The sequence below is a fragment of the Trifolium pratense genome, linkage group LG4 (genome assembly GCF_020283565.1).
Source record: "Trifolium pratense cultivar HEN17-A07 linkage group LG4, ARS_RC_1.1, whole genome shotgun sequence".
Classification (NCBI taxonomy): domain Eukaryota; kingdom Viridiplantae; phylum Streptophyta; class Magnoliopsida; order Fabales; family Fabaceae; genus Trifolium; species Trifolium pratense.
Genome location: NC_060062.1, coordinates 3264243 through 3389107, shown reverse-complemented (window position 1 = coordinate 3389107; position 124865 = coordinate 3264243). Strand labels below are relative to the sequence as shown.

At 34.5% G+C, this 124865-nt stretch overlaps 8 protein-coding genes, 1 long non-coding RNA gene and 1 pseudogene across 10 annotated transcripts; 4 read left to right on the top strand and 6 right to left on the bottom strand.

The window, feature by feature from the left end:
- The first annotated feature begins 5397 nt into the window (after nucleotides 1-5397).
- LOC123920856 (armadillo repeat-containing protein 8-like) lies at nucleotides 5398-13561 on the top strand. The gene is made up of 9 exons (XM_045973184.1): nucleotides 5398-5965; nucleotides 8972-9691; nucleotides 10366-10461; nucleotides 10545-10628; nucleotides 11440-11674; nucleotides 11786-11946; nucleotides 12225-12503; nucleotides 12584-12766; nucleotides 13133-13561. Exons 1-8 carry the CDS (start codon nucleotides 5633-5635, stop codon nucleotides 12632-12634), a joined length of 1959 nt encoding a protein of 652 aa, XP_045829140.1. The 5' UTR covers nucleotides 5398-5632; the 3' UTR covers nucleotides 12635-12766; nucleotides 13133-13561.
- Nucleotides 13562-15595: 2034 nt separating this feature from the next.
- On the top strand, nucleotides 15596-16615 carry LOC123882501. Its single transcript, XM_045931368.1, has one exon. It carries the CDS (start codon nucleotides 15695-15697, stop codon nucleotides 16427-16429), a length of 735 nt encoding a protein of 244 aa, XP_045787324.1. The 5' UTR covers nucleotides 15596-15694; the 3' UTR covers nucleotides 16430-16615.
- Nucleotides 16616-18752: 2137 nt separating this feature from the next.
- LOC123920835 lies at nucleotides 18753-22091 on the top strand (annotated as a pseudogene).
- Nucleotides 22092-23229: 1138 nt separating this feature from the next.
- Nucleotides 23230-23613, top strand: LOC123920833 (cyclin-dependent protein kinase inhibitor SMR9-like). Its single transcript, XM_045973159.1, has one exon. It carries the CDS (start codon nucleotides 23230-23232, stop codon nucleotides 23611-23613), a length of 384 nt encoding a protein of 127 aa, XP_045829115.1.
- Nucleotides 23614-27288: 3675 nt separating this feature from the next.
- LOC123923680 (probable amino acid permease 7) lies at nucleotides 27289-31792 on the bottom strand. The gene is made up of 7 exons (XM_045976386.1): nucleotides 31579-31792; nucleotides 30979-31215; nucleotides 30097-30190; nucleotides 29790-30004; nucleotides 29491-29624; nucleotides 29024-29251; nucleotides 27289-28076 (listed from the first exon to the last, which is right to left on the bottom strand). Exons 1-7 carry the CDS (start codon nucleotides 31664-31666, stop codon nucleotides 27675-27677), a joined length of 1398 nt encoding a protein of 465 aa, XP_045832342.1. The 5' UTR covers nucleotides 31667-31792; the 3' UTR covers nucleotides 27289-27674.
- Nucleotides 31793-41615: 9823 nt separating this feature from the next.
- LOC123919877 (receptor-like protein 6) lies at nucleotides 41616-44867 on the bottom strand. The gene has a single exon (XM_045971899.1). It carries the CDS (start codon nucleotides 44789-44791, stop codon nucleotides 41708-41710), a length of 3084 nt encoding a protein of 1027 aa, XP_045827855.1. The 5' UTR covers nucleotides 44792-44867; the 3' UTR covers nucleotides 41616-41707.
- A 4558-nt stretch (nucleotides 44868-49425) lies between these two features.
- LOC123919876 (receptor like protein 27-like) lies at nucleotides 49426-63665 on the bottom strand. 2 transcript variants are annotated; one of them, XM_045971898.1, is made up of 3 exons: nucleotides 63259-63627; nucleotides 62260-63102; nucleotides 49426-51549 (listed from the first exon to the last, which is right to left on the bottom strand). In XM_045971898.1, the coding sequence occupies exons 1-3, from the start codon at nucleotides 63587-63589 to the stop codon at nucleotides 49685-49687; spliced, it is 3039 nt and encodes a 1012-aa protein (XP_045827854.1). In that variant the 5' UTR covers nucleotides 63590-63627; the 3' UTR covers nucleotides 49426-49684. The 2 variants fall into 2 exon arrangements, with proteins under 2 accessions (XP_045827854.1, XP_045827853.1); XM_045971897.1 differs by having other exon boundaries at nucleotides 62260-63665.
- A 2368-nt stretch (nucleotides 63666-66033) lies between these two features.
- LOC123919873 (probable amino acid permease 7) lies at nucleotides 66034-98443 on the bottom strand. Its single transcript, XM_045971896.1, has 6 exons — nucleotides 98239-98443; nucleotides 97789-97852; nucleotides 81994-82063; nucleotides 81624-81778; nucleotides 69659-69731; nucleotides 66034-66588 (listed from the first exon to the last, which is right to left on the bottom strand). Exons 1-6 carry the CDS (start codon nucleotides 98384-98386, stop codon nucleotides 66187-66189), a joined length of 912 nt encoding a protein of 303 aa, XP_045827852.1. The 5' UTR covers nucleotides 98387-98443; the 3' UTR covers nucleotides 66034-66186.
- Nucleotides 86363-104895, bottom strand: LOC123919872 (receptor like protein 28-like). Its single transcript, XM_045971895.1, has 2 exons — nucleotides 103638-104895; nucleotides 86363-88499 (listed from the first exon to the last, which is right to left on the bottom strand). The coding sequence occupies exons 1-2, from the start codon at nucleotides 104821-104823 to the stop codon at nucleotides 86545-86547; spliced, it is 3141 nt and encodes a 1046-aa protein (XP_045827851.1). The 5' UTR covers nucleotides 104824-104895; the 3' UTR covers nucleotides 86363-86544.
- Nucleotides 100422-101098, bottom strand: LOC123919874. Its single transcript, XR_006813342.1, has 2 exons — nucleotides 100920-101098; nucleotides 100422-100735 (listed from the first exon to the last, which is right to left on the bottom strand). It is a non-coding gene; the product is annotated as an uncharacterized LOC123919874 (long non-coding RNA).
- Nucleotides 104896-124865: the final 19970 nt, after the last annotated feature.

Below are 124865 nucleotides of genomic sequence, written 5' to 3'. Positions count from 1 at the left end.
TTCACGAGTCGAATTATATATAATTTAACGAAATTAATTTTTAACTTAAGTTTAGCTCATTTGATTTATGAACCAAGTTTACGAGTGAATTGTTCAATCGAACTATTCAAGATCGACTTGGATTATTAGCAGCCCTATCTTCCTGTACATTGTTAAGGTAAATACTAATTCTTAGGTCCACAAAGTTTTTCAATACAGTATAGAAAATTTAATACCGTAAACACTATTTATACACCTACAGTATCAAAATTAATGTGAATATATGTCATGCAATGCAGCTGTCGGTAAGTAAATAAATGAAAGTATTGGATGGTGTGGCGCAGCCATGTTTAATAAATTTATGATGCATATGCATGATGAGAATGCACTTCACAGTTCAGAGTTCACACATGGCTCAACTCAAAATAGTGCTTTGATGTTGGTGAGGAAACAATTAGTGGGAACTATGATTATATTATCTTTGACTAATTTTTCTAGTTATATGGAATTGGATATCTGATCTTTAAGGTTTCTAATATTATTATTGTGTCTCCACTTAACTGAATTCATATCTAAAGAAAAAATAAAGATATTCACATACTTGGCAAAAATGAGTTGGATATATTTTTTCTAGTGAAAATATCATGCTTTGAATTAAATTACAATTGTAGAAAGCTTAAGTGCTTAACCTAAACTCAATAGGAGATTTTGCTTACCTAGTTTAGTGGCTTGGTGAGAAGGGACAACATATAGCATCCTTCATTCATGTATGAGACCACACCCTTGACATGTCTAAGCTCATGCATTTTGAAGTCATGGTCCTTTTCCATGTGTTTTCCTTGTGTAGAAATCTTGGAGTACAATGTATGTAGGTAAATGTTTAATCAAGATTGAGATTTTCAATTATCTTATCTTATAGTATAAGAAAAGAGTAATTAGTGTGCAAATTATTAGACTCGCATTGCACACATCTTTGTTCTCTATTGCGACTCGCATTGTCTCCTTCATTCTTCGCACCACTCATATGGTCTCTTTCACTCTCCCCCGCGACTTGAATCTCCGTTTTGTGTGATTCTCCCTTAAGGAACATTGTTAAGTTCTTCTCTATTGTGACTGTTCTTTGCAATTTTGTAATTTTTATGTTGAATTGTTACCATTGCTAATTAATTGAATTGACATACACTGTTGATTTTTTGTTGAGTATCTGGACTCTACTGCAGTTTGTTGTTTTTGGGTGTTTTGTTGTTGCGTATCGATCATCATATTGTTGCAATTGAATTGATTTTTCATTTGGTATATGCCTTTGAGTACCTATTAGGTACTATTTCTAAAATAAGAACCCTCTCTCTCCTCTTGGACCCACCTTATTTTTCATTAAAATATTATTTTCATGAGCCCACTTTATTTTCTATATTTAATTTGAATTAATGGTACAAAAACACAATTTTATTTTTGTACATCACAAAAGCATAATTTTTGAATTGGCATGCCTCTAAAAAAATTTAATGCCAACCATATAGACATTGGTGCAATATTCGGTAAATAGAACCTAATATAATATGGGGTATTATTTAGCCGATGGTATTTATCCATAATGGGCTACCCTTGTCAAGAGCACAAATTCAAGATAGGCGAACTCATCTTCAACTTCAACATGATCTTGTCGAACATATTTGGCAACGTTTTGGGCATGATGATCAACAAAATTAATTGTTTTTAAAATTATGTAATGTTATTTTAAATTATTTTTTAATTATCTAATTCTTAAAATTTGGCAATATTATTTTAAATTAAATTTTGAATTTTAATTATTTTTTGAATTATAAAAAAAAAATAGTACATACTAATTTTGTAATTTTATCATTCAATCAATTTATATTATAAAATATATAATTAAATAATAAGTTATTGTAATGATGTGAAATTATTGATGGGACCCATTTTAGAACTTTTTAAGAAGTGCTCCATTGGAGGGGTTGAGTACCTATTAGGTACTATTATTAAAAAATAATAAATTAGTGATATGTCAATGTGGGACCCATTTAAGTACTCAAAGTTGGAGTGCTCCATTGTGGATGGTTTTATAGTACTTATTAGGTATTATTATTAGAGTACCACTCATTTGAGTACCTATTAGGTACTACATCTAAAATAAGAAAACTCTCTCTTCTCTTGAACCAACCTTATTTTTCATTAAAATATTCTTTTTATGGGATCCACTTTATTTTATATATTCAATTTAAATTAATGGATATTTACACAAAAATACAATTTTTTTGGGTACATCACAAAAATAAAATTTTGCAATATTATTTTAAATTAAATTTCGAATTTTAATTATTTTTTCGAATTACAAAAAAAATAGTACATACTAATTTTATAATTTTATCATTCAATCAATTTATATTATAAAATAGATAATTAAATAATAAGTTATTGTAATGACGTGGAGTTATTGATGAGACCAATTTTATAACTTTTTAAGAAGTGCTAGGTTGGAGGGGTTGAGTACCTATTAGATACTATTATCAAAAAATAATAAGTTAGTGACGTGTCCATGTGAGACTCATTTAAGTACTCAAATTTGGAGTTCTTCATTGTGGATGCTCAATTTTGTTGGACATCAATTAGTTTGACACCAAAAGTTACATATCTCAATAACGTTTTAACCGATATAAATTTTATAAAATTCATCGTTGGATTGAAAAAGTTTACACCATATTGATCATTTGTGTAAAATTTCAGGCAAATCCAAAATCATTTGATATGCTATTGAGACACATAAAGATTAACTGCATTTAAAAAAAACATTAATTTTGATTATCTCAATAATATATCAAATGATTTTGTTTCTCTTCAAGCATATATGATATACTACAAAAATAATTATTATTAATTTCTCGTAAAAAATTAAGGGTTTCACTCTAGAACTTTGTTTCTTCTTTTGCTTTTTTTATTTTCTTCGCAAATGTACTAAAGAATTTCTCGTAAAAAACAATAATTATTAAATTAGATCTCACGTAAGTATATATTGCCGCACAAAATGATAAATGGATTGTAGATCCAAATATGCCGAAGTTAGTCTCTGACTAGGAAGAGAAAGTAGTAGCTGAAACTCAAATTATTTTGCATCAATCTGCTTTACCATAGGTAGTTCGTGAAGGTATGGAGAAGATAAGAAAAACATGGGCAACTAGAACGAATATCAATATCGAAGAGAGGTTCCATTCACCCAATACGTTTCTAAGAAAACTAAAAAATAAGATTTACGGATTGTGCGTAGCGTTGGAAGCCATCATACCCGATCAAAGGGTCCACCTTTGTCATTCTCTCAATGACCTTAATGGAAGGATTAGAGTTGGATGTGAAAGTGTACGTTGGCAAATCAACTTCTCTTATGTATATTACAATGTGATGAATCAATGTTTGAATCTCAACTAAAAAATACACTTATTTAATATCCGACACATCTCAAATAAAATTAGTTAGAGTGGAATGAAACATTTGATTGGAATAATATTTTAATAATTAGTTCTTACAATTAACAATCGATAATATAACAAAGAGGAGGGTTATATTGACTCCAAGAGTAAGTTATAAAAGCTACTCCAAATCATGGCCTTTGATTTTAATTTCAATTAATGGCTAAGATTGATTGATCATAAAACACAAAGTGAGACTTATTTTTTGATTGTATTGAAAAATTATCAAAACATACCTTAAATAGAAGAGAATGAATCAATTATAATCATCGATTGAGACTTATTTTTTGATCACACGGGAAAACAAGGATTCCACACACTCTGAAATGGTGTAACACTAATCGTTTGACAATCCTACTTCTTTTCATACAATTTTTTACGGTATGCTTATTTTCTTTTCAATTTTACAAGTGTACCATTTTTTTTGTGGTGTATGCTTTTTTTGTTACAATATTCTCTTTGCTTGTACTTTTTTTTTCTTGTTATTAGTTCGATATTTTTTGTTTTCTTTTTTTACAAATTTGAACAATAGATTAATTTAATAATTTAATTTGTAATGATTTTGTTGAAGAAACATATGAAAAATATAAGTTCATTATGTCTGAATTGAGTCATACTCGTATGTCAGCTATTGCAATGAAGGAATCCAATTTTTCTGTTGACGATGGAATTTCTCCTTTGGAATCTAGCCAGAATGTTGATCAAATTTGTTTGTCGGACGAAGAAAGTGAACCACCACATATTAAAAGCCCACACATGTCACAAACAAAAGGGAGAAAGAAGGATGGAGATAAAACCACTCAAAATAGTAGACTTAAGGGTGGACTTTAACTATCACTTACAAAATCATTAGTCAAAAGAAGATCATGTAATGGGTGTGGTCACTGTGGTGAACATGGTCACAATAGAAGAACTTGCAAGAAACGAAATCAAAATGATTAATATGTATGTAGGTGCAAACCACTGATCTGTCTTTCAAGCTAAGATGTTATCTGTTTTATGTGTCCTGGTTTTAGTGTGTTGTCATGGCTTTTCAATTGGAGTGCTTTGATCCTATTTTCCTTGTCTTTGGTTATTGGTATTGTGATTGTAATTTTTTGTTTTTTCTACAGACCGGTGGTTTTTTGTTATTCGTCATTGTTACTATTAAAAAATCAAAAGAACAAGCTTTTAATTAAAAAAAATGTTACGCGATATTCGTGAAATGTTAATTCGCTATATATAGCATAGCTGTTTAATTCTTGTTGTTAAATTTTGTATGCATAAAAAAAAAGGCAAGGGAGGATCTTGTTTTGACAATTAATGATTATAATTAATTCATTCTCTTCAATTTGAAGAATATTTTGATAATGTTCATTTTCCAGTGTGATCAAAAAATAAGTCTCACCCAACTAATTACTATGAATCAATCTTAGCCATTAATTGAAATTAAAATTAAAGGTCATGATTTGGAGTAGCTTTTATAACTTACTCTTGGAGTCAATATAACCCTCCTCTATAACAAAAAAGAAGTAAATACAAAGAATATATTAATAATATCGGTCATGATAAAATGACACTAAGATATTTAAGTTTATTTAACACAATATCTCATCCACTCATTTCATTTAATCTAAAAATTTAAAACAATGAACCAACATTATAAATTTAACCAACTAATTTTTCTCTTATAATTTACTAACTTCCCGCTTATTAAAACACCATCAAATATTCTTACTAACATAACATAAATAAGGAATGGATTAAGATGACATCGTATATAAACACGTTATTAAAACGAATTAATTAAGCTGACAACGCATAAGCACGTTATTAAAATTAAAATTGATTAATTAGGAAAAGAAGAAGAATTAAGCGGAAACAAAAAGAAAAAGAGCGCCACTTTCTAATCATACAAAGTTCCAAATAAGTCAAAACTTATGACTTAAAATACACCTTCACCAATATCCCATTCCATTCTTTTCTAATATCCAAATCCAAATAAACAAAAACCTCTTCTTTTTTTTCTTTTCCTATTCCCATCTCAAAAAACTCAACACCAAAAAAAAAAAAAAAAATTTTTTAAAAAAAATCAAAAAATAAATAAATAGAGATTTCGGAATCGTAACCGTAGAATGTGGAGGTAGTTACGCCTTCACCTCCACCGTGCATGACCTTCCTCCGCCGTAACCATGCCTTCATCTCGTCCTTCCTCCGATCTAATCCTCCACCGTCTCTCTTCCTCCGATTACGAAATCAAGCTCAAAGCTATCAGAGAGGTTAAGAATCAAATAATCGGTAACCGCACGAAGAAACTTTCATACATCAAGCTCGGAGCTGTTCCCGCCGTCGCCGATTCTCTCGCTAAAGCAAACGCCGATTCCGATTTCGGCTCCAATCTTATCGTTCAATCTGCTGCTGCTTTAGGTAGCTTTGCTTGTGGTGTCGACCAAGGCGTTCGTGCTGTTCTTGATGCCGGAGCTTTTCCGAATTTGATTAGGCTTCTCTCCGCCGTTGATGAGAAGGTGAGTTTGATTAATCAATTAATTAAGTTTAATTTTTGATAGATTAGTTTCAATTGGTTAATTAATGTTATTTGCTTATTTTGTTTTGGTTAGAGATTTTTGTTTAAGATGGAAATGAAATTGGAATGGTTAGAATTGGTATGCTAATTACTAGGTTTCAATGATTGATTGATGTTAAAAAAGAAGAAAAGTAATGTAGGTTATTTGATGCACTGTTCATATTTGGATTAATCTATGTTGAATGCACATAAACTATTATTGTATATAGTAGGTAGAACAAGAATGAAGTTATTGTGATGCCAATTGTTCTCAGCTAAAATTTGTAAGGGATACCTTGATGTTGAAATACCAATGATCCGGGGGCTTGTTTATGGAATGATGTCAATCCGGTGAGGTACCGGAACATGACTTAGAATTTTTGTCTAGTGTTTTTGGTTAGAGTGAGATATCTATATATAAGGAAGTAAGGGAGCGGGGTTTCCAAGCGGTTCCATCTTCCTCATATCTCTACGATCCTGGATATGGGAGTGTCATTCCCTATCTCATAACTCCCGAGAATGTGGGTGATCCTGTGGTGCCAAACAGAGTCGAGGTATGCACGCCTTATACCAACTTTTGTTTTGGTTTTGGGCTTATCTCGGTATCAAGCCCATTGATAAGACACCCATCTTGGTGCAAAGTCATATGCCCTCTTTTTGACCTTAACCTAGGTCCTAATATTTTATTCTGGTTCACAGCCCCCCAAAAACAAGGCCCTAAAGGGACAGAGTGTTTGAAAAATGACCGAAATTATATCGGAGAACTTTTTGTCTTAGGACTTGCTTTGCAGGTTGAGTCATTAATTAGATTTGACTGTACATTTAATGCGTTTGTTGAATAATTAAGGGCCTTTGGTCAAGGAATCACTGGCCATATCCACGAGTTCCTTTAGGATTGGAAACTGATGACGGTTTTACACTTTATCCGGCGGAAATTTCGTTGCTCTACCGCTTGCCTTAGCCTATAAATGCAACTTTCTGATTTAGGTTTTTTCATTCACCTTCACTCACTTGAATCTTTCTTTCTCTTCATTCTTTTCTGTTTGGTTCTAAGTGTAACAGAGGATATTTAGTTTCATTGTCTCTCGTCGACCAACCATACTACTCTTATTGTCGGTCTTTTTATGGCAGAGCATGAGAGTAGTATGTTGGTCGATGATGGATTTGTGGTGCTATGTTGAGAGTAGTATGTTTGGTCGAAAGGAATCCTCTTTTGTTGGATGATGCATCAATTAAAATGGGGGTTCCATTGGCGACGGTTATTCCGTTTGCCTCTGTGAACATGAACAAGGGGTTTTCTCTCCTTTCGACGCCGGATATGCCAGCTAAGGTTTTTAACCTTAGGGAAAAGAGCCGGAGAGATCAATTCGCCCTGATGAGAGGACTTGAGGACTTTGTTCATCTTCTCTTTTCTTGGACCTGACTCCCAACCAGCGGAAATCCAGGAAATAAGTTTTTTCCTGGCGGAGTGTGAATGTGGGGCTTTGTGATCTTACACCTTCCTTCTGGAGGGAGATGTCTATGGTGAGACCATGCTAGTTCCATTCAGCATTCTTGAAAATTGGATTTCCGGATCTTCCCTGTCCATGCGCATATGTAGAAGCTTTGGTTGCTTCTTATGCTCCGTAGTGAGCTTTTTTTGGTAAGTTCTTTGGTCAGAAGAAAAGAGAGGCCAGGCTCTCCGCCTCTGACAAGAACAAAAGAGAGGCTACTTAAGGATGAATCTTTAAATGACGTGATTTAATTCCTTTTGTAATTTTGCATTTAATGTTGTAAATGTAATAGTTATATTATGTTGTACTGATTCTTCAATAATACAAAGTTTTGCTTTCTGCATTTCTTGTTGCTCTGGCGTGTTTATGTATAATTGTCAAAGACAAATTTTGCGGATTATAAAAGTCCATACTGAGTATGATTCAAACTCCCAGATCCTTTGAAAGGATGACCGTTTGTCGCGTTATACCTTTGCTCAAAATATTAAAACTTTGACACTATCGTGATATTTAATGACCGTATTGGTGGAAAGTAAAAACCCTCTTTTCGCCCTTATCCCGGGTCTTAACATTTGAGACTAAAATACTACACCAATATCCATTCTATTTTTCTATATCCAAATCTAACCATAAGAAAAGAAACAAAAACCTCTTACCTCTCTTTCCCTAATCCCATCTCAAGAAATTCAAATAAAAATTTTAAAAAATAAATAGAGATCTCGGCATTATAGCTGTGGAATGTGGGGGTAGTTACACGCAGCTTCTCCTCCACTGTGCGTGACCTTCTTCCACAGTCACTATGACTACTACTCGTCCCTCATTCGATCTAATCCTCCACCGCCTCTCTTCCCCCGATTATGAAATTAAGCTCAAAGCTATCAGAGAGGTTAAGAATCAGATAATTGGTAACCCTACCAAGAAACTCTCCTACATCAAGCTCGGAGCCGTTCCCGCCGTTGCTGATGCTCTTGCAAAAGCAAATGCCAATTCCGATTTCGTCTCCAACGTTATTGTCCAGTCCGCTGCCATTTTAAGTAGCTTTGCTTGTGGTGTTGACCAAGGCGTTCATGCCGTCCTTGACACCGGAGCTTTTTCTCATTTAATTAGGCTTCTTTTGGCCGCCGATGAGAAGGTGAATTCGATTAATTACAGAGTTTAATTTTTGATAAATTACTTTCAATCGTTTAATTAATTTTTTTGCCTTTATTGTTTTGTTAGAAATTTGTGTTTAAGATGAAAATGAAATTGTAATGCTCAGAATTGGTAGATTTATTACTAGGTTTCAATGATTGATAGTCCTTTACGAATTGAAAAAAAGCAAAAAAAAATTATAGGCTATTTGATGCACTGCTCGTATTGACATTAATCTATGTTGAATGCACATAAACTTTTATTTCCTATAATAAGTAGAATGAGAACACGAACTCGCACACTTTTATTGTGATACAAATAAACCTTTCTTCACTTGGTTTCAGGTTGTGGATGCGGCTGCACGCTCTTTAAGAATGATTTATCAGTCAAAACTGGCTCCAAAGTTTGATTTTTATAAGGAAGAAAACATGGATTTTCTACTTTCACTATTGAGAAGTGAGAATGAAAATCTTACTGGACTAGGTGCAGGCATTGTTATTCATTCGTGTGAGACAAGTGATGAACAAAATATATTATGTCATGCTGGTTCTTTAGAGAAACTTATTAGTGGTCTTGATGGTTCTATAAGCCAGAGAGATGCTAGTTTAGAGTCCTTAGCTACAATTCTTAAAAATAATCCAGAAGCTGTCTCTAAATTTGTGGAGCTTCAAAATGAAAGAGCGTTGCGGTCTGTAATTGAATTAACCAAGGACAAATATCCTCGGACAAGGTTACTGGCCTGCTTGTGCCTAATCTGTATAAAGAATTCTTCATCTTGCTATTTGCAAGACATAGGAATCAAAACCAAATTGATATATATTTTGCTTGAGCTCCTTGATGATTCTGGTCAAGTTGGAGAAGAGTCTTCCTTTGCTTTTTCGAGTTTAGTTGCTGGAAAGGAAGATTTGCAGAAGTTAGCATTTGAGGCAAATGCTATAGACAAGTTCTACAATCACTTGCAAAATTGTGCCTTACATCCCAAACGTCTTGAAGGGATATTTCTAGCACTGGCAGATCTTTGCTCAAAATTGGAATGCTGCAGGTCAAAGTTTATGTCATTGCAGGTTTGTTGTTTCATCGATACTACTACCAAATCTCATGTATTTGTTGACAATAACTATTTTTATAATGCCCCCCGCCTCACTTCATTTAATATGCAACTGAGTTCTTTGCTGCAAAAATAACCAATGAAAAAAAGAAAACTGTAGTTATCCTTTCTTATATCACCTTCTGACAAGGTTCACACAATCATATTGAAGGATGAGATGTAGCAGGAGATGCATGATACGAGATAATCAACAGGCTTACTAGATATGAATCCTGATACTAAATAACTTGAAATTAGCTTTCTACAGAATGTTATAATTGAGTTTTTCTTTCTCTTTTCCCTCCTTTTCTTTGCAACTTGCCATTTTTGGATATATGTAAATGGTTTCTCTTTATTTTATAGAACATGTGAGAAGCATTAAGCATATATCTTCTTTCCTGTGTCTAGATGGGCCTAAAGTTATTTTCCGTATTATTTTTAGTTTATACTGTTGATTATATAATTTTATTGTTGTATTTCATTCCGCCAAAAACATGTTTGAATTGATGCAATGTGTTTCTCTTCTATATGCATGATAGTTCTGTTGTTGTATAGCTATTCAATGTTGTAATGGTAAAATTTGAATTGGTAAACCATGTACACAGATACTAAGTCCACTTGCAACTCCTACTACAATTTTTGTGAATGCAGGTCTTAAATCTATTAATCAATGCCTTAACACATGATGAAGCCAATGTGCGCACTGCAGCTTGCATTTGCTTAAAAAGTGTCTCACGATCAATCAAGGTATGCAATTTGTGACTAACTGGACTTCATGTTTTTTATGTTATATAATATTTATAGCTTAATTCTCATAAAATGCCATTCAGAGTTTGAGTGCAGGTTATTTCACGAATGAAAGGATTGTCATTCCATTGGTCCGGCTTCTCTCGGATCTTTGCACTTCTGTCCAAGTATGTGTAATCATATTTATAATTTTTTTTCCCCTTGTATATTTAAGTTGAAGTGAGTGCTCTGCAGCTTTCTTTCATCAAGAAATGCATAAATGATTCTGCTAATCGTGGTGAACTATCAGAATCTAAACTTTCATCAAGAAATCCTTGTATATTTTGTACCACCACCCATCTTAAAAGTTCCAATGTTTTATTTATGAAATTGTCATTATATATCCACTCTTTGGCACTTGTTGATAGTCTATTCACGATAATACATGCTTGCATTTTAAACTATCCTTTAAGAAATTTTAATAATTTAGACTTGGAACTAGAGATTGAAAGATTAGCATTGAATTTGGAAGTATGGTATTGATATTGAAGATGTATTGTATTTGATGCTGAGTAGGAAGGGCCAACTTAAAGTGTTAATATTGGACTAAACTGTTGGACAATGATATTCATAATTCAGTATTCAGAAGAAGGTTTTGATTGACTGTATTTTTTTTCTCTTAATGTTATTTGGATCTTGTCACCAAATACAGAATTACAGATGTGTTACATTACAAGAAAATCTGGTTTATTGTTGAACGAACTGAGCTGTTGAGCACTAGCAGTATTGTATCTTGTGCTAAAAATGAGGAAATCACGAAGGCCATATATGCTATCCAATTTATTATTTTATTAATGATAATTATAAGCTTACCCAACACTTCATTACTTTCCCAAATGTTATACTTCTTGATTAATCGTTTTTACAGAGATTCTACCTCATTAGTTCTTAGTTATGGTAAAGTTTAGTAAGCATAGCTATTTTTATGTTGTCTTCCAGGTTGCAGCACTTGGTGCTATTAGCAACATAGTGGTGGACTTCACACCAGATAAGTCAACAATCATACAATGCGGAGGCCTTAAAGAGCTTGTCCAATTGACAAAGTCTATGGATTCGTCTTTAAGGTTGAATGCTGTGTGGTCCTTGCGGAACATGGTATTTCTTGCGGATAAGATGTGTAAGGAAGCGATTTTTATGGAGTTGACAGTGTCTGCAGTAGCTAGTCTTATCCGTGGTAATAATCTTGACTTTTAGTCCATATCTTTTCTGATCAATTGGTGCCTGCCAAAAGAAAGTTCTCATTGGAAAACAAAGAAAGTTGTCATTGATTCTGTATACTCTGCAGATCCCGAGCCTTCTGTTCAAGAGCAAGCTTTGGCCCTTGTTCGCAATCTTGTAGACGGATGTATGGATTGTATTGAATTTGCTTTTGCTGAAGATGGTATCATACTGGATGCTGTTGGAAGTCAATTGCAAAAATCCTCAAAAATTGAAATTGCTATACAGGTGGGTAATAATTTCTGAATTAATCAGACATTGTTGGAATTTATTCATTACAATAGGCATTGATATCAAAATTTGGAGAATGCATTATTCATTAAAATTTTCCAGTATGCTAACTGATCCTTTCATAATATGTTTTAATGATATGATAAATTGAGCGAAGCCATCAATAACATTTGATATAAAATTTCCGATGCTTATGGTAAACGTGGACATATAAAAATGAAAACATTTTATTGAATATTTATTCTTAGTGCTGAATATTTTTTTTTCCGGTTTAGGGGATGTATGTGCTCAGTAATATTGCAAGTGGAAATGAGTTTCATAAAGAAGCCATAATGCCGCTGCTCTTTCCAGAAACAGAAAATGGATCTCACTCTTTCTTAAGCCAGTATTTGCAAAGTACTGACAGCAGCCTACGCACATCTGCTGCTTGGGTCATAGTAAATCTCACTGTTCCTGCAAGTCCTGGTGCATTTGGCCGGATTGTAAAACTGCGCAATTTTGGCATTGTTTCTCAAATCAAGAGAATGGTCAATGACTCTTGCATGGATGTGAAGGTCCTTTAATCTTCATTCCAAGTTGATTTTGTTTTATACTTCCTCTTGGTCAATTTGTAAATTTTCTTTTGTTGTTGCAGCTTCAAGCACGACTTGCACTTGACCAGATTATTTCTTTTGGTGATAGTTAAATCAATCAGTCAGTTCCTCCATTTGGATCCCTTGGGATGCAGTCAGCGAGAAATCCTAATACAGTTTATTTTCTGCCGTTTTCACACCTTATAAGTAATGGGTATTCTGCCTTCTGCTTCGCTTCCAATTAGGTATGCATCAGTGGTTTACTTCAACAACTTTGTCCTAGAAATTCCTTTGTAGATTTTTTTTAATAGGGTTTCAAGTAAAATTATTGAAAAATGGAATTGTTGACAGTTAGTTGTTATTGTTAATATCTGTTTAAGCTTATATGATAACTATGACAGTAAATCTGCATAAAGCTGGTTGTCGTTCAATGTATGTGATAACTATTTATTTTTCTTCCATTTGCTTTGTTTTAGTGTGTTGTTGTCTCTGTTTTTTTTTTAATCTGATACCAGTGTATTAGTAGCATGTTTTACTTGAAGGTTTTTTAACATGTTCTATTCTTTTATATGTTCAATTCATTCATGCTTTTTAAATGCTTCCCTTTGCAGGTGTATCAGATTGCTTTTATTTTTTTGAACCAGTCAGAGCAGTGTAAAGTTTTTCAATTTTGTAAGCACTCCTGACCCGGTTACCATTACCCCCCAAAGTCTATATTTCTTATCACTTGCGTTATGTATTACTTTTTGTAAGTTGGGAGCTCAGAGTAGATTTACAGGCTATAGTATTGTACCATATACGAGTAGTCAGTCAGTGTCAATTTTAGAACTTAGTTTCAACTTCATTGTGGTTCTGATGTAATGGCAAATAGTGGAGTTGTACGTGTAAGCAAAGTGCCGAGGGGGTAATGTTTGAGGGTGTTTCTGGTGTCCATGCATATATTGTAATTTGTGTAAACTATCTTTTGTGGTTCATAAATTGGTTGTTCTATTTTTGGTAAAACAGATTACTCAAGTTTGTTGCTCATTTTATGAGCCTAAGTAATGTTTTGTTTTAACAGCCAAATGATGCCTTCTCAATGCATCATGGTGCAATTTTTGGTGATGAATAGATATGGCAGACATGAGGCTCTAGATAAGCTCCCTTTTTGCTGAACCTCTCATTCGTCACTCACAAAGAATTACTTTTGAATGTGAATGCTGGATAACAATGCAAAAAAATCGATTATCATTTTTTTAGGTGCATATATAGAAGAGTAGATTTGTGCTTTCGATCCTTTGTATAACAAAAAAAAATCCACTTGGTCTGGTGGTAATGGTTTGGGACCTGAGAGTGTGCTGTGCTTCTTCTTAAGGTCCCAGGTTCGATTCTCCTAGTGCCAATTTGGGTGAACTAATTTAGCTTAACAATTAACAAAAAATAGTTTATATAAAAAGTAAAATTGGAAAGGAAAAAGCTTCACACAAAAGTTTATTTTCCCTTCAATAATAGTATAGATTACTAATTTAATTGCTTAAAAAATAAATACTAATTTAACAATTTAACAATTATTCTAAATATACCGATTTAACAATAAATATAAAATTAAGAAAAAAATAATATATTAAACTCAAGTGGTTAATAAACTCTCCTTAAGACAAATTGTTTGTGAGAACTCGATTCAATTTTTTAGGTTAGCAATTCTTAGTTATATTTGACTTACCTCACGCCAGACTCCAGATTATCAGGGTCCTATCTTCTAGGAATCATAGGATTAATAAAAAAGAAATTAAGATAGAATAGCGGTGAAAAAAACTCTTTAAAGAAACCAAATCTAACAATTATTCCCTTTAATAATAGTATAGATTACTAATTTAATCAACAATTTAACAATTATTCTAAATATACCGATTTAACAATAAATATAAAATTACGAAGAAAATAATATATTAAACTCAAATGGTTAATGAACTCCCCTCAAGACAAATCGTTTGTGAGAACTAGATTCGATTTTTTATGGGAACAACTCTTAATTATATTTGACTTACCTCATGCCAAACCCTGAATTATTGGAGTTCTTTCTTTTAGGAATTATAGGATTAATAAAAAAAAATTAAGATAAAACTTTGTACCAATAAAAAAACTCTTTAAAAAACCAAATCTAATCTAAATTAATAGTCTAATTAGTCCCATATCGAAAAGATATGTGACAAAAAGATATTTGACTTACCTCATGTCAAATCTTGAATTATTGGAGTTCTTTCTTTTAAGAATCATAGGATTAATAAAAAATAATTAAGATAAAAATTTGTACCAATAAAAAAATTCTTTAAAAAACCAAACCCTGACTAATAGTCTAATTAATCCCATATGTCTAAGGTGAGGGCTCTATCAAGTCCCTCACCGGTGTACCACTCAAATCCACCGTTAGATTTGAAAAGTCTATATAATTTAATAATTTGTCACCACACCAGATTCAATTTCTTTCTCTCTCCCTCGGCAGTTCACACTTTCTTTCTCCACGGCTGCAGATAATTGCAATTCTACTTTCAAAGCTTAATTCCTTAAAGGACATAAAATATTCATATTAAAGGTTTAAGTTTTACAATCTGGGCAATTTTGATGGTTTTCTTAAACTAAATATATATTGAATAGTTTTTGTTTATGATTTTGTTACTCTGATAAATATCTACCGGCACAAATATCATGACAAAAATCATTCAAAGAGACAGTTTGTGTTGGTTGGGCTTAGACAATGAATAATCCATGTAGTTGTAACCTCTATTGTGTTTGGAGGATTCAAATTTGAAGAAAAAATGGCAGGGGATTGAGAGAGAAAGTGAGAACTGCCGAGGGAGAGAGAAAGAAATTGAATCCGGTGTGGTAACGAATTATAAGATCATATATACTTTTTAAATCTAACGGTGGATTTGAGTGGTACACCGGTGAGGGACTTGATAGAACCCTCACCTTAGACGGCACCATCGAAAAGATACGTGATATCGAAAAGATATGTGACAAAAAGATTTAAAAGTTATCTATAAATACATAAACCGTCATTGTTAAGCTATAACTATAAATACTCAGAACACGATTTCACTTTCTCAGTTTTTCACTCTTCGCAGCGCCAAAGAATACGATTCCGATCTGCCACCGCACCGGCGGAGATAATTCCAATTCAATTGATTCCAGCCATGGCTTCCTCTCCGGCATTGTGTTATCTCACTCCAAAAGACACGTATCCGAAGGAACCTTCACAAATTAGGGTAAAAAACAAAACCCCTGCACCGATTCAAATTACAGCAAAACTAATCCTTGCTGAAGCTAGGGTTCAGGAGGACTCTGTTTTCCGTCCTCCAATCGATAAAATCTCCGATCAAATTGAGCTCAACAACATTGTTAATGATGTCTCCACCATCACAACACCAAAAGGACAAAAATCTGTGATTCAAGAAATCTCAACATGTCCACAAGCACCAAAGAAATCAAAGAAAAGGAACATGGAAATGGATTATGTTAAGGTTATTGATGATGATGATGATTTTTATAACACCAACAGGTCAAAGATTTCGGCTATCAGAAGAAATTTCAACATGCCTACAAGCAACACCAAAGTACTAAGAGAGAGTACCTTCAAATTTCTCAATCTTGTCGATCAAATTGAGCTCGACAAGATTGTTGATGATGTCTCCTCCATCACAATTAACAATGTATGTTCAACACCAAAAGGACAAGAATCTGTGATTCAAGAACAAAGGGTGGTTTCAAAGAAAAGGAACCTAGAATTGGACATGGATTCTGTTAAGGATACTGATGATGATGTTTATGACACCAACAGGTCAAAGATTTCGGCTATCAGAAAAAATTTCAACATGTCCACAAGTAACAAAGTAAGAGAGAGTACCTTCAGATTCACCGGTTTCATTTGAAGGTCAAAGATTTCGGATATCACAAGACTCGGAGATTTTGCTTCAAGATTCTATTCTTTCATTTGTTTGCTAATGTATATGTATATGCTTCAGAATCTTTGATTTGAAGTTAGTATTGATGTTAGGGGACAGTGTTTTATTCCTTAATCCTTTTTAATTTTCTGATAATTTTAGCTTATTATAGTTTTTCACTCACTAAATTTAGCATGATTACTCTTTATAACTAGTAAATTTATGTTTTTGACCTTTGAATTAGTTGTGCTAATTTTCATCACATGTACAAAAGCCAACGACACAGGGTGACAAATTCACCAATACAAAAGGATATACACTGCTAGCTTGACTGAGGCTGGAATTTGAGCTCAACCTAAACACCACATAATTGACTTACCCCGAAAGATTATGTCAGCAGCGCCTCCACAACCATTAAGATTACAAGAACACAATTGCAACAAAAAGAAGTACAACAATGCATATAATAAATTAGGCTAATAGCACCTTCTGCTAAATCTGAATCCAATGCCAAGGATAACAAGATGAGACAAAATTGAATAATGCAGCTGAACCATAGCATAACCAAGGGGATAAACTGGTATGCAAAATCCATAACGCCAAACCAAAACCCACAAACAAGTTACACACTGCAGAAACACTTCTGCAATCAACGCTCCAGACCAACTGCCACTGAAAAATCGCCTCTGTTATGCCTATAACCACCAGCCTGAAATGCAATAATGCCGAAACACACCCTGGGATTCAAAAACCATTGAGCAATGTTGTATTCAGGCTGATTTTTTAAAATGGAGCCAATTCCACGAGTTCATTTTGACCTCCGCAACCATTTTCTCTAAGCAAATGTCTTTATTTTGAAATAATTTCTGATTCCTTGTCTTCCAAATACTCCATTCTCCTGCAAACCATACCGTAGTAACGCGATTTGAGAAGGCTCTACAACCACCGACCAGCCCTTCAAACTGCTCCAAGTGCTGCAAACCTTCGTTTTGAAATGCTGAATAAATCCTAAACCATTGACAGATAGCATACCAGACTCCTGAAAAAACCGGACACTTAAAAAAAAGACGAGAAATAGATTCCTCACTCCCACACCCGCCGACGCAATGGAGAGACCCCTGACCAATCACACCTCTCCTAACTAAGCAAGAGACTTTTGATGGGATCGATTTATGCCAAGCCTTAGCCCATAAGGGATTAGAAACTCTTGGACATTCAGAAATGAGACCCTTATAAACCTCTTTAACCGTGTAAGTCCCACTAAATTCCCGCCCTCCAATATCGAAAAGGCAAATCAACTTCCACCAAGATGAGCTTCCACTACCCCCCACCATGTTAATGACCTCATCACTCAACTCATACTTATTGACCAACATTCTATACCACAGACCCCTCCTTTCTGATCTAATTTTCCAAGCCCATTTTCCTAAAAGTGCCCGATTAAAGACTCTCAAATTTCTTATACCTAACCCTCCCTCTTCAAGGGGCCTACACACCTTATCCCTTTTAACCCAATTTATTTTCTTCACCTTCTCGCTCCCCCCCGATAAGAAATTTTTAAAAATAGATTCTAGTTTAGATATGATACATGTCGGAGCCTTGAAGAAAGTGAGAAAGTAGACTGGGAGTGCAGACAAGACTGATTTTAGGATTACCACACGACCTCCAATGGACAACTGCTTATTCTTCCACCTTGACAATCTGGATCTCACCGCCTCAATCGCAGGGTACCAAGTGTCTTTCCTATTCGGGTTTGCCCAAATAGGCAGACCGAGTTACTTGAACTAAAGATTAATTTTCCGAAATCTTAAAAATCAATAAAGTATTTTGAAAGGGTTAGGATCTATTGACACCAGGTGTCGAACTAAAGTTTAACACTAAATCTCAACTGTCTATTTCTTTTAATCAAAGGCTAATATGTTTTCTAAATTAACCCCACAATAGTATCAAGCATATTTAATTTCTTACGTTCCTTTTTTTTTTTATAAAGAAAAAAAAAAGAGATCAAATCTCATTTTGAAATCTTAAAAGTTTGTGATAAAAATCCATTACAATCCTACATTAAAAATCTTGATTGTAAAAAATCTTTTAAATTTTTTTTCTAAAATCTCACAAGGGAATATAATCCCACAAATCTTTTAAAATCTTTTGGAAAGATAGTGAAGAAAAAGAATATCTAAAATCTATCTATATATTAAACCAAACATATTACTACTATGTAGCAATAGCAATAATTCTCAATTCTTACGCTACAAGTCTACAAATAGTTTCAACGGTTGTTTGTGTTCTCTAAACTCTGTTTTTAGCAAACATGGATTTTGACAAGATTGTTGATGATGTCTCCACCATCACAATTAACAATGTATGTTCAACACCAAAAGGACAAAAATATGTGATTCAAGAAATCTCAACATGTCCACCAGCACCAAAGAAACAAAGGGTGGTTTCAAGGAAAAGGAACATGAACATGGACATGGATTCTATTAAGGTTATTCATGATGATGTTTATGACACCAACATGTCAAAGATTTCGTCTATTAGAAGAAATTTCAACATGCCCACAAGTAACAAAGTAAGAGAGAGTACCTTCAGATTCACCGGTTTCATTTGAAGGTCCAAGATTTCGGATATCACAAGAGTTGGAGATTTTCTTCTGTCTTGCACTTCAAGATTCTATGATTTCATTTGTTTGTTGATATGAATATGCTTCATAATCTTGAATTTGAACTTAGCATTGATGTTAGGGTTAGGGGACAGTGTTTCATTACTTAATCCTTTTAATTTTCTTCTAATTTTAGCTTAGTAGAGTTTCTTAGTCACTAAATTTAGCATGGTTACTCTCTAGCTAGTAAAAGTATGAACTTGACCTTTGAATTAGTTGTGCTAATTTTCTTTTAATTGTCTTATGGGTAATTGGTATACGTTGATTATGATTTTGAGTTTTTAATTGGTATACTTTGATGATGTTTAATAAAAAAATTATAATTTGTAATTTCAATATCTAAAAATCGATCCAAATTAAACCGCATGAACTTGGATTAGATCAGATTGATTTTTTTAATTAGCTGTCCGAAATCGAATCAAACCGCATATTTCTTTATCGTTAGATCATATCATTTTTATTTCAAAACCGATCCAAACCGAACCACGTATATTTCCCTTACCCATATTTGGCCTAGTCCTAATATATGCCCTAAAACTTATCTTTTTCTTTCGGCTCAAGTAAAATCAAAAAACTTAAACTGTCATTGCTAAGCTATAAATATAAATACTCATAACACTTTATATTTATTCAAACTTGCGCTTTCACTTTCTCAGTTTTTTATGTAGCGCCAAAGAATACGAAGCTAGGGTTCCAAGACTCTGTTTTCCCTCCTCCAATCGATAAAATCACCGATCGAATGGAACTCGATGAGTACCGTCTCCGGAAACGGAAACAATTTGAGGATTTAATCCGACGAGGTCGTCGGAATATAAGTGTCTGGGTTAAATATGCAGAGTAGGAAGATTCACAACAAGAATTTGAACGCGCACGATCTGTTTGGGAAAATGCCTTAAAAGAAGTTAATTATAGAAATAGTACATTATGGTCAAGATATGCTGAGTTTGAGATGAAGAATAATTTTATAGATCATGGAGCAGCGTTTGGGAGTGCGCTGTTACGCTTTTGCTGCAAGTTGATAAGTTTGTGGTTCAAGTATGTTCATATGGAGGAGATGGATGGTAATGTCGCCCGTACTAGAGGTGTTTTTGAGAGGTGGATGGAATGGATGCCAATTCAACATGGATGGTTATGTTACATCAAATTTGAACTTAGGCACAATGAAATTGAACGAGCCAGAGCGATATTCGAGAGGTTTGTTGTGTGCCATCCAACAGTTGATGCTTGGATTCGTTACGCTAATTTTGAGGTGAAGAATGGCGAGGTTGTCAAGGCGGGGAATGTGTATGAAAGAGCGGTTGAGAAGATTGCAGAGGATGAGGAGGAAGCTGAGAAGCTTTTTATGGCTTTTGCTGCGTTTGAGGAAAGATGCAAGGAGGTGGAGCGTGCTAGATATATACTATACAAAATTGGGCTTGATCGTATACCAAAGGGAAAGGCTGAAAAATTGTTTAGCAAGTTTGTGGCGTTTGAGAAACAGTATGGTGATAAGTGGGATATTTGCTTTTCCTGAATTATGTGTAGATTTGCTATGTGGGATATTTGCTGTAAACCTTGTTAGTATAATAATCATATTTTTTAACTTGAAAGTAACTGCAAGCTTCTTATACCAATGAAGAGAATTCTTAATATTTTCCTCAATTTTTGCCATATTGATTCTCAAAGGCTTCCGCCGTGATTCCTTTTGTGTACTGATTTTTGTTTGTATATTACTACTTTTGTCATTGTACTTGCTATCCATGGAAACTGAAATCTCAATATTGAACCTATTTATGTGACATGTACTTAAATAATTTTGGATTATCAAAAAGGCGAAATTTAGGTTTCTGTTCTTCAGTTGTGGTCAGGACTCAGGATAGAGATATGTTTATGTACTATTTATTTCCTTTTGGTTCTTCTGTCACATTTGATTTGGATAATTCATTTGATTCATTTGATATTGTTTTTATCTTTTCTGGTTCAGTTCTATCGCAATTCTAAAATTAACAAATTTATCATTGCAGTATTGTATTGACACTACTTTCATTTTCTTTGACTTTCAATTTTTTAGGGAATGTCTGAACCTGATACCTCACCACAAGTTCTCATTCGCAAAAGTATGGCTTCTAGCAGCCCAATTTGAAATACGTCAGTTGAATCTCAAGGATGCTCGTAAAATATTAGAAAATGCGATTCGAAAGGCTCCAAAAGGCAAATCTATCTAGATGAAAATATTATATAGCTTATTTTCGATGCTGAATGGTTAACTTAACATATACCTGTTCTCTTTGACAACGGATATTTAAGAAGTATATAGAGATAGAACTGCAGCGTAGCAATATAGATCGATGCAGAAAATTGTATGAGAAGTATCTGCTGTGGTCACCTGAAAGTTGCTATGCATGGAGCAAATATGCAGAACTGGAGAGATCTCTATCGGAGACAGAACGAGCTCGAGCAATATTTGATCTTGCAATTGCTCAACCAGCTTTGGACATGCCTGAGTTGTTGTGGAAGGCATACATTGACTTTGAAACTGCCGAGTGTGAATTTGAGAGAGCAAGAGAACTTTATGAAAGGCTTGTTGATCGAACAAAGCACTTGAAGGTATGGATAAGTTATGCAGATTTTGAAGCAACAGCAATTGACGAGATGTCTTTAGACGTATCAGAACAAGAACAAAAGAAGCAATGCATTGAGCGTGCCAGAAGGGTGTTTGAGGAAGCTCTAAACTACTTCAGATCATCAGCTCCAGATTTAAAAGAAGAAAGGGCAATGCTATTGGAGAAATGGATAAACTTTGAGGCTCCATCTGGGGAGCTAGGTGATGTTAGCTTAGTCCAGTCTAAGCTTCCCAAAAAGCTCAAGAAGAGACGGCAAGTTAGTACTGAAAAAGATGGTTCTTCTAGAATTGAAGAATTTATTGGCTATCTATTCCCTGAGGCAACTCAGACCACCAATCTCAAGATCTTGGAAGCTGCTTACAAATGGAAGAAGCAGAAATTGTGATTCACTACCGAATATCATTCTGCCAAATGCCAATCTCATAGACGAAACGATTTATCTCTCATGATTCATGAAACTCAAATTGATGACACTTAGAGATGCTATCTTATTATTTGTTTACAAACGGCCATAATTACCTAAACCTGCCTAATATTTGAAACATGTATGTGTTAAGTCCTGAAAATAATATTTGAACCAATTTGAAACTGAAGATTCTAATAAAAATGCCATTCCTACTTTTCAAATAACTAGGCAGAGAATAAGCCAATACCTAATGCTAACAATGAGAGAAAACAATTGTCAAAGTAGGACAAAGACAATACAGTTTTTATTAAGGTCAATAGAAATGCACAAATCCATAACATTCATAAGGTTTCTGTCACAAGTATGCCTGAGTGCGTATGCAGATACATAAGTCACTAGAGTATTTGACAAAAAAAAAAAATTACAATCGTCTAATATAAATGTCAACTTTTTGTGTCAAAAATCTGTTTAAAAAAAAAACTTTTGTGTCAAAATAATATTTTTGTAAAATAAAATAGTTAGATTTTTTGGTAAACAAAAAATATCATCCGCGCGCAACTGTGGAGATTAACCCCCTCAAAATAACTTAGATTCATTTAAAGAGTTGACTTCTCCTAACAAAAGTTTTTTCGTATGCACCTGTCAAAGATCGAACTAAGAACCAAATATATATCACTTGTGTCATGTTGATAAATAGTTAGATATTATTGGAGTGATATTAAAATCCAATAAAAATAATTCAGTTAGTAATAGAAATAATTCAATTAGTAATAGCTACTAAAAATATTATTATTAAAGAGAAAGAAATTGCAACATTAAATTTTCCACTTCATGCTAAAAAAAAAAAGATGTCTGAAAAGTACACATTGGATTGGTCTACTCTTGGATTCCTTGTTGCACTATGTCATAGTGGAGAGAGACTTACTTTTGTAGTGTAGTGTCACCTACATACAAATTAAAATATTATTCCTTAAGGTATCATAATTTGACTTTTTCTACAAAACTCACTTTTCAGTCAAATATATATACACACTTCATTTCAACAAATTAAAGCACTCACCAATAGAAACTAAGCTACTTTGTCAAAGCTTCAAAGTTCTCACTTTGATCTCAAGAAATGGTCCCTTTAGGAGAAACACCAACAACATCATCAAGAAAGAAGACAACAAGAAGAAGAACAACAACAAACAAGAAGAAACATCTTCCACATAGCAAAATCCAAGAAACATCCTCTGATCTCAGCTCATCAAAGGACAAAGACATGGATTCTGTTAAGGTTGTTGATGATGATGATGTCTCCAACATCAGTAATAACAGTGTATGTTCAACACCAAAAGGTCGAAAATTTCGAATACCCGAAATTTCAACATGTCCACCAGCTCCAAAGAAACAAAGGGTGCTTTCAAATTTCTCTCTTCGTAGAGTAATTTTTGCACCACCAGATTTGGAGAACTTTTTGTGTGTTGCACTTCAAGATTCTCTAGCTTCATTTGTTTGCTAGTAATTGTCAGAGAAACATGGTTTTAAATTGCAGTCGCAGTTTTAGTTATGCTGCAAACCTTCATAATATTATATTATATATGTTGGGGTCGCAATTGCAGATCACAATTTAAAACCATGTTTAGAACTTCGGATTTTGAAGTTATCATGTTAGGGGATAGTTTTTCATCCCTTAAATATTTCTGTTAATTTTAGCTTAGTAGAGTTTGTTTAGTGACTAAATTTAGCTTGGTTAATCTCTAACTAGCTAGATTTAGATTTTAAGGTTTTTTTTTTTTTCTTTCTTATACTAGTAGAAGATATATGTTCTAGATTTTGATATTAGTTAGAGTGTGGCGAGTGCAAATATAGTAATGAGTTTGATTTAAGGAATTGTGTTTTGTGAGTTTAGAGTTAATTTGCAGTTTTGAAGAAACTTGTACCATGAGAGAAAATAAAGTTTCCTTGTTTAATTTTCATTATGTTTATCCTTCTTTTATTGATCTCTTTCTTTTAATTTTCTTTTGTCATGATGATTTTCAGTATAGTATGTTACCAAACTTAATTAAATATCATGGGTTGAATAAGCAACTTAATTCAATTAAGTGTTTATTACTCGAATATTTATCATATAAGTGTTTATATATTATTCGTTTCTATAACAAAAGAAAAAATAAAATTATTCTATGTTCATATCAACTATAAATTACTTTCATAAGCTATTCAAAAAGTTTATAAAAATAAGCTGAAAACAACTTACAAGCATGTTACAAGATTATTTTATAGGTTCTTCAAGGAGTGTCAAAAATGTTAACGTTACTGGCTAGATTTTGCAATTCTGCAAGGCACGAGGCGCGGCTTATATGAACCAGAATCCTTTGTTGTAGAAAAAACTCAAAGTTATATACAATATTAGATTTCAACCGGTCGATCTATATTACACCTTCATAAAATCCGTACTAAACAATATCTACAATTGATTCAAGATCGAATGAATTCAAATTCATTGCAACGTCATACAGTTACTGCATGCAATCCAATTGCGATCCAATTGCGACGGCTAGATATTAATAATTTTTAATGCATTTTGGAATCAAATTAACCTCGAGAGTGGAAACTTATTTCAGCAAAGATGTAGCTGCCGTTAAGTCAGTTAGTTTTATAATCTTTTCAATTTATGTCCACATAAGAGGGCTTTGATGGATGAATGAATTTGTAATTAGTTTAGTTTATAACAAAGCAAAAGTTTAATTAAGAAAATGAAATAATTGTGTCAGGTGTGTGTGTATGCATGTGTCATTAGATTCAGCCCCACAGATTTTTGAGAATCCAATGAAAAAACTCTCGTGCGGGTCTGTCATGTCACAATAACATTGTTAGTTATATAAATACTTTTGAATCTCAAGAAATTTCTGGTATAATTTTTTTTTTTTTTTAAATTTCTGGTATAATAATAGTATAGTACTATAGAAATTTAATCATATAAAAAACAATTATATTGTCAATCAATTATAATAGAAAAAAAATTATAATGTTATTTTTGGGACGAATCGTTCGGGAGAATTCGAATTTAATTTCTAATGAAAATAACTTTTGGGCAGATTTTACTTATATCTGTGACCGAATTCTGAATTACCGAGACATTTTTTCTTAAGAACTAGAGAATTAATAAAAAAAAATGATTGTGATTACAGATCAGTTAGTAATGTATATGAGAATATTAATAGAGTAAAAAAAAGGATTATAGTTGAGGCCATAAAATTAAGAAACAAAATGATATATAAAGGTCGAAAATTCAAACTCAAGGTACCGTTTGGCTATTTTTTTTCTTCTTCTTCTTTTTCTTAAAAGTAAGAAGTTAGGCCAATCAATAATTTTTAAAAGCTCAGAAAAAAGAAAAATAACTTCTATATATTAAAAAAAATTATAATGTATTGACTCTTTGTAAACCTTTGCAGTCTACCTCGGTACTTCTTGTGCTGAGGAGACTATTTTGTTAATATATCTCATTTTGACTTGTTCAAAAAAAAATTATCAAAACATATTTGTTAACCCTATTATAATAATAAAAAAACAACTTTTAACTTCCTTTTTTAAAGTAAGATTTACCAAACAACTTTAATTTTAATTTTAAAGCTATTACTTTCAACTTTATAGTTAAAATAACTTCTGCACCTAAAAGAGTTGAGTCAAACAGTACCTAAAAATAATCCTAACATTTGCTTCTTTTATTTTTTAAAAATTTTATCAAATTCAAAATTTAAATTTGTAGAGAAAATGTGACACATACATTTGGATTGATGATTTTGTTTTTTCAATGACAATGATCCAAATAAAAAAAATAAAAAATGACAATGATCCAAATACTATAGTACACCCTTTTTGTCAAGTTTGATTAAATAATTGCCAACTTTTTTAGGATCCGAGGTTAATCTTCTCTTGGGTCAAACAACAATTTATCCTTGTTAACACTTAAAATATTTGGATGTCAAAAAGTTTTTTCTTTTTATATACAAGATGTTGAAAAAGTTAAGAAAGAAAAAAAATGAAATGAAATCAAACAATATGAAAATATGAGAAAATGAATAACAAATTAAATAGATTAAATATATTAATTGTGGTGTTTAAATGAGTAAATTTTTTTAAAATATAAAAGAATTATATGAAAAAGAGTAGAGAAAAATAGAAAAATGTGAATTAAAACAAAAACAATTTTCTCTTTTTCCCCATGAATTTAACTCAGTTGATAGAAACATCTCATTATATATACAAGAATCGAAATTCAAACCCCAAACATTCAACTTATTTACATTGAAATTTATAACCGCTAAATTACTATAAAAAATCCTTTAAATGCATGATGCATGTACGCACCATACAATTGTTGTAGAATAATCTAAAAACCTACAAATTCGGTCAAATAAGGTGTGGAAGAAGAAAAAAATGCCCTAGTGAAAATAATAAAGCCGTTGAAGGCATAGATAAGGGAATAATCTAAGGGGAATCCTATGTGGAACTTCAATTAGTAGTTGATTTGATTGCATGTGCAATGATATCCAACTTTTTGTTCCTTAATGCGACAAAAGCTAAGTTTGTTTGGTTACTAGTGTCAATCTTTCCCTCAATTATTTCTCCTTCCTTACATATTGGACAAAAGATTAGAGAAAAACAAGTTTCCTAAATCAATTCAAGACTAAACTAAGTGTTTGTTTTGTATTACGACGAGTTTGACAAAATTACAGGTAAATCATCGTAATTTTGCAAAAAAATACATTTTATAGCTTCAACGAAATTATGGTAAAACATTCATCATTGTGCTTGAGGTGAAAAGACACATCTTCTCACGTTGAAGTTTTTAGGATTTGAATTGGACACTCACTAAGTGCATGTGCATGTTTTTGAAAGTGACGAAATTGCAGTGACACCGCGCATTCAATCATGTTTTAAAACATGATCTAATAGCATGTTTGTTTTCACGTTTGATCGAAAATCACAGTAATAGTGCACATGAGCGTGGAAATGCTAACTTTCCTTCCAAACATGCACTAAATCCAAAATGGACATGTATTGTTGATGTTTGGTATCACATTGAATTTGACAAAATCATAGCGAGTCACCGTAATTTTGTCCAATCTATCGTCATACCAAACACACACTATGGCAATTTATCTGTCAGTAGTGAATGTGCTCTTTGTAGTAGTGCCAAATATACTCTCCAAAATTAATATAATTAATATTGTTATTTGGCATAATCAAATATTAAGACAACAAACAAAAATCAAACATATGAAATTTTGTCCAAGAAGTGATAATTTCATTTATTCCAGTGGTATATTCCTTCCACAGGTCCAACTTCAAAAAACCTGACCTGCACACACTGTAATTCCATGGGAACAACTTACATCTTAATAGTTACCTATATCAGTATTGTATAAGAAACTCACAAGTTTCTCAAAAAAATAGCGTCAAAGTACGATTTTAATCTGCTGCGACAGAATCACGTCTTTACAGCCATAAGTATAGAATAGGCCGCATTCCTTGCGAATCTGAATTTTTAAAGTTGGTCTTGACTCTTAAGACTTCTTAGCCTATTTTTTCAGTTACTATTCCTCTAATGCATCCTACAAGAGTGAATAATCCAAATACAAATCCAACAATGTTGAAAGTTTGAAGCATAATCCACTTAGCCGTCCATGCATCAGTATTGGACCTACTCAAGTATATTTCCACTGGAAAATATATGGTTAATGGCCAAAAGCTTATGCTTCCTAAAACTCCCAAAATCTGGTTGAAGTATGGAAAGATCATTGCAATCACAACAGTTGATACAACATACGCAGTTCTCAATGACAGCCTGAGAAAACTTAGTTCAAAAGCTGGTAGCAAAGGGAGTTTCAAGGTATATGTGTGATTCACAAATTCACTGTCTGAGTAATTTAAACGGAACCAATTCTCGGCATTGCCAAAAAGTGGTTGGCTGTATACCTGCATTGAAATAAGGTAGATGACAGAGTTAAATGAACAAGCATTTCATAAAAGTAGACAGCACATATATTATCCTTTAGGCAGAACACGCAAAATGTCTAAGCTAAGATGATTTCGTAACATTTTACTCTAAGACAATGACCCTGTTTGGATAAATAGCTTAATTAAGTTAAGTGCTTATAGCATAAACATAAGTATTTATGTATAAGCAATTTCTATAACAAAAGATAAAATAAAGTCAAACCGTTTTTGTATAAGATATAAGCTGGTTTCATAATCTATTATTGAGAGCATATGAAAATAAGCTGAAAATTAGGGACATGTCATTATCTGTTTCCATAAGCTCTCCCAATCAAACAGTCTCACAAGTGCTTATGTTAATACAACCAAACAGTGTCACCAGTGCTTATGTTAATAGATAAGCTCAAATAAACCAGTTCAAATAGGCCTAATATTGGAATGAAAGATACAAAATATGTAACTTAACTACATATTTGAACTGTGATAACCATGTAATGGAGAAATGAACACTGTTGTGTGTCGACATGTTTGAACCACGTTAACCATGTAATAAAGGATGAACAGTGCATACGGTGTCTGTGTCAAGATAACATCTTTAAGAGTTTTTTTTTTGAGCAGCAAAAGATTTTATTCAACAAACCCAAACATAACATAAGGCATGTTATGTGAGTATAAAATAGTACAGCAAGGATAAACAAGAGGCAAAACAGAAAAAAAGAGCAGCTAGCCACAGAGAAAAAAAGGCAAACGCTAACAGTAGCAGCAAACATCCTATAACACAAACACAAAATAGTGACCGAACACGCAAAATATCTAAGCTAAGATGATTTCATAACATGCTACTCTAAGACAATATAGAAATCAAACAGACATAAAATATGTGAGCACCGTCATAAAATTTGATGATGGTACATTGATTATGTTACCTGATATGAACCAACTAGGTGAACCACTATACAAACATGAGTAAAGTCGACAAGCCAATAATACTTGGAGGATCCGAATCCTGTTAAAAGGTTTCCTGGTGTATTATCGCCAAATGCAGCATATCCAGCACATCCACAACATAGGTAAAAGAATGTTGTGATAGATACTGATATTACTGAGGCCTTTTTCATTGTTTGGTTTTCTGGTGGAGGCGTCTTCAAAGTATCCTTCAAGAATTACAAGTTATATAAGCTTCTATAATTGTCGCTTTTAATGACAAAATTACTTTGTTTTCTATTTTCAAACTTTTAAAGGAATAAGTGAAAAAAAGTTAGTACAAAAATAGATTGAAAAAGTGCCAATGAAAAACATAATGCATTTTCTCAAACCAAATAAATAAGCTCACAGTTTTCTTAGGTGCTGTATTGCATTTTAGTTTTCTGAGAATCAAATGGTAGGTAGATACCTGTATTTCCATCATAATTGTCGAGAAAGGATAGGAGAACGACACGTCACCGAGTGCTTGGGAAACCAACCACAACTTCTGAGTTCCACTAGAGGTACTGATTCCATCAATACTACCCTTAGCATATCCATTTTCTGAGCAAATGATTAATGGAATATTATATGCATGTATTGTGTTGTCAACACTAATAATCGGTCGAATATATATTTTCAAGCAAGTGGCGATGCACAAAGCCAGTCATGCTAAGTATAAGGAAATACTTAGAAAATCAGATTACTCAAATGGCGATGCATGCATACCCATGATTTGCATGATGGAAAGTCCCATTCCTATGAAACAATAAGCAAATGATGTAATTGCAGCGACAACAGATAACCAATTGATGTTATGTAAGTTTGGTATCTGTGAGAGAACAATTTGGACAATTCCAAATATCAGCATATAATATGCATCTGCAAATTCGCTCACTGTTTCATTCTCTTTGTTGTGTCGAGAAAATGAGTTTTGGATTGCTCTGCATCCACAAATACAAATAACTGTCAAGATCAATACTAGCAATATATATAGCGAAATTCTCGGGACAGACTGATTCTCAGTTGAACAAACCTTAAGCTGATAGATGTTGTAATGACAAAGGCAATTCCAAAACCATATATACATATATTCACAAGAAGGCCACATAGTCTTCCATTCCCTACTCCTGTAACCACCAAACCAAAATCTCATAAGGAGGAAAATATCTAAACACGTGAAATTTAGATGGCAACTGCTAAATCATGCGAGTTTCACTCTCATTTTAGTAAAATTCACATAAATTTACGTAATATTAATTAACGTATTGAAAATAATGTGCGACAATGTTCTGTTAACATTTCTGAATAACAGTCTTGCCTACAGAAAATGTGGTACCATATCTGCCGAAAACATTAATTATAAACACGTAGCTACAAATTGTTATGCTTAATGCAAAGAAAGGAAGCCAGCGGGATAAAATATTTCTCTAACTAAATAGCAGACCCTTCTCTTTGAGTTTGTTACACATGTATTTTTTTTTGTTGCCCAAGGTATCCCTAGCCGAGATCTATTTAAGGGGTTAACCTCTCCTAACAAACACTCTTCCATACACACCGGCTAAGATCAAACCTATGACCACATGCTTAAAGGAACCGGTTATCGGCCAATTGTGCCACACCATGTTGGTGTTACACATATATTTTATTAAAAAAAAAAAAAAGTTTTTTTAATATAATCATGTAATCCATTAACTTTTTATGGATATGGAATATAAAAAATGTTCAATATTACTACTAAAATAATCTTTAATCAATTACTGTATTGTTCACATAGTTTTTTAGAAGGTTTCAACCTAATCCTATCAGGTTATGAATATCTTGAATTAAACAAGAAATATTACTTAAACATGATGATGCAAAAGCAATTAAATTGAATTGAAAAGTGAAAAAGGTAGATGAGATGTAAATAAGTTACCTAAATTAAAATTGACAACATCAAGATAAGAAGCACTTCTGTGAGGACCATATTCAGGATTTGGAGATCTATAAGTGTTGCATAGAAGAAAAGCTGAGTAAAGAGTTGAAGAAGCAATAAGGAGTATAGAGAATGGTCCTACAATCCATCCAAGTTGTGCAATACTCCATGGCAAAGATAACACTCCTGATCCTATCACCCCTGTCACTATGTGTGCAACTGCTGTCCATACAGTCCCTAATATCATCATAAACATAACATCATTTATTATATTATATCTATCAATTTCATTTCATTATTATATTAGATTATTATTATCATTACACTTTTCAATTCCAAACATATAAAACAACAATCAACATCAACATGGTAGTTTTTCCGAGGATTGGTTTTGTCATCCAGAAAGGATTAGCGGCGCAGCTTGTTACCTAACTATCGTTCATTCATGTATAATTATCTTGAAAATATATAACATTTCATTACTTTACATCAACATGGTATTGTCAAAACAAGAATAAAAACATCAACATGGTATATACTAATACTATGTAACAATTGAAACATGTTGAGATTAAATCTGAATACATAAGAAACACAAACCTGTTCTTTTGATAGGATGAGATTGGATTTGATTGAGTAACAAAGGGTTGTTGATGTTGTCAGCTGAATCACAAGATTCTAAACCCATCTTTAGAACAAAACTCTTTCCTGGGATGGGACACACAGTGCCAAAAAGGGTTTTCTTTAAATGAATCAGTCAACCATAAAGAGATGGAAAAAATGGTAAATTTTAAAATGTGAAACTTGTTTTTGCAGGAATGATTTTATATATATATATATATATATATATTCAACTAAAAAAAATGTTTCTTATATATTGAAGGTTATTTATTTTATTGATAACAATAATTTGCATTAAGAAATGTTATCTAGAATAATAAATAATAATATCATATCATGGCTAATGCTCATGTAGTGGTCCACCGTGGACAAGTGATATACCGAATATGAATTTTACGAAATTCAGTGTTGGATTGAAAGTTTATATCGTATAGATCATTATAAATTTTTTAAAATTTTTTGAAAATCATTTGATATGTTATTGAGACACATCAAGATTAACAGTTTATTAACGTAAATCTTGATGGGTCTCAATAACATATCAAATGATTTTCAATTTTTTTTTAAATTTTCCTATGGATGATCTATATGATATAAACTTTCAATCCAACGATAGATTTTATAAAATTTGTATTCGTTATAATGTTATTCATGACTGGTCCACCATGACCATGACCATGACCAGTTCATCAACCGAACAAAATTATTATGTGATAACAGTCAGTAATGATGGAGTAACCGTAAATTAAGTGTCTACCAACGTGACACACGTCACTTAATGTCCATTTTTTATTTTATGTTATTTTAATCAAATCATTATTATATCAATATCAATTGTAGAATAATAGAAAATGAATACCTGGATGAATAGAATAGATTATTTGGTTTAGTTCCAAAACGCAACCTCAAAAGACGACGAATTCTTGAACTTTCCTGAATTCTCTGATCTGATGGGAGAAACAAAGAGATTTGGGAGAGTGAGAGAAGTTGCTCGCATAATGGGCGAAGGAACCGGCTTGAGTTAACTACCTTTATTTATATTCAAAATATAATACTAAAAAAATGGATTTAACCGACGATGTAAAATAATTTTACACTGTCAATCAATACCAATTATGTTTTCTGCCATATCACCCTACTTCACCCCACTTTCTTGATATGACATGGCAAAATAATGGTTGTTTATTGGACGATTGTGTAAAACTATTTTACACCGTCGGTACATATCAATTAAACTCTACTAAAATATATGTTTAGTTCCACTAATAAAGGAGTAAAGTTTGATTTCGACTATGCTGACAAGCATAACTTGATTGGTAGAGATATTGTAAATTATTGTAGGGAGTGGGTTCGAAATCTCGTACTCCCGCTTATTCACCTTTTAAAAAGTGAAATTCTAGTCATCAAGCTACTTGATAAGAAAAAAAAAGTTTGATTTTGACGGTTCACAAATCATAGTTCAATGGATAAAAATGTCGAAATTAGTATATTAGGTTATAGCCTCAACATCTAAATTTATGTGAGTTTTGACATTTCATTTATCTATTATAAAATTAATTCACTCAATTAATTTGACTCACCTCAAAAAAACAAAACATTCGCTTATTTGACTTCTTTTTTCTTTTCATAAATGAAGAGGCAATTGTTATAAAAAATATTGACACACAATTCTGAGCTCTTAAATTCAAACCTACAAGTTTAACTAGCAATATTCATGTTTGTTTGAGTTTGGATTTTACACAATTAATGTGTAAACAGATTATCCGAACAAAACATGTAGTAAAAATTACATAATATAAAAATATGATTGGTTGTATAGAAATTATCTGATTAAAATATATGATTGAGATCACTTATTGTGTGTAACTGTATGAAATAATTACAGCAGGAAATCCGATAGATTTTAAGAATTTTATTTGACCTTTTTTAAATATTTAATATGAATATAATTTTATTTGTTACTATTATTTTATTTTGTAAAAAATGGATGACCTATCCTATAATTGAGTATAATAATATAAAAATAAAAATACAAATAAAAGGAAAATACAAAGGAAAGTGGGCAATAGACACTCCTCCCAAACAATAAATAAACCAATCATTTGTTGAGAATAATAGAAGTAGGAGAAGATAACAAAAAATAAAGGGTCCAAGTGGTTATAATTTTGGACCACTGAAGCGTGATCAAAGATATACTTTTTAATTTCTATATAGGAATCAACTTGTCTCTTAAAAAAAATGTTTAACTCAATCCTTCAAAATTAGTTTGTAAGGTGAGAATTATCTCTACATCAAATATTATTGGACTTGATGCGTGAATATAAATGGTGGATAACCTGATAGCAAAAACCAAATAACAAATGACCCAATGATTAGAGATCTTGATACCATCTTAAAAAAATGAGTATTGGACCTAACTCAACCCTGCACTTATAAAATGAAGATTATTCTCACTTATAAACATATATTCAGACTACCTCTTAATCGATATACGATTTCTTAACAAAATCAAGTACTTAGCAAAAGGTTGATTCTACATGATTGAGTTACATTTAAGTTCTATTGCCTTATCCTTCCTTGGCATCTATCACAAGCCATTTGCACTTTTTTTTTCGATGCAATAAATATATTCTCTCTTCTATCAGTTCAATGCAAACAAGAAGCCAAATTTGGTTTTGTTCACTTTCATTTGATGTCACTAGAAGACAATGATGTTTCAAGTCGCAAGACTTAGAGTTCAACTAGCAATTTACATACATGCACACATACCAAGTAATGACATGACGACAATGCACCGAATAAGTCACTTATTGTTCGGAGTTTATTTGGATAATGATGGATATGAACTGCATGCAGGCTCTCTTTATAAAATAAGCTTAAAGTTTATGAAAAAGTGACAATGATCAAATAAGTATTTTTAATCGTATGAAAACGTGTTTTCCAAACATATCCTTGAAGTGAGTTAGTTATACGGTAGATAAGCTTAATAAGTTGTCTATAGTAGATAAACATTTAAAAATTATTGAAAATTTTAACAACGGTCAATAGTAATCACTAAAATAGTACTCCCTCCGGTCCTTATTATAAGGAATAATTTGAATTTTTTTTTGTCCTTTATATAAGGAACACTCTTTAAATCTATGCTTTATTAAATAAGTAATTCCTTTTATACCCTTATTGAATTGAATTGTATACATAACATATTCCAATGCTTAACATTAATTACACACACATTTCCTATACAAAAAAATTGGAGGCAAATTTTAGTAAACAAAGAGTCACGTAAATGGTAATGTAACATTAGAATTAATTAACCTTGTGTATAGGAGGAGTTACATTGGAATTAAGAATAGTGGTTTAGTATATTGATAATTACAAGAGACAACAATCAATTAAGGCCAAAGTTATTTTTGGAATTAAACCTAACATTTTAGAATTTTTAATAAAAAAAATAGGTCTCCTTAGTCCGTGTGTTTTTGTCAAACTATTCCTTATAATAAGGACCGGAGGGAGTATAAGAGAAGAGATATTCTCTTTGCACTTGCTCCAGACTAACAAGCGCCCATCAAATAACAAACTAAATGTAAAAATATTTTCTTAATTTCTTAAAAATTGTATACTCAACACCATATATAAAAATTTAAATTTTGATTTTTTTAAGACAACCCTTTAATTTTTCTGGACAAAAAATTATTATTTCCTTTCTAAATTTCTTATAAAAAAAAAAGTGTCCCATCTTCTTGTAAAAGGTTAGAGGTCGATTCAAAATTACAAAAATAAATAAATTTTATTCAAGAATTGTGTCTCCAGAAACTTAAACTTAGATTCTTTCAAATAATTGGTCTTTAAATTTTGTTTTTAGTTTTTATAAAGTTTTTAGCAAATTTTGGTTTCCAAAACATTTTTTGTCACAACTTTTGGTTCGTGTTTTTAAATCAACTCATGTTTATTTTTTAAACTTTAATTTTTTTTAATCGGTCATGTTTAATATATTATATAAATCTCTCTGACAGTCCTCGTGGACATAGCTTAATTGGCAGAGTCATTGCATGTAATATGAGTATCGAAGTTCGAACTCTCTGGTACATCAACTTATTCATCTCAAAATGTGAAATTCTAGCCACTGTATTAGCCGACAAAAAAAAACTCACTTGCAAAAGGTAATTTTTTTTAACACCAATGGATTAAATATAGATTTTTAATTTTTTGACACTTAAAAATTCATATTTAATTTATTTTTTTAAAAAAATTTGTGGGAATAATTCTTATAATATTACACAAAGGTAAATACGTTAAAAAACTTATTTATCTCAAAAACTAAGTCATTAATGATGAAGACAGTGATGCAGCCCACGTATATATTGTATGCTGTACTAACTAACAAATAATATTTGTATTGTACTCATTATCAAAAAAAAATATTTGTATTGTACTCCCCTCAGGTCCTAGTATAAGAGGAAATTCACTTTTTAAATACATTAGAATATTAATGTATCTAGATTATACCATTGACCAGATACATTAACAATTTAATGTATCTATAAAATGAACTTTCTCTTATATTAAGGATCAGAGGAGTACTAGTTAAATACAAAACCAGAAAATTAGAATTATTATATGATGGTTGACTTGACATAATTATTGCAAGTTTCGTAAAACAAATGATTATTGCAAGTTAATCATCCAAAAATAAATAAATTGTAGTTAAATACAAAAACAGAAAATTAGAATTATTATATGATGGTTGACATATGATTATTGCAAGTTAATCATCCAAAAAAAAAAAAAATAAATAAGTAAATACAGCACACACAGATTAGGATTTGTAATAAGAAAAATTATGAAAGAAATAAAATAAGGAAGGGTACTACAATAAAAATGAGATGTAGAGATATTAGATTAGATATGGAGGTATGTAACAAAAAAAAAAGGATATGGAGGCAGATATAAAAAATGCTATCATATTAGATAGGTCCAATAAACTATTGACAAGGTCACATGGGAGATTTGTTTCGTGCTCCCCATGCATATCTTTTCATGTGTCGTGCAAATTTTTTAAAGACTTAAATTCAGTTTTAGTTCCCTATTTTGAATAAATAGGAATTTTATCTCTTTATTTAATTAAAACGGTAATTAATCTTTCTATGTAACTTCAAATTTAATGGAGTTTGATTATGTAGAAAACTAACTCGATTACGATCATTTTGGTATCAGTTTAGTAAATTATTGATAAAAATTAAGTTATGTGCGAAACTTTGAAGTTGAGACTCAGATGCAAATTAATACCTCAATTTTGGTAACTCAATTTTGATTCCAAATGATTTCTAAATGTAAAGAGAGATTCTTTTGGTACCCCTTGAATTTTCTTGCACCCCCTGAAATTATCAAAATACCCATTTTGTTTTTTTTGAAGAAGCTAAATTAGCCCACCCAAAATACCCATTTCGTTGAGTATGACAGTTCGCTATTTAAGTAAACGATGGTGTAAAATCTTAAAAAATTCATGTTAAAGGATTTTTTTTCCCTTAAATTTCTCATTATTATAACGTCCGTTACTTAAATAGAAGAATGCTAAAATAAAAAATTAGAAGAACGCATGAGAAATACATGAGATGGCAAAGAAGCTCTCAAATGTAAATGCGATAAATTTATTTTCCTTATAGAAATCTATTCTATTATACTAAAGGGTGCCTTTGACTTAACTTTCTTACTTCTAAAAGCTATTTAAAACTAAAGTTAAAATATAAGAACTTTGTAAATAAAGTTAAAAGTTGTTTGATAATAACTATTTTTTCTAACTTCATAAATAATTTTAAGGACAAATTTTAGGAACTTGACAGAAAACTTATATTTAAGGATAAATTTTATCTTTGAAAGAGTGTTTATAATTACTGTTGTTTTGTAATTGTCAAACCTATCCCTAAGTAGTTTGTTGCATTTGAAGTTAGTTAATGTTTACTCTGGTTAGTACGGATGTTAGACACATAATATGTTAGAACTTAGAACATATATTGTGTACTAGAGTCTCATAACTGTTAGGACAAATGATGGATACGATGTCTGGTACATTGTGTACATAAACTTGTGGCAGTTATGGATAGGATTGAGATTTCTGTTTTTTCTGTTATTACAGTTGTAGGCAATTAGACAGTTATACATTCAGTTAGTTACTTAGAGAACAAGTAACATTTTTTGGAGTCAAGAGAACAAAACATGATTTTAATATTATTAAATTTTAACCCACTTGGGTTGGTCCGGTGGTATTGGTTTGTGACCTGAGAGTGTGCTCATCCTTAAGGTCTTATGTTCGATTCTCTCTGATGCCAATTTGAGTGAGTTAATTCAGCTTATTAAAAAAAATTTATTGAATTTTTAAGAAAAAGTATGAGATACAATTAGGCCCCGTTTGTATTAACTTATTTTTGAGCTTATGCAAACAGTTTATGCAATATAAATTAAGTTTTATGTTATTTTATAAGTTTTTTTTTGACTAAAAATAAAGGATATTCATTTATTCAAACTGATAGAGTACATCGATGTAATACAAATACAAATTTGCTAAAAACAAAAAGGATGAATCTGCAAACAAACTCACAGCATCTATGTTAATAGCATAAAACGGCAAATTACATAAGCCTACATATATGACTATATTGAAGTGTCTGGAATGTCCATGCCCCCAGATCTGCAGCGTTGATGACACAAAAGTCGACATTGGATAGATTTGTACTTGATCGGATCTAATTCTTCAACCTGAAACAAATGAACACCGCACAAAGACGGGAAAACAAAATACACCGCACAGAGACGGCACAACAGAATACACCGCACAAGGACGTGATAACAAATAACACAAAACCAAACAAATATGTGAAAAATCACACTTATTTAATAACGAGAAAGAAAAAAACAATTTGGACAATTTGGAGGGGTGATTTTAGGTCAAGATTTGACCTGAAATCACCCCTCTTTGATAAACTAAGAAGAAGAAAAAAGGTGACGGCTAGGGTTAGAACTTAGGAGATGAGAGAAAAAAAGATCATAGTTCTCTGGCACGGGTAAGTTATTCTACTAAAAACATGTATATTTGTATTGTCATATCCTTTCATCTCTTTGCAATTTCATCCATGCTATTTTATAAGTTCACACTAATGAAAATTGTATTTGTATAAACTATTTTATCATAAACTACGTTGACAAACTTATAATAATACAATAATTGAAAAAGGCTTCCAAAAATGACTAAACTTGGAAATAGATTTTAAACTTTGAGGCTTTTGCAATGGGACAAAGATTTAGGCAAAAGGCCTTCTAATAGGTTTCCATTAAGATTTAGAATGGAAATGTCCTTTGAAAAGTTACTTGGCAAAGTGCCATGAAATTTGTTCATATGTAGATCCAAAATTTTAAGGGATTGAAAATTTGAAAAACATTGTGGAATGATACCACTCAAATTGTTGTGTCCCAAGTTCAGAAAAACTTATATTGCAAACTGCTAAAGGGATGTCACCGCACATAGAGATGTTCATTATTCACTGCCATTTCAACCAATTGATCTGTTGATGTGAACAAGTTTAGAGAGAGGTTAGTTTAAAAATATTAAGCAATTGGGCATTCCATTAAGTTTGTTATTGGAAAAATCAAATTTGTGAAATTTCCTTGTAATTTGTGAAATTCAATCAGATTGACAGAAGACAATTCTAAGAGACATTAGATAGCTTGGATTGTTCCATTTAAAATCAACCGAGTTAGCTTGGATTGATAGAAGACATTTCTGTAATTCTGTGCCACCCAAAACTCGGTCTCTTCATTGTTGTTAAAACCGCGACGCATAAAATCGATCGATTTTACGTTTTTAGGTATGAAAAACGTGTTAAATCAGATGCAAACTCATTTTTTGGTAAACTCGGGAAAAAAACGAGTTTACACTGAGTTAACTCGGTCAAACTCGCTGGAATCGTGTAAACTCATCACTCGAGTTTACTTGTGATTGCGAGTTTACCTTTAAAGGTCCATTTTCATTTTTGGCCCAATTTTTTTTTGTCTAACTGTCAAAATAAACAACTTTTCTCAGCTCCGCCTTCAATGAATTTGATCTTTGGTTCTAACATTGAAAATTCTTTATCATATGGAGAAGAATTTGATGATTTTGGAGATGAAAACATCGATGAAAAGTTTGTGACTGGGTTCACCTAATCTTGTTGAACTTGCATCCACGTTCAGCAATGTCAAGTTTGTGACTGGGTTCACCTATTTCTATTACAAGATACACCTAATTTATGATTGTGTTCAAGAGCATGCTAATACCTTTAAAAAGAATGGTAGTTTTGATTCTTTGGAGATAATTGAAATTAATCTACAACAGGTGTTCATGAGTTGTCAATTGCTTTACATGTTCACATTTGGAGCTACTTCAATACTCTATTTTATGATGATTATTGGTCTGTGTGGAAGAATCATCACTACTATTTTAATCATAATGCAAGTTTAATTGTTGAAGTTGCATTTACTTTTAAAATGATAGCGAGAACTTATGGTTCTGAACTGATGATGGTTATGAGTTATGGTGAGAATTGGTATTTTGATAATTTCTTTTGCATAGTTAATAAGTTGGACTGCTACAGATATATGGAAGATGCAGAATTACTGATTCAAGTTTATGTTGATATTATTCGAACATTCACCGCAAAGAAGTCTCGGAAAGGGCATTTGCCTCCTAATTTTATTTAGTACACCATTGGTATGTTATGTTGTTTCTCTCTTAATTTCAAATTGTACTTTTGTTGACAAAATGATGAGCCTCTTTCATTTCGATTTTATGACTATTTATATATTATGTCACATGTGAATTTGCGATTTAAATTTTGCCCAAGCTTTTTAAAATTCCTGTCTCCGCCTATGCACATGACCATTGTGTGCATATTAATTAATTAATTATATTATTAGTAATATGAAGTTGAAGAATGTTTTAGTAGACAAGCATAAAATTAATCTACATGATATTGACGTCAAAAGACACTTAAAAAGTAACAGAGGGAGTATAACTTAAATATCCTGTAAATGGATTATTTGATAGATCCAATCTTCTAATAGATAGCTTTCCTGCTAGTGCCTATGCCAAAGCTATCCAATTTACACATGCTGATACTGCAGCCAAAGCCCAAACCTGCATTATTGCATTCCAATGCATGATTAGTATGTTGATTTGTACTGTAATTCAATCCTTATTGTAATAGAAGTTAGTTATTAGAAGGGTTTGTTAGGATACCTAACTCACATGACAGTTACTTGCTACACAAGGTAACTAGTTTAGTTTAGAGAGAGTGCTATATATAGCTTTTTATTTTCATAAATAAAAGGTTAAGTGAAATCAAGAACGTGAACAAAATTGGCTTGACAATGGTTAATTAACTAAACAACAATCTTAGCCATTTGGTATAAAGTAGAAACCAACACTGCATGAACTGAACTGCAATATCTTTAGTTGTTGACGCTTGGCTCCTTCCGATGTTTCGGAGCTCATTGTAAAGAGATGATATTAGTTCTTCCAGTGCTTTACCTGATCATGTTAACCGTAATAAAAACACTGCATTAGTCTTAAAAAATAGTTATCTATGATCAGTATCATTATGTGATTCAATTATGATAGAACAAAAAGTAATAAACTAATGAAAACAGGAGAAAAAGAAAAGTAATGTTACAAACTTATAATTTAGACTGTGAAAACTTGGTGTAGAGAGAACCAAATATGAAATATTCTATGGAGATGGAGGTGAGGGGAATACTTAGAGTGTGACATAATTCAGATGAGATTGTCTGTCATAAGATATGATTTCATCACTAAACTTTGATGCAAAATTTTCATGTTATTTATTATTAAAAAAAATATAATTTCTCATCTGATTCTAACTGAAATGCATATATAAACTGGTTGGTGGCACTTTTTTATTTAATTCCAGTATAAACTGTATTTTTATAGGTTTTGGATAAAAAGTGAATTCTAGCTAAATTACATATGGATAAACTTGCAATTTTATTAATTAAAAACACACAATATATTCATTCAGATTACAAACTTACAACCCAAAATCAAACCACAAAAATGAAACTATGACATTTGCACCATCTGAGTAGAACCATTGGTCCTCCTCACTCTAGCCCTTCTCCTGTTCACTCTTCTCTTAGGCTGACCACCAAATAGCATCACAAGCCATCTAGGCTTTCCAATCAAAAACACCAAATATCCAATGCCTATTCCAATCACAAATCCACATCCATATCCAATTGCCACTGGTTTCCATCCAAATCCAAATTTCTCTTCACTCCTAAAGTTGTTGGCTGGAGGTGGAGGTGGAGAATGAGGTTCAGGTCCACATTTCTTTGTCAAGGGAAATCCACATAACCCCAAGTTTCCTTCATATGAATCATTTGTAAATGTATTGAACTGCCTTCCTTGAGGTATTTCTCCCGTAAGATTGTTATTGGAAAGATTCAAGACTTCAATACTATTCATATTGGTTAATTCTGCAGGAATCACACCGGCTAACATATTAGATGAAAGATCCAAAGATTCCAAGTTTGTCAAGTTTCCGATGGATTGGGGAATATGACCGACGAGTCTATTATGGGAAAGGTTAAGGCCTTTGAGTGCATGAAGCTCTCCAATAGCATTTGGAATCTCTCCTTCAAAATTGTTTCTTGAAAAATCAATACTTACAAACAATTTTGGAATTCTCACCAGTGTCATTTCGTTCCCTTTTGTTGTCACAGTCACAGAATCAGTACTGCATGCATCTTTAAAGTTTGTACACCAAGGATCCATGTATATCAAACTGCTATTCCCACCAACTTGAGTAACATTCTTCATGGCTTCATAATTTTTGAAATAGGCTTTTGGTAGAAAACCACTAAAATTGTTGCCCGAGATATCAAAAATGACTAAACTTGGAAATAGATGTTTGATCTTTAAATTGGCAATGGGACCATGGAACCTGTTGTCTCTCAAAATCAACACTTTCAAATCTTGCAAAGTTTGAAGCCAGTCGGGAAATTTGTCTTCTAATCTGTTGCTTCCAAGATTTAAATCTTTGAGGCTTTTGCAATGGGACAAAGATATAGGCAAAAGGCCTTCTAATAGGTTTCCATTAAGGTTTATAATGGTAATGTACTCGGAAAAGTTACTTGGCAAAGTGCCATGAAATTTGTTCATCTGTAGATCCAAAAATTGAAGGGATTGAAAATTTGAAAAACATTGTGGAATGATACCACTCAAATTGTTGTGTCCCAAGTTCAGAAATTGAAGTTCAGAATTTATATTGCAAACTGCCAAAGGGATGTCACCATTCAGTGAATTAAAACTAAGATCAATATCAAAGAGATATTCATTGTTCACTGCCATTTCAATCAATTGATCTGTTGACGTCAACAAATTTTGAGAGAGGTTAAAATATTGCAACTGACCTGTTTCAATTAAGCAATTGGGTATTCCATTTAGTTTATTATTGGAAAGATCAAGAAAATTCAAATTTGTGAAATTTCCTTGTAATTTGTGAAATTTGATCAGATTGACAGAAGACAAATGTAATGAAAATAGCTGATTAAAACTATTATAGACATTAGATTCAAAGTTTAGTGACAATTGACTATTCCATGAAAGGGATAAATATGACAGATTTTGAAGTTTGGAGAAGATTTGAAAATTGATAAGACCACTCAAGTTGTTTGATTGTAGAAACAAGTATTTTAGTTTTGAGAGGGTGAAAATGGACTCTGGAATATTTCCTTGTAACAGATTGTTACTTAGATTTAGTTCCTCTAAGGAATTTGATGAGAATGCATCATCGACATGCCATGTTGTAAGTCGATTGTTTGATAGATGTACATATGTCAAAGATGGCAAGGATAAACACCACAAAGGTAAGGGACCCTCTAATTTATTAAAAGAGAAATCTAAATAATAAAGTTGAGTCAAATTAAATAATGAAGATGGAATTTGTCCTTGTAAATTGTTATCAGCTAGATTGAGGAATTGAAGTTCGGTCATCCTACCAAACACATGTGGGATTTGACCGGAAAATAAATTGTATGAAAGATCTAAGACAGTAAGTTGTTGAAGGTTTGAAAGTGATGATGGTATCTCACCACCAATTTTGTTGGAACTCAAGTCTAATTCTTCAAATCTATTTGACTCGGGAAATACATTTGGGATTTGACCACTAAGATCATTGTCATAGAGAGATAAATGAGTTAGATGTGGAAGAGTTAAAAGTGAGGATGGGATTGAACCGTTAAGATTATTTCTTGAAATATCTAGGAAAGTAAGGTGTGTGAAGTTAGAAAAAGACAGAGGAATTGGCCCATTGAATTGACATTCTGATAGATCCAAGATTCTAAGAAAAGTGCTGCAACTCAATTCTGGAAGTTGGCCTTTGAGGTTGGCATTATGTGACATATCTAGCTGTTGAATATTTGGTAAACAAAAAAGACTCTTTTTAAATTTTCCACTTAATCTTGAGTTATGAAGATTAAGAGTAATCAAAGAGGAAGATTGATTGAAGATCAATTCCATGGAGTTTGGTCTTATTAAAGACATATCAGTTACGTCCAGAAGCAACTCCCTTAAATTTGTTGCATTTTGTACAAGCCTCTTCAAGGTAGTCTCTTTCCAAACTAACTCATCATTCAAAGAGAGATGAAGTGATTCTAATTTAGAAAGATGTGAGATTTGAATAGGAACTTCACCTTTAAAGTTACATTTAGACAAGTCTAGATGTTTAAGACTGAGAAACCTACCAAACTTAAAATGAAAAGGAGAAGGATAGAAATCAATGTAAGAAAGGATAAGTGATTGGAGGTGAGTAAGATGGAAAAGGGTACTATTAGGATGTAATGTACCTTCAATGAGTTCACAGCCAAGGTTGAGACCAACCACGTGACCAGAGATGGTGTCACAGGTGACACCATTCCAGGAACAACAATCAGTCCCGTTTTTCCATGTTGCTGTCTTTGAAGCAGGTTCATCGCAATAAATAGAGTAAGTAATTATATCGAAGGAAGACTTGAATTGAAGCAAATTAGAGCTCTCATCATGATGACATAAGAAATTGAAAGAAGAAGAAGAAGATGGAAAATGGAAGAGCAAAAGATGCAAAAACAGAAGCAACCAACTCATGAATGATTGATTTTGCTTCATCAATGCAATGCAGATTTTGTGGAAAGTGTTAATGCTTTGTTTAACACAAAGAAAAGAAAAGAAAAGAAAGTGTGATTGTATGAAATGATAAGGAATGTAACATTAATATTTATAGCCAACTTGAATGGTATAATTTAGTTTCATTTTCATTAAAAATTCAAAATAATTATTGACAGTAGATTCAATAAGGTTAACATACTACAGTGGTACCCAAGCTTGTGCGATGGAATGCTCATGGCGGCACCGGTATGATTTTGAATGTGGACGACAACAGCATTGGTAATCCTGGTATTTCTGGTTATGGGGGGTTATTGGAAATGCAGATGGAGCATGGATTCATGGCTTCGTTGGCAACCTCATAGTCACCAACATTCTCCATGCGGAGCTTATGGCAATTTATAAAGGTCTTCATTTAGCTTGGGAGTTGAACATTACGGACTCGTGGTGCTATTCCAACTCCGTGACGGCGCTTAAATTAATTATTTAAACGGTTGATGAGTGGCACCACTATGCAGCCATCATTAATAATATCAAGGACATTCTGAATAGGAATTGGCAGGTTAGGTTTAATGTTCCCGATCTTTGTATCTTTTTCTTATATTTATTTTATTTTTCCTTTAGACAAAAAAAATAAGCATCATTCATTTCCTTATTCTCTTTATTTTTTTTGACAAGTAGACCCTTGTCACTTTATTTGCATCATTCATTTTAAGTCCCATTCAATACAGTAGTATGATTCGAGGTTTATTTTTACCACCCTATCGATTATTTGTGCGCCCTACGCGTTTTTCATTTTACTTTTTCGCTACTTAAGTAGCGGTAGCGAACGTTATAAAAATGAGAAATTTTGAGGAAAAAACACCCTACCAAGATTTTTACCATTCACTATTTAAGTAGCGGACAACACCTCATAACATAAAATTTTCTCATTTTTATAACATCCTGCTACTTAAGTTGCGGACTTCATAAAAATTAGATTTTTGAAAAAAAAAACCCTTCTACCATGAATTTTTTTTATTTTAAACGTAGAATCCATTACTTGCAAGTCATTGTTGTTATTGTATTATAGGAGCTTTGATTGGTTTAATTTTTCTTTCAAGCTGATTTGATTTTTCCTCTCACAATTTCTTCCACTTTACTTATCTTTACATTATTTTTAAAGTAAAGATACAAATTTGTTTTTCTTTTTAATCAAGATATAAATATGGTTGGAATGTCAGTTCTGACATCAAGTGGTTCCAGCCCCTTCTCGATCACAGTTGTGGAGGATCGAACCAGCGTCCTCCCTACCAAGTTCAACGTCAATCACCATTAGACCAATTAAAGATTGGTAAAATAACATTAATTTGTAGACCATCTATTGCGTTGTTATGCTCGTTACAAATTTGTCGCTTAATTTATTTATCAATTTGTAATGTTAATTAGCTAAGAGACCAATATGACAAACATAATTAAAGTTAAGGGAACAATTTATAACGTTAATTAGTTAAGAGACCGATATAAAACTAATAAATAAGTTAAGCGAACAATTGTCAAATTTAACCTAAACTAAAAGAATATGGATAACCAATCATTAGTTGGTTCAGTGGTGATTGACGCTGAACTTGGCAGGGAGGACCGCGGTTCGATCCCCCGCAACTGCAATCAGGACGGGGCTGGAACCACTTGATGCTAGAACTGACCCCGAACCAGATTAAACTAGTGGTGAAAAAAAAATATCAATATAAAAAAATAATTGAAAGAATATATAAGGAATTTATTGGTACATATTTATGTGAATCTTTTTAACCCTCCGTTGACTTGGAAGTCATTGTTTTTTTTTTTTATCAACCAAGAAATTGTGTCCATTGACTTGCAAGTTGCAAGTCATTGTTATTGTATTATAGGGATTAAGATTTGCTGCTGTAGAAAAATCACACAGTTTCACACTGTGTTTGATCTCAGCCGTCAATGTCAGATCGAACGGTTTATATTAAAACTGTGTCTTTTCAGTAATATTGATCATATCCGTTGATTTTTGATCGAACGGCAGAAATCAATTACTGCGTGTAACAGCGTGATAATCTGACAGCAGGGAATCTTTTTCCGTATTTAGGATCATTGATTGGTTTAATTTTTCTTTCAAGCTGATTTTATTTTTCCCCTGATCACAATTTCTTCCACTTTATATCTTTACATTATTTTTAAAGTGAAGATACAAATTTGTTTAATCAACCTCACTTCCCCACCATTCTAGATGGAGAATTCAATTTGTTATTCCAAAAAAAAAAACATTAATTTTTTTTCATCACCATTATCCGGCTCATTGGACCGTCTAATTTGATTCGAATGTCAGTTCTGACGATATCAAGTGGTTCAAGTTTCCTCCGAATCGCAGTTGAAGGAATTGAACCGTAATCCTCCTTACCAAATCTAATGTCAGTCACCACTGAATCAACTAACGATCGGTAAAAAAAAAAAAAAACATTAATTTTCTAGACCATCTATTACGTTGTTATGATTGTCTCCCATTAATATTTCCCGTGTAATCTGGGTACATTAAAAAGGTAATGTTTTACTTTATTGATTCTCCTGGTCGTCTACATGGACTTGGAAGTCATCTGCACTAGTTGTTTTTTTTTTCTCACAATTTCTTCCACTTCATATTTTTACTTTATGGATCTTATTAACAAGTGTCTCCATACACTCTTTAAACATTTCATTTAAATAAATTTTTTATTCAAAATATTAAACACTATAATTTTCAATGCGTTAATTTTATACTTTCCTATAAATTTTCTATAAAAAAAACTTACTATTTAATATCTTAAAAAGTATTCGGAAATACGCGTAACCATTTGCCTTACTTTATTTATGGACAGTCTTGAAAACCTTGATATGTGAACGCTGCTATTAATTACTTGGAAAAGGCATCTGCAGAGAGTCTACAAGAAGATCATATGAAATTGAAAACTATTGGTTGTGTCTTTGTGAATTTTGTAAAATCAAATTTCTCATAAGACATATTTGTATATTATGTAGCAATCTTTAGATGATTCTCATGAAGCAATGAGCAGTACAAGTGTACAACCTTTTACATTATGTAGCATTAGTAACAAACTGAAACAAATTAAGCACTTTTAAGGATATTGGTATAAACTTTTTAGCTTAGTTTCTCACTTATGATTCCTTCAAGTGATCCAACAAGACTCAATACTGTCACCAAAAAACAAACAAAGCTAAAAATCCTAAGAAAAATCCATTTTGTAGACCAAGATTCAATTTTATTGTGCACAAAATACATCTCTACTGGGAAATATATAGCTGATGCATGAAATGTAGATGTAGAAATTGTTAGAAGGAATTATGAAGAAAATTAGTCACAGTAGTATACTTTTACATACAAAAGCATTTTTGAGGGAGGAAGTACAAATTATTAGTCATCATAATTCATAATCATAATAATATATAGAGTAGAATTATAAGCAGAAGTTAATCACCTGTTCTCCTGAAAGGCTCTTCAACTAACACCTCGCCGGAAGAAGAGTAGTGATCAATCAACAGAGCGTTGTCTATAAATTCTTCCTCTCCCATTGATTTCTATGACTCTTCCTTCCTTCAATGGTGGGTCAATGTGCTTCTCAATAATAATAACCAGCTACAAGAACAATATATAAGTCAAAACTTTAGTGTGACTTGTTATTCATTTTAGATTCCAATTTCCAACACGCAAGAATGTGATGTGAGGCATAGTTATTATAGGTTGTATGTGCACCAGAAAATTTTCCAATTAAAAACACATAACTCTGAGTTTCCTTCATAGGAATCATTTGTAAACGTATCAAACTGCTTTCCTTGAGGTATTTTTCCCACAAGATGGTTATTTGAAAGATCCAAGAATTCAAGGAAACCTAAATTGGTTAATTATATTGCGGCCGCAATTGCAGTTGTCATCGTGTCAATTAAAAGATATGATATTATTAACATTAACAAACATATATCAGAATAAAATCAACAAGGTGACAACAATATCACAATATTTATGGATCATTCATGCTGAGAAATAATTAAATAATTATTATATTACTTAGGATAAACCCATATGCATGAAAAATTAGAACTTGATATGAAAACCTATAATTCATTATATTAAAAACAACAAATGCTGTTTGATTTTAAGCTTTGAGTTTTTGATTTTGAGTTATTGTTTGGAACTTTGTGTTATTGATTTTGGAACTTTGATTTTGATTTTTAAGCTAGTTTTAAGTTCTGATCCCACAATTGCTTGGTCCCTCTTTTTACTTTTTTTTTTCTTGGTAGTTTTGATTCTTTGGACATAATTGAAATAAATCTACAACAGGTGTTCATGAGTTGTCAATTGCTTTACATGTTCACATTTGGAGCTACTTCAATACTCTATTTTATGATGATTATTGGTCATTGTGGAAGGATCATCACTACTATTTTAATCATAATGCAAGTGTAATTCAATCCTTATTGTAATATAAGTTTGTTAGAAGGGTTTGTTAGGATATCTAACTCACATGACAGTTACTTGCTACACAAGGTAACTAGTTTAGTTTAGAGAGAGTGCTATATATAGCTTTTTATTTTCATAAATAAAAGGTTAAGTGAAATCAAGAACGTGAACAAAATTGGCTTGACAATGGTTAATTAACTAAACAACAATCTTAGCCATTCGGTATAAAGTAGAAACCAACACTGCATGAACTGAACTGCAATATCTTTGTTGTTGATGCTTGGCTCCTTCCGATGTTTCGGAGCTCATTGTAAAGAGATGATTAAATGGGATAAAACTTATGAATTCTAGCTAAATTACATATGGATAAAAACACACAATATATTCATTCAGATTACAAACTTACAACCCAAAATCAAACCACAAAAATGAAACTATGACATTTGCACCATCTGAGTAGAACCATTGGTTCTCCTCACTCTAATCCTACTCCTGTTCACTCTTCTCTTAGGCTGACCACCAAATAGCATCACAAGCCATCTTGGCTTTCCAATCAAAAACACAAAATATCCAATGCCTATTCCAATCACAAATCCACATCCATATCCAATTGCCACTGGTTTCCATCCAAATCCAAATTTCTCTTCACTCCTAAAGTTGTTGGCTGGAGGTGGAGGTGGAGAATGAGGTTCAGGTCCACATTTCTTTGACAATGGAAATCCACATAGCCCCAAGTTTCCTTCATATGAATCATTTGTAAATGTATTGAATTGTGTTCCTTGAGGTATTTCTCCCACAAGATGGTTATTTGAAAGATTCAATACTTCAAGAAAGCCCAAATTGGCTAATGCTGCAGGAATCACACCGGCTAACATATTCGATGAAAGATCCAAAGATTCCAAGTTTGTCAAGTTTCCCATGGATTGGGGAATATGACCGACAAGTCTATTATGGGAAAGGTTAAGACCTTTGAGTGCATGAAGCTCTCCAATAGACTTTGGAATCTCTCCTTCAAATTTGTTTCTGGAGAAATCAATACTTACAAAGAATTTTGGAATTCTCACCAGTGTCATTTTGATCCCTTTTGTCGTCACAGTCACAGAATTCGTGCATTTTGGTCCTCGGTATGGCTTATCACACCAGACATCCATGTATATCAAACTGCTATCCCCACCCACTTGAGTAACATTCTTCATGGCTTCATAATTTTTTAAATAAGCTTTAGGTAGAAAACCACTAAAATTGTTGCCCGAGATATCAAAAATGACTAAACTTGGAAATAGATGCTTCATCTTTAAATTGGCAATGGGACCATGGAACCTGTTGTCTCTCAAAACCAGTACTTTCAAATCTTGTAGAGTTTGAAGCCAGTCGGGAAATTTGTCTTCTAATCTGTTGCTTCCAAGATTTAAAACTTTGAGGCTTTTGCAATGGGACAAAGATTTAGGCAAAAGGCCTTCTAATAAGTTTCCATTAAGATTTAGAGTGTCAAGGTTATCTGAAAAGTTACTTGGCAAAGTGCCATGAAATTTGTTCATCTGTAGATTCAAAAATTTAAGGGATTGAAAATTTGAAAAACATTGTGGAATGATACCACTAAAATTGTTGTGTCCCAAGTTCAGAAATTCAAGTTCAGAAGTTATATTGCAAACTTCCAAAGGGATGTCACCATTCAGTGAATTAAAACTAAGATCGATACCAGAGAGATCTTCATTATTCACTGCCATTTCAATCAATTGATCTGTTGACGTGAACAAATTTTGAGAGAGGTTAAAAAATTGCAAGTGACCTGTTTCAATTAAGCATTTGGGCATTCCATTAAGTTTGTTATTAGAAAGATCAAGATTATACAAATTTGTGAAATTTCCTTGTAATTTGTGGAATTTGATCAGATTGACAGAAGCTAATTCTAATGAATATAGCTGATTAAAACTGTAAGAGACATTAGATTCAAAGTTTAGTGACAATTGACTATTTTGTGAAAGGGACAGAGACACCAAATTTTGAAGTTTGGAGAAGATTTGAATATTGAAAAGACCACTCAAGTTGTTTGAATCTAGCTGCAAGTTTCGTAGGCTTGCAAGGCTGAAAATGGACTTTGGAATCTCACCTTGTAACATGTTGTTATTTAGATACAGTGCCTCTAAGGAATTTGATGAGAATGCATCATCGACATGCCATGTAAGTCGATTGTTTGATAGATCTACTTTTATCAAAGATGGCAAGGATAAACACCACAAAGGAATTGTTCCATTTAGTAAGTTGTCATTTAATCTCAAATAAGTTAGGTTTTGGAAACCTGTAATTTTGTTGGGTAAGGGACCCTCTAATTTATTATTATAGAAATCTAATAGAACTAGTTGAGTCAAGTTAAATAATGAAGATGGAATTTGTCCTTGTAAATTGTTATCAGCTAGATAGAGGTATTGAAGTTCGGTCATCCTACCAAACACATCTGGGATTTGACCGGAAAATAAATTGGATGAAAGATGTAAGACAGTAAGTTGTTGAAGGTTTGAAAGTGATGATGGTATCTCACCTCCAATTTTGTTGGAACTCAAGTATAGTACTTGAAATCTATTTGACAGAGGAAATACATTTGGAATTTGACCACTAAGATCATTGTTACTGAGAAACAAATAAGTTAGATTTGGAATAGTTAAAAGTGAGGATGGGATTGAACCGTTAAGATTATTACTTGAAATAGTTAGGGACGTAAGGTGTGTGAGGTTAGAAAAAGACTGAGGAATTGGCCCTTTTTTGAATGGACAATTTGAGAGATCCAAGATTCTGAGAGAAGTGCTGCTGCAACTCAATTCTGGAAGTTGGCCTTCAAGGTTGTCATTCCATGACATATCTAGCTGTTGAATATTTGGTAAACAAAAAAGACTCTTTTTCAATTTTCCACTTAATCTTGAGTTATGAAGATTAAGAGTAATCAAAGAGGAAGATTGATTGAAGATCAAAACTATAGAGTCTGGTCTTATTGAGGACATATCAGTTTCGTCCAGAAGCAACTCCCTTAAATTAGTTGCATTTTGTGCAAGCCTCTTCAAGGTAGTCTCTTTCCAAACTAACTCATCATTCAAAGAGAGATGAAGTGATTCTAATTTGGAAAGATGTGATATTTGAATAGGAACTTCACCTTCAAAGTTACAATCAGACAAGTCTAGATGTGTAAGACTTAGAAACCCACCAAACTTAAAATGAAAAGGAGAAGAATAGAAATAATTGTAAGAAAGGTTAAGTGATTGGAGGTGAGGAAGATGGAAAAGGGTACTATTAGGGTGTAATGTACCTTCAATGCCTTCACAGCCAAGGTTGAGACCAACCACGTGACCAGAGATGGTGTCACAGGTGACACCATCCCAGGAACAACAATCAGTCCCATTTTTCCATGTTGCTGTCTTTGAAGCAGGTTCATCACAATAAGAGTAAGTAATTATATCGAAGGAAGACTTGAATTGAAGCAAATTAGAGCTCTCATCATGATGACATAAGAAATTGAAAGAAGAAGAAGAAGAAGTGAAAAGGAAAAGATGCAAAAACAGAAGCAACCAACTCATGAATGATTGATTTTGCTTCATCAATGCAATGCAGATTTTGTGGAAAGTGTTAATGCTTCGTTTAACTCAAAGAAAAGAAAAGAAAGTGTGATTGTATGAAATGGTAAGGAATGTAACATTAATATTTATAGCCAACTTGAAGTGGCGGAGTTTTGTTGAAATAGAGAGGAGGGAGAAGACAGTGGCATTGAAGAAGATGAAGAGTAACCATAGAAGCACTAAAATGTGTTTCTCTCTCTTGACAGTGCAGATGCAGTGCATGTGTGGTGGCAAGATTGCACTATAGCAAAAAAAAATCTGGACTGTTAATATCACTACTTGCCACGTGGCAGACATCTAGTAAAGCACTGGAGGAAAAGAAGGATAAGCAAATGGAGTTGATCTCAACTCTTAATTTAGTTTCATTTTCATTAAAAATTCAAAATAATTATTGACAGTAGATTCAATAAGGTTAACATACTACAGTGGTACCCAAGCTTGTGTGATGGAATGCTCATGGCGGCACCGGTATGATTTTGAATGTGGACGACAACAGCATTGGTAATCCTGGTATTTCTGGTTATGGGGGGTTATTGGAAATGCAGATGGAGCATGGATTCATGGCTTCGTTGGCAACCTCATAGTCACCAACATTCTCCATGCGGAGCTTATGGCAATCTATAAAGGTCTTCATTTAGCTTGGGAGTTGAACATTACGGACTCGTGGTGCTATTCCAACTCCCTGACGGCGCTTAAATTAATTATTGAAACGGTTGATTAGTGGCACCACTATGCAGCCATCATTAATAATATCAAGGACATCCTGAATAGGAATTGGCAGGTCAGGTTTAATGTTCCCGATCTTTGTATCTTTTTCTTATATTTATTTTATTTTTCCTTTAGACAAACAAAATAAGCTTCATTCATTTCCTTATTCTCTTTATTTTTTTTGACAAGCAGACCCTTGTCACTTTATTTGCATCATTCATTTTAAGTCCCATTCAATACAGTAGTATGATTCGAGATTTATTTTTACCACCCTATCGATTATTTGTGCCCCCTACACGTTTTCTATTTTACTTTTTCGCTACTTAAGTAGCGGTAGCGAACGTTATAAAAATGAGAAATTTTGAGGAAAAAACATCCTACCAAGATTTTTACCATTCACTATTTAAGTAGCGGACAACACCTCCTAACATAAAATTTTCTCATTTTTATAACATCCTGCTACTTAAGTTGCGGACTTCATAAAAATGAGATTTTTGAAAAAAAAACCCTTCTACCATGAATTTTTTTATTTTAAACGTAGAATTCATTACTTAAATAACGGACAAAAATATTTTGATAAATTCGTAGTACGCGGTGAAAATTAAAATTAGTAGGGTGAAAAAGGTAATTCATTTGTGATTCATATATATGAATCTTTCTAACCTTCCATTGACTTGGAAGTCTTTTTTTTTTTTTTATCAACCAAGAAATTGTGTACATTGTGACTTGCAAGTCATTGTTGTTATTGTATTATAGGAGCATTGATTGGTTTAATTTTTCTTTCAAGCTGATTTGATTATCCTCTCACAATTTCTTCCACTTTACTTATCTTTACATTATTTTTAAAGTAAAGATACAAATTTGTTTTTCTTTTTAATCAAGATATAAATATGGTTGGAATGTCACTTCTGACATCAAGTGGTTCCAGCCCCTTCTCGATCACAGTTGTGGAGGATCGAACCAGCGTTCTCCCTATCAAGTTCAACGTCAATCACCATTAGACCAATTAAAGATTGGTAAAATAACATTAATTTTCTAGACCATCTATTACGTTGTTATGCTCGTTACAAATTTGTCGCTTAACTTATTTATCAATTTGTAATGTTAATTAGCTAAGAGACCGATATGACAAACATAATTAAAGTTAAGAGAACAATTTATAACGTTAATTAGTTAAGAGACCGATATAAAACTAATAAATAAGTTAAGCGAACAATTGTCCAATTTAACCTAAACTAAAAGAATATGGATAACCAATCGTTAGTTGGTTCAGTGGTGATTGACGCTGAACTTGGTAGGGAGGGCCGCGGTTCGATCCCCCACAACTGCAATCAGGACGGGGCTGGAACCACTTGATGCTAGAACTGACCCCGAACCAGATTAAACTAGTGGTGAAAAAAAAATATCAATATAAAAAAATAATTGAAAGAATATATAAGGAATTTATTGGTACATATTTATGTGAATCTTTTTAACCCTCCGTTGACTTGGAAGTCATTGTTTTTTTTTTTATCAACCAAGAAATTGTGTCCATTGACTTGCAAGTTGCAAGTCATTGTTATTGTATTATAGGATCATTGATTGGTTTAATTTTTCTTTCAAGCTGATTTTATTTTTCCCCTGATCACAATTTCTTCCACTTTATATCTTTACATTATTTTTAAAGTGAAGATACAAATTTGTTTAATCAACCTCTCTTCCCCACCATTCTAGATGGAGAATTCAATTTGTTATTCCAAAAAAAAAAACATTAATTTTTTTTCACCACCATTATCCGGCTCATTAGACCGTCTAATTTGATTCGAATGTCAGTTCTGACGATATCAAGTGGTTCAAGTTTCCTCCGAATCGCAGTTGAAGGAATTGAACCGTAATCCTCCTTATCAAATCTAATGTCAGTCACCACTAAATCAACTAACGATAAATAAAAAAAAAAAAAAAAACATTAATTTTCTAGACCATCTATTACGTTGTTATGATTGTCTCCCATTAATATTTCCCGTGTAATCTGGGTACATTAAAACGGTAAGATACTGTGTTTTACTTTATTGATTCTCCTGGTCGTCTACATGGACTTGGAAGTCATCTGCACTAGTTGTTTTTTTTTTTCTCACAATTTCTTCCACTTCATATTTTTACTTTATGGATCTTCTTAACAAGCGTCTCCATATACTCTTTAAACATTTCATTTAAATAAATTCCACTTCATATTTTTACTTTATGGATCTTCTTAACAAGCGTCTCCATACACTCTTTAAACATTTCATTTAAATAAATTTTTTATTCAAAATATTAAACACTATAATTTTCAATGTGTTAATTTTATACATTCCTATAAATTTTCTATAAAAAAAACTTACTATTTAATATCTTAAAAAGTATTCGGAAATACGCGTAACCATTTGCCTTACTTTATTTATGGACAGTCTTGAAAACCTTGATATGTGAACGTTGCTATTAATTACAAGAAGGCATCTGCAGAGAGTCTACAAGGAGATCATATGAAATTGAAAACTATTGGTTGTGTCTTTGTGAATTTTGTAAAATCAAATTTCTCATAAGACATATTTGTATATTATGTAGCAATCTTTAGATGATTCTCATGAAGCAATGAGCAGTACAAGTGTACAACCTTTTACATTATGTAGCACTAGGGGTGAACCCGTGCGTTGCACGGGTTCGATTAAAATTCTTGGGGACGACTCTTGAGTTCCGTGTTTTGAATTTTACTTGTACCTAAAATTAAATAGAGATGTTGCTAGCAATGAATAAAAAAAGTAAAGATTAGTCATATATTTAATAAAAATCACAGTAATAATATATAACAATTATGTAAAAAAAAAAAATTGAATGGGACTATATATATAAAACTAAATTAAAAATTATACTTGACTTGCACCAATACATACACCATTTTCCAATCAGCAACATATCATTTTTCATAACACTGGTAACGATTGAAAAACATGAAATTCCAATGAATATTAGTGTTAATGGTGAGGTTGTCCATAAAACCATATGTCTTCATCTATGTGTTCATATATAAAAACAACAAATATGTAAATTTAAAAACAAAATAGATAAAAAGTTGGTAAAATGTGATCTACTTACTTGTTGAAATTGTTTTGAGTGTAGCTGATAAGTTAGGAAATTATTCAAGGGATTGACAAAACTCACCTAAGTTCTCTTTCAAATCTTCCTCACATTCCGAACATGAGCAATCAATCATGTTTTCCCTTCATGACATTAAAGAATAAATGAATATAAAAGTAACAAAAGAACAAAAGAATGTACAATAATTAAGTTTACTATAAAAGACAAATGAACACAGGCATATTGAAAAAATGTCTACATATTTTGCTGAGATTGCTATCAATAGTAGACAAAGTGTACAACTTGAAGATGTATATGATCTCATGAGTACCATTGCAAGTGTCAAATGTATAGAACAAATATGGAAAAAAAAGTGATAAGTGGTGGTTATAAAGGTTAGAGTGAAACTGAAAATTAAGCGATATTTCTTTTATTACTCTATGTTGGTTACAATTGCAAGAAGTTCTAAGGTTAGGGAAGTGTAATAGTGGAAAATACTTAATGGTACGGTTATGATAGTGGAAAGTTATAAATAATATAAAAACATGTTTTGTGCAATTCATTCTTATGAAAAATTTAATTAAATTAAATATTTATAAGTGGAGTTTTTTTTTTTTATCAAATAAGTAGAGTTTTCTTAGAGGTGTCACATCATCACAATGCTTGCTTATGAGCAACTCAACCTTCCTTATTAGTAACAAACTTAAACAAATTAAGCACTTTTAAGGATATTGGTATAAACTTTTTAGCTTAGTTTCTCACTTATGATTCCTTCAAGTGATCCAACAAGACTCAATACTGTCACCAAAAAACAAACAAAGCTAAAAATCCTAAGAAAAATCCATTTTGTAGACCAAGATTCAATTTTATTCTGCACAAAATACATCTCTACTGGGAAATATATAGCTGATGCATGAAATGTAGATGTAGAAATTGTTAGAAGGAATTATGAAGAAAATTAGTCACAGTAGTATACTTTTACATACAAAAGCATTTTTGAGGGAGGAAGTACAAATTATTAGTCATCATAATTCATAATCATAATAATATATAGAGTAGAATTATAAGCAGAAGTTAATCACCTGTTCTCCTGAAAGGCTCTTCAACTAACACCTCGCCGGAAGAAGAGTAGTGATCAATCAACAGAGCGTTGTCTATAAATTCTTCCTCTCCCATTAATTTCTACTATATTCCTTCCTTCCTTCAATGGTGGGTCAATGTGCTTCTCAATAATAATAACTAACCAGCTACAAGAACAATATATAAGTCAAAACTTTAGCTTCTGGTCCCTAAAAACTTGTTGAGATTTAAGTGTTGAACGGTATGCACAAGACGTCAGATCAAAATCTAGAATCAATTGCATCCATTTCGATCTAATATCCAACAGCTTTGCGCCTATGCAACAGCTACAAAAGATCCAAATTTTTGAGTTGTGACCAGACACCTAACTGATTGTTTTCATAATCATATTCATCAAAACATATTCTTCTTTTACTCGATGTTATAAAATATATAATTTAATTCAAATTTTATATACCAAGAAGGCATTGACATCCTAATGCCCTTTTAAGCTTGTTTGGAACTTTGTGTTATTGATTTTGGAACTTTGATTTTGATTTTTAAGCTAGTTTTAAGTTCTGATCCCACAATTGCTTGGTCCCTCTTTTTACTTTTTTTTTTGCTTTGTCCTATACACTCATGGATATATTTGGGACTCTGTCTTTGATTCGTTGTGACTGGTTAATTTAGCTTATTGTCCTCCAAGTGTTTGATCAAATGTCTGGCTATTTTTTGGAAACACAACTAGTTAATTTAGCTTTATTACAAGATAGACCTGATCTTGTTGAACTTGCATCCATGTTCAGCAATGTCAAGTTTGTGACTGGGTTCACCTATTTCTATTACAAGATACACCTAATTTATGATTGTGTTCAAGAGCATGCTAATACCTTTAAAAAGAATGGTAGTTTTGATTCTTTGGACATAATTGAAATTAATCTACAACAGGTGTTCATGAGTTGTCAATTGCTTTACATGTTCATATTTGGAGCTACTTCAATACTCTATTTTATGATGATTATTGGTCTGTGTGGAAGGATCATCACTACTATTTTAATCATAATGCAAGTTTAATTGTTCAAGTTGCATTTACTTTTAAAATGATAGCGAGAACTTATGGTTCTGAACTGATGATGGTTATGAGTTATGGTGAGAATTGGTATTTTGATAATTTCTTTTGCATAGTTAATAAGTTGGACTGCTACAGATATATGGAAGATACAGAATTAGTGATTCAAGTTTATGTGTGATGATGTTGATATTATTCGAACATTCACCGCAAAGAAGTCTCGGAAAGGGGATTTGCCTCCTAATTTTATTTAGTACACCATTGGTATGTTATGTTGTTTCTCTCTTAATTTCAAATTGTACTTTTGTTGACAAAATGATGAGCCTCTTTCATTTCGATTTTATGACTATTTATATATTATGTCACATGTGAATTTGCGATTTAAATTTTGCCCAGGCTTTTTAAAATTCCTGGCTCCGCCTATGCACATGACCATTGTGTGCATATTAATTAATTAATTATATTATTAGTAATATGAAGTTGAAGAATGTTTTAGTAGACAAGCATAAAATTAATCTACATGATATTGACGTCAAAAGACACTTAAAAAGTAATAGAGGGAGTATAACTTAAATATCCTGTAAATGGATTATTTGATAGATCCAATCTTCTAATAGATAGCTTTCCTGCTAGTGCCTATGCCAAAGCTATCCAATTTACACATGCTGATACTGCAGCCAAAGCCCAAACCTGCATTATTGCATTCCAATGCATGATTAGTATGTTGATTTGTACTGTAATTCAATCCTTATTGTAATAGAAGTTAGTTATTAGAAGGGTTTGTTAGGATACCTAACTCATATGACAGTTACTTGCTACACAAGGTAACTAGTTTAGTTTAGAGAGTGCTATATATAGCTTTTTATTTTCATAAATAAAAGGTTAAGTGAAATCAAGAACGTGAACAAAATTGGCTTGACAATGGTTAATTAACTAAACAACAATCTTAGCCATTCGGTATAAAGTAGAAACCAACACTGCATGAACAGAACTGCAATATCTTTGTTGTTGACGCTTGGCTCCTTCCGATGTTTCGGAGCTTATTGTAAAGAGATGATCTTAGTTCTTTTATTGCTTTACCTGATCATGTTAACCGTAATAAAAACACTGCATTAGTCTTAAAAAATAGTTATCTATGATCAGTATCATTATGTGATTCAATTATGATAGAACAAAAAGTAATAAACTAATGAAAACAGGAGAAAAAGAAAAGCAATGTTACAAAATTATAATTTAGACTGTGTAAACTTGGTGTAGAGAGAACCAAATATGAAATATTCTATGGAGGTGAGGACTGAGGGGAATACTTAGAGTGTGACATAATTCAGATGAGATTGTCTGTCATAAGATATCATTTCATCACTAAACTTTGATGCAAAATTTTCATCTTATTTTATTATTAAAAAAAATATAATTTCTCATCTGATTCTAACTGAAATGCATATATATATATTTGAGATAACTTCACAGTACAAACTGTATTTTTATAGGTTTTGGATAAAAAGTGAATTCTAGCTAAATTACATATGGATAAACTTGCAATTTTATTAATTAAAAACACACAATATATTCATTCAGATTACAAACTTACAACCCAAAATCAAACCACAAAAATGAAACTATGACATTGGCACCATCTGAGTTGAACCATTGGTCCTCCTCACTCTAGCCTTTCTCCTGTTCACTCTTCTCTTAGGCTGACCACCAAATATCATCACAAGCCATCTTGGCTTTCCAATCAAAAACACGAAATATCCAATGCCTATTCCAATCACAAATCCACATCCATATCCAATTGCCACTGGTTTCCATCCAAATCCAAATTTCTTTTCACTCCTAAAGTCGTTGGCTGAAGGTGGAGGTGGAGAATGAGGTTCAGGTCCACATTTCTTTGACAATGGAAATCCACATAGCCCCAAGTTTCCTTCATATGAATCATTTGTAAATGTATTGAATTGTGTTCCTTGAGGTATTTCTCCCACAAGATGGTTATTTGAAAGATTCAATACTTCAAGAAAGCCCAAATTGGCTAATGCTGCAGGAATCACACCGGCTAACATATTCGATGAAAGATCCAAAGATTCCAAGTTTGTCAAGTTTCCGATGGATTGGGGAATATGACCGACGAGTCTATTATGGGAAAGGTTAAGGCCTTTGAGTGCTTGAAGCTCTCCAATAGCATTTGGAATCTCTCCTTCAAAATTGTTTCTTGACAAATCAATACTTACAAACAATTTTGGAATTCTCACCAGTGTCATTTCGTTACCTTTTGTTGTCACAGTCACAGAATCAGTACTGCATGCTTCTTTAAAGTCTGCACACCAAGGATCCATGTATATCAAACTGCTATCCCCACCAACTTGAGTAACATTCTTCATGGCTTCATAATTTTTGAAATAGGCTTTTGGTAGAAAGCCACTAAAATTGTTGCCCGAGATATCAAAAATGACTAAACTTGGAAATAGATGTCTGATCTTTAAATTGGCAATGGGACCATGGAACCTGTTGTCTCTCAAAACCAGCACTTTCAAATCTTGTAGAGTTTGAAGCCAGTCGGGAAATTTGTCTTCTAATCTGTTGCTTCCAAGATTTAAAATTTTCAGGTATTTGCAATGGGACAAAGATTTAGGCAAAAGGCCTTCTAATAGGTTTCCATTAAGATTTAGAATGGTAATGTACTCGGAAAAGTTACTTGGCAATGTGGCATGAAATTTGTTCATCTGTAGATCCAAAAATTGAAGGGATTGAAAATTTGAAAAACATTGTGGAATGATACCACTCAAATTGTTGTGTCCCAAGTTCAGAAATTGAAGGTAACTTATATTGCAAACTGCCAAAGGGATGTCACCATTCAGTAAATTAAAACTAAGATCGATATCAGAGAGATATTTATTATTCACTGCCATTTCAATCAGTTGATCTGCAGACGAGAACAAGTTTTGAGAGAGGTTTAAAAATATTAATTGATCCGTTTCAATTAAGCAATTGGGCATTCCATTAAGTTTGTTATTGGAAAGATCAAGATAATACAAATTTGTGAAATTTCCTTGTAATTTGTGGAATTTGATCAGATTGACAGAAGCTAATTCTAATACAAATAGATTAAAACTATTGTAGACATTAGATTCAAAGTTTAGTGACAATTGACTATTCCATGAAAGGGATAAATCTGACAGATTTTGAAGTTTGGAGAAGATTTGAAAATTGACAAGACCACTCAAGTTGTTTGATTGTAGCCTCAAGACTCTTAGATTTGCAAGTCTGAAAATGGATTCTGGAATATTTCCTTGTAACATGTTGTTATTTAGATACAGTACCTCTAAGGAATTTGATGAGAATGCATCACTGATATGCCCTGTAAGTCGATTGTTTGATAGATCTACTTCTCTTAAAGATGGCAAGGATAAACACCACAAAGGAATTGTTCCATTTAGTAAGTTGGACATCAAAATCAACAGAGTTAGGTTTTGGAAACCTGTAATTTTGTTGGGTAAGGAACCCTCTAATTTATTATTAGAGAAATCTAATTCAATTAGTTGAGTCAAGTTAAATAATGAAGATGGAATTTGTCCTTGTAAATTGTTATCAGCTAGATAGACTTCTTTCAGTTTGGTCATCCCACTAAACACATTTGGGATTTTACCGCGAAATGAATTGTTTGAAAGGCTGAAGAAAATAAGTTGTTGAAGGTTTGAAAGAGACGTTGGCAGCAGACCGCCAATTTTGTTGTCACTCAAGTCTAATTCTTGAAATCTATTTGACTGAGGAAATACATTTGGGATTTGACCACTAAGAGCATTGTAAGAGGCATCCAAATAAGTTAGATGTGGGAGAGTTAAAAGTGAGGATGGGATTGAACCGTTAAGATTATTGTTTGAAATAAGTAGCGAAGTAAGGTGTGTGAAGTTAGAAAAAGACAGAGGAATTGGCCCTTTTTTGAATTGACAATTTGAGAGATCCAAGATTCTGAGAGAAGTGCTGCAACTCAATTCTGGAAGTTGGCCTTCAAGGTTGAAATTATCTGACATATGTAGCTCTTGAATATTTGGTAAACAAAAAATACTCTTTTTCAATTTTCCACTTAATCCCGTTTGCCGAAGATTAAGAGTAATCAAAGAGGAAGATTGATTGAAGAGAAATACCATGGAGTTTGGTCTTATTGAAGACATGTTTGTTTGATCCAAAAAAAGGTCTCTTAAATTTGTTGCATTTTGTACAAGCCTCTTCAAGGTAGTCTCTTTCCAAACTAATTCTTCATTTACAGAGAGATGAAGTGATTCTAATTTGGAAAGATGTGAGATTTGAATAGGAACTTCACCTTTAAAGTTACATTTAGACAAGTCTAGATGTTTAAGACTGAGAAACCTACCAAACTTAAAATGAAAAGGAGTAGAAGGATAGAAATCAATATAAGAAAGGTTAAGTGATTGGAGGTGAGGAAGATGGAAAAGGGTACTATTAGGGTGTAATGTACCTTCAATGCCTTCACAGCCAAGGTTGAGACCAATGACGTGACCAGAGATGGTGTCACATGTCACACCATGCCAAGAGCAACAATCAGTGCCCTTTTTCCATGTTGCTGTTTTCAGATGATAAGGTTCACGTTCAGTAGATAAAGTGAAGGAGGACTTGAACTGAAGCAAAGCAGAGCTCTCATCATGATGACATGAGAAATCGAAAGAAGAAGAAGAAGAAGAAGAAGAAGAAGAAGAAGAAGAAGAAGAGATTGAAAAGGATGGAAAATGGAAGAGCAAAAGATGCATACAGAGAAACAACCAACTCATGAATGATTGATATTGCTTCATCAATGCAATGCAGATTTTGTGGAAAGTGTTACTGTTAATGCTTTGTTTAACTCAAAGAAAAGAAAAGAAAGTGTGATTGTATGAAATGGTAAGGAATGTAACATTAATATTTATAGCCAACTTGAATGGTATAATTTAGTTTCATTTTCATTAAAAATTCAAAATAATTATTGACAGTAGATTCAATAAGGTTAACATACTACAGTGGTACCCAAGCTTGTGCGATGGAATGCTCATGGAGGCACCGGTATGATTTTGAATGTGGACGGCAACAGCATTGGTAATCCTGGTATCTCTGGTTATCGGGGGATTATTGGAAATGCAGATGGAGCAGAGGGATTATTGGTAATTCATGGCTTCGTTGGCAACTTCGGAGTCACCAACATTCTCCATGCGGAGCTTATGGCAATCTATAAAGGTCTTCATTTAGCTTGGGAGTTGAACATTACGGACTCGTGGTGCTATTCCAACTCCGTGATGACGCTTAAATTAATTACTGAAACAGTTGATGAGTGGCACCACTATGTAGTCATCATTAATAATATCAAGGACATCCTGAATAGGAATTGGCAGGTCAGATTTAATGACCCCCGGTCTTTGTATCTTTTTCTTATATTTATTTTATTTTTCCTTTTGACTAAAAAAAATAAGCATTATTCATTTCCTTATTCTCTTTATTTTTTTGGACAAGTAGTCCCTTGTCACTTTATTTGCATCATTCATTTTAAGGCACATTCAATACAGTAGAATGATTCGAGATTTATTTTTACCACCCTATCTGTTATTCGTGCGCCCTACATATTTTCCATTTTATTTTTTCGCTACTTAAGTTGCGGTAGTGGACGTTATAAAAATGAGAAATATTGACATTTTTACCAGTTCACTATTTAAGTAGCGAACGTTATAAAAATGTGAAATTTGAGAAAAAAAAAACACTCTACCAAGATTTTTACCAGTTCTCTACTTAAGTAGCAGACGTTATAAAAATATGCAATTTGAGAAAGAAAAAAACACCTCCTAATATGAAATTTTCTCATTTTTATAACATTCACTACTTAAGTTGCAGACGTCATAAAAATGAGATTTTTGAGAAAAAAAAAACCCTTCTACCAAGAATTTTTTTATTTTAAACGTAGAATCAATTACTTAAATAGCGGACAAAAATATTTTGATAAATTCGTAGGACGCGTCTAAAAATTAGTAGGGTGGAAAAAGTAATTCTATTGTGATTCATATATATGAATCTTTCTAACCCTCCATTGACTTGGAAGTCATCTGCACTAGTTTTTTTTTTATCAGCCAAGAAATTGTGTACATTGTGACTTGCAAGTCATTGTTGTTATAGTATTATAGGAGCATTGATTGGTTTAATTTTTCTTTCAAGCTGATTTGATTTTTCCTCTCACAATTTCTTCCACTTTATATCTTTACATTATTTTTAAAGTGAAGATACAAATTTGTTTTTCTTTTTAATCAAGATATAAATATGGTTCGGATGTCAGTTCTGACATCAAGTGGTTTCAGCCCCTTCCCAATCACAGTTGTGGAGGATCAAACCGCCGTCCTCCCTACCAAGTTTAACGTTAATCACCACTAGACCAACTAACGATCGGTAAAATAAAATTAATTTTTTAGACCATCTATTACGTTGTTATGATTGTTTTAAGTCTTTTGACATTACTTTGAAGATGAATAATTGTCCTACAGAACATGATTGTCTCCCATTAATTTTTTTCCGTGTGATCTGGGCCCTACATTAGAAAGGTAAGATAATGTGTTTTACTTTATTGATTGTTCCTGGTCGTCTACATAGTCTTCGAAGTCATCTGCACTAGTTGTTTTTTTTTTTTATCTCACAATTTCTTCCACTTCGTGTATGTTTGGTTTCAATTCTAGAGCGGCCAGAATTGATTCTAGACGTGTAGAATTGATTCTGCCTTGTTTGATTTCTCAAAAGTATAATTGATTCTATCTCCAGAATTGATTCTACTTGAAACTAGAAATCGTAGCTTTTGATTATAAAATTGATTTTTACACTCAAATTATTTGTTCAACTCACTTTTATAAGAATATATCCAAACATACTCAATTATAATTTTATTTTGGTTACAACTCAATTCATATTTTTACTTTATGAGTTTTGTCTTATGCATTTTATTTAAAGAAATTTTTTATTCAAAATATTAAATACTACAATTTCCAATGCGTTGATTTTACATATTCCCGTAAAAATTATGTAAAAAACTTACTATTTAAGGTCTTAAAGAGTGCCCCGAGACACTCGCTAGCATTTGGCTTACTTTATTTATATGACAGTCTTGAAAACCTTGATATGTGAACGTTGCTATTAATTACTTGGAAAAGGCATCTGCAGAGAGTGTACAAGAAGATCATATGAAATTGAAAACTATTGGTTGTGTCTTTGTGAATTTTGTAAAATCAAATTTCTCATAAGACATATTTGTATATTATGTAGCAATCTTTAGATGATTCTCATGAAGCAATGAGCAGTACAAGTGTACAACCTTTTACATTATGTAGCATTAGTAACAAACTTAAACAAATTAAGCACTTTTAAGGATATTGGTATAAACTTTTTAGCTTAGTTTCTCACTTATGATTCCTTCAAGTGATCCAACAAGACTCAATACTGTCACCAAAAAACAAACAAAGCTAAAAATCCTAAGAAAAATCCATTTTGTAGACCAAGATTCAATTTTATTCTGCACAAAGTACATCTCTACTGGGAAATATATAGTCAATGGCCAAAATCCTAATGCTCCTAGCACTCCTAGAACTTCATTGAAGTATGGAAACATTATTGCAAGTCCAGTTGTGGAAATCACATAAGCTGTTCTAAAACATATCCTCAACATGTTCAGTTGAAAAGCCGGTAACATAGGTAGTTTCACCTGGTAGAAATTATTCACGAAACCGCTGTTCGGATATTTTCTTGAACACCATCTATCAGCAGCACTATATATTGGTTGACTATAAATCTGAATTGAAAAAAATGAAATGAAATCATTTTGATAATTATGGTGTTAACTGTTGCAAATTTGCCTTGAAAACGTGAAGAAAAAACAACACTAGTCTGCTGTTTTCTGCCCCGGGCGAAAAACCTGTGCCCCGGGCGAAATTTGAAGCAGGAAAAAGGGGGCTCTCTGTTTTGGCGCCCCAGGCGGAAATTTTGGTGCCTCAGGCGGAAATTTCGCCCCAGGCGGAAAAAGCTGCGCCTCGGGCGGAAATCGCTGCAGGGTATTTAAAGGGTCACGTTTTCTGTTTTTTCAGAGCAAGTTTTGAGGGTTTCTTTCACCAAAACGGCGGCTAGGGTTAAGAGGGTTACTCTTGGTTCATCTCTAGGTTTTGGGTGTTGATTCTTTCATCTTGTAATCACTTATCATTGAAATCTCTTGGTCACGGGAAGAGATTTGGGAAAAGGGTAGAATTAGGATTGAAGTCTAATTCTTGCAACTCTTTTGTAGTGAATCTCGTTGTAATCAAGAACATCATTTGATAGTGGAACGGAGAATGGCTCTCTCCCCCAGAGTAGGTCGGTTTTAACTGAACTGGGTAAACAATTGCTTCGTGCTCTTTACAGTTTTATTACTTATCTTTTGTTCGTGATTATTATTGCTATTTCCACGTTTTGATTGCTTATTCGATTTGCTCCACACATCAAAAGTATTATTGGTGTGATTATTCAATCCGAATTCACAACAATTGGCGCCCACCGTGGGGCAAAGGATCAAACGAATTAAGTATCATGGGTTCTAAGTGGGAGATTGAGAAGTTCACCGGTAAAAATGACTTCGGTTTATGGAAGGTGAAGGTACGGGCAATATTAACACAACAAAAGTGTGTTGAAGCATTGTTGGGCATATCGAATATGCCAAATACTCTCTCGAACGCAGAAAAGAGCGAGATGAATGATAAGGCTTTGAGTGTCATTATCTTGTGCCTCGCGGATAATGTGTTGAGGGAAGTAGCTAAAGAAAAAACTGCGGCGGCTATGTGGACCAAGCTGGATGCGTTGTATATGACGAAGTCTTTGGCACATAAGCAGTGTTTGAAAGAACGGTTATTTTTCTTTCGAATGGTGGAGAACAAGCCTGTGGTGGAGCAACTTTCGGAGTTCAACAAGATCATTGACGACTTGGCGAACATTGACGTGAATTTGGAAGACGAGGACAAGGCCTTTCATTTGTTGTGTGCTTTACCCAAGTCACTTGAAAATCTCAAGGATGCGTTGCTTTATGGCAAAGAAGGTACTATCACATTGGATGAAGTTCAATCGGCTTTGAGGACCAAGGAGTTGACAAAGTTGAGAGACTTGAGGGTTGATGATAGTGCGGAAGGGTTAAATGTGATGAGGGATAGAAGTGAGAACGAAGGTAGAGGAAAGGGGAAGAAATATGGGTCAAAGTCTAGGCCAAAAGGTGATAATGGTGGCAGGTTCAGATGCTTCTATTGTCAGGATCCGGGTCACTTCAAGAAGGACTGTCCTCAGAGAAGGGGCAGCGGTAGTTCGTCAGCTCATGTTGCCGTTGATGAGGAGGAAGGCTATGAGAGTGCGGGAGCACTCATAGTCACCAGTTGACACTCATAGCTTGCTGATCAGCCTGGAGAGGCGGTGGTAATAATACTCAACATCCTGGAGAGGCGGTGGTAATAATACTCAACATCAGCCTGGAGAGGCGGTGGAATAATACTCAACATCAGCCTGGAGAGGCGGTGGTAAGAATACTCAGTTACAAGGTGGAAGACATAGTGGATATACCGGTTTAAGGCTTTGGTGGAGGAATCTCGGTTTGAGGTGGAGGTATACCAAAGTGGTATGGCTATGGAGACCTTGTGTGGAAGCAACGGTGATCAAGCTTGGTAACTTGTTAGACTGCTGGAGGTAGTTGGACACAAGGAGAGTTTGAGGTTGCAGCTTGTGAAACCACCTAAAAATTCCAAGGTTGGTTGGAGGCAAGCATATCTTCAAGAGTACGGAAAGCTACAATCCGGGGTTTGAAGAGGGTATGGTTTAGCTTGTGTATTGTCCTAAAAATCCAAGGGCAATTGGAGGCAAGCATTTTTCGGGAGCACGGAGAGGTAGACTCCGGGGGCCGAAGAGGGTGTGGTGTAAACAAGTGGACAGAGCAACACGGTGGTTGATGGGAAGTTGGCATCACCATCGTTTTAAAGGCAAGGTGGAGATTGTTGCAAATTTGCCTTGAAAACGTGAAGAAAAAACAACACTAGTCTGCTGTTTTCCGCCCCGGGCGAAATTTGAAGCAGGAAAAAGGGGGCTCTCTGTTTTGGCGCCCCAGGCGGAAATTTTGGTGCCTCAGGCGGAAATTTCGCCCCAGGCGGAAAAAGCTGCGCCTCGGGCGGAAATCGCTGCAGGGTATTTAAAGGGTCACGTTTTCTGTTTTTTTAGAGCAAGTTTTGAGGGTTTCTTTCACCAAAACGGCGGCTAGGGTTAAGAGGGTTACTCTTGGTTCATCTCTAGGTTTTGGGTGTTGATTCTTTCATCTTGTAATCACTTATCATTGAAATCTCTTGGTCACGGGAAGAGATTTGGGAAAAGGGTAGAATTAGGATTGAAGTCTAATTCTTGCAACTCTTTTGTAGTGAATCTCGTTGTAATCAAGAACATCATTTGATAGTGGAACGGAGAGTGGCTCTCTCCCCCAGAGTAGGTCGGTTTTGACTGAACTGGGTAAACAATTGCTTCGTGCTCTTTACAGTTTTATTACTTATCTTTTGTTCGTGATTATTATTGCTATTTCCATGTTTTGATTGCTTATTCGATTTTCTCCACACATCAAAAGTATTATTGGTGTGATTATTCAATCCGAATTCACAACATTAACCTATGAAGCACGAACATGGACATGGACACAGACACCGACACGTTGACACCGATAGTAGTTTGAGAAAATGACGTAATTCAACGTAATCATAAGTGTCGGTGCCGTGTTGGTGTCCGACACTGAGACATAGCTAATCTGAGGAGTGTCCGTGCTTCATAGGTGTTAACTATAAAATGTCAAGTTTGATTATTAGTAGGACTATTACCTGATATCCTCCAACCAAATGAAGAACAATGCAAGCATTAGCAAAGTCAATGAGCCAATAAGGCTCATAAAATCTGATGACGTTAGTCATTACATGGAAATAAAGACCATTTTCAAGTGTTTTTAGAGGTTTTTAACCTAAATCATGAAGAAGAAGACATTGATTTGAAGCTACATGCGAAGAAAGATAGCAAAAGAAAATTGGTGGATTATATAGCACTTTTACGCCTGGGGCGGAAGTTTTTCCGCCTGAGGCGGAATTTTCACTGAAGAACCAAAATTGCTCTCTGTTTTGCCGTTTCAGGCGAAATTTCTTGTGCCTGAAACGTAATTCTTTACGCCTGGGGCGGAAATTTTGTGCCTCAGGCGGAAAACGTTATTTTTGATCAGTTTTATAAAAGGGAAACATCAGATCTGGATCATGATCGAATTTTTACGCAAAAGAACAGCTATTGGAGCGACTTTGGAGGATCAAGAGCGACCAAGCAAGGATTCCAGTGTGGAAACACATCAAGATTCTTCTTGTAATCATGCTTTCTTTCATTTTATTTGATGTAATTTCTGAATTTGCAATGTCTAGCTAAATTTTCATGATTGGTCCTTAGGTGATTCTAATTACTTTTGATCTTGAACTATGTGATTGTCATATGATATGATTAATGAATTACGAAGTTAGTTTCTATTGATTGTTCTTTGTGCTTAATGCTTTGTATGAATTCGCGACTTATATGATGATTGCAATGATTTGTTTTACTATGACGATAGGAATAAATCATCGATCTAGGAACGATTGATCAATTAATTTTCACTTAAGAAATTTTGGATTGTTAATTGAGATTAAAAGATTAAAGTTTTTCTTCCTCACATGATCATAGGTCTTACTAAGAAATTAGGGATTGATGATCATGAGAGAGGATTATGTTACCAAGACATTGGGCATAATCAATTGTGTTTTAATCAAATCATGAAACTAATTTGAATAATTCGTTATCATACATGGCGTTACCAAGAGAAATAGTAATTAGATGACCCAAAAAGGACCAATCGCTTTTCTTACATCAATCTAAACACCAAAGCAATTCCAAAGTTTAAAAATTTTGAACTTGAAACCAAACAAGAACCCCCTTTTACAATTTATGTCAATTTACATGAGTATGTCTTCAATTTACAATTGATTTACAACAATCCCTGCGGAAAGAACGATTTTATTATACTACTTGACGGCTATTTAGTACACTTGCTAAATATTTATCAAGTTTTTGGCGCCGTTGCCGGGGATTGTTGATTAAATCAACAAGGCAATTGAGTCATACTTTTAAATTTTATTGTTTTATTGATTAAGTTTTTGTTTATTTTAATTATAAATATATATATAAAAAAAAAATATATAAGTTCTGAATTTTATTTTCATTTTCATTCTTGTGTAGTGCAGTTGCTTCTTAAGGTATTTTCTGGTTGTTTATGCAAGGTAGGAGAGTAGCAAGAGAACTAATCTTTGATCCTGAAATAGAGAAAACAGCTAAAGCAAACAGAAAAGCAGTTCGGTTAGCCCGAGAGGTTGCCCGGTTAGCAGGTGTTGCACAAGAAAGTCGTGAAGAAGCGGTTTCTAGTCCAGACACATCGGACAACGAAGCCAACATCATGGCTGAGAATCCACCTCCACCAGTTGTGCCTGAGAGGACGTTAGGTGACTATGGGCAAAGAAACAATGGAGAGCTTGCCAATCTGGGTTTCCAACCGAGAAATCATGTGTCATTTGATATCAAGAATTCAGTGCTCAGCGCCCTCAAAGAGAATCAATACTCAGGGGCAGAAACACAATGTCCAAATCTCCACCTGGAGCATTTCTATGAAGCTTGTGACTATACAGACCCACCAGGAGTATCTGAATCAGATAAAAGATTAAGGCTTTTCAAGTACTCGTTAACTGGAAGAGCTAAAGACTGGTTGGACACAATACCACCTAACACCATCAATACTTGGCAAGAGCTAGAGATGAAGTTCATGGATAGGTACTTTCCAATTCACAAGTATCTGGAAAGAAGAGCTGACATTACAAGTTTTGAGCAAGGAGACTCCGAAACATTGTATGATGCCTGGGAAAGATTCAAACTAAGCCTGAAGAAGTGTCCTAAGCATGGGCTCGATAGTCATACTCAAATGCAGCATTTTACACAAGGATTGAGAGCTCAAACTAGAATGTTTCTAGATGCATCGGCAGGTGGATCTTTGAAAAATAAAAATCAAACTCAAGCCAGAGAGTTGGTGGAATCCATGGCTCAAAATGAATACAGAGTTGAAAATGATCGTGGTGCAAAGAAGAAGGCAGGCATGATAGAGCTTGATACTCAAACTGCTCTTTTGGCCCAATCTACATTGATGAATTCTCAAATGGCAGCTGTGTTGAAACACCTCACTAGCACTCCTAATGCCCAAATGCCAGTTATGGCAGCTAATGAAGTGAAATGTGATTTTTGTGGACAAGGGCATGCTAATGGCCAATGTTTTCCTGAAGGGTCAGAAGAGGCAAAGTACCTAGCCAACTTCAAAAGGAACAACCCAAAGTATGATCCATATTCAAACACTTATAACCCAGGTTGGAGAGATCATCCAAACTTTGGTTGGGGAGGAAATCAAAACTCAAATCAATCTCAACAACAATCTTCTTCACAAAACTCTCAACAAAGGAGACCTTCTCAATTATAGGATACACTTACTCAATTCATAAAGGTGACTCAAGGGAACTTCGAAGCTATGAAGGTTAGCCAAGATCAAATGAAAGCCAACCAAGATATTGCCAACAAGAATCATGAAGCTTCAATTAAGAACTTGGAAACTCAAGTTGGGCAATTGTCAAGGCAATTCGCGGCTACTCAAAATAATGGTTTTGAAGGTTCTACAAAGGATAATCCGAGGAATGAAAGTTGCAAGGCGATTAATTTGAGAAATAGAGTGGTTCCTTCACCTGAGATTGTAACGAAGAAAAAGAGTGAGTCTAGTGTTGAGGGAGTGAAAGAAAAAAATAATGTTGAGGGAGAAGTTGAAAATGAGACTGAGGGAGAAGTTGAGAATGAGTTAGAGAAAATGATTGAGAGCGAGAAAGAGGAGTTAGTTGAAGAGGAGAAAGATAAAAAAATTGAAAAAGAAAATGATGAGAAGTTAGTTGAAAAGAGAGGCAAGGGTGTAGAGGAGAAAGAAAGTTCTGTCCATGCTAAATTGCCATATCCGCGCAAGAAGAAGGCAAAGGCTAATGATCACCAACAATTCAAAAAGTTTATGAAGATGCTTCATGATCTCCAAATTAACATTCCTTTTGCTGAAGTGTTGGAACAGATGCCTGTCTATGCCAAATTCATGAAAGAACTTATGACAAAGAAGCGGAAACCTCTTGATGATGATACAGTAGAGATGACAGAGGAATGTAGTGCCATAATCCAAAAGAAACTTCCTCAAAAGAAGAAGGATCCTGGAAGCTTTACCATACCATGTTCAATAGGTAACATCTCCGTTGGTCGAGCTCTATGTGATTTAGGAGCTAGCATCAACCTAATGCCATTGTCAATGATGAAGAAGATACCCGGAGCTGTTGCAAAACCCACAAAGATGCAGCTCTCTTTAGCTGATCGTTCTATTGTACATCCCTACGGCGTACTTCATGATGTGTTGGTAAGAGTTGCTGAGTTTGTTTTTCCAGCTGATTTCGTCATCCTTGATATGGAAGATGATGCGGATGTAGAACCATTGCTGTTGGGTAGACCATTTCTTGCTACCGGGAGAGCGTTGATTGATGTGGAAATGGGAGAGCTTATGTTAAGGACACATGGAGAACAAGTGATGTTTAACGTGTTCAAAGCCATGAAGCATCATGATGATGAGCCACAATGTTACAAGGTTGACGTGATTGAGGAAGTGGTAGAAGATGTCTTAGTGGAAGAAACACCATCCTTACCATTAGAAAGAGTAATTGTTAATTCCATTGATGATTTGGAAGAGGAATGGGACAAGGAGATTGAAATTTGTCTCCGTCAACTTGAAGCATGTAAAGAAGAAGAAGCACAAAAAGATTTTGAAAACGTTTATGCTGTGGAAGAGAAAGTTAGTGGTAAGGAGGACTTAAAAGTTACTATTCCGGAGTTGAAAGAGCTCCCCCCTCACTTAAAATATGTTTTCTTAGGAGAAGATGCTTCACAACCGGCAATCATAAGCAGCAGGTTGAGTTCTTTGGAAGCAGAGAAGCTAACTAGAGTCCTGCGAGAAAATAAAGAAGCCATGGGTTGGAGCATCTCTGATTTGAAAGGGATTAGTCCCGGATTCTGTATGCATAAAATAAAAATGGAAGATGAATACAAACCTGTGGTGCAACCTCAAAGAAGACTAAATCCAACCATGAAAGAAGTGGTGAAGAAAGAGGTTCTTAAACTTCTAGAAGCTGGTATGATTTATCCAATCTCGGATAGTGCGTGGGTAAGTCCTGTCCATGTGGTCCCGAAAAAAGGTGGTATGACAGTTGTGAGAAATGAAAAAAATGAACTGATACCCACTCGCACCGTCACTGGGTGGCGGATGTGTATAGACTACAGGCGGTTGAACTCGGCAACAAGGAAGGACCATTTTCCTCTTCCATTCATGGACCAAATGTTGGAAAGGCTTGCAGGGCAGGCCTATTATTGCTTTCTGGATGGATATTCTGGGTACAATCAGATTGTGGTAGACCCGGAGGATCAGGAGAAAACAGCTTTTACTTGTCCTTTTGGAGTATTTGCTTACCGGAAGATGCCTTTCGGGTTGTGCAATGCACCGGCTACATTCCAGCGGTGTATGCTTTCCATTTTTGCTGATATGATGGAGGACACAATCGAGGTATTTATGGATGATTTTTCTGTGTTTGGTAAGTCTTTTGATAAATGTTTAGCCAATTTGAATGCTGTATTGAAGAGATGCATAAGTACCAATTTAGTTTTAAATTGGGAAAAATGTCATTTTATGGTTAAAGAAGGTATTGTGCTTGGACACAAAATCTCTTCAAAGGGCATTCAAGTTGACCAAGCAAAGATAGAGGTTATTAAGGAATTGCCCCCTCCCGTTAATGTTAAGGGAGTGAGAAGTTTTTTGGGTCATGCCGGTTTCTATCGGCGTTTCATCAAAGATTTTTCGAAAATAGCAAAGCCCTTAAGTAACCTCCTTGTGAAGGAAAATGAATTTAATTTTGATGATAATTGTTTGAATGCTTTTGTTGTGATTAAAGAAAAGTTGGTCACCGCGCCCATAATCGTTGCACCTAATTGGGATCTCCCTTTTGAATTAATGTGTGATGCAAGTGATTATGCGGTTGGAGCGGTGCTTGGCCAACGACACGCGAAATTTTTCCATGCTATATATTATGCAAGCAAGGTTTTGAATGAAAACCAAATCAATTACACAACTACTGAAAAAGAGTTGCTTGCAATAGTATTCGCTTTGGAAAAATTTCGCTCTTATCTGATTGGATCAAAAGTTGTTGTTTTTTCAGATCACTCGGCACTAAAGTACCTCCTCACAAAAGGCGACTCAAAGCCTAGACTCTTGAGGTGGGTACTACTTTTGCAGGAATTTGATTTGGAGATAAAAGACAAGAAGGGTGTGGAGAATGTGGTCGCGGACCATTTATCAAGGTTAGAAAATCCAATGGTGACCACAAAAGAGAAGTGCATTAATGAAGAGTTCCCGGATGAAAAATTGCTGATGGTTTCTAAAAGGCCTTGGTTTGCTGACATGGCTAATTTCAAAGCAGGAAATGAAATTCCGGAGGACTATTCCTATCAACAAAAGAAGAAATTCTTTAGAGATGCTAACTTCTATTTTTGGGATGATCCATACCTATTTAAGGTGGGGCAAGATGGCTTGATCCGTAGATGTGTTGATGAAGAAGAGGCGCAAAGCATAATGTGGCATTGCCATAGTTCTCCATATGGTGGTCATCACAGTGGTCCACGAACAGCAGCAAAGGTGCTTCAAAGTGGTTTCTTCTGGCCGACACTGTTTGCAGATTGTGTAGAGTTTGCTAGAAGATGTGATAATTGCCAGAGGACCGGCAATGTTTCAAAGCGGGATGAGATGCCTCTAAACCAAATGCTCGAAGTAGAACCTTTTGATTGTTGGGGGATTGATTTCATGGGACCTTTTCCATCTTCACGGTCTAATCTTCATATATTGGTGTGTGTAGATTATGTTACAAAATGGGTGGAAGCTATTCCTTGCCAAGCGAATGATTCTCATACCGTGGTGAAGTTCCTTAAAGAAAATATTTTTACTCGGTTTGGGGTTCCTAGAATTCTCATTAGTGATGGAGGCAAACATTTTTGTAACAAATACTTGGAGAATGTCTTGGAGAAATACAATGTCAAGCACAAGGTGGCCACTCCATACCATCCTCAGACAAGTGGACAAGTTGAAGTATCTAACCGACAATTGAAACAAATTCTGGAGAAAACGGTTTCTACTTCAAGGAAAGACTGGTCAATGAAGCTTAATGATACACTTTGGGCTTATAGAACCGCGTTCAAGACACACTTGGGGTTCTCTCCGTACCAACTAGTTTATGGCAAATCATGTCACCTACCGGTTGAGCTAGAACACAAGGCATATTGGGCTGTGAAATTTTTAAATTTTGATGCAGGTCTTGCGGGTGAGAAAAGATTGCTTAAGCTAAACGAACTTGAAGAATGGCGGATGCAAGCATATGAAAATGCCGTGATTTTTAAAGCAAGAACAAAGAAGTATCATGATAAAGGGCTGGTAAGAAAGGAGTTTAAGAAAAGACAGCAAGTCTTGTTGTTCAATTCTCGTTTAAGGTTATTCCCGGGTAAGCTGATGTCTCGGTGGTCTGGTCCGTTTGTCATTAAGGAAGTTTTTCCACACGGGGCTGTGGAAATTTTTACACCAGGAGAGGAGGAGAAATCTTTCAAAGTAAATGGACAAAGACTCAAGTTTTATAAGGGAGGAGATTTTAATCGCCACAAGGTGGCAGTACTTTTCGAAGACCCTTAAGGTTTTGAGACCGTCGAGCTAATGACGCTAAAAGTAGCGCTGCTTGGGAGGCAACCCAAGGTTTTATTTAACCGTAATAGTTTTTCTTTTGATTTTTTGTGTTTTGCAGGTCAAATTGAAAAAAAGAGGAGTGTGAAAAGTGTACAACCAGGAAATTACGTTTGGGGCGAAAAAAATGGAGCCTAAGGCGTAAAAATTTTGAAGAAAATTCATGTGCTCTCTGTTTTGCCGTTTGGGGCGGAAGAAATTGCGCCTAAGGCGTAAAAAATCCTGAAGAAATTGGGTTGCTCATTATTTTGCCGTTTGGGGCGGAAACATTGCCGTTTGGGGCGGAAAAGTTTGAAGAAAAAAACATTGCTCTCTGTTTTGCCGTTTGGGGCGTAAAAACCCACGTTCTAGGCGGAAACATCACGTTTTAGGCGTAAAAAAAAAGGTGAAACCCTCATTCTTTCTCTCAAACTTCATCTTCTTCAACAAACCTTATCCTTTCTCACAAAACTTCATCTCCTTCCTCACACAAATCCTCCATTAACAACCATCCAAACCTTCAAACCCAACACAAATCCTTCATTAAAACAACAACCACAACAAATTCACCCATTATCTTTCACCAATTTCATCCTCAATTCTCAAACCCCTCTTGAACCTAAACCTCCCAAATCCTTCAAAACCCCATTAAAACAACAACCTCTCTCACACCCATAACACCAAACCACGAAAATTTCTTCCATCCAACTCTATTCTTCAAAACCCATCAACAACAACAACCAATTCTTCAAATTTTTCCAAAACCCAAAATCAAAAACCCTTCAAAACCCTACACGAAAATTCAACCAAAAACACCATAAATCTTCATCTTTTTCATCAATCACCCATAAACCATTACCTTTCTCAATCTTTACCTTTCTCACCATGAAGAACATATTCAAAAAATCCTCAAAAGGCAAAGAAGTTGAAGTTGGGTCTTCAAAATCAAGGTCAAAAGTGGTGAAGAAAAGGAGAGTAGTCCGAACTCCTACACCGTCACCTTCGCCTTCTCCTCCACCATCACCGCCTAGAGAGCAATCACCACCTCCTCCAACGCCGGTTGTGACTGAAATTCCTCGGTCACGTTTTGTTCGTCCAACGGCCTACAATCGGTACCAGACTCTCAAAAGTAAGGATTTCAAACCTGAAAGGCGTCTCACGGATGAAGTGCTAGCATTTCCCTTAATTGAAGCAGAATTCCGCAACAGGCATTGGTATGAGTTTAATTTCTGTCTTCGGTCTGGAAATCGTACTTTAGCATTAGAATTTTTGAGTAATGCATGGCGAGTGAAAAATTCGTCACCACGGATTGCTAAAGTACGCGGGGTAGATGTAGACTACTCCCCGGAAACTATAAATAGGATATTTCATTTTAATGTTCCTGAATTCTGTGTTCTGAATCATCGACGTGAGAATAGGGCAATCATGGCATCAGATAAGCGTGAGGCTTTAAAATCTCAGCTGACTGCACCAGGAAGTATATGGGTGAGACCATCTAGACAGCTCCCACCCCAGCGGTTTAAAACCGCTCATTTGTTGGATATTCCACGGATTTGGGCTGAATTTTGGATAAACAACGTGGAGCCAAGTGGGAACAATTCTGAGATTCCTATGGATGTAGGGCTAGCACTTCAAGCTATCTTGCTAGGTGACGACATAGATTTGGGCACAATTCTGAGTGATGATTTGTCTGCAATTATCCAGAAAGATCCCGGGTCATATAGTCTAACACATCTCTGTTTGATCACTAAACTGTGTCTGGATCAAAATGTTGCTACTTTTGATGATGATCAAATGGAAGAGCCTAGAAAAGTCACTACGGCTTTTGTGAGAGATGTGAGAAGAAAAACTTTCGGGAAGACATTCATTCCATTTGCTGATGTGGATGATGTGATGGATTACACGGTTGAGGGAGGAGGTGAAGAAAGGGAGGAGAATGTTGAAAATATGATGCACCATGACATACCACAAGGTCCGGAAATGGAGAGTTTTCCAGCTCCGCAATTTGATGTGAATGTTCTTGCTGACATGGTGTGGAAAATGGACATGAGCACTCAACAGGGCATTGATATGGCGGACCACTATGACACTTCATCCGCCTTATGGCAAGCATCCATGCGTTACCGGGAGCAAGTCCCGGCATATTTCTATCCGAGATATCCAACAATGCATGATTTTGATGAAGCTCACAATCAAAGAGTTAGGAGCATGGCGGCTACGCATGAAATGAACCGTGCTACCTACATTCGCCAAAGGAGGGCAGCTGGCCTTCCAGATGAAGGAGGGTCCTCATCAATGAAATTTCCTGGAAATCTGCCTCGTTTTGATCATGATCATAACATGCCCGAGCAGGATTGAGGTTTTGTGCCATTCACCTTTACTATCCTTCTCCTCTATAGATTCTTTTTGGCCTGTGTATTATGATTCCTTTGTTTAAATTGTTGCATGCTTGATGTTGGTCTATAATAAGTACTTGAGCTAGTCGTTTTGTTTTCTTTGAATGTCTTAGTCTTTTTGAAAACCTCACACTATTGAAATTTGTTTGGCTATCATCTTAGATTCAAAATTGTTGACCAAATGTGTGATATGAATTTGTGATGTTTTTGATTGTTTCGGATGCATCATAGTGATGATTTAGGCAAGGCTTAGGGACTCTCACAAATATTGACCATAGTTTAATTCAGCAAAAACTGTGAGATTTTGAGCCCAAACACTGATTTCTTTTGATGATTATGAGAATTCCACACTTAGCTATGTCTCTAGAATTTGCGCATGTTCTCTTTAATTGATTTATTGTTGTGATGTACACACGAGGCAAGTTGTTTGGTACCTTGAGCCTGTTCTAGCCACCCTTATCATTGCTTATCCTTTGTTTAACCCCTTTTGAGCTTAAAGAAAAATGTTTGTTTGTTATCTGACCCAAGTTATCAAAATAATAAAAAAAAAAAAAATGATTTTCTTGGAGAATTAGATACCTTTAGTGTTTTTGCACAATGCATGTCACTAAGTTTGGGGTTGCTTTTGGAATTAGCAACAACTTAAGTTTGGGGTGGGTATACTAGAGAACTAAAAAAAAATTTATGAAAGAAAAATTCAAAAGTTCACCAAGAAAAGAAGTATCGAAAAAAAAAAGAGAAGAAAAATAAAAAAATAAAAAAAATATATAATCATGGTGATCTTCTTGAAAACAAAAAGGAATTCCTTGAAAGAAAAATTTGTGAAAGAAAATTGTTCTCTAGTATCAATTCTTACAAAGTAGGGTGGGGTGTTGTATCTATTCAATTCAGTGGTATCTAACTTCAAGTTTTTTTTACTCACTTACCAGAAAAGCCACCATCCACCTTTTAACCAGGCCACGTTATAACCTTTAAAAAGTCCTCTAATGTGTGTGCTCATGACATGGTGATTGATTTTCGAGAATGTCTGCAAATTTATAGTAGTCTAGTTATGATGTGTTGATTGAGTGATTATATTACCCTTAAACAGGAGAGTCGGTGAGGGTGTGAAGAGATTAAGTATGGTCAATCTTTGTTTGATGCTCTTTGTTTTGCTTAAATTTGAAACTGTGTGTATTTGAATCATGACGAAATTGATCATTGAAATGTTATGCAAATTACGTCTAACTTGATTGGGTTTGAGTTTGTTTAGCCAGATGGATTGAGGTAGTGTTTTGTTTTCCTAGAGATTGAGATATTCCTTGAGGACAAGGAAAAGTTCAAGTTTGGGGTTGTGATGACGTTAGTCATTACATGGAAATAAAGACCATTTTCAAGTGTTTTTAGAGGTTTTTAACCTAAATCATGAAGAAGAAGACATTGATTTGAAGCTACATGCGAAGAAAGATAGCAAAAGAAAATTGGTGGATTATATAGCACTTTTACGCCTGGGGCGGAAGTTTTTCCGCCTGAGGCGGAATTTTCACTGAAGAACCAAAATTGCTCTCTGTTTTGCCGTTTCAGGCGAAATTTCTTGTGCCTGAAACGTAATTCTTTACGCCTGGGGCGGAAATTTTGTGCCTCAGGCGGAAAACGTTATTTTTGATCAGTTTTATAAAAGGGAAACATCAGATCTGGATCATGATCGAATTTTTACGCAAAAGAACAGCTATTGGAGCGACTTTGGAGGATCAAGAGCGACCAAGCAAGGATTCCAGTGTGGAAACACATCAAGATTCTTCTTGTAATCATGCTTTCTTTCATTTTATTTGATGTAATTTCTGAATTTGCAATGTCTAGCTAAATTTTCATGATTGGTCCTTAGGTGATTCTAATTACTTTTGATCTTGAACTATGTGATTGTCATATGATATGATTAATGAATTACGAAGTTAGTTTCTATTGATTGTTCTTTGTGCTTAATGCTTTGTATGAATTCGCGACTTATATGATGATTGCAATGATTTGTTTTACTATGACGATAGGAATAAATCATCGATCTAGGAACGATTGATCAATTAATTTTCACTTAAGAAATTTTGGATTGTTAATTGAGATTAAAAGATTAAAGTTTTTCTTCCTCACATGATCATAGGTCTTACTAAGAAATTAGGGATTGATGATCATGAGAGAGGATTATGTTACCAAGACATTGGGCATAATCAATTGTGTTTTAATCAAATCATGAAACTAATTTGAATAATTCGTTATCATACATGGCGTTACCAAGAGAAATAGTAATTAGATGACCCAAAAAGGACCAATCACTTTTCTTACATCAATCTAAACACCAAAGCAATTCCAAAGTTTAAAAATTTTGAACTTGAAACCAAACAAGAACCCCCTTTTACAATTTATGTCAATTTACATGAGTATGTCTTCAATTTACAATTGATTTACAACAATCCCTGCGGAAAGAACGATTTTATTATACTACTTGACGGCTATTTAGTACACTTGCTAAATATTTATCAAAATCCAAAACCTGTCAAGAGGTTTCCTGGAGTTTGATTTCCAAAAGCTGCATATCCAAAACATGCACAACAAAGGTAGAAGAATGTTGTAATCAAGATAGCAATCATGGAGGCCTTTTTCATTGTCTTGTGTTCTTCTGGAGGAGACTCTAGAGTGTCCTTTGTTCAATAGGGAAAAAAGATAGAATTCAATGCTTTAATTCAGCCTTAAACTCTATATTATATAAACCACCGATATAGACATGGACACCAGACACGACATTGACAATTTGACACCGATAATAATTTGAGAAAATACAAGTAATGAAATGTAACTAAATGTGTTGGTGTCGGAAACTGAAAGGTGTTGAACACAATTAGAATATAAAGGGTACCTGTATCTCAAGGAGGATGACAGTGTATGGATAAGCAAAAGCAATATCACCAAGTGCTTGAAAGACTAACCATAATTCTTCCATTTTCTACAAGCGCAACCATGAGGTATTGTAAAAAATTGTAAAGGTTGACAAATTTAGTCTTCAAATTTACGAAATTGAAATTTAGTCCCTTAAACTGAGCAATATCAATTAATTTAGTCCTTTAATTCAAATTTAGCACAACAATTTTAAAGGTTCTATGTTTGTCTATGCAACTAGAGACTATTCATGTTAATATATAGATCTTTCCTTGATTTTGATGGATGTTTACAAATGAGACATTTTGATGGAGGGACTTTATTGATTGGCGTTCTTTATTTCAAGGGACTGTTTTCCTATTTCGTAAATTTGAGGACTAAGTTGCTCGACACTTACCATCTGTCATTCATTATTTGCTTTAATGATCATAAGGCTTGAATTGATAAGTAAATAGAACCTTAATGAATCAAAATTAACTTTACCTATAACTTTTGTGATGCCAAGTCCTAGTCCAATAGAAGAGTATGTAAAGGACATAATAGCTGCAACAACTGAAAGCAATACCATGTTGTGGAAGAGTATATTGGTTGACTATAAATCTGAATTGAAAAAATTGAAATAAAATCATATTGAAGAAATACAACTATGATGTTTTGGTAACAAATAAAAACACAGTTTAAGACTTAAGAGTAGATATCTTATATGCAGTTAATTATGGTGTTAACTCTTAGAATTGAGTTTTGGGCCTAACTCATCCTTACAAAACCGGCTTATAAAGTGAGGATAGCCTCTAGTTTATATAAACACTTACGCAACCGATGTGGGACTTCTTAACACCGACTTATAAAGTGAGGATTGTCTCTAGTTTATATAAACACTTACACAACCGATGTGAGACTTCTTAACACTCTCTCGCGCTAAGCGCTATGGGCTTGAGGCGCGGATATGAATGGTGGAGGGCCCGATCAAAAACCTGATTGCAGGCGGCCCGACGAAGTGGCCCAGCGAATCGTGGATAGGCTCTGATACCAACATAGAAATGAGTATTGGGCCTAACTCATCCTCACAAGACCGGCTTGTAAGGTGAGGATTGCCTCTACTTTATAAACACTTATTATTCAGACCATCTCGCAAACGATGTAAGACTTCTTTAACACATCCCCTCGCGCTCAGCATTGTTGGGCTTATTGCTCGGATATAAATGGTGGAGGGCCCGATCAGAAACCTGATTGCAGGCGGCCCGACGAAGTGGCCTACCGAATCGTGGATAGGCTCTGATACCATCTTAGAATTTAGTATTGGGCCTAACTCAACCCTACAAAACCGGCTTGTAAAGTGAGAATTGCCTCTAGTTTATAAACACTTAGTTAGGTCATATCGCAACCGATGTGAGACTTCTTAACATTAACCTACGAAGCAAGGACACAAACAGAGACATTGACACGTTGACACCGATAATAATTTGAGAAAGTGACATAATTCAATGTAATCATAAGTGTCGGTGTCATGTCGGTGTCCGACACGGACGTGTGTCCGACACCAGGACACGCTAATTTGAGGAGTGTTCATGCTTCATAGGTGTTAACTATAAAATGTCAAGTGTGATTAGTAGGAGTATTACCTGATATCCTCCAACCAAATGAAGAACAATGCAAGCATTACCAAAGTCGATGAGCCAATAAGGCTCATAAAATCCAAAACCTGTCAAGAGGTTTCCTGGAGTTTGATTTCCAAAAGCTGCATATCCAAAGCATGCACAACAAAGGTAGAAGAATGTTGTAATCAAGATAGCAATCATGGAGGCCTTTTTCATTGTCTTGTGTTCTGCTGGAGGAGACTCTAGAGTGTCCTTTGTTCAATAGGAAAAAAAATAGAATTCAATTCTTTAATTCAACCTTAAACTTTGTATATTAATATAAACAACGGGCAGACACCAGACACGACACTGATAAGAATTTGAGCAAATGAAAGTAACGGAATGTAACTAAATGTGTCGGTGTCGGAAACTGACATGTGTCGGACACAATTAGAATACAAAGGGTACCTGTATTTCAAGGAGGATGACAGTGTATGGATAAGCAAATGCAATATCACCAAGTGCTTGAAAGACTAACCATAATTTGTCTGCAATATTTGAAGCTGGTACTCCTGTTACACTCCCCATAATTCTTCCATTTCTACAAGTGCAACCATGAGTCTTTAGCTCTCAAATTCTAGTAAAATACTATAGTAGCATGGTAGCTTCCATTCATCCATATACACCAACCAGTCAAACAATATGTTCTTTACTGATTTAATTAATATACCATAAGATTATTAGCTAATCAATAATATACTATCAGCAGGTTGCAGAGCTGATGCATGAAAAGTAGATGTAGAAATTGTTAGAAGGAATTATGAAGAAAATTAGTCACAGTAGTATACTTTTACATACAAAAGCACTTTTGAGGGAGGAAGTACAAATTATTAGTCATAGAGTAGAATTATAAGCAAAAGTTAATCACCTGTTCTCCTGAAAGGCTCTTCAACTAACACCTCGCCGGAAGAAGAGTAGCGATCAATCAACGGAGCGTTGTCTCTAAATCCTTCCTCTCCCATTAATTTCTATGACTCTACCTTCAATGGTGGATTAATGTGCTTCTCAATAATAATAACCAGCTAAAAGCACAATATACAAGTCAAAACTTTAGCTTCTGGTCCTTCAAAACTTGTTGAAATTTAAGTGTTGAACGGTATGTACAAGACGTTGGATTAAAATCTAGAATCAATCACATCCATTTCGATCTAATATCCAACAGCTTTGCGCCTATGCAACCGCTACAAAAGATCCAAATTTGTGAGTTGTGACCAGACACCTAACTGATTGTTTTCATACTCATATTCATCAAAACATATTCTTCTTTTACTCGATGTTATAAAATATATAATTTAATACAAATTTTATATACCAAGAAGGCATTGACATCCTAATGCCCTTTTATAGATGAAAAACAAAATAACAAGTGAAGTTAACCAAAAATAAAAGTTAGTGTGACTTGTTATTCATTTTAGATTCCAATTTCCAACACGCAAGAATGTGATGTGAGGCATAGTTATTATAGGTTGTATGTGCACCAGAAAATTTTCCAATTAAAAACACATAACTCTGAGTTTCCTTCATAGGAATCATTTGTAAACGTATCAAACTGCTTTCCTTGAGGTATTTTTCCCACAAGATGGTTATTTGAAAGATCCAAGAATTCAAGGAAACCTAAATTGGTTAATTATATTTCGGTCGCAATTGCAGTTGTCATCATCAATTAAAAGATATGATATTATTAACATTAACAAACATATATCAGAATAAAATCAACAAGGTGACAACAATATCACAATATTTATGGATCATTCATGCTGAGAAATAATTAAATAATTATTATATTACTTAGGATAAACCCATATGCATGAAAAATTAGAACTTGATATGAAAACCTATAATTCATTATATTACAAACAACAAATGCTGTTTAATTTTAAGCTTTGAGTTTTTGATTTTGAGTTAGTGTTTGGAACTTTGTGTTATTGATTTTGGAACTTTGATTTTGATTTTTAAGCTAATTTTAAGTTCTGATCCCACAATTGCTTGGTCCCTCTTTTTACTTTTTTTTTTGCTTTGTCCTATACACTCATGGATATATTTGGGACTCTGTCTTTGATTCGTTGTGACTTGTTAATTTAGCTTATTGTCCTCCTGGTGTTTGATCAAATGTCTGGCTATTTTTTGGAAACACAACTAGTTAATTTAGCTTTATTACAAGATACACCTGATCTTGTTGAACTTGCATCCACGTTCAGCAATGTCAAGTTTGTGACTGGGTTCACCTATTTCTATTACAAGATACACCTAATTTATGATTGTGTTCAAGAGCATGCTAATACCTTTAAAAAGCATGGTAGTTTTGATTCTTTGGACATAATTGAAATTAATCTACAACAGGTGTTCATGAGTTGTCAATGGCTTTACATGTTCATATTTGGAGCTACTTCAATACTCTATTTTATGATGATTATTGGTCTGTGTGGAAGGATCATCACTACTATTTTAATCATAATGCAAGTGTAATTCAATCCTTATTGTAATAGAAGTTAGTTAGAAGGGTTTGTTAGGATACCTAACTTACATGACAGTTACTTGCTACACAAGGTAACTAGTTTAGTTTAGAGAGAGTGCTATATATAGCTTTTTATTTTCATAAATAAAAGGTTAAGTGAAATCAAGAACGTGAACAAAATTGGCTTGACAATGGTTAATTAACTAAACAACAATCTTAGCCATTCGGTATAAAGTAGAAACCAACACTGCATGAACTGAACTGCAATATCTTTGTTGTTGATGCTTGGCTCCTTCCGATGTTTCGGAGCTCATTGTAAAGAGATGATTAAATGGGATAAAACTTATGAATTCTAGCTAAATTACATATGGATAAAAACACACAATATATTCATTCAGATTACAAACTTACAACCCAAAATCAAACCACAAAAATGAAACTATGACATTGGCACCATCTGAGTAGAACCATTGGTTCTCCTCACTCTAATCCTCCTCCTGTTCACTCTTCTCTTAGGCTGACCACCAAATAGCATCACAAGCCATCTTGGCTTTCCAATAAAAAACACAAAATATCCAATGCCTATTCCAATCACAAATCCACATCCATATCCAATTGCCACTGGTTTCCATCCAAATCCAAATTTCTCTTCACTCCTAAAGTTGTTGGCTGGAGGTGGAGGTGGAGAATGAGGTTCAGGTCCACATTTCTTTGACAATGGAAATCCACATAGCCCCAAGTTTCCTTCATATGAATCATTTGTAAATGTATTGAATTGTGGTCCTTGAGGTATTTCTCCCACAAGATGGTTATTTGAAAGATTCAATACTTCAAGAAAGCCCAAATTGGCTAATGCTGCAGGAATCACACCGGCTAACATATTCGATGAAAGATCCAAAGATTCCAAGTTTGTCAAGTTTCCGATGGATTGGGGAATATGACCGACGAGTCTATTATGGGAAAGGTTAAGGCCTTTGAGTGCATGAAGCTCTCCAATAGCATTTGGAATCTCTCCTTCAAAATTGTTTCTTGACAAATCAATACTTACAAACAATTTTGGAATTCTCACCAGTGTCATTTCGTTACCTTTTGTTGTCACAGTCACAGAATCAGTACTGCATCCGTCATAGTACTCTGAACACCAAGGATCCATGTATATCAAACTGCTATCCCCACCAACTTGAGTAACATTCTTCATGGCTTCATAATTTTTGAAATAGGCTTTTGGTAGAAAACCACTAAAATTGTTGCCCGAGATATCAAAAATGACTAAACTTGGAAATAGATGTTTGATCTTTAAATTGGCAATGGGACCATGGAACCTGTTGTCTCTCAAAACCAGCACTTTCAAATCTTGTAGAGTTTGAAGCCAGTCGGGAAATTTGTCTTCTAATCTGTTGCTTCCAAGATTTAAAATTTTCAGGTATTTGCAATGGGACAAAGATTTAGGCAAAAGGCCTTCTAATAGGTTTCCATTAAGATTTAGAATGGTAATGTACTCGGAAAAGTTACTTGGCAAAGTGGCATGAAATTTGTTCATCTGTAGATCCAAAAACTGAAGGGATTGAAAATTTGAAAAACATTGTGGAATGATACCACTCAAATTGTTGTGTCCCAAGTTCAGAAATTCAAGTTCAGAATTTATATTGCAAACTGCCAAAGGGATGTCACCATTCAGTAAATTAAAACTAAGATCAAGTATATAGAGATTATCATTGTTCACTGCCATTTCAATCAATTGATCTGTTGACGTGAACAAGTTTTGAGAGAGGTTAAAAAATTGCAAGTGACCTGTTTCAATTAAGCATTTGGGCATTCCATTAAGTTTGTTATTAGAAAGATCAAGATCTTCCAAATTTGTGAAATTTCCTTGTAATTTGTGGAATTTGATCAGATTGACAGAAGCTAATTCTAATACAAATAGATTAAAACTATTGTAGACATTAGATTCAAAGTTTAGTGACAATTGACTATTCCATGAAAGGGATAAATCTGACAGATTTTGAAGTTTGGAGAAGATTTGAAAATTGACAAGACCACTCAAGTTGTTTGAATGTAACCACAAGACTTTTAGATTTGCAAGTCTGAAAATGGATTCTGGAATATTTCCTTGTAACATGTTGTTATTTTGATACAGTTCCTCTAAGGAATTTGATGAGAATGCATCATCGACATGCCATGTAAGTCGATTGTTTGATAGATCTACTTTTATCAAAGATGGCAAGGATAAACACCACAAAGGAATTGTTCCATTTAGTAAGTTGTCATTTAAATTTAACTGAGTTAGGTTTTGGAAACCTGTAATTTTGTTGGGTAAGGGACCCTCTAATTTATTATCAGAGAAATCTAATTTAACTAGTTGAGTCATCCTACTAAACACATCTGGGATTTGACCTGAAAATAAATTGGATGAAAGATCTAAGACAGTAAGTTGTTGAAGGTTTGAAAGTGATGATGGTATCTCACCTCCAATTTTGTTGGAACTCAAGTATAGTTCTTGAAATCTATTTGACAGAGGAAATACATTTGGAATTTGACCACTAAGATCATTGGAAGAGAGAGATAAATGAGTTAGATGTGGAAGAGTTAAAAGTGAGGATGAGATTGAACCGTTAAGATTATTTCTTGAAATATCTTGGAAAGTAAGGTGTGTGAAGTTAGAAAAAGACAGAGGAATTGGCCCATTGAATTGACATCCTGATAGATCCAAGATTCTAAGAAAAGAGCTGCAACTCAATTCTGGAAGTTGGCCTTCGAGGTTGGCATTATGTGACATATCTAGCTGTTGAATATTTGGTAAACAAAAAAGACTCTTTTTCAATTTTCCACTTAATCTTGAGTTATGAAGATTAAGAGTAATCAAAGAGGAAGATTGATTGAAGATCAAAACGATGGAGTTTGGTCTTATTGAGGACATATGAGTTTCGTCCAGAAGCAACTCCCTTAAATTTGTTGCATTTTGTACAAGCCTCTTCAAGGTAGTCTCTTTCCAAACTAACTCATCATTCAAAGAGAGATGAAGTGATTCTAATTTAGAAAGATGTGAGATTTGAATAGGAACTTCACCTTTAAAGTTACATTTAGACAAGTCTAGATGTTTAAGACTGAGAAACCTACCAAACTTAAAATGAAAAGGAGGAGAAGGATAGAAATCAATGTAAGAAAGGTTAAGTGATTGAAGGTGAGTAAGATGGAAAAGGGTACTATTAGGATGTAACGTACCTTCAATGCCTTCACAGCCAAGGTTGAGACCAACCACGTGACCAGAGATGGTGTCACAGGTGACACCATTCCAGGAACAACAATCACTCCCATTTTTCCATGTTGCTGTTTTCAGATGATAAAGTTCACCGTAATCAGAATAAGGGATATATATAGTGAAGGAAGACTTGAATTGAAGCAAAGCAGAGCTCTCATCATGATGACATAAGAAATTGAAAGAAGAAGAAGAAGAAGAAGTGAAAAGGAAAAGATGCAAAAACAGAAGCAACCAACTCATGAATGATTGATATTGCTTCATCAATGCAATGCAGATTTTGTGGAAAGTGTTAATGCTTTGTTTAACACAAAGAAAAGAAAAGAAAGTGTGATTGTATGAAATGGTAAGGAATGTAACATTAATATTTATAGCCAACTTGAATGGTATAATTTAGTTTCATTTTCATTAAAAATTCAAAATAATTATTGACAGTAGATTCAATAAGGTTAACATACTACAGTGGTACCCAAGCTTGTGCGATGGAATGCTCATGGCGGCACCGGTATCATTTTGAATGTGGACGGCACCAGTTGATGAGTGGCACCACTATGCAGCCATCATCAATAATATCAAGGACATCCTGAATAGGAATTGGCAGGTCAGGTTTAATGTCCCCTGTCTTTGTATCTTTTTCTTATATTTATTTTATTTTTCCTTTAGACAAAAAAAAAATAAGCATTATTCATTTCCTTATTCTCTTTATTTTTTTGGACAAGTCCCTTGTCACTTTATTTGCATCATTCATTTCAAGGCCCATTCAATAAAGTAGTATGATTCGAGATTTATATTTACCACCCAATCGGTTATTCATCCGCCCTACGCGTTTTCCATTTTACTTTTTCGTTACTTAGCGGTAGCGAACGTTATAAAAATGAGAAATTTTGAGGAAAAAACACCCTACCAAGATTTTTACCATTCACTATTTAAGTAGCGGACGTTATAAAAATGTGAAATTTGAGGGAAAAAAAACACTCTACCATGATTTTTATCAGTTCTCTACTTAAGTAGCGGACGTTATAAAATTATGCAATTTGAGAAAGAAAAAAACACCTCATAACATGAAATTTTCTCATTTTTATAACATCCGCTACTTAAGTTGCGGACTTCATAAAAATGAGATTTTTGAGAAAAAAAAAACCCTTCTACCATTAATCTATTATTTATATGTTTAGGAGTTTTTTCTCATGGAAACTTTCATACATGGCATTCTCTTGATCAACCAATTTTTTTCTAATCTTACATGGCATCTTCTAAGACCACATTTGCTTATGTGTCGTTTGGTTAAAACTCCTTAAGGTTTCGTGGTTTCGTGGGGTACCTTAACATTTATTGAACATCAAATCCTTATTCTGGCAAAACAAACTCATCATGGTATTGTTGCCAAGGGATATATCTTAGTACTTGTATTTAGCATTGCCTTATAATAGCCACAAATTTAATCAATTAATTTGTTAATAGTGGTTGTTGTGAAATGAAATTAAACCATATTAAAATAAAATTAGATTGTGGCTCTCAATTTGTGCAGAGGCCAAACATGCTAAGTAAAGGATATATAACGGAAAATCATCTTAAATTCTACCTACCTTTCTCCTGAAATTTGTAACTATAATATTGACAAAACAAGCATCTTTTCTAAAGACAAGTCCTATTAAAAAAATTGTGGAAAAGAATTTACTTTTGTAAAGTTTTCTTTAGTGTGTGATTTGGAGACTCTATGATAATTTTAAATACACAACTTGAGATTATAAATCCAAATTGGAATTGGAAGAGCTACTATAGTAGTAGTATTTTGAAATATAAAATAAAAATAAGACGGGTGGATATAAGGATGAAAAGTTGGTCGTCAATTATATATTAATAAAATGGACACTAATAGTGGATTACCAAATATTAATTTTATTCATGTACAAAAAAAAATGTTAATTTTATTCTATTTTCCTCACTTTCTATAATATAGTTAAAAAAATAATTTTCTCTCCATTTTTTTCTTGCAAAATTAACATAATCGTAACAATTTTCAATTGGGCAAAAGGTCTAATCCATCAAAAAAAAAAAAAAAAAACCTATTCGGTACCCCTTTTCAGTTAAAAACATAAAAGTACAACTTAGTCGGAACCCCTTCCAAAGGCTCAAGCCTACGGAACTTTGGGAACGGTAACATTCACTTTCCTAATTCATTGTCCTGAGCGGACAAAATAGACTGAAAATGGGAGATTTGACACAAGATAAGAGAATATCATTGTCATTCTTCCCTAATTATTCATTCGCTATAAATAGATTGACTAGTGCCTAGTAAAAGAGTTATACATTTTTTAGTTCAATATCTTTTTATTCTCACTCTATCTTATACTGACTTGAGCGTCAACACTCACGCCTCAGAACACTCACAGGTACCGTCACCTCTATCTAATGTGCTTCTTTTATTTCCTTTCTTCTTCTATTGAGTGTTTGGATGGGTTCAAAAGTTAAATTTTAGGGAATTCAATGAGCAAAATATACAAGATTATCCATACAATTTTTTCAAGATGAGGGGGTTCCAGTTGAACCCTTGAGCCCAACGTGGCTCCGCCCCTGCCTCTATGGTGATGAAGCACTATTCGACTTGCCCAACAATTTTTGTCAACTTTTTTAGTCCACTCCAAATAAAAAACACGTGTAATTGAATCTGTAGAAATTTTGAACATGGTACAATGAGAGAAGAGACACCTATAGAAAAACTTAAGTCTAGTAAATTCAAGATTGATATGATGAAACTTTGTCATCTAAAAGTAACGGGTTTGGAGCCTATTTATTATGGATTATAATCTTTTAGAAAAAGAAATTTGTATGCTCAATGCTTTAAATATTTGAAAATTATTTTTTTGAGAAACTATTGAAAACAATTTCTCATTTAAAGTAGTTTTTAAAAACTTAGTAACAAACGATAAATTTTAAAAAGTGATTATTTTATCTTAAAAAAATCATGAGAAAAATTGTATAAACAACCTTTGGGTACATGCAAAATTTAAATGGTTTTTTCCTTGAAGTAGATGGTGCATAATATATGGATTATTTCCTATAATATTTCATTCTGGCAGAGGATATGTTTCCAAAAAAATTATTAAACAAAATATCTTTTAATAGAGGATTCAAAATCATCATGTTTGTAATTCAATATTCCAAACACATATCTTTTGTGTAACTTTATTTATCTTACTTGATTATTAGAAGGAGATGACCAGGGTCTAGCATATTGCATCAAAGTGGTTGATGTTAGCCGTATCTATAAGCATTCTAATGTTCAATTCAATAAGAAATGTAAAGTGAGATGTATAGTTTATAGAATAACACATGAATTGCTTATCAAAAAAAATTATATAGAACGAATTGGCCAAATATGGAACTGAGAAATTGAAGGCTTAAGAATCTCTGAACAAAAATACTCACCTTAAAAGGAATATAAAAAAAAATAAAAATAGTAATTTAATTGTTCACAAAAAAAGTTATTCTTAAACTTCATACTTATCGAACAGAGAAAATTGTGTGATTGTCTGAAATATAAAAGGAATGAAGTAATTGACTTCATAGATTATTTTTCTATTTTATTTTATTATTTTATTAATTTTATTAATAAAAAAAAGTTACATAGTGATTTGTACCAAACATAATATTACAATAGGGGGTATTGATCAAAAAATAATCTACATGGAGGTATTAAGCAAAAAATAACTTACACGGGGTGGGACATACATTTGTAGATTTTATTATATAAAAAATACGATAAATATCAATTGAAAGTAAGGAAAGTAACAATGATTTTATATATATAAAAAGAAAGAATTAAAAGTAATAATATCATGTATTACTTTGTTTTTATTTTCCAAACATCGCTGTAAGATAAACAAATAGATAAATTTTTTAAAATTTGCACCATTAACAAATTGAGATATGCATAAAAAAATGATATAATTTTTTTTTGTGTCAAGCAAATGATAAATAATTCTACTGTTCATTACACAAATGTGAAATTTTTTCACACGGGAACATGGGCTAAAATACTCCAGAAGAAAACAAATGTCTAAAGGAGAGAGATGACGATTAACAACTAATATATATTAACCGTTGGATTAGTTTTTGCTTAATGACCTTTTTTTTATGAAAATAAAAGAACAAATATACGAACATGTGGGTTGGGAACGGGGAGTGGAGTATCACTCTCCGTTCTACCATTTCTCCTTAAAATATCCAAAATTTGGATCATTTATCATATTTAAATAAATTATTACATTAAATATAAAATTAATTTTACAAATAATTAAAAAAACCACAAAATATTAAAAATTTAATAATCCATATTTTTCATGTGTCAAAAAAATATCTATATTTTTCATTGAACATTAACCCGTGCATTTGCACGGGTAAGTTATACTAGTTATTTATATGTTTAGGAGTTTTTTCTCATGGAAACTTTCATACATGGCATTCTCTTGATCAACCAATTTTTTTCTAATCTTACATGGCATCTTCTAAGACCACATTTGCTTATGTGTCGTTTGGTTAAAACTCCTTAAGGTTTAAATATCCAATTTTGGTTGATTTTGATTTCGATCTTATCTTCTTAATTAATTTGATCTTATATTATTAATCAATCACTACCACCATTCTCACAATTGCCTTAATTATTACACATTTTCTATTTAATTGTTTTAATACTCTTGTTACTAATTATATCATGGTAGGAACCAAAATGACAAATTAAGGAATGTTAATTAATATTGTATTCCACATCTCAGTATAAATATAAACAACTCTTCTAATACATTTTTTCCAACTTTCTCCCATCATTCATTCTTTCTTTTATTCTTCTTTATTTTCTTTCATATTTTTTTCTCATGATCTAATTTTTTTTCATGTGATTCAGGTGATTTTTTATGCGTTAAATACATATTGATCCATAATCCTAAGGACATAGTCGTTATTTTAGATGGAACAATTACAAGCATAATTTTTCATGCAACAAGAAATTCGATGCTAGATTTCAATAATTTAATTATGTCTATTATATAGAACGATTTGTAGTTTTAGGTTTAATGATTGTATTTTGTAATTTAGCCAATATTTATAGTCTGGGGTTCAATTTCAAGATCTCACGAGAAAAAACACTAATCATCACTTCTTATATAATTTTTATTCCTCCTCAAAATGATTCGGATGTTCTCTATAAGCATTTGTTGAGATGCCATTTTCTCACAACCTTTTCAATTAGCATGAATTCATGTACTATATTAATTTTTATAAAGTCAATTATTTGGCAATATGACGATTATCATTATAAATCAAATTCTAAAGTTGGACTTCATCTACTTTATTTGGCAAAAATCGTTATTTCCAATTTAGAATTTTTTTAATTATTTATTGTCGGTTAATTTACATTAATGTGCTCCACCAAAAAATAGATATTCATGCACATTATTGTAAATTTCTTAAAAAAAATCAAATATAGAATAAATCAAATAATTTATTGACCAAATTATTTTATATGAACAATGTCTATATTCATGTCTTGATTCAACTGAAACATTAAATATGGAAAGTTTTAATTATTAATCCACTAATTTTTGAAATATATTTAATTAAACCAATCACAATTAATTATTAATATGATTAATTACTATTAAAGTTTGAAACAAGACTCTACAAAAAAAAAAAAAATTGGAAACAAGATCATTTTGTCCTATAATTTATCAATCAGATAATCATTATTATTTTTTTTTTGACAAACACAGACTTAACTAATCAGATAATTATTATAAAATTAATATTAAATCATATTTACAATTTCGATGTTCTTCCTATTTCGATCTTTATTCTAATTTCTGACAATTTACGGAGAATGAATATTTCACACAATTATTTTACAACATACGGGGAATGAATATTTAATTTACACGAACTTTTGATAGAATTTTACATGATTATATAATTTTATCATATGTAAATAATAGTTGAAATGATAGTTCAGGAACATAAATTTAACTTCGTAAAATCAAGGAAATTAATTTGTCTTTTTCCCCAATTGTTTTTTAAATATTTTTATGGAAATTTTTTATTAGTTGAATTATCGATGTAACTATATATAAATTTAACACAATAATTATTTTAAATGATTAAATAATAAAAAAAGTTAGAGTTGCGACTGGCAAAAAAAATAACATGGGAGTGAAAGATCACTCTCCACCCTGCTTCCCTTTTAAAATCACTAAAAAAGTATTATTTTTTATATTTAAATAAATTACATTAAATAAAAAAATAATTTTATAAATAATTAAAAAATCACAAAATAATAAAATTTTAATAATTTATATTTTCCATTGAACATTAACCCGTGCAATCGCACGGGTAAGTTAAACTAGTTTTTTTATTTTAAACGTAGAATTCATTACTTAAATAGCGGACAAAAATATTTTGATAAATTCGTAGGACGCGCTGAAAATTAGTTGGGTGGAAAAAGTAATTCTATTGTGATTCATATATATGAATCTTTCTAACCCTCCATTGACTTGGAAGTCATTGTTTTTTTTTTTATCAACCAAGAAATTGTGTACATCGTGACTTGCAAGTCATTGTTGTTATTGTATTATTATAGGAGCATTGATTGGTTTAATTTTTCTTTCAAGCTGATTTCATTTTTCCTCTCACAATTTCTTCCACTTTACTTATCTTTACATTATTTTTAAAGTGAAGATATAAATATGGTTTGAATGTCGGGTCTCACATTAAGTGGTTCCAGCCCCTTCTCGGTCACAGTTGTGGAGGATCGAACCGCCGTCCACTCTATTAAGTTAAACGTCAATCACCATTAAACCAATTAACTATTGGTAAAATAACATTAATTTTCTAGACCATCTATTACGTTGTTATGATTGTTTTAAGTGTTTTGACATTACTTTGAAGATGAGTCGTTGTCCTACAGAACATGATTGTGTCCCATTAATTTTTTTCCGTGTGATCTGGGCCCTACATTAGAAAGGTAAGATAATGTGTTTTACTTTATTGATTGTCTCCTGGTCGTCTACGTAGACTTGGAAGTCATCTGCACTAGTTGTTTTTTTTTTTATCTCACAATTTCTTTTCACTTCGTGTATGTTTGGTTTCAATTCTAGAATGGCCAGAATTGATTCTAGACATGTAGAATTGATTCTGCCTTGTTTGATTTCTCAAAAGTAGAATTGATTCTAATTGAAGCTAGAAATCGTAGTTTTTGATTATAGAATTGATTTTTACACTCAAATTATTTGTTCAACTCACTTTTGTATGAATATATCCAAACATACTCAATTATTATTATTTTTTTTTTGTTACAACTCAATTCATATTTTTACTTTATGGGTTTTGTTTTAAGCATTTTATAATTTTTTATTCAAAAAAATTAAATACTACAATTTTCAATGCGTTCATTTTACATGTTCCCATAAAAATTCTGTTAAAAACTTACTATTTAAGGTCTTAAAGAGTACCCCGGGACGCTCGCTAACATTTGCCTTACTTTATTTATATGGACAGTCTTGAAAACCTTGATATGTGAACGTTGCTATTAATTACTTGGAAAAGGCGTCTGCAGAGAGTCTACTTGGAAATCACATAAGCTGTTCTAAAACATAGGTAGTTTCACTTGGTAGAAATTATTCACGAAACCGCTGTTCGGATATTTTCTTGAACACCATCTATCAGCAGCACTATATATTGGTTGACTATAAATCTGAATTGAAAAAAATGAAATGAAATCATATTGATAATTATGGTGTTAACCTATGAAGCACGAACATGGACATGGACACAGACACCGACACGTTGACACCGATAGTAGTTTGAAAAAATGACGTAATTCAACGTAATCATAAGTGTCGGTGCCGTGTTGGTGTCCGACACTGAGATATAGCTAATCTGAGGAGTGTCCGTTCTTCATAGGTGTTAACTATAAAATGTCAAGTTTGATTATTAGTAGGACTATTACCTGATATCCTCCAACCAAATGAAGAACAATGCAAGCATTAGCAAAGTCAATGAGCCAATAAGGCTCATAAAATCCAAAACCTGTCAAGAGGTTTCCTGGAGTATGATTTCCAAAAGCTGCATATCCAAAGCATGCACAACAAAGGTAGAAGAATGTTGTAATCAAGATAGCAATCATGGAGGCCTTTTTCATTGTCTTGTGTTCTTCTGGAGGAGACTCTAGAGTGTCCTTTGTTCAATAGGGAAAAAAAGATAGAATTCAATGCTTTAATTCAGCCTTAATGGAATGTAATGGAATGTAACTAAATGTGTTGGTGTCGGAAACTGAAAGGTGTCGAACAAAATTAGAATATAAAGGGTACTTGTATCTCAAGGAGGATGACAGTGTATGGATAAGCAAAAGCAATATCCCCAAGTGCTTGAAAGACTAACCATAATTTGTCTGCAATATTTGAAGCTGGTACTCCGGTTACACTCCCCATAATTCTTCCATTTTCTACAAGCGCAACCATGAGGTATTGTAAAAATTTACGAAATTGAAATTTAGTCCCTTAAACTGAACAATATCAATTAATTTAGTCCTTTAATTCAAATTTAGCACAACAATTTTAAAGGTTCTATGTTTGTCTATGCAACTAGAGACTATTCATGTTAATATATAGATCTTTCGTTGATTTTGATGGATGTTTACAAATGAGACATTTTGATGGAGGGACTTTATTGATTTGGCGTTCTTTATTTCAAGGGACTGTTTTCCTATTTCGTAAATTTGAGGACTAAGTTGCTCGACACTTACCATCTGTCATTCATTATTTGCTTTAATGATCATAAGGCTTGAATTGATAAGTAAATAGAACCTTAATGAATCAAAATGAACTTTACCTATAACTTTTGTGATGCCAAGTCCTAGTCCAATAGAAGAGTATGTAAAGGACATAATAGCTGCAACAACTGAAAGCAATACCATGTTGTGGAAATCTGGTATGAATGACATTATGACCTGAACAACTCCAAACAGCATCATATACATAGCATCCCCATATTTACAAGGTGCTTCATGCCCTTCCTTATGGTAACAATTTGATTTCAAAATCACTCTTTGTTTGTAGAAAAGACCGTGAATGTAACCATTATACAACATAAATAAAAATATCAGTATCATAGTCTCTCATGATGATATGGAAAATATTAATTGAACACATTACTAGCCAATTTAATAAATCTAATTTTTTGACTAAATTAACCAATGTTTAAGAGTACGTATTCGAAAAAGTTTTGTTTATGATTATTTACCTGATGCTGGTAGCAGATGTAATGACATAGGCACATGTAGCACCATATAAGCTCATATGCACCAACACTCCACACACCTTTCCCCTTATTGCTCCTAATTTTATTATCACAGTAAGGAGATATAATCAAATATTCCTAGTACACCGACATTGTAAAATTTGTTTACACATGCATCCAATCAATTAACGTCTAATGCTTCCATTAGCATAGTCATATTAATGTGTGACAAACCTAGGTACAAGTTGACAGCATCCATGTAAGAGGAGCACCTAATGCTCCCTTGTTCAGGATCATGAAATCTATAGCAATCAGAAAGAAGATAAGTTGAAATGAAGGTAGTCGCTGCAAAGAGTAGAATGAATAGAGGACCTGCAATCCATCCTAATTGCGCCACCGACCATGCTAGTGACAATACACCTGCTCCTATCACTCCTGTTATTATATGCGCCACAGCGCTCCATACATTACCTGCAGATCACATCACGGACAAATGATTGGATGTCAGGTACAAAAATTTTCCTTGTTTTACATTGAAATTAATTTGGAACGTTCGAAACTAAAAAATTAAATTAAAGTACTTAGTAGCATGGTAGCTTCCATTCATGCATATTCACCAACCAGTCAAACAATATGTTCTTTACTGATTTAATTAATATACCATAAGATTATTAGCTAATCAATAGTATACTATCAGCAGGTTGCAGAGCTGATGCATGAAAAGTAGATGTAGAAATTGTTAGAAGGAATTATGAAGAAAATTAGTCACAGTAGTATACTTTTACATACAAAAGCACTTTTGAGGGAGGAAGTACAAATTATTAGTCATAGAGTAGAATTATAAGCAAAAGTTAATCACCTGTTCTCCTGAAAGGCTCTTCAACTAACACCTCGCCGGAAGAAGAGTAGCGATCAATCAACGGAGCGTTGTCTCTAAATCCTTCCTCTCCCATTAATTTCTATGACTCTACCTTCAATGGTGGATTAATGTGCTTCTCAATAATAATAACCAGCTAAAAGCACAATATACAAGTCAAAACTTTAGCTTCTGGTCCTTCAAAACTTGTTGAAATTTAAGTGTTGAACGGTATGTACAAGACGTTGGATTAAAATCTAGAATCAATCACATCCATTTCGATCTAATATCCAACAGCTTTGCGCCTATGCAACCGCTACAAAAGATCCAAATTTGTGAGTTGTGACCAGACACCTAACTGATTGTTTTCATACTCATATTCATCAAAACATATTCTTCTTTTACTCGATGTTATAAAATATATAATTTAATACAAATTTTATATACCAAGAAGGCATTGACATCCTAATGCCCTTTTATAGATGAAAAACAAAATAACAAGTGAAGTTAACCAAAAATAAAAGTTAGTGTGACTTGTTATTCATTTTAGATTCCAATTTCCAACACGCAAGAATGTGATGTGAGGCATAGTTATTATAGGTTGTATGTGCACCAGAAAATATTCATAGTGAAAATGAAGTGATTCAAAACCACAAGCTATCACATTATAGGTTTGATTTTTTCTTCAACTTGGAGTTTCCAATTTCAAACATTTCTGAAAAGTCGATAGTCAATCTGAATTTTCCTTGTAGCTGACACTGATGCTACCATCATGCATAAATAATATTCAACTTGGAAAATTTTCTGTTCCTTAAACAACAAGAAATTCTAGACTTCCGTTCCGTGAAAAAGTGTTACTTTACATAATGATTTGCTGCACTAATTTTCAGGATCAATTACATAAATATAGATGACATTATTAACAGATGAATTGTATCATCATGATTTTTTCAGGCTTCAAATGTACGAACCAATTAAAGAAGATTCCGACAATGGACAATTAGAAAAGGAGCTCAACACAATGCTTAGCCTGAAAATAATAATAGTCTAAACTTTTGTATATTTGTTTGCCTTGACAACTACAAGCAGAGATTTGAGAAGGGTCGAGGATGGCCTTCGAACTGTGTGATTAAGCAGTAACATAAATGTCAGAAGCGTTAAGGCTCCAGCCTGATGTGCAGTACCCAAAGAAACAGGTACATATGAAAGAAGGGTCGAAATTCCCAAGGTGACCTGTAGCCATATAAACCAATTATAATTATAAAATAAATGTTATAAACTTTATGCATCAATGAAAAGAATATGGAGCAACAGGTTTGAAGTTAGAGTATTCAGCTCAGAGGGGTCCCAACAATATTCACTATTCAACGATAAATGGTACTAAAAATCACATGAAAATGTCAATCGAAATAATAACCTGAAGAGACGCCATGCCAAAGACGCCTCCGATCGCAGACCGTACTGCAGGATGTATGTCCAGTTTTCTTGTTGACAACCATAAGGCACTCACTGAAATTAGGGTTGCAGTTGCAAGGATCCGGTGATTGAGCTGTAAAAACAAAACAGATAATAAAATGTATCTTAATAAATTTCCATGCATAGAGAGAGTGCAGTCCAGTTTAAGTGTCAAACAATATTAAAGCTCATGGATTAAAGCATGTTACATTACAGATTTTAAAATATTTATAGAAATAAATGAAAAAATTGCTGATATCTGCGATTTAAACTTTTTCCGTAAAACCACATTTACAAGGACAAATTTATTGCCTTCAATGGCCAAAAGCCTAATGCTCCTATCACTCCTAGAACTTCATTGAAGTAAGGAAACATTATTGCATGTCCCGTCCTGGAAATCACATAAGCTGTTCTAAAACATATCCCCAACATGATTGCATAACAAAATTATATCTTGTATTTTGTTATGCAATCATAGAAATCAGTGTAATATATTCTGAGTTTTGGATAGAAAAATTCATACATTATCTAACTACAAACATTTAGATGAACTTGCAATTTTATTAATTAATAACACATGATACATTCAGAGTATACAAACTTACAACTCAAAATCAAACTAGCTAGATCAAAAGAGTGGCAAGATTGTCACACTCACATGAACCTTATTTTAAACAGAAAGTAAAAAGTAACACACAATACAGAAAATAAGCACAAAAATGAAACTATGACATTTGCACCATCTGAGTAGAACCATTGGTCCTCCTCACTCTACCCCTTCTCCTGTTCACTCTTCTCTTAGGCTGACCACCAAATAGCATCACAAGCCATCTAGGCTTTCCAATCAAAAACACAAAATATCCAATGCCTATTCCAATCACAAATCCACATCCATATCCAATTGCCACTGGTTTCCATCCAAATCCAAATTTCTCTTCACTCCTAAAGTTGTTGGCTGGAGGTGGAGGTGGAGAATGAGGTTCAGGTCCACATTTCTTTGACAATGGAAATCCACATAGCCCCAAGTTTCCTTCATATGAATCATTTGTAAATGTATTGAATTGTGTTCCTTGAGGTATTTCTCCCACAAGATGGTTATTTGAAAGATCCAATACTTCAAGAAAGCCCAAATTGGCTAATGCTGCAGGAATCACACCGGCTAACATATTCGATGAAAGATCCAAAGATTCCAAGTTTGTCAAGTTTCCGATGGATTGGGGAATATGACCGACGAGTCTATTATGGGAAAGGTTAAGGCCTTTGAGTGCATGAAGCTCTCCAATAGCATTTGGAATCTCTCCTTCAAAATTGTTTCTTGACAAATCAATACTTACGAACAATTTTGGAATTTTCACCAGTGTCATTTCTTTCCCTTTTGTTGTCACAGTCACAGAATCAGTACTGCATGTATCTTTAAAGTCTAGACACCAAGGATCCATGTATATCAAACTGCTATCTCCACCAACTTGAGTAACATTCTTCATGGCTTCATAATTTTTGAAATAGGCTTTTGGTAGAAAACCACTAAAATTGTTGCCCGAGATATCAAAAATGACTAAACTTGGAAATAGATGCTTCATCTTTAAATTGGCAATGGGACCATGGAACCTGTTGTCTCTCAAAATCAACACTTTCAAATCTTGCAAAGTTTGAAGCCAGTCGGGAAATTTGTCTTCTAATCTATTGCTTCCAAGATTTAAAATGTTCAGGTATTTGCAATGGGACAAAGATTTAGGCAAAAGGCCTTCTAATAGGTTTCCATTAAGATTTAGAATGGTAATGTACTCGGAAAAGTTACTTGGCAAAGTGCCATGAAATTTGTTCATCTGTAGATCCAAAAATTGAAGGGATTGAAAATTTGAAAAACATTGTGGAATGATACCACTCAAATTGTTGTGTCCCAAGTTGAGATGTGCAAGCATAGAACTTATATTGCAAACTGCCAAAGGGATATCACCGTTCAGTAAATTAAAACTAAGATCGATACCAGAGAGATATTCATTATTCACTGCCATTTCAATCAATTGATCTGTTGACGTGAACAAATTTTGAGAGAGGTTAAAAAATTGCAAGTGACTTGTTTCAATTAAGCATTTGGGCATTCCATTAAGTTTGTTATTGGAAAGATCAAGATCTTCCAAATTTGTGAAATTTCCTTGTAATTTGTGGAATTTGATCAGATTGACAGAAGCTAATTCTAATACTCGTAGCTGATTAAAACTATTAGAGACATTAGATTGAAAGTATAGTGACAATTGACTATTCTGTGAAATGGATAAATCTGACAGATTCTGAAGTTTGGAGAAGATTTGAAAATTGACAAGACCACTCAAGTTGTTTGCGTATAGCCACAAGACTTTTAGATTTGCAAGTCTGAAAATGGATTCCGGAATATTTCCTTGTAACATGTTGTTATTTAGATACAGTTCCTCTAAGGAATTTGATGAGAATGAATCATCGACATGCCATGTAAGTCGATTGTTTGATAGATATAATATTCTCAAAGATGGCAAGGATAAACACCACAAAGGAATTGTTCCATTTAGTAAGTTGTCATTTAATATCAAATAAGTTAGGTTTTGGAAACCTGTAATTTTGTTGGGTAAGGGACCCTCTAATTTATTAAAAGATAAATCTAAATAATAAAGTTGAGTCAAATTAAACACATCTGGGATTTGACCGGAAAATAAATTGGATGAAAGATATAAGTCAGTAAGTTGTTGAAGGTTTGAAAGTGATGATGGTATCTCACCTCCAATTTTGTTGTCACTCAAGTCTAATTCTTGAAATCTATTTGACTGAGGAAATACATTTGGGATTTGACCACTAAGATCATTGGAAGAGAGAGACAAATAAGTTAGATTTGGAAGAGTTAAAAGTGAGGATGGGATTGAACCGTTAAGATTATTACTTGAAATAGTTAGGGACGTAAGGTGTGTGAGGTTAGAAAAAGACAGAGGAATTGACCCTTTGAATTGACATTGTGGGAGATCCAAGATTCTGAGAGAATTGCTGCAACTCAATTCTGGAAGTTGGCCTTCAAGGTAGTTATATGACATATATAGCTCTTGAATATTTGGTAAACAAATCTTTTTCAATTTTCCACTTAATTCTGTAGCTAGAAGATTAAGAGTAACCAAAGAGGAAGATTGATTGAAGATCAAATCTATGGAGTTTGGTCTTATTGAAGACATATTTGTTTCATCCAAAAAAAGGTCTGTTAAATTTGTTGCATTTTGTACGAGTCTCTTCAAGGTAGTCTCTTTCCAAACTAAATAACGATTCATGGAGAGATAAAGTGATTCTAATTTAGAAAGATGTGAGATTTGAAGAGGAACTTCACCTTCAAAGGTACAAGCAGACAAGTCTAGATGTTTAAGACTGAGAAACCCACCAAACTTAAAATGAAAAGGAGAGCCAAAGAAATGAATGTAAGAAAGGTTAAGTGATTGGAGGTGAGGAAGATGGAAAAGGGTACTATTAGGGTGTAATGTACCTTCAATGCCTTCACAGCCAAGGTTGAGACCAATGACGTGACCAGAGATGGTGTCACAGGTGACACCATTCCAGGAACAACAATCAGTCCCGTTTTTCCATGTTGCTGTCTTTGAAGCAGGTTCATCACAATAAGAGTAAGTATTTATATCGAAGGAAGACTTGAATTGAAGCAAATTAGAGCTCTCATCATGATGACATAAGAAATTGAAAGAAGAAGAAGAAGAAGAAGAAGAAGAAGAAGAAGAAGAAGAAGAAGAAGAAGAAGAAGAAGAAGAAGAAGAAGAAGAAGAAGAAGAAGAAGAAGAAGTGAAAAGGAAAAGATGCAAAAACAGAAGCAACCAACCCATGAATGATTGATATTGTTTCATGAATGCAATGAAGAATTTGTGGAAAGTGTAAATGGTTTGTTTAAATGAAAGTAAAGAAAGTGTGATTGTATGAAATGGTAAGGAATGTAACATTCATATTTATAGCCAAATTTAATATACAATAATTTGATACAAATTTTTATTTTTGCCAAATTTAGTTTTGGATATCTTTGCTTGGTGACCACACACCGGAAACTAAATTATGTGAAAGGTACCAACATGGTACAAGTGGTAGATACTTGAGTCTCTTAATTATTTGGTCCAGGGCTCGATCTCCGGCCAGTGCGTATGAAGAAATATTTGTTGGGAGAAGTCAACCCTTTAAATAAATCCCAATTATCTCAAAGGGATTAATCTCTGCAGTTGCGCGCGGAAGATACCTTTTGCTTAAAAAAAATTATGTGAAGGTGATTTGACAAATGAAATAATTGTTGATATTTCTATTGGAATCTAAATTTAATGACCCTAACCTAAATTGAATAATTCCCTCATTTTCATTCTGTAAATTAAGGCTGGAAAATATATATATCCACATAAAATATTTTTTGACTGGTCGTAAATTCAATGAACTTGATCGTATAACATACTTCAATTGAAAATTATAAATTTATCATTAACTTCATTGTCTTAATATACATAATTTATAATTAACCATAAAAAATTATATTATAATCATAAAAACATTATTCTAGTTTTATATATCAGTATTTTACAGTTTTTCTGTAGAAATAATGTACTTGTTTTCAAAATGCATATACATTGTTCTGGTAAAAACTCGAAGGGATTTGTATTATTGATTAAATGATGTGGTTACACTTGGTTCAATCCCAACAACCCTGGGAGTTTTATAAGTCAGAAAAAGGATCCCTTTACAAATGAAAGCATGGAGCTATTTATAGAGCCTCTAGTCTTCTTCTCCAAGTAAGGATTCCTAGAAATCCGGTCTACAGCGCCTTCTTCGGTGACACATCGTGAAAATAGGGATAAAGACCTTGGTCTCCAAGCTATGGCGGTTGCGGGAGGTTGGTTTCTTCCTTCCCAAGTCAGTTGCTGTCGCAGGGAAGAAGAAGATATTTTATAACAATGCGGAATTCACTTCTGGTCGTTGCCATGTTGTCGTTGGTCACGCCTTGGCCTTGAGTCGCCTAATGTGGCGTTTAGGGCTTTCTGGATTTGGGCCTAATACTCTTTCCTATATTATTTGGGCTTGTTGAATTTGCTTCTAAGCCCATTGCCCAGTCCACAGCCCCCCAAGCACGAAATCCATAGGAGCGAAGTGCTTGAATATGATTCAAATTTCCCTCTAAAATTTTTGGCGCGAGGTGAATCTTGTCGCGTCCTTACCCATTTTCTAATGCACGTTGTTCTATTTACACCATGTTTATTAACCGTTTCTCCACTTCCTGCAGCCACGATGAGATTTTTCTTCTATAAAATGAAGCATTCGATGCTGGGATCAACTCATCACATTCTCACCTGCTTGCTTAAGAATTTTCTTTTTGCAGTATGTCTCCCAAAAATCCTCCCTTTGAATGTGGTCAATCCCCTGCTTCTCCCGTCATCAAGCGGCTCCGGCGTATGTTGACCCTGAGTACGGAGGACTTAATGGACGATTTTGGTGAGTTCTCGGAGTTTGTCAAAGAGCTTAATGATTATTGCTGGAGGTTGACCAAGGAAGAGAAGCGTTTTCTTGACAGTGTGCTGCGTCTGGAGAAGGAGTTGAAGGATAGTGCATCCTTTATGATTGCTGTGGAGAATGTCAAAGAATGCCATGCCGAAGTTACCGAAGCTGTCGACAGCCAGATAGAGATCACGAAAGAGACCATGGATGTGCAGGAGGAGATCCTGGGTATATGCTTTAACGAGGAGCGAAGGGTGGATGATCGTTTGGTGATGTTGAACAAAGAGATGAAGCCACTCTTGAAGAGGAAGAGGGCTCTTCAGGGTGAGATTAGGGATGATGTTACTAAGCTGATTTCCAGACGTCACTCTTTGGTGGACCTTTTGGACAAGCAGGGCGAGCTGAAGGAAGATTTGAAGCCTATTGAAGAAAACATGGTGAAGGCGAAGAGGGTGAAACGGGCACTGGAGGAAATGCACCGTATCGCTGTCGCCGATGCTGGTGAATTGGGGAGTTCTACCATGCCATGAAGTCTTTACTTGCTTGCTCTTTTATGTCTTTTTTCCTATGTTTGTAATTTGTTTCCGTATTTTTGGACCTTCGTTATTTTCATTCTGTTTCTTTGCTTCCGTTGTATTTCCTTTGCAAAAAATTTGAATATTAAGCAATTTCCTTTCCTTATGTGTTGTTCTTTTGTTCCTTTTAGTACCGCCTCCCTTTGCAGCCTTCAATAACTAAAATGGGTCAAATTTTTGACTCCTTGGAAACGTAAAAGTGACATTTCTCGAGACAGTCAAAACTTGGTGGTTACGACCGTCCAAGCATTTATTACTACCGTTAATAACGATGTTAAGGTTAAAAATTTACTATAAATATCACCTGCTAAAACTCGAATTTCCATCGACTTGTTTGGAATCCTTCCGATGGAAAAGAGTAATGCCAAAATACCTGCTGCTGAGAAGTCTCAACCTCAGCGAGGGAAGAAAAGGGTAGAGGTATCTACCTCTAACTCCACTCGCTCCCGAAGGTCTAAAGAGGTCAAAAAGGTGGAGGTTATCGTTCTTTCCTCAGATACCTCTGATTCTGGTAGTGGTGATGAGGATTACGTTTCGTTTCTGGAGACCTATATTCCTCCTGAGCTTCGTGCTTCTTCGTCCAGTGAAGAAGAGGGGTCCCGGGTCACCGTGGAATCCAAGATGACTTTTCCTGAGCCTGCGCAGAAGGATTCGGAGTCTGATTGACAAGATTTAGGACTAGGTCTTTCTTTGTAATTTTGCTTTCTATCATTGTACCTTTATTTTTCAAAATAAATAAAGATTTTTGGTCTCCGACTGAATTTATTGTTCCTATGTTTCGCCTTCTCCTTAATCTTGAATCTTTTCCTTTTGGGCGTTTTCCCTTTTTACTTCTGTTACGCCTTAAACAGGGCGAGGTTTGTATCCTTGGCGTGGTTATTCTTGAGGCGCGTTGTGCTTCGAGGTAGTAATTTGGCGACTTCGATTTCGCCTTTTAGGATAATAACTATTTGACGATAAATCTTCCAAGGTTTACTCTCGGGATACACGCTTTTGACACGTATTTAATCCGACGACGCGTGCGTTACCTCTTGCTTCAACTTCTGGACTTCAACCAGCCGAAAAGGTTTCCTTCTTTAAATAGTATCTCCGTTTCTCTTTCCCTTTACTTACTTCTTCTCGCAAATCCGTATTCTTTTTCGCATATCCTTCTTCGATCCTCCAGCAAGCCTTTGTTCAACGCTTCGTGTTAGGACGCTTCCAGTTTATTGCTCCCAGCTTTGTCAATTTCTTAAGGTATTTTACTTTTATACCTTACTCCTTTCCTCCAATTTGGTCTGTCTTGAGTAGGAACCCTAGTTTTTTATTAGGTTTAAAAAAGATGGTTATTTTGAGGGAGTTAGATGACAATGAGGGGAGGGTTCCTATTTCTTCTCCTAGTTATTTCGAATGGGCGCAACAAGTTCGCGCCCACTATACTAGGGCTAACGGCGTCCTTAATAGCCGAGGGTTTTACTCGGAATTATGGGGTTTTGATGTTGGGAGTAGTAGTAGTGATAGTGATAGCAGTAGTGATAGTGGTAATGACAGTGATTGTGTCATAATCTCCCATTCCTCTTTCACAGGAAAGCGGAAGAATCCTTGTCGAGATCTGGTTGTTGCTGGCTACACTCCCGTCACCATGGAAGTATCTTCAAAGTATATTAGTGTGGAAATGGTGAGGAGCTTTAGGAAAGCTGTCAAACTCTCTAACTCCCCTCCTCGTGAAGATTTGATTATAACCGAGCCTGTCAAGGAGGGCGAGTTCGTGTTTAATAAGAACGACACCTCGCCTGACTACTTTTACCTTTACACCAATGTGATCCAGCCGCTCAACATCTGGTTACCCTTTACTTCCTTCGAGGCGGAGATGCTGAAGGTTCTGAATGTCGCCCCTACCCAACTTCACCCTAACAGTTGGGCCTTCATTAAAGCCTTTGAGGTAATATGTTTGGGTTTTGACCTAGAACCCTCAATCGGCGTTTTCTTCTCTTTTTACCAAATAAAGAATTTGAAACCTCAATCCCTAGTTTCCCTTAGTAGCCAACCCAACCGTCGTCTCCTAAGTTTATATGCTTCCAATTTCAAAAACTTTAAAGACTCTTTCTTTCGGGTTCGCAGCGATGAGAAATTTCCTGAGTTGATGTATGATGAGGTTGACGATCCTCTATTTCCTTTCTATTGGACCGATAACCCTAGGCTTATCAAGGGAGCCGCCTTTGAGGCTCTGAGTGATTTTGAACAAGATACCGTCAACTTCCTTGATTCTTATGCCCTCCTGGATACCGCTGACATTCTTAGGTGTGAGGGTAATAGTGACGCCTTGGAAGAGTATTTGCGTAAGTAATGAATTTGTATCTTTCTTTATTTGTTTAATGTTGATCTCGCCTCGTTACTAACTTGTGTTTCTTTGCCTTCCTTGTTTTTGTAGAGAGAATGAGAACTATCTCGAATGAGGAGAGATTGGCGTTTTTGGCAAAAGCTCGCCAGCAGAAGGCCAATCCCGCCGTTGCTGTGGTCGACCCATTGAAGCAGCTACAAGTGGAGGAAGCTGCTGCCAAAGAAGGACGAAGTAAGAAGAAGCACGAAGGGCGGATCCGTGTCGAGATCCCGGGGAAAACAGCTCCTGGAGCCAAGGAAACCGAGGGTGTCGCTCCTCCTCCTCCCAAAAAGCAGAGGGTCGAGAGTACTACTCAAACTGTCAAGGACGCCTCCAAAGGCAAAGGCGTGGCTTCCAGTTCTTCTCAGCCTCCCTCTCAAGACGCCGATGCCGGTGCTTCCCTTACTTGGAGCTCTTTTGACCCTTTCGAATTCATTGAAAGGGGAGTGACTATAGTTGGCGATATGACTCGCTTCACCAACACTCCTACTGAGGACCTGAGGAAAAAGGCTTTGGAGTACGAGGTTAAGGGCACTCTTCTCAACTATTTGCTGACTAATCGCCAAGAACAAGAGGTCCAAGAGGCGAAGCAAAAGGTGAAGACCGTTGATGATAATTTGGCTGATATTGAGAAGAGGTATACTGAGACCAAGATCAAGCTGGAGGCAGATATTAAGAAGCTGAAGGAAGAACGGGAGGGCGAGACAGAGAGACTGAAGAAAGAGTATGAGGAAAAGCTGTCTAAAGTTAAAGAAAGCCATGCCGCTTCGGAGGCCAAGCTCAAGGAGAATGCTGCTGCCCAGGATGAGAAACTCTCTAAGCTATCCAAGGAGAAGGATGAAGCGGTACTGTCTGTTGGGACCTTAGCTGATGAGAAAGCTAGATTGGAGAGTGATGTCACAGAGCTTCAGCTCTATGCCGCCAACCAATATGACGAGGGCTTTTCCTTTGCTATAGAACAGGTCAAGCTTCTTTTTCCAGATCTCGATGCTAAGCGCCTTGGCGAAGCTGATGCAATGAATCAAATTGTTGACGGCAAGCTCGTTCCCTATGTTCCTCCTCAGTGAATGATCTCTTTTGTAATGATCTTGTTTTTTGCCCTTCTGTGGCTTTTTGTAACTATCTTGTATGCCCTTTGTGGCTTTAAACAATTTGCCCTTTGTTGGGTCCTTTATTAATTTCTTCATTCTCCCTTAAGTTTTTTCTTCATAACTTCGCGGATGAATTTTGCATTACGTTGTGAGGTAACGCCTTCTGTCATTCTCACCTTGGAAACTTTGTCCCTACACCAGTTATATCTTCAACATTCTATAATAATTGTGAATCGATAGAAAATAACTTTATACCTGTTGTCATTTGGCGTTATAATGAATCGCCTTGCTTTGGTTGTGTGCAAGCTTCTTCTGGCGGTGTTGATAATCTCGCCTTTCTTTGCTGTATCTTTTTCTGACGCACCCAACTCGTAAGACTTACAGGTAACGCCAAGGCCTCGCAACCTTGTTTAAATTTTTTTTTTTCTGACGTACCCAACTCGTAAGACTTACAGGTAACGCCAAGGCCTTGCAACCTTGTTTAATTTTTCTTTTTCTGACGTACCCAACTCGTAAGACTTACAGGTAACGCCAAGGCCTTGCAACCTTGTTTAATTTTTCTTTTTCTGACGTACCCAACTCGTAAGACTTACAGGTAACGCCAAGGTCTTGCAACCTTGTTTAATTTTTCTTTTTCCGACGTACCCAATTCGTAAGACTTACAGGTAACGCCAAGGCCTTGCAACCTTGTTTAATTTTTCTTTTTCTGACGTACCCAACTCGTAAGACTTACAGGTAACGCCAAGGCCTTGCAACCTTGTTTAATTTTTCTTTTTCTGACGTACCCAACTCGTAAGACTTACAGGTAACGCCAAGGCCTTGCAACCTTGTTTAATTTTTCTTTTTCTGACGTACCCAACTCGTAAGACTTACAGGTAACGCCAAGGCCTTGCAACCTTGTTTAATTTTTCTTTTTCTGACGTACCCAACTCGTAAGACTTACAGGTAACGCCAAGGCCTTGCAACCTTGTTTAATTTTTCTTTTTCTGACGTACCCAACTCGTAAGACTTACAGGTAACGCCAAGGCCTTGCAACCTTGTTTAATTTTTCTTTTTCCGACGTACCCAACTCGTAAGACTTACAGGTAACGCCAAGGCCTTGCAACCTTGTTTAATTTTTCTTTTTCCGACGTACCCAACTCGTAAGACTTACAGGTAACGCCAAGGCCTTGCAACCTTGTTTAATTTTTCTTTTTCCGACGTACCCAACTCGTAAGACTTACAGGTAACGCCAAGGCCTTGCAACCTTGTTTTATGGTTCAGCGCTCACATCTGAGTTGATCTTTAATAAAGATTCAGAGCTCAAGTTTGAGATAACCATTTTTGTTGGTTCAGAACCCGTAACTTAATCAGGTTGACGCAAATATTTTGACATATGCAAGAAGATATAAACTACTAGAATTTTGAAATTCAATGAGCCTCGATAAAAACCCCAGTTGAAACAGGGGAAAAGAGTGTCTCATTGTCTTTTTATTCATTTATGAAAATGGTTCTTATACATCATTAAAAATATTGCTAAAAGAAGAGAATGATTTTACTTATTCTTCCACCAGTAACGTGATGCCCCGCGACTAGCTGTAGTAGAACTTTAAATTTGCTACGTTCCACGTCCTGGGGAGGGTTCTTCCTTCCATGGTCTCTAGACGATATGCTCCTCCTTCGAAAGCTTCTTGCACCCGAAAAGGGCCTTCCCAGTTTGCCGCGAACTTTCCTCCTTTATCCTTTCCCATAGGTCTTTTCAACACTAGATCGCCTTCTTGAAAACTCCTTTGTTTGACTCTTGTATTATAACGCCTAGCGGCCCTTTGCTTTATGGCGAATTCTCTGAAATGCGCTCTTTCTCTTCTTTCCTCGATCATGTCTAGGTTCTCTTCCAAAGCTCTGTCGTTCTCTTCCTGCGTTGTGGTTTCTCTGCGCCAACTAGGAGGATTTATTTCCACCGGGATCATCGCGTCTAAACCATAGATCATTGTAAATGGCGCTTCTCCTGTCGAGGATTGGGGAGTGGTGTGATACGACCAGAGGATGGGTGAGATGTGGGCTACCCAAGCCTCGCCTTTGCTATCTAGCCTCCTTTTTAAGGCTCTTAGTATCACCTTATTTGCTGACTCTGCTTGTCCGTTAGCTTGCGGATGCTCCACTGATATAAAGGTGTTTTTGATTCCTTTGCTTCGACAGAACTCTACGACCTTTTCGCTGGCGAACTGTGTACCGTTGTCGGATACGATATACTTGGGCAGTCCAAATCTGCAGATGATTTTTTTCCAATAAAAGATTTTAACCTGTTCCGCTGAGATGCTGGATACCGGTTCTGCTTCAATCCATTTTGTAAAATAGTCAACGGCGACGATGATCCATCGCGCTTGTTTGTAGCCAACCGGAAATGGACCAACGATATCTACACCCCACATGAAAAAGGGCCATGGGGATAATACCGATTTTAACGGTTCCCCTGGAACGTGATGCAGATTGGCGTGTCTTTGGCATTTATCACAGTTTCTTACATACATGGCGGTATCATCATGTATATCTGGCCAATAAAATCCTGCTCTTAATATCTTTCCTGCTAATGCTCTTGAACCGATATGGCTACCACACGATCCCTCGTGTACTTCGGACATGATGCGCTTTGCTTCTTCGGTACTGACGCATAAAAGGAGGGGGGACGCAAATCCCCTTTTGTATAGCTTATCCCCTACCATTGAATACCATGCCGCCATTTTTTTCAATTTGAAAGCCTTTTCCCTTTCTTTCGGGAGCTCATCCTTTTGGAGGTACCGGATAATGGGCGATCTCCAGTCTTCTTCTTCTATTACCATCATCACCTCTTCCCCGCTGATGCTGGGAGTTTTTATAGTCTCTTGGATAACGGTTCTATGGCTTCCTGGTTTTTTGGTGCTCGCCAGCTTTGACAATAGATCTGCTCTCATGTTTTGTTCGCGGGGAACGTAAACTAATTCGAACGAATCGAAATGCTTAGCTAGGTTTTGCACTTTCTCCACGTATTTGATTAACTGCGGCTCCTTCGTTTGAAACTTCCCTGATACTTGGTTGGTTACCAGTTGGGAATCACTCATGGCCCTTAACTCTTTTACCTCCATATCTTTTGCTAACTTCATTCCTGCTATCAAAGCTTCGTATTCCGCCTGGTTGTTGCTGGCTTTGAAGGCGAAACGTAGTGATTGTTCTATCATAACGCCATCTGGTCCTTCCAATACTATTCCGGCTCCACTTCCTCGTACGTTGGAGGCCCCGTCAACTGAGAGTGTCCAAGACGCAGTTTTCTCTGTTGTTGGCGGAGTAGACATTTCCAATACAAAATCAGCTAATCTTTGTGACTTAATGGCCCCTCTTGGTGAGAAAGTGATGTCAAATTCTGATAATTCGACGGACCACGCTACCATCCTTCCTGCTAAGTCTGGCTTTCGGAGGACGTTTTTGATAGGATAATCTGTTCTAACAACTATCTCGTGGCTTTGAAAGTACTGCCTTAATTTTCTGGCTGTGACAACTACCGCGAGAGATAACCTCTCTATCCTTTGATACCTTGTTTCTGCTCCCCTTAGGGTTCTACTTACAAAATATATAGGTTTTTCTTCGCCCTCTATTTCCTGAACTAGAGCTGAACTTAAGGCTCTATCCGAGACTGCGAGATACAGGTAAAGGGTGTTACCTGGTAATGGGCGCGTCAAGATGGGCGGTGATGCTAGGAATTCTTTTAGTTGTCTGAAGGCTTCTTCACATTCTGGTGTCCAGGAGAACCTCTCATTTTTTCTAAGGGATGCGAAGAAGTGGAAACCCTTTTAGCCCGCACATGATAGAAATCTGGATAGTGCCGCTATTCTGCCTGTCAAAGTTTGGACTTCTTTCACGGATGTAGGGCTTCTCATGTCTATGATGGCTTGGCATTTTTCGGGGTTAGCTTCTATTCCTCTGCTGGTGAGCATAAACCCTAGGAATTTCCCGGCTTGTACTCCAAAGGAACACTTTGCTGGGTTTAGTCTCATGTTGTACTTTCTTACTGATCCCATGATGTCCAACAGATCATCATCATGGCGATTTCCCTCGGAAGTTTTTACTACCATGTCATCGATATATACCTCTAAGTTCTTCCCTATTTGCTCGGCAAAAACCCTGTCCATCAACCTTTGGTATGTTGCTCCCGCATTCTTCAATCCAAAAGGCATGACGTTGTAAAAATAATTGCAGGTATTCGACATAAAGGCTGTATGGCAGGCGTCGGAGGGGTTCATCTTTATTTGATTGTATCCGGAGTAGGCGTCCATGAAACTCAGCATCTTGCACCCCGAGGCGCCATCAATTAACCTGTCTATGTTGGGCAGAGGATATGGATCTTTGGGACATGCCTTGTTTAAATCTGTGAAGTCCACGCACATTCTCCACTTTCCATTGGCTTTTTTCACCATGACGACATTTGCCAACCATGAGGGGTATTTGATTTCTTCGATGAATCCGACCTCCTTTAGCTTCTCTACTTCTTCCGCTATAGCGACTCGTCTTTCTTCTCCCACCTTCCTTTTTCTTTGGGAGACTGGTTTTGTGCTGGGTGATATTGAAAGTTTATGTGTTATCACCCCTTCGTCAATCCCTGGCATATCTGAAGGTTTCCATGCGAATAGATCAGCGTTATCCTTCAAGATTTTGATGATTCGTTTCCTCTCCTCGCTGGGCAACGCTGTTCCCAAGCTGGTTGTCTGGTGTGGGTGATCGCCGATTTGAACCTGCTCCAGGTCTTCTATAGGGCTTACCCTTCGATCTTGAAATTCTTCCCTTGGATCCATATCTGCGTTTTCTATGATGTTTATGCCGCCTAGAACTGCGGCTTGTCTTCTTTTGAATTTTCCACTTGCGCTGGAAGTTCGGTGCCGTATCTTTAAGCTGGACTCGTAGCATTTCTTGGCGAGAATCTGATCGCCCCTTACTGTTCCTACTCCCCCATTATCAAGGGGGTATTTTATTGCTAGGTACAGAGTGGACATGGCCGCCCCCAATGTGTTAAAGGCGGGCCTACCTATAATAATATTATAGGAGGTAAAAAGAGTTTTAACTACCAGATATCGCGCCTTGATAGTTTTGGCGTTGCTGCCTTCTCCAAATGTGGTAAGAAGAGAGGCATAGCCCATTACATCCACTTGTTCGCCAGAGAACCCAACCAGGGTTCCTGAGTATGGTTGCAATTGCTCTTCTGCTAATTGCATGGCCTTGAAAGCTTCCCAGTACATAATGTCCGCTGAACTCCCTGAGTCTATCAGTACTCTTTTTACATCGCAGTTAAAAATTTGGACTTGTATCACTAAAGGATCATCGTCATGAGGTGCTACCTCCAGCCCATCCTTTGCAGTGAACGCCAAATCTGGTACGTCTAATGGCTGGGGTTGTCTTACGAGGTATATTTCCGAGATGGCTCGGCGTACATACCTTTTCCTTGCTGAGCTTGATTCACCCCCGCCTGAGAATCCTCCTGCTATTGTATTCACGGAGATTCTCCCCTTGGGAGGCTCTCTATTTGGCCCAGGAGGGTCCCGTGGCTCCTGTCGGGGGACTTTTGGCACGACAACCCGCCCTTGGGCGGCATCGTCAATGAATTTACGGAGGTGTCTGCTTTTTATCAGCTCTTCGATTAAATCTCTTAAGCGGAAGCATTTTTCTGTGGAGTGACCTCTACACCTGTGATATGCGCACCAGGCGTTATCGTCAAGCCCCATGGGAATGTTACTGGTTCTCCTTGAGGGGAGGCTTGCCAAACCAGTGGCCAGAATTTCGTTTAAGACGTAAACTTTTGAGGCATTTAATGGCGTGAGGTCTTCATTGGCGGGATGATTCCTGAATTCTCTTCTGGGCGGTTGGCGGTAGGGCTTACCGTGATGCCTCTGCCATGGGTCTCCTTGGTGGCCTCCCGCTTTTGGTCGTGGGTGTTCAGGCGCTCTAGTGGCACGGCCCACGTATTCCTTCTCCTTAACGTCTCTTTGTCTTTTCTCGGCGTTACTTTCTTCGCCCTTTATATAACACTCCGCCCTCTTGTTTACCTCTTGCATTGACGAGGCTGGCTTTTGGGCTAAGGACTCATTGAAATGTCATGCTCTTAGCCCATTGTGGAAGGCTGCCACGAACATCTCCTGGTTTGGATTTGAGACCTTGATAGTGGCTTCGCTGAATCTGGCGAGGAAACTACGCAATGACTCGCCATGGTTTTGGCGGATGGAGAAAAGACTGGTTGATGTGACTTTCACGTGTTTCGATCCAGCGAACTGGTGGATAAATTTTTTATGAAAGTCAGCATAACTCTCAATTGAATTCTTTGGAAGGTTCATGTACCAACGTAGGGCGACATCCTTGAAGGTGCCGGCTAGTAGTTTGCACTTTAGATGCTCCGGAGCATTGATTATGGCGGTTTGTGTTCCAATTGCCATCAGGTGCTCCCTCGGATCTGTCTTTCCGTCGAAGGTAGGAAGGTGAGGAACCTTGATTGTTTCCACCACTTGGGAATCCCATAAGTGTTGTGCTAAAGGCTGTACGTCCATGACGCCCTCTCCCTCCTCCTCCTCCGAAATCAATTTCGCTTTCTCTTTCTCATTAGTTCTTTCGGCTTCGATGGCCGCAATCTGAGTTTGTAAGCGCCGTATTTCTACGACGGCGGCTTGCAAGGTGTTAACGCTAGAGTTATCGTTGTTTCCATGCTCTCCAGCCATGTGAAGATGTTTGATTTTTCGTCTAGTTGCTGTGATAGGCTGGGATCAAATGATTTTACCGCAGCCCCACGGTGGGCGCCAAAATGTTCTGGTAAAAACTCGAAGGGGTTTGTATTATTGATTAAATGATGTGGTTACACTTGGTTCAATCCCAATAACCCTGGGAGTTTTATAAGTCAGAAAAAGGATCCCTTTACAAATGAAAGCATGGAGCTATTTATAGAGCCTCTAGTCTTCTTCTCCAAGTAAGGATTCCTAGAAATCCGGTCTACAACGCCTTCTTCGGTGACACATCGTGAAAATAGGGATAAAGACCTTGGTCTCCAAGCTATGGCGGTTGCGGGAGGTTGGTTTCTTCCTTCCCAAGTCAGTTGCTGTCGCAGGGAAGAAGAAGATATTTTATAACAATGCGGAATTCACTTCTGGGCGTTGCCATGTTGTCGTTGGTCACGCCTTGGCCTTGAGTCGCCTAATGTGGCGTTTAGGGCTTTCTGGATTTGGGCCTAATACTCTTTCCTATATTATTTAGGCTTGTTGAATTTGCTTCTAAGCCCATTGCCCAGTCCATACATGAAATGAAAAACGTGAACCATTTACATGTGTCGAATTGATGTTTTTCAAGCTTATATGTGTATGGTGCATGTATGAAAATGAGTTAATGGCTTCTATTAGATAGAAGTGTGTATGCTATTTTTTTTTAATGGCAAATATATTATATATAGATATACAAAAGAAAAATATATAAGATGTATTAGAAATACACTCCAACAGAATCTAACAGTCTCTAAGCTAAGATAGAAAAATAAATAAATAAACAACCAAGAATAGAAGTGTGTATGGGAATGGATTGTCTCCGGTGGATTTTCCACTGCATTTCCTCAAGTCCTAATCTTAACCATTAGATTTCTTCTCTCTCTTCAACTTTTTCTTTTTCTATTTTTTTGGATGGTTGTGATGTCACTAGTGACAGTAGACAATCCATTCCCAAGTGTGTATGCTTATAGTGTTGGAACAAAGTTCACATTGGTGTGTGAATTGAAAATAAAATTGAGTCCCATATCGGGTACTAGAACATACTAGTGTGTTGTAGCATACTAGTGTGTAATTTTGAGAAAATAAATAAAATTAAGTCTCATATTTTATTTAATTTATTGTGCTTTATTTTCCATTATTTTGTAACCGTTAATTTATGGGAGAATAAATCTTATTGATGGCTACACTGAAAAAACTTGATTAAAAAGAGATAAGCCTAGTTGAGAACAACCTAAGAAACCATGAGCCGGAAAAACTTGTTCAGATTAATCAATCACATAAACAGGAAGACCACAAGTGTGGGTAGTAGTGTGGCTTGAATATTATCTACCAGGAATTGAATTATGAGCAAATTCATCTAATGATTATATCTTATTATCTTCTGCAATGATGCTCGTGCATACTAACAGGTATGTTACCTTCTTATTTTTATTTGAAACAAATAATGGGCAAGTAATTAGTGCCAAGATGGAGGCTAACGGCCTCACACTAATTTCATCAATTCTATGGTGTAATTAGTAAGTACAAATGATAATTGATTTTGAATAAAGCTACTCATGTATGATTGGTATTAGACCAAACTCTAGTATTGTTGTTGAGACTATTTTTTCAGTGATTCGCCGTGTATTTACATTTTTAGAAGCTAATGCTGAATATGATGTAGAATTTATTTTTGGTGTCTCTACATGGCGTTTGATCTACTGTTTTGTTAGACTTATATAATTTTAACAAAACTTCTATCGTGAAAAGAGAAAGTAAGACAAGCTTTTGTATATTTCATAAGTTGAAATTTTGAAAAAAAGGGAAACCATATTATTTTAATTTGGTTTAAGAGTGATCAAAGTATCACTAGTTCCTTCAAGTAAAGAATGGTCTTAGTACCATTGTCCCTTTGATTTGAGATTGGTCTTAGTACCATATTGGAATGACCTTAGTGTCATTATATTGATAGATATTGTAGTATCATCAATACATGTGGTATTGTAGTACCACATGTGGTATCGTAGTTCCGTTGATTCATAGATTGAGGTTGTAGCTTCAATCTGAGTGGTATTGTAGTACCACTGAATCACCGATGAGTAATAGATTGATGTCGTAGCATCAATTCGAGTGGTATTGTAGTACCATTCAAGAAGGTGTATTCTTTGACCGATTTCTACCGTGCAGTAGCATATCGGTATACAGTTGAAACTGGGCTGTTTTATCCTGGGGACGGCGTGGTTGATAGTCTGCTTGCACAATTTTGGGCAGTGCCACGAAACGTCTTAAAGAGAGCGACCTAGTCCGCGACTCAACCCAGTAATCTCTTCGGTGGCTGTAAAAATTATTTTTAACTGTTTTTAAATCCCGAAAACAACAATTTTAAGACGTTTCTTTCTGCCATGACTACCGAAGAAATTACTGGTTCATATTATTATGTCGCTGACTATGGCAAACCATTTTGGTTTAAAAGGAATCACTTCAAACATTAGCAACAAAATAAATCATATTTTTAGAACAATAAAAGAGTTGCTAACGTGTTGAAGGATTATATTTCAATTGTATTTGAAACAATTGAACAAGTTTAAAAATGATAAAAAGTCTAAAGAAGATGCACTTGAAAGTCTGATAACTTATCTTCTTTTGAAAGAAAAAGTTGTAAAGCAAGATCAGAAAAATAACGAAGTGCTTGTTGTCTCGAACAACAACACTAGAAACAGAAAAAGATACTCATCACTTTTGTTGATGAATGTTGAGATTATTTTTCATAAATCTTATGGAAAATAAAAGTGATAAATGATGTTCTTGACATGTTTCAATTCTTTGGAATTGAAATTGAAAAGTAGTTCAATAAGAAAGTCAAGTAACTTCATTTTGTTATAAGGCACAAAATATGATTCCCACATTTTTTAATGAGAATGAAATTATACATGAAACAACTACAACTTACTCTTTTGAGTTGAACGGTAAAGAAAAATAAAATAAAAATAAAGAACCTTTTACCGAGCTAGTTGTTACAGTCATGTTTAATTTCGGCATTGCATCTCATTAGTGTGGAAATTCAATTAACTGATTGTTTTGTGCTAAATAGAGTGCCTAAGTGCAAGAACAAAATTCACTTGTGAAATTTTGTAGAAAAGACAATTTAATTTGTCTTATTTTTTGAACTTGGAGTAATTTGACGTAGGTTCAAATTCTCGACTCCTAGAGAGTTAAACTCACTAGTAAAGCCCATGAATGTGTATTTGTTGATACATAGTTATAATAAAAGCTTGTAGGTTGTAGCCTAAATGCTAAAATGATCATAGAATCAAAAGATGATTTCTATGAAAATGAATTTCTCTTTAAAATTGGGAAATAGTGGGGGCTCTAGTGGAGGCATTGTACCTGATCACATTCCAGTGATCAGAAGCAGTAATGAGAACATCGAACAAGATGTAATAGAACCTCAAAGAGGTAAAATAGCAAAAGTTGCTAAAAAGTATGAACCTGTTATATGGTTTATGGATTAGAAGATGATTCAACGAACCTCTAAGAAATTGTCTTTCTTGGATGCTGATTTATGGTTGTAGCCGTAAATGATGAGATAGATCCTCTATGTTGATTTATGGTGGTAGCCGTAAATGATGAGATGAATTATCTATTATCTAATAAGACTTGACATTTAGTAGACTTGCCTCATGAGTACAAGTTGAATGATTATAAATAAATTTTAGAAAGGAAAACAAATATATATATCTTTTCAACATGTTTTCTCCAATTACAAGAATAATATCCATAAGGCCAAATGGATGTTATAACTACTTTTCTAAATAGTGAATTGGAAGAAGAAATTTTCATGGAACAACCTAAATATATTTTAACTCATGGGCAAGAAAATTAAAGTCAATAAGTTAGATAAGACTTTGTAGAGTCTTAAACAAGCCATAAGAAATGGCATGAAAAGTTTGACAATTTGATGATTGTCAAATGATTTTCGAAGTAAATGTAATCTTGGATATTGAGATTACTGATTCATGAATGCGAATTTCCTTAAATCAATCTCACTATGATGAGAAAGTTTTAAAGAAATATATTTACGGAAGCAAACTTGTTTGCATACTATATGATCCTAGTTTAAAAACTATGGAGGAGCACTGTTGAAAGTGTAATACAATCAGAATATGAAAGCATTATTGACATTCAATATGTCACTAATTGTACTTGACCCGGCATTATATGTCGTAGCATTGCATATGTCGTGGTACTGTTGTGCCGGTTTGTTAGTAAACCGAAGAACTAGCATTGGTATGCTATTGAGATATTCATGAGATAAAAATGACTATGAATCTCATATTACATTATTATAGATTTTCTGATGTTCTTGAAAGATTCAGTGATGTAGATTGGAATACATTATTATATGATTCCAAAACAATTAGTGACTATATATTTGAAATATATAGTAGAGAAACTGTATCTTGGAAATCAGAGAAACAAACTATATATATTGGCTTAATCCAATATGGAGTCTGAAATGATACCATTAGCCACAACTAGTGAAGAAGCAATTGGTTGCTTGCTATTTGAGATTCCTTTATGGAATAACCTATGCCAGATGTGTTGATCCATTGCGATAGTACCGCGGCTATTGCATAAATTGAGAACCGTTATTATAACGGTATAAGACGTCGAATAAAAAGAAAGCACAACACAGTGAGATAGCTAGTCTCTAAAGGTGTTGTAAGAATGGATCATGAACACACTGATGAAATTTTTAGCAGATCCTTTGACGAAAGGAATAGCTAAAGTGGAAGTCCATAATATACCTGTAAAGATGGGACTAATGCCTAAATGAATTTCTCATGATGGAAACCCAACCTAAATGACTGGAGATCCCAAGAAATAGGTTCAATGGGTAATAACAAGTTGTGAGGAGTTAAAGATGATCATGCAAGTAAAAATAAGAAAAGCATGATTCCTGAAAGCGAAAGGATGAGATAATAAAACTCTTAATGAGATCTATACTCTGTATGAGTGGAGTACCGAGCTTCAGGAGTACTCTTGATAGACTCACCTATATGAATGTGGAACTGAGGCCGATTCCTATGGAATTTAGAGGCGAATTCCTAGAGCGTTCATGAAACTGGGATACACGTGCATGGCCATTAAAGCACGGGCTATAAAGATACACCTTAAGAAAAGGTTGTGTGCGGGTTTGAGAAAAATCCGAGATAGAGTTCAAGACAAGTGTCACTCTTACTAAATCGGGCTCTTACTTGCTATGTAAAGGTTCAAGTCATAGACACCTTTGCTTATGCACAATCTTTTAGAAACGTCCTACGATATTTTGGAATTTTCTTTTAAATTCAAGTGGGGGATTGTTGGAACAAAGTTCACATTGGTGTGTGAATTGAAAATAAAATTGAGTCCCATATCGGGTACTAGAACATACTAGTGTGTTGTAGCATACTAGTGTGTAATTTTGAGAAAATAAATAAAATTAAGTCTCATATTTTATTTAATTTATTGTGCTTTATTTTCCATTATTTTGTAACCGTTAATTTATGGGAGAATAAATCTTATTGATGGCTACACTGAAAAAACTTGATTAAAAAGAGATAAGCCTAGTTGAGAACAACCTAAGAAACCATGAGCCGGAAAAACTTGTTTAGATTAATCAATCACATAAACAGGAAGACCACAAGTGTGGGTAGTAGTGTGGCTTGAATATTATCTACCAGGAATTGAATTATGAGCAAATTCATCTAATGATTATATCTTATTATCTTCTGCAATGATGCTCGTGCATACTAACAGGTATGTTACCTTCTTATTTTTATTTGAAACAAATAATGGGCAAGTAATTAGTGCCAAGATGGAGGCTAACGGCCTCACACTAATTTCATCAATTCTATGGTGTAATTAGTAAGTACAAATGATAATTGATTTTGAATAAAGCTACTCATGTATGATTGGTATTAGACCAAACTCTAGTATTGTTGTTGAGACTATTTTTTCAGTGATTCGCCGTGTATTTACATTTTTAGAAGCTAATGCTGAATATGATGTAGAATTTATTTTTGGTGTCTCTACATGGCGTTTGATCTACTGTTTTGTTAGACTTATATAATTTTAACAAAACTTCTATCGTGAAAAGAGAAAGTAAGACAAGCTTTTGTATATTTCATAAGTTGAAATTTTGAAAAAAAGGGAAACCATATTATTTTAATTTGGTTTAAGAGTGATCAAAGTATCACTAGTTCCTTCAAGTAAAGAATGGTCTTAGTACCATTGTCCCTTTGATTTGAGATTGGTCTTAGTACCATATTGGAATGACCTTAGTGTCATTATATTGATAGATATTGTAGTATCATCAATACATGTGGTATTGTAGTACCACATGTGGTATCGTAGTTCCGTTGATTCATAGATTGAGGTTGTAGCTTCAATCTGAGTGGTATTGTAGTACCACTGAATCACCGATGAGTAATAGATTGATGTCGTAGCATCAATTCGAGTGGTATTGTAGTACCATTCAAGAAGGTGTATTCTTTGACCGATTTCTACCGTGCAGTAGCATATCGGTATACAGTTGAAACTGGGCTGTTTTATCCTGGGGACGGCGTGGTTGATAGTCTGCTTGCACAATTTTGGGCAGTGCCACGAAACGTCTTAAAGAGAGCGACCTAGTCCGCGACTCAACCCAGTAATCTCTTCGGTGGCTGTAAAAATTATTTTTAACTGTTTTTAAATCCCGAAAACAACATATAGAAAGACATCACATAATTCTAGGTAAAAATTCTAACAGCCCCAATTTTAAGTGGGATATGCACCCTATTTTTTTGTTGGTACCGATAAAGTTTGGTGGAGTGTGTGAATTTGGGTCTTCGTGAGGTCTGTTTGATTGGAGGTCTCTTGTGTATTCTCTCTTCGTGGTTGATCCTTGCCTCTATCTAAGGGATTTTTTGGATCTTATTGTGGTCGGAGGTTAGAGGTGTTTACTTTTGCTGCTATTCTCCCTTTTACTTACATATGTTATAGTCTCTTAGGTGTATTGTGGATTGTACTTCTAGTAACCCTTATAATCTAAATATTCTATTATACTTTTATCGTTTTTTATATAATATTATTTTAGCATTAAAAAAAATAGACAACATAATCTCTGCGAGAAATACCACATAATCGTAATGCACACTTGCTTTTTATTTTATGCATCATGTATTGTATATCTTGGTCTTATTAGCCAACCGTTGAATTCAAAGATTTTATTGAGTAGATCAACTCCACAAATTTTTATAAAAATTCAAAAAATGTAGTTATGTATTCAGACTATTGAAATTCAACGGTTTTTTAAAAAGTTTGCCGTACGTTCAATTGAAGTTATCAGAAAAAGTATCAAACGTTTTTTAATTTTTATAAAAATTTGTGGAGTTGATCTACTCAATGAGATCTTTGAATTCAACGGTTGGATTGAAGAAATATAATGCCGATATCGAGTTATTAAGCGGAGTAAGTCAATGAATATATATATACTCCCTCCGTCCCAAAATATAAGCAAAAGTGAGTCAAATAAATTTGATGTATTTGATTAATAATTTGGACCGAATACATTCACTTTTATTGATCAACTTATCTAGAATTATAAAATAGTTATTGCGTTACTATTTGGTGATGTCATAAACTTTTATCGTT

Coding starts and splice junctions, on each gene's coding strand:
- LOC123923680 (XM_045976386.1), bottom strand. CDS start 31,666: ATGGGTTTAGAATCTTGTGATTCAGCTGACAACATCAACAACCCTTTG. Junction 30,191..30,978: donor TGTTGTCAATTTTAATTTAG/GTAACTTATTTA, acceptor TGGTGGTTACAG/GAGTAGGGAATGGAAGACTA. Junction 29,252..29,490: donor CAATTATGATGGAAATACAG/GTATCTACCTAC, acceptor TAATTCTTGAAG/GATACTTTGAAGACGCCTCC.
- LOC123919872 (XM_045971895.1), bottom strand. CDS start 104,823: ATGAAACAATATCAATCATTCATGGGTTGGTTGCTTCTGTTTTTGCAT. Junction 88,500..103,637: donor TTCATCCAATTTATTTTCCG/GTCAAATCCCAG, acceptor ATTTATTTTCAG/GTCAAATCCCAGATGTGTTT.
- LOC123920833 (XM_045973159.1), top strand. CDS start 23,230: ATGGTCCCTTTAGGAGAAACACCAACAACATCATCAAGAAAGAAGACA.
- LOC123919877 (XM_045971899.1), bottom strand. CDS start 44,791: ATGAAGCAAAATCAATCATTCATGAGTTGGTTGCTTCTGTTTTTGCAT.
- LOC123919873 (XM_045971896.1), bottom strand. CDS start 98,386: ATGTATATGATGCTGTTTGGAGTTGTTCAGGTCATAATGTCATTCATA. Junction 97,853..98,238: donor TGGCATCACAAAAGTTATAG/GTAAAGTTCATT, acceptor TTGCGCTTGTAG/AAAATGGAAGAATTATGGGG. Junction 82,064..97,788: donor AATATTGCAGACAAATTATG/GTTAGTCTTTCA, acceptor GGAAGAATTATG/GTTAGTCTTTCAAGCACTTG.
- LOC123920856 (XM_045973184.1), top strand. CDS start 5,633: ATGCCTTCATCTCGTCCTTCCTCCGATCTAATCCTCCACCGTCTCTCT. Junction 10,462..10,544: donor GTGTCTCACGATCAATCAAG/GTATGCAATTTG, acceptor AATGCCATTCAG/AGTTTGAGTGCAGGTTATTT. Junction 10,629..11,439: donor ATCTTTGCACTTCTGTCCAA/GTATGTGTAATC, acceptor GTTGTCTTCCAG/GTTGCAGCACTTGGTGCTAT.
- LOC123919876 (XM_045971897.1), bottom strand. CDS start 63,589: ATGAAGCAATATCAATCATTCATGAGTTGGTTGTTTCTCTGTATGCAT. Junction 51,550..62,259: donor CTTACCCAACAAAATTACAG/GTTTCCAAAACC, acceptor ACAAAATTACAG/GTTTCCAAAACCTAACTTAT.
- LOC123882501 (XM_045931368.1), top strand. CDS start 15,695: ATGGCTTCCTCTCCGGCATTGTGTTATCTCACTCCAAAAGACACGTAT.